This window comes from Erinaceus europaeus, chromosome 9 (genome assembly GCF_950295315.1).
Source record: "Erinaceus europaeus chromosome 9, mEriEur2.1, whole genome shotgun sequence".
Lineage (NCBI taxonomy): Eukaryota > Metazoa > Chordata > Mammalia > Eulipotyphla > Erinaceidae > Erinaceus > Erinaceus europaeus.
The window spans coordinates 81,819,370-81,963,548 of record NC_080170.1 but is presented as its reverse complement, the minus strand read 5'-3'; the positions used below and the strand labels follow the sequence as shown (position 1 = coordinate 81,963,548).

Below are 144,179 nucleotides of genomic sequence, written 5' to 3'. Positions count from 1 at the left end.
TCCAATAGCACAGCTATATACAAGATACTGGGTACTGTACAGCAAACCATAACAAAAAGGACTTTTCAAAGTTAACCCAATTAACAAATAATGTGATGATAACATTAACGATCGATTGTCTTTTTGAACCCTAAGACAGCAGGAACCTCACATCTCCACTATAGAGCCCCTACTTCCCCCAGTCCTGGAACCCTTGGATAGGGCCTACTTTCCCGTATGCATCTCCCAATCCAAACCAAATAATATTGCATCCGCCGATCACAACCTAACCAACGCAACGATTGCCACCTCAACATGCTTCACCTCAGACTGTGTCCAGAGACTTCACATGTGGAATGACAACCCTTCAGCTTCATTACTCGGGTGAGACCTTTCCTTTTATAGTACACTCTAATCTCACCTCAGGTGGTTCACTTTCTAACAAAGTCCCAAAACCTAGATATACAACAGTTTCTGTGAGAGAGAGCTTATGTTCACACGTACCCATAAACTACTGCAAAATATATACCTGAAAGCAGAAGTACACTAGAGTTTGCAGTGAGTACCTCCCTAACACTTCCTCTCCACTATTCCAAGCTTTGGGTCTATGATTGCTCAACAATTTGTTTGGCTTTGTATGTTAACTCTCTTTTCAATCACCAGGTTCCAGATGCCATCAGGATGCTAGCCAGGCTTCCCTGGATTGAAGACCCCACCAATGTGTCCTGGAGCTCAGCTTCCCCAGAGACACACCCTACTAGGGAAAGAGAGAGGCAGACTGGGAGTATGGCCCGACCAGTCAACGCCCATGTTCAGCGGGGAAGCAATTACAGAAGCCAGACCTTCTACCTTCTGCAACCCTCAATGACCCTGGGTCCATGCTCCCAGAGAGATAGAGAGTGGGAAAGCTATCGGGGCAGGGGGTGGGATATGGAGATAGGGTGGTGGGAATTGTGTGGAGTTGTACCCCTCCTACCCTATGGTTTTGTTAATTAATCCTTTCTTAAATAAAAAAAAAAATTAAAAAAAATTTCTACTCTGATACAGAGTATGAGAATGAGTTTGTCATAGATTTTTTACTCTATAACTATGTAATCATATTTCCCTGGTTGCTTTTTAACAGAAAAAAAAGGGTGGGGACACAAAAGTAGCACTTGGACAGAGTTTGGTGTATTACACCAAAGTAAACGTCTGGGGTGGGGGGCACTTTCAGGTCCTGATGTGTATAATGTTAGGATGTTAGCGGAAGACCTAGTCTGGTGGTGAGAAAGTTTTTTCAGAAAACAGAAATAAATTTTATACTGTATTTAGTGCAAACCATTAATCCCAATTAAAAAAAAAAAAACACAAAAACCTGAGGGGGCCAGGCAGTAGCACGCCTCCCATAGTATGAAGTGCTCATAGTACAAAGTCCAAGGACCAGCTCAAGGATTCCAATTCCAGCTGGCTTGAGCCCCTGGCTCACCCCTTCAAGGAGGTGGCTTCACCAGTGGTGAAGCAGGTCTGTAGGTATCTCTCTGTCTCTCCCCTTCTTTATCTTCCCCTTCTCTCTCAATTTCTCTGTTCTATCCAATAACGATAGAGAAAATATGGCCTCCAGGAGCAGAGGATTCATAGTTCAAGCACTGAGCACCAAGCCACAGTAATAACCCTGGAGACAAAAAAAAAAAAAAAAAAAAAAAAAACCCTCAAAACAGTGATAAAATAGATTTGCTTTTAACATGCTGGAATTCTTATACTTTACAGAGTCTTACCATTATTCTAATCCCTGGCTAGGGGACATCTTACTCTTGAGTTTTCAAAACACAGCCACATACCTACACAGACACACACACACACACACACACACACACACACATGACATATATATGAATACCCACAACATACCCCCAGGGTGTAGGGTTCTCTTCTCTGAATTTCTGACCCCATATTTCACTCTTTTGGAATATGTCTCTAGTTCCAAGGGTGACAAATTTATACATTATTATAATATATATATTTAGCTCAGCCACCTCATTTTCCTACAATATTGTTGAAGTTACTCCAGCTACTAGGAGGTGGTTGGCTTCTTTCGTCTATTATTTTAACATTCTCAAACTTCAGCATACTTCAGAATAACCTGAAGTACTCAAAATCTTTTTTTTAAAGAGAAACTCAAGCAAACAATTCCTTGTAAATCTTTAAAACTTTGCTGATCATTAAAAAAAATTCCTTTGCACAGAAGTATTTGTGTATGCTAGAATTCATGTTAGAACATGAATATAACATGTTAGAAGAAAATCTGGCCCTTAAAAGGTATCTCTAATTGCATGGAGTCATTAGAAAGAATGATGCAGAGTACTGAAGGTACTAGACTCTGGGTGTGTTTGTTTATTTGCTTTAGTGGGTATCTCTCTGACTCCATTAGGTTAGTGGAGAGAGAACAAAGACTTTTATCTCCTCTTCCTAATTACATCTCCAGGAAGCCCCAGGTAGCTTAAAGGAGAATGCCTCAAGATTAAGGAAAAGATCTCACCCGAGTAATGAAGCTGACGGGTTGTCATTCCACATGTGAAGTCTCTGGACACAGTCTGAGCTGAAGCATGTTGAGGTGGCAATCGTTGCGTTGGTTAGGTTGTGATCGGCGGATGCAGTATTATTTGGTTTGGATTGGGAGACGCATACGGGAAAGTGAGCCCTATCCAAGGGTTCCAGGACTGGGGGAAGTAGGGGCTCTATAGTGGAGATGTGAGGTTCCTGCTGTCTTAGGGTTCAAAAAGACAATCGATAGTTAATGTTATCATCACATTATTTGGTAATTGGGTTAACTTTGAAAAGTCCTTTTTGTTATGGTTTGCTATACAGTATCCAGTATCTTGTATATAGCTGTGCTATTGGATGCTTCTAATCTACTTGGTCTAGGCTTTTGAGAGAGTCCGCATATCAAATACACAGCCTATATATTAAAAAGATTCAGTTTGTGTTTTGAGAAACGTTGAGACATACAGTTGATTTTCCCCCTCTCATATTAATTAACTATTGATTTATATGTCTACATGTTGCTAGGAGTGTACATAAACACCATCTCAGGTAGTTCACTTTCTAACAAAGTCCCATAACCTAGATAAACACCAGTTTCTGTGAGAGAGAGCTTATGTGCACACGTACCCATAAACTACTGCAAAATATATACCTGAAAGCAGAAGTACACTAGAGTTTGCAGTGAGTACCTCCCTAACACTTCCTCTCCACTATTCCAAGCTTGGGATCCATGATTGCTCAACAAATTGTTTGGCTTCGTATGTTAACTCTCTTTTCAATCACCAGGTTCCAGATGCCACCAGGATGCTGGCCAGGCTTCCCTGGATTGAAGACCCCACCAATGTGTCCTGGAGCTCAGCTTCCCCAGAGATACACCTTACTAGGGAGAGATAGAGGCAGACTGGGAGTATGGACCAACCAGTCAACGCCCATGTTCAGCGGGGAAGCAATTACAGAAGCCAGACCTTCTACCTTCTGCAACCCTCAACGACCCTGGGTCCATGCTCCCAGAGGGCTAGAGAATGGGAAAGCTATCATGGGAGGGGGTGGGTTATGGAGATTGGGTGGTGGGAATTGTGTGGAGTTGTACCCCTCCTACCTTATGTTTTTGTTCATTAATCCTTTCTTAAAAAAAAAAAAAGATTAAGGAAAAGATATATTTCCCAGGGAGAAAAAATAGCATTCACAGCTAATTAAGAAGTAAATCTCACATTTTTCTCTTAACAATTTATCTCTGACATCTATTCTGACATAGACTTTTGTCTCATTATTTTTAATAAAGTATAATTTTCCATTGTGTGTTAAGATTATTTATTTTGATGCAAGCAAGGATTGACTTTGAGAAAAGCAAGGGTTAACATCTTGGTTAAAAAATTGTAGTTGGGGACAATCTTCCCCCTCCTCCAAGCATAAACAATGTTTTCTTTCTTTTTTTTAAAGAAGTTGTAAAGATTTTATTTACTTATTAATGAGAAAGATAGGAGGGAGTGAGAGAAAGAACTAGACATCACTCTGGTACATGCACTGCCAGAGATTGAACTCAGGATCTTATGCTTGAAAGTCCACTGCTTCATCCACTGCACCACCTCCTGGACCACTAAACAATGTTTTCTATTCCTGTAATCAAAGTGACCTTGGTTGGTGGTCTTAGAATCTGCTTCTTCTGTCAAAGACTCTGCTGATAACCTAAACAAGTTGTATTCTCTGTATACATATGTTCATAGCTTATTGCTACAAGTTAATGTGGGAAGGTTGATAACTGTATAAAAGTACAAGCATCATTCTGTTTGGGGCCCAGACCTTTGTCGACAGGAATCTGGCTGGGTCTGCCAATATAATAAACACTGCTTCCTGCATTAAAGCCTCAGTGTGTCCCATCTCTTTGTCTGAGAATATGATAACAATTTGACCAGTACTGAAGTCATGAAATTTTGGTTTGAGCAATTGTATCTATAAGTGTACCACTTATAACAAGGAAAACTGGGCACAACTCAAATGCCCTAATTCAAAGACTGGTTTTGCAAAATATAAGGTAAATAATAGTTTAAGCTTATTACTAGTAAAACAATAACTTCACAATCTATACTGAGTACTAGAAGTTAAGTGGTAAAAGAACTGAACTAGCATTCACATAGGTATTAGAACTATTCATTATATATCTTAAATAAGGGTCAAAAGATGTTATTTGTGTTAATACAATAAACTAATTTTTTTCATAAAAATTTTAAAATAGATAATCACAGAGACATTGAGGCATGTTATCTCTTAGGCTGATGGTGGAGAGAGGGATCTATTAGAGGTCTAGGCCTATCTTATGTTTAGGGGAAATACAAGGATTCTCTGACCAGGGCTCCAGGTGATGGGGTAGTCTGGTAGTGAGCAAAAAGATAGACCAATTATTTGATCTTTAGAGAACTTACAGAAATTGGTTGGTTGAGGTTTTATTTATTATTTTTTAAAACTTTTAAATTATTTATTTATTTATTCCCTTTTGTCACCCTTGTTTCATTGTAGTTATTAGTTGTTGTTACTGATGTTGTTGTTGCTGGATAGGATAGAGAGAAATAAAGAGAGGAGGGGAAGACAGAGAGGGGGAGAGAAAGATAGACAGACACCTGCAGACCTGCTTCACCGCCTGTGAAGCAACTCCACTGCAGGTGGGGAGCCGGGGGCTCGAACCAGGATCCTTACATTGGTCCTTGCGCTTTGCGCCACGTGCTCTTAACCTGTTGCGCTACCTCCTGTCTCCCAGTTTTATTTCTTTTAAAAAATATTTTATATTATCTTTATTTATTTATTGGATAATGAGAGCCAGAAATTGAGAAGGAAGAGACAGAAAGGGAGAGAGACAGAAAGACAGCTGCATCACTGCTGCACCACCTTTGAAGCTTCCCCCTGAAGTGGGGACTGGAGGGCTTGAACCAGGTCCTTGTGCATTGTAACATGCACATCCCTGAAGTTTTATTTCTTCCCAAGTGAATTATTTTGCCATAGCTATTGGCCACTTGCCCACAGAGTCTAAGTACTTATGACTTAGATTAACGTATGTATAATCTCTATTCTTCATACTATAAAAGCAAAGTTTCATGGGGTAAACAGTTAATTATATTTATACATTTTCTTCAAGTTTGAGTGTTACTTTCTGCTGAAGCAAACTTTCTTATTTATTTATTGTTGGATAAGACAGAGAAATTGAGAGGGGAGGCAAGATAGACAGAGAGATGGAGAGACATGTGTAGCACTGCTTCACCACTCATGAAGATTTACCCTTCCAGGTAGGATCAGGGGCTTAAAAGTGTGCCTCTGCACACTGAAATGTGTGCACTTAACCAGGTGTGCCACCACCTGGCCCCCTAATCCAGCTATCTAGTCCTATTTTCAATTCTGACACCATCTTCCCAGACAGTATTTTTATTCCACTTGCATGTTAGCTATCAAGCTTAAGGAAAAAAATTACTAAAGTCATAGGCCCCTAATAGCATACCTAAAACAGACTTCCTAGCTTCTTCCCACCCTAATATCCCTATTCTCATCTACTTTATTCCTACTTTTTGGTTCCTGTTCATTAAATTTTGTCCTGCTTCATATCTTACTGCATTTCAGCCACCAAGTTAAAGATGTTACTGATTTTATCCTTAACTCCCTGGGCAGACAACCTCACCAAAGTGCCCCAGAACTTCACCTCTCCAGAGCCCTACCCTACTAGGGAAAGATAGAAACAGTCTGGGGATATGGATGGACCTGCCAATGCCCATGTGCAGCAGAGAAACAGTTAGAGAAGTCGGAATTCCTACCTTCTGTACCCCATAAAGAATTTTAGTTCATAGTTCCAGAAGGAAAGAAATGTTAGAAGATGACCAAAGGGTTCTGAACTTCAATTAAATCAGGATAGGGTGAGAAAAGAGGTAAAAGGGGTGTGTGGAGGGCGGGTGGTAGCATACCCAGTGAAGCGCACATAGTATTAAGTGCTAGGACTTGCACAAGAATCCAGGTTCAAACTCCCAGCTCCCCACCCCTTGCAGAGGGGGAAAGCTTCACAAGTAGTGCAGCTGATATGCAGGTATCTGTCTTTCTCACTTCCTCTCTATCTCCCCTTCTTCTCTCAATTTCTCTCTGACTCAATAAGTGAAAAAAAAAAAAAAAAGACTACCAGTAGCAGTGGATTCATAATGCCGGCATCCAGCCCCAGCGATAACCCTGAAGGGGGGGGAGGAAGAGGTAAAAAGGAGGACATTCAGAAGTAGTAATAGGTGTAGGTATGACTTGGAAACTAAGGCTGGACCATAGAAAAATGGACAAATATGTAAAAATAAAGATAGATAGTTATAGGAATAACAGTCAACCTTTATGTGACCTTGCTGGAGAACTATTGTAGTTTCCAGTGGAGGGAATGGTAACACAGAACTCTGGTAGTGGGAACAGTGGGGAATTATATTCCTGTTATCTTATAATTTTGTAAATCAGTATTAAATCAGTAATAATAATAATAAAAGAAAAGTTGCTTCTGTTCCAGCTGCATGGACTTCTGCTGTCCTGTGAACAACCCAAACTGATTTGCTGTTTCCTCTGCCTGGAAAGTTCTTCCAGCACCTACATGACTTGTTTCCCTCCTCTTTCAGGTGTGCACAAATGCCACCTTTCTGCAAGAGATCGTCCCTATCACATTACCTACATTTGGGGACTTTATCTCCCAGGAATTTCTGTTCTGCTTCCCTGATCTAAAAAAAATTATATTAGATATTTATTTATTAATTTTATGAGAGAGACGCAGAGAGACCAGAGCACTGCTCAGCTCTGACCTAACTATGGTGGTGCCGAGAACTGGATCTAAGCCGTCAGGCATGTAGATCCTATGAACTCTTTAGTCTTTTTTTTTTTTCTTGTTATTTTGTTTTTTGTTTGCTTGTTTTTATGTGGTGCTGGGAGTTGAACTCTGGCTCTCAGGAACCATGGCCACCAAATTTATTTTATTTTGAGATAGAGAGTTCCACCATCAGTGGTGTTTCCTGCTGCTCCCGTGTGATGCTGGAAAATGAACTCAGAACCTCACTCATCCAAGATTGACATTCTACTGCTGAGCCAACCCCCTTGCCCACTGGTTTATTTTTGTTTCATTATTTATTTCACTTTCATCCTAGAAAACTTAAATGTTTTGTGTCTCTACAGTAGAACATACATTTTTTCTTTTTGAAAAGTTTTATGTCTTATTGTTTGTGAGGTCCTCAAAACTTAAAATAATTCAATACTTAGGTGCTCAATAGACATTTGTTGAATATATTGTCATTTATACAGAATTGGTAAAGCATACATACCATTCTGGAACTTTATTACTGATATGCTTTCAAGTTGATACACGTATAACATGTATCTCACTGGATGTGTAATTGTCCAAAGTGTGTATATATATATTTTTTGTTTGTTTGTTTGTCTTACCAGGGTTATCACTTGGACTCAGTGTCTGCATGACAAATTCACTGTACCTGGTGGCAGCCATTTTTCTTTTCTTTGATAGGATAGAGAAAAATTGAGAGGGGAGGGAGATAGAGGAGAATGACAAAGAGATACCTGCAGTACTTGCTTCACGGCTCCTGAAACTTGCCCCGTTATAGGTTGGGGGAAGGGTTTGAACTTCAGTCCTTGTATATGGTAATGCATGTGCTTAACCAGGTGCATCAAGGCCCACTCTGAAGTATAGTTATAGTTTATTTGGTTTTCCATTAATAGGCATATTTTTCATATTATAAAATATATGTGTATGAAGTATAATATTTTATATTACAAAATCATTTATACTTTATTGCTATCGCAAAAAAACACTAATAAGCAATAAATATCTTTGTGGCTTTCTTTTAGGATTTACTTCTTTGGAGTATTGAACTTCTCTTCATTGTTTATTGCAAATATTTTTAAAAAAAATTTTTTATTTAAGAAAGGATTAATGAACAAAAACATAAGGTAGGAGGGGTACAACTCCACACAATTCCCACCACCCAATCTCCATAACCCACCCCCTCCCATGATAGCTTTCCCATTCTCTAGCCCTCTGGGAGCATGGACCCAGGGTCGTTGAGGGTTGCAGAAGGTAGAAGGTCTGGCTTCTGTAATTGCTTCCCCGCTGAACATGGGCGTTGACTGGTTGGTCCATACTCCCAGTCTGCCTCTCTCTTTCCCTAGTAAGGTGTGTCTCTGGGGAAGCTGAGCTCCAGGACACATTGGTGGGGTCTTCAATCCAGGGAAGCCTGGCCAGCATCCTGGTGGCATCTGGAACCTGGTGATTGAAAAGAGAGTTAACATATGAAGCCAAACAAATTGTTGAGCAATCATGGATCCCAAGCTTGGAATAGTGGAGAGGAAGTGTTAGGGAGGTACTCACTGCAAACTCTAGTGTACTTCTGCTTTCAGGTATATATTTTGCAGTAGTTTATGGGTACGTGTGCACATAAGCTCTCTCTCACAGAAACTGGTGTATATCTAGGTTATGGGACTTTGTTAGAAAGTGAACTACCTGAGATGAAATTAGAGTGTACTATAAAAGGAAAGGTCTCACCCGAGTAATGAAGCTGAAGGGTTGTCATTCCACATGTGAAGTCTCTGGACACAGTCTGAGGTGAAGCATGTTGAGGTGGCAATCGTTGCGTTGGTTAGGTTGTGATCGGCGGATGCAATGTTATTTGACTTGGATTGGGAGATGCATACGGGAAAGTGGGCCCTATCCAAGGGTTCCAGGACTGGGGGAAGTAGGGGCTCTATAGTGGAGATGTGAGGTTCCTGCTGTCTTAGGGTTCAAAAAGACAATCGATCGTTAATGTTATCATCACATTATTTGTTAATTGGGTTAACTTTGAAAAGTCCTTTTGTTATGGTTTGCTGTAGTATCCAGTATCTTGTATATAGCTGTGCAATTGGATGCTTCTAATCTACTTGGTCTAGGCTTTTGAGAGAGTCCGCATATCAAATACACAGCCTATATATTAAAAGGATTCAGTTTGTGTTTTGAGAAACTTTGAGACATACAATTGATTTTCCCCCTCTCATATTAATTAACTATTGATTTATATGTCTACATTTTGCTAGGAGTGTACATAAACACCATTCCCACCACCAAAGGACTGTGACCCATCCCTCCCGCCCACTCCCACCCCCCACTGGCCCAGGAAGCTGCATGTCTACCCCTCACCACTGGGTTTTTACTTTGGTGCCCTACTTACAATTTGATCAGGTCCTGCTTTTAGTTTCCCTTTCAGATCTTCTTCATCAACTTCTGTTGATGAGTGGGATCATCCCATACTCATCTTTATCTTTCTGACTTAGTTCACTTAACATAATTCCTTCTAGCTCTGTCCAAGATGGGTCAGCGAAGGTGGGTTCATTGTTCTTGATAGCTGCATAGTATTCCATTATGTATATATACCACAGCTTTCTCAGCCACTCATCTGTTGTTGGGTACCTGGGTTGCTTCCAGGTTTTAGCTATTATGAATTGTGCTGCTATGAACATAGGAGTACACACCTCTTTTTGGTTGGGTGTTATGGAGTCCTTGGGGTATAACCCCAGGAGAGGAATTACTGGATCATATGGAAGGTCCATGTCTAGCCTGGTGAGAGTTTTCCAGACTGCTCTCCACAGAGGCTGTACCAATTTACATTCCCACCAGCAATGTAAAAGGGTTCCTCTGTCCCCACATCCTCTCCAGCATTTGTTGCTGCTGTCCTTTTTGATGTATGCCATACTTACAGGAGTGAGGTGACAAAAATCAACTCCAAATGGGTCAAAGACCTAGATGTCAGACCAGAAACAATCAAATACTTAGAGGAAAACATTGGTAAAACACTTTCCCACATACACCTCAAGGACATCTTTGATGAATCAAATCCAATTGCAAGGAAGACTAAAGCAGAAACAAACCAATGGGACTACATCAAATTGAAAAGCTTCTGCACATCCAAAGAAACTATTAAACAAACAGAGAGACCCCTCACAGAATGGGAGAAGATCTTCACATGCCATACATCAGACAAGAAACTAATCACCAAAATATATAAAGAGCTCAGCAAACTTAGCACCAAAAAAGCAAATGACCCCATCCAAAAATGGGCAGAGGATATGAACAAAACATTCACCTCAGAGGAGATCCAAAAGGCTAACAAACATATGAAAAACTGCTCTAGGTCACTGATTGTCAGAGAAATGCAAATTAAGACAACACTAAGATACCACCTCACTCCTATTGCAAATATTTTTATGTTGCTTACATTTTAATCTTCTGTATGTAGTAAAAACATCTAACCAAAAATAAAATAAATCTTCTGAAAAGATCTATGCACACCTATAGTGCTATCTGTAATAGCCAAAATTGGGAACCAACTCAAGTGTCCATCAACAGATGAGTGGTTAAGAAACTTGTGGTATATATAAGCACAGTGAAATACTATGATGAAATCCCTCTTGTTACAACATGGGTGGAACTGGAAGGTATCATGCATGCCAAATAAAATAAACCAGAAGAAGGATGAACACTAGATAATTTCATTAATAGGTGGAGCCTAAAGTAATCATTGGATAATGGGGATGAAACCTTAATGCACTGTGTTCTATTGCAGCAGACCTGAGGACTCAGCAAGGAAGGTATGCTTAGAGATCTGGGGCTCCAGGACTTTGTGGTGGAGAATTATTGTATCTGAAAAATAAAAACTTCTCAACAAGGGCAACAAGAGGGAATAAATAAATAAATATTTAAAAAATTAAAAAAATAAAAACTTCTGGGGCATTGCTGCATGGTGCAGGTTTAAAACAATGAAGGCGGGGGGGTCGGGTGGTAGTGCAGTGGGATAAATACACATGACATGACATAAAGCACAAGGACTGGGGCAAAGATATGGGTTTGAGCCCCAATTCCCCACCTGCAAGGGGGTCAATTTGCAAGATAAACAACAAGGGCAACTAATGGCCACTAGGAGCAGTGGATTCCTAGTGCAGGCACCGAGCCACATGGATAACCCTGGAGGCAAAAAAACCCAAAACAAACAATGAAGGTTTATTACATGGTGGTACAACAGTATGGAACTGTATATTTTAGGCACAGCAAAAGAGGCCATGATCAGCAGGGCTAAGACTAGGCCAGGCCCATGAGTCCATGTTAATTACCAACGCTCTGCTCCACTTGTTCAGTCTCTCCAGTGAGAGGCAGCATGGTAGATCCTGGGGAGACAAGCCATCATGGAGGGTAGGGGAAGAGAAGGAGCTGGCGGGGGAGGAAGGGAAAACCCAGACTTTCAACCACCTGGCAGTTAAATAGTGATTTACTTGGTTTACATAAGTCCGTCAGCCTTATACTAATTATGTCCCCAAATCCCAAAATCGATGCTGTGTCATCGATGACATTTTGGTGCAGGGTAAAGTATAGTGACACCTACCCTAGGGAAATGTGGAAATGTACCCTCATGATAACAACAATCCTATAATCAACACTTTCTTCAATAAAGTGATATTGAAGCTGAAAAAAGAAGGTACTGAATCTTTTTCTCATAGAGGTAAATAAAGAAGTGAGACAAGGCAACAAGCAGTAAGCATTCAGACTATAGAAGTGAGGTTACCAAAGTGCGTAAGGTGGGATGGGGAGGGGTTACAGGGCATTGAAGTGGGTGTGGTAGCACGTTTTGAAGAGGTGTTACGTTGTGTTTCTAAAACATTCATAATCTTGTAAACCAGGGTTACATGGGAAACAAGTGCACACACATACATGTGTATGTATGTACATGTGGATAATCCCTCCCTCAAAAATGAAATAAATTTCTCTCCAGTCTCTAGTTTCCCTTATTTCTCACATATTTTAGGGATAGTGAATATGGAAGCTTATGCAACTGAAGCAAACATTTTTGAAATAGTCTTTGATGGTTTCTTGAATTCTATTACTTTTTTTTTTTTGCCTCCAGGGTTATTGCTAGGACTCAATGCCTGCACCATGAATCCACAGCTCCTAGAGGCCTTTTTTACCCCCCCCCCCTTTGTTGCCCTTGTTGTTGTAGCCTTGTTGTGGTTATTATTGTTGTTGTTGATGTTGTTCGTTGTTGGATAGGACAGAGAGAAATGGAGAGAGGAGGGGAAGACAGAGGGGGAGAGAAAGATAGACACCTGCAGACCTGCTTCACCGCTTGTGCAGCGACTCCCCTGCAGGTGGGGAGCTGGGGGCTCCAACCGGGATCCTTACAAGGGTCCTTGCACTTTGCACCACGTGTGCTACCGCCTGACCCCTGCATTCTATTACTTTTAAAATATGTTTTAAATATTATTTATTTTATTTTAATGGGAGAGATACAAAGAGAAAGAAGGAAATATAGAGATACAGATAGAGACCAGAGTACTGTCCATCTCTGGCTTATGGTGGACTGACCCTGGGATCTCAGAGCCTCAGGCATACACAGTGTTTTGCATAATTATTATGCTGTCTCCCCAGCCCTTGTACTCTATTCATGAGCTCACTAAATCAGTCTTTGGCTTTTGTCTTTCGGCTGATGGACCCCTATATATTTTTTCCCAGTTCAGCTACTGTATTCTTTAGTTCTATAATTTCTATTATGACTTTCCTCATATTTTTTCTGGCTTTGTTGAAATAATTCCATTTCAGTGAGCAACCTTAGAATCACTTCTCTGAAATCTTCTTTAGGAAGTTTACATAATCCTGTTAGGTTTCTTTTTTTCTCCCAGGTTTTTGTTTTGATTCATCAGTGCAAGTGATTGCTTCATGTTTAGTGCTTCATGAAGAACTGGGATAAGGGTCCATGCTTGAGCAGACCTGGCTAGTGACAGTGTGGTTGTGAGTGTTCAGAAGCCTATAGGTTGCCACAGGCCTGATTTTGGGTCCAAAAGGAGCTTAAAGGTCAAGATACCAGGAATAGTAGCTGAGTTAAAGTCAACTGGCATTGATTTTCTGTTATTTGCATCTTTTTAAAAACATCCAAATGACTTGTGTTTGAAAGACTAAATAGACAAAATATTAAATCTTATCACAATAAAGGAGATTGTGATAATTTTGCTTTTCCTTTGTTACCTATCTTCCCTCCTTTCTTCCTCCCTTCCTCCCTCCCTTCCCACCTCCCTTCTGTGATGCCAGGAATGAAAACCAGAGCTTCATGATTTTAAAGCATGTGCTCCGCTTCCCCAGCTCAATTTTTATATTTTTATGAGGGTGGGGTGTGAGGTGGAGAGACACAGAAACACACTGCTCCATATGCCTGGAGTTTCATTTGCTTTGCCTTTGTTGTTTTCATGTGTTGCTGCATCTAACCCAGGACCTCATACATGCAAGGTAAGCTTTACCATTGAGCCACTTCTCTGACTTCAGTTTTCTAGTTCCTTTGTTCGAGGTTTTCTTTTTCTTTCTTTCCTTCTTTTTTAAAAATATTTATTTATTCTTTTTTGGTGCCCTTGTAGTTATTATTGTTGTTATTGATGTCATCGTTGTTGGGTAGGACAGAGAGAAATGGAGAGAGGAGGGGAAGACAGAGAGGGGGAGAGAAAGACATCTGCAGACCTACTTCACCGCTTGTGAAGCGACTCCCCTGCAGGTGGGGAGCCAGGGGCTCCAACTGGGATCCTTCCACCTGTCCTTGTGCTTTGCACCACGTGCGCTTAAGCTGCTGTGCTACCGCCTGACTCCCTCAAGGCTTTCTTTTTCAATATTTTATTTTATGTTTTATTTATTTTGGATAGAGACAGTGAGAATTTGAGAGGGAAGGGGAGACAGAGAGGGAGAGAGAAAGAGAGATACTTGTGGCACTGCTTCATTGCTCATGAAGCTTTCCTGTAGGTAGGAACTGGGGAGCGTCAACTCCTTTGCTATAGGGCTCTCAGAAATGGCTGGATGGAATTTGAGAGTGGTCAGACTTCCTGAATCAATTTCCTAGAATCTGGAGATGACAGCAGACCCATAGAAACTCCTTTTATGCCAGATATGTGTGGCCTGAGATGACACCGGTTATTTCCAGATATATTTGTTTCTTTGAGGCATACAGGAATGAGAGAGAGATAAAAATAGTTGAGCTTAGATGAAGAGATTATTGTTTTCAGTAATAACAAGCACGTTATTATTAAATTGCTACCACAGAATTCAGAAATATTATCAATATAAAAATGCTATTAAACTACTGTCATGACATCATATATATATATATATATATTACATATTTATTTATTTATTTATTTTTTTATTTAAGAAAGGATTAATTAACAAAACCATAGGGTAGGAGGGGTACAACTCCACACAATTCCCACCGCCCAATCTCCATATCCCACCCCCTACCCCGATAGCTTTCCCATTCTCTATCCCTCTGGGAGCATGGACCCAGGGTCATTGAGGGTTGCAGAAGGTAGAAGGTCTGGCTTCTGTAATTGCTTCCTCGCTGAACATGGGCGTTGACTGGTCAGTCCACACTCCCAGTCTGCCTCTCTCTTTCCCTAGTAGGATGGGTCTCTGGGGAAGCTGAGCTCCAGGACACATTGGTGGTGTCTTCAATCCAGGGAAGTCTGGCTGGCATCCTGATGACACCTGGAACCTGGTGACTGAAAAGAGAGTTAACATACAAAGCCAAACAAATTGTTGAGCAATCATGGACCCAAAGCTTGGAAAAGTGGAGAGGAAGTATTAGGGAGGTACTCACTGCAAACTCTAGTATACTTCTGCTTTCTTACTTTGGTGCCATACTCCAAACTCAGTCAATTTCTGCTTTGCGTTTCTACTTCTTCTTCCTTTTTTTTTTTTTTTTTTTTTACATGCATAACATTCCCCAGATTCCCATTTAGCAATACAATCCCCACTATTTCATTCATCATTTTTCATGGACCTGTATTCTCCCCACCCACCCACCCACCCCAGAGTCTTTTACTTTGGTGTAATACTCCAATTCCATTTTAGGTTCGACTTGTGTTTTCTTTTCTAATCTTGTTTTTCAACTTCGGCCTGAGAGTGAGATCATCCCATATTCATCCTTCTGTTTCTGACTTATTTCACTCAACATGATTTTTTCAAGGTCCATCCAAGATCAGCTGAAAACGGTGAAGTCACTATTTTTTACAGCTGAGTAGTATTCCATTGTGTATATATACCACAACTTGCTCAGCCACTCATCTGTTGTTGGACACCTGGGTTGCTTCCAGGTTTTGGCTATTACAAATTGTGCTGCCAAGAACATATGTGTACACAGATCTTTTTGGATGGATGTGTTGGGTTCCTTAGGATATATCCCCAGGAGGGGAATTGCAGGGTCATAGGGTAGGTCCATTTCTAGCCTTCTGAGAGTTCTCCAGACTGTTCTCCACAGAGGTTGGACCAATTGACATTCCCACCAGCAGTGCAGGAGGGTTCTTTTGACCCCACATCCTCTCCAGCATTTGCTGCTGTTCCCTTTTCTGATGTGTGACATTCTCACAGGAGTGAAGTGATATCTCATTGTTGTCTTGATTTGCATTTCTCTGACAATCAGAGACTTGGAGCATTTTTTCATGTGTTTCTCGGCCTTTTGGATCTCTTCTGTGGTGAATATTCTGTCCAATTCCTCCCCCCATTTTTGGATGGGGTTATTTGTTGTCTTGTTGTTGAGTCTGGTAAGCTCTTTATATATGTTGGTTATTAAACTCTTATCTGATGTATGGCATGTAAAGATCTTCTCCCATTCTGTGAGGGGTCTCTTGATTTGGGTAGTGGTTTCTTTTGCTGTGAAGAAGCTTTTTAATTTGATGTAGTCCCATAGGTTTGTGCTTGCCTTAGTCTTCCTTGTAATTGGATTCGTTTCATTGAAAATGTCTTTAAAATTTATGCGGAAAAAAGTTCTTCCAATATTTTCCTCTAAGTATCTGATAGTTTCTGGTCTAACATCCAAGTCCTTGATCCACTTGGAATTTACTTTTGTATTTGGTGAAATACAGTGATTCAGCTTCATTCTTCTGCATGTTTCAACCCATTGTTTCCAACACCATTTGTTGAAGAGAATCTGCTTTCCCCATGTAATAGTCTGGGCCACTTTGTCAAAGATTAGATGTCCATAGGTGTGGGGCCTCATTTCTGGGCTCTCAATTCTATTCCACTGGTCAGTGTGTCTGTTCATGTTCCAGTACCAAGCAGTTTTGATGACAATGGCCCTATAATATAGTTTGAGATCTGGCAGTGTGATGCCTCCGGTTCTGTTCTTTTTTCTCAAGATTGTTTTGGCAATTCTAGGTCTTTTCTGGTTCCAGATAAACATCTGATCATTCTCAAGGATAGACCATATGTTAGGCCACAAAGACAGCATCAGCCTATTCAGCATCAGCCTATTCAGCATCAGCCTATTCAAGAGCACTGAAATCATCCCAAGCATCTTCTCAGACCACAGTGGAATTAAACTAACACTTAACAATCAACAAAAGATTAGAAACAGTGCCAAAATGTGGAAGCTCAACAGTACACTTCTTAACAACTTCTGGGTCAAAGAGGAAATCAAGGAAGAAATCAAAATGTTTCGAGAGTTCAATGAAAATGAAGACACAAGCTATCAAAATATTTGGGACACAGCTAAAGCAGTCTTAAGAGGGAAGTTCATAGCTATACAAGCACACATTAGGAAACAAGAAAAGGCACAAATAAACAGCCTGATTGCACATCTTAAAGACCTAGAAGAAGAACAACAAAGGAATCCTAAAGCAACCAGAAGGACAGAAATTACTAAAGTTAAGGCAGAAATAAATAACATTGAGAACAGGAAAACCATACAAAAGATCAATGAAAGTAAATTTGGTTCTTCGAAAGAGTAAACAAAATCGACAAACCTTTAGCCAGACTCACAAAACAAAAAAAGGAGAAGACCCAAATAAATCGGATAGTAAATGAAAGAGGAGAAATCACAACAGACACTGCAGAAATTCAACATATCATGCGAGGCTTCTATGAACAACTATATGCCACCAAGCTAGAGAACCTGCAAGAAATGAATGATTTCCTAGATACCTACCAACTTCCAAAACTAAGTAAAGAGGAAGTGGATAACATGAACAGGCCCATCACAGCTAATGAAATTGAAACAGTTATCAAAAATCTTCCCAAAAATAAAAGTCCTGGACCAGATGGTTTTACAAATGAATTCTACAAAACTTTCAAAGAAGAACTAATACCTCTACTTTTAAAAGTCTTCCAGAAGATTGAAGACACTGGAATACTCCCTGCCAGCTTCTATGAAGCCAACATCACCCTGATACCAAAAGCAGACAGGGACACAACCAAAAAAGAAAACTACAGACCAATATCTCTAATGAACATAGATACGAAAATATTGAACAAAATTCTAGCCAACCGGATACAGCAGTATATCAAAAAGATTGTTCATCATGACCAAGTGGGGTTTATCCCAGACATGCAAGGTTGGTTTAATATACGTAAATCAATCAATGTGATCCACCACATCAACAAAAGCAAGACCAAAAACCACATGGTCATATCAATAGATGCAGAGAAAGCCTTTGACAAAATACAACATCCCTTTATGATCAAAACACTACAAAAAATGGGAATAGATGGAAAATTCCTGAAGATAGTGGAGTCTATATATAGCAAACCTACAGCCAACATCATACTCAATGGTGAAAAACTGGAAGCATTTCCACTCAGATCAGGTACTAGACAGGGCTGCCCACTATCACCATTACTATTCAACATAGTGTTGGAAGTTCTTGCCATAGCAATCAGGCAGGAGCAAGGAATTAAAGGAATACAAATTGGAAGAGAAGAAGTCAAACTCTCCTTATTTGCAGATGACATGATAGTATACATGGAAAAACCTAAGGAATCTAGCAAGAAGCTTTTGGAAATCATCAGGCAATACAGTAATGTGTCAGGCTATAAAATTAACATTCAAAAGTCAGTGGCATTCCTCTATGCAAACACTAAGTTAGAAGAAATTGAAATCCAGAAATCAGTTGCTTTTTCTATAGCAACAAAAACAATAAAATATCTAGGAATAAACCTAACCAAAGAAGTGAAAGACTTGTATACTGAAAATTATGAGTCACTACTCAAAGAAATTGAAAAAGACACAAAGAAGTGGAAAGATATTCCATGCTCATGGGTTGGAAGAATTAACATCATCAAAATGAATATATTACCCAGAGCCATCTACAAATTTAATGCTATCCCCATCAAGATCCCAAGCACATTTTTTAGGAGAATAGAACAAATGCTACATATTTCTTTATAAGTAAAGAGAAGTGCATATTATTCTTACTGGTTTGGAAACAATACCCTAAGTCAGTTATGGCTTCCACACTGGGGCCACACTTGGTCTCCTATGAATTCTGTTAGGAAAAGGCATTATGATTAGAGTTATAGAATAAATGACTTGAGCAGGGAGAAGAGTGAAGAGTCATTTCTTGTACAGAAAGACAGAAAATGAAGGAGAGAACCCGTGATCCACATTCTCTAGATATGAAGATCAGTTCAGGTTAACATTGGATCATAGCCCTGGAGCCTCAGGCTTGAAAGTCTTTCGCATAAGGATTAAGGTCTCACATCTTCTGGCTCTGCATTAAGAAAATTATTGGTGGAGGCGGAATGAGGTAAAGTCAAGTTTTATCCTTCATTTGTGTGTGTGTGTGTTCAAGGACTCTTATTACTCTAGTTTACACACACACACACACACACACACACACACACACACACACACACACACACACACACTTGTAAAAAAAAATAGTAGTTTTGGTCTGGGAGTAGTAAAGCTTTGGTCTCTAAAGCATGAGGTCCCTAGTTTGATCCCCGGCAGCACATGTGCCAGAATGATGTCTGGTTCTTTCTCTCTCCTCCTATCTTTCTCATAAATAAATAAAATATTTTAAAAAATAGTAGCAAAAATATCTCTAAGACTTGTGAAAACCATGGTGATTACCCTTGGTGGGGGCACAGGACTGTGGTGGTGGGAGTGTTATGATCTTGTAAAATATTACTAAATTACTAATTAAAAAACGAGTTTAAAAAAGGAGATGGATTTGGGCAGGCAAAATAGCTCACCTAAATAATGCACCTGCTTTGTCATAAACATGACCTAGATTTGAATCTCACCCCTAACTACACACAAGGGTCAATGCTGTGGTGTCTTTCCTTCTCTTTCTTTGTTGCTCTTTATTTGACAAAAATCAGCCCAGAATGGTAAAGCCTCAACATAAACAATAATGATGATGACAATGAAGATGACAACAACATACACAGACAGACTGGGTTTTAGAACTAGTAAGCCTTCAGCCCCAGTTTCTAACACGTTTATCTACTTGGACCTTTTCCCCTTCTATTTCTATTTAGTATCTTTATTAAAGCTTATGCAAGTCTATATGTCTTTGCCTTAATTTGCTTCTTGGAACTTTCTTAGCAAAGAATTCCTTCTCTGCCCATGTTCTGAGTGCCGACTCTGGCTGAGTTCTGACCACAGGATCCTGGACCCTCTCACAAATTGTCCTGCAGGCCCACATTGAGCTAGCCATGCGCAGCACACTGGCTGTATAACCTTTTACATTGCCACCTTCTGTCTTGCCTACTAGGAGTGAGCTCAAGTACAATTCCTAGTGATCTATAATTTTATGAAGTGCACAGCTCCCTTCCCCAGGTGGACTCAATTCCTACCCTCCTTGAGAACACACTCTCCTCCAACCCATGGCTCCTCTGACCTTGGGAAGATCTGGGCACAATATCCTGCCTCCCCCTGCAGGGTGTTATTGAGGCCAGCCCCTGGCCATCCTTGCTTGCTGCTCCCTGTAGAGAATTTCTGGGGTTAACCATAGTTCTGTCTGGGGCTTCTTCAAATGTCATGAATACAGGTCAATTAAGTCCAGGCTATAATCCTGCACTATTTCCTGCTTCACAGACTTGCCTGATGCAGTTATTTTTTTAAAAAGAAAAACTGAAATGCAGAGCCTATGGGAAATCCTTCTTTTAATTTAATTGATCCTGTAAGGATCAAGAGTTAAAGGTAGGCAAAGAGTGGGTTGCTATGAGAGAAAGTATTTATGAGCTTCTCAAAGATTTTTTTTTTTTGCTCTAGAAGGAAATCAAAGTCAACCCACAGTGCTCCAGGGACAGGTCTGTTGTCGAAGCAGCTGCAAAACTGGAGAAGGGGGGTTGAGTGATGGCACACCCAGTTGAGTGCACACATTACAATACTCAAGGACCAACCAGGATCTGAGTGATTCTCCCCAGCTTCAGGATGCTTCATGAACGGTAAGTAGATCTGCAGGTGTCTTTCTGTCTCCCTCTCTATCTTCTCCTCCCATCTCAATTTATCTCTGTTCTATTAAATTAAAAAAAAAAAAGGAAAAAAGGAGTCAGGCACAGCAGGTTAAGTGCACGTGGTGCAAAGCACAAGGACCGGCCTAAGGATCCCGGTTCAAGCCCCAGGCTCCCCACCTGCAGGGGAGTCGCTTCACAGGCAGGTCTGCAGGTGTCTGTCTTTCTCTCCTCCCCTTTGTCTTCCCCTCCTCTCTCCATTTCTCTCTGTTCTATCCAACAACGATGACTACAACAACAATAAAAACAACAAGGGCAATAAAAAAGAAAACAAATATTTTTTTTTAAAAAAAAAAGGAAAAAATGGCCACTGGGGAGCAGTGGATTCATACTATTCGCACCACACCAATCCCCTGATGATAATAATAATAACCCTGGTAATAATAATAATAATTTAATGGAGAAGGAGGTGTAATCACTGCCAGGTGACCCAGACCCACAGAAGTGAGCTCCATGTGAGGTATTTTGGTTTTCAGGTATAGGATCATCACGGCCTAGACAAATCATTTGATACATAACCACTGTCCCTTCCCAGGTCCTACCCGCTTGGTTTTGCTACTGGATAATATTGATCCAACTGTAAAAATGTCAAATGGGCACTATTGCACAAGAAACTTTCAATAATTTATACTAAAGTGTTTGTTGGTGGGAATGCAATCCAAATCAGCTCTTATGGAAAACAGTATGGAGAGTCCTCAAACAAGTAAGAATGGAAATACTTTGTGATTCAGCAATATCACTCCTAGGCATCTAGCCAAAGAACATGAAAACATTAATTTGAAAGAATATATGCACCCCTGGGAGTCGGGCTGTAGCGCAGCGGGTTAAGCACAGGTGGCGCAAAGCACAAGGACTGGCATAAGGATACCGGTTCGAACCCCGGCTCCCCACCTGCAGGGGAGTCGCTTCACAGGCGGTGAAGCAGGTCTGCAGGTGTCTATCTTTCTCTCCTCCTCTCTGTCTTCCCCTCCTCTCTCCATTTCTCTCTATCCTATCCAACAACGACAACAACAATAATAACTACAACAATAAAACAACAAGGACAACAAAAGGGAATAAATAAAATAAATATTAAAAAAGAATATATACACCCCTATGTTCACAGCTGCACTATTTACAGTAGCCAAAAATATGGAAGCAATCTAAATGTTTAAGGACAGGTGAATAGGTTAAGAAATTATAGGATAGCATGTGGGGGAGATAGCACAGTAGTTACATAAAAGACTTTTATGCCTGAAGCTCTGAAGTCCCAGGTTCAGTCTCCCAATCAAAGCTGTGCTGTTCTGTGGTTAAAAGAAGGGGGGATAAAAAGGAGGAGGCGAAGGGAGAGAGGTAGAGAGGGGAAGAGGAAGGAATGGGGAGGAGGAGAAAGAGGAATAGTTATGGTCTATATAGTCAGTGAAATACTAGTCTTCAATAAAAAATGAGATTTCATCTTTTGGAACAAAGTGAATGGAACTGGAGGTGATTAAACTAAAAGAAATAAGGAAAAAAGATGACAATTACTGGATGGTTTCATTCATAGGTGAAATATAGGTGACTAAAGTAAAAGATATTGCAAGTAAAAGGTGGTCAAACTGTCTCCTGGACTTTGTGAGAACTATGGTGGTCAGGGCAGGTTTGTGAGAGTGTGTGGGGAGGGCGGCAGAGAACTTCGGTGGAATGATTTACTCCAGGTGTGGATTTTAAATGATGCTCCTGAAATGTTATCATGTGTAAAACAGTGTTAAATCACTAAGGAAAAAAATAAAAACAAAAAAGAATTAAAAATATGTCCCTAACTGGACTTGTTTCTATGTCTCATTTGATCAAGAAGATGACTTGGTGGAGGAACTCAGGAGAGCCGGAAAAGCAGGGCTTGTGGTGGGAGGGCTGGTGCCAGAGAAGAAACAAATACAGGAAGAGGCTGTGAAGCAGCAGCTGCCTTTGATTTCGCTTGTTTACCTTCTCCTGGGAAGGGGCAAATAGAAGCAGTGCAGGATATTTTTAGAATTATTTTCAAACTGTGTGGCTAGAAAGGGCTGTGCTGCTGTTGGCTATGAAGGATGTTCTTAGTTTGGTTGTTTTTGTAGAGCAGGGCTTTGTTTTTAGATGCACAAGCATGTTCAAGTAAACATTCTGAAGAAAAAGATCCCATAGTACTATCTCCTTAGTGATGAGGACCTCCACAACCTTCCATTCTATGACCAGATGAACATATTGGTCAGGGTTTTTTTTTTTTTTTTTTTCCTGCCAGACACCACTTTGCCAGTGTCCCTTAGTACTTACCAAACTCTATGTAGGTATGTAGGACTCACTCTATGTAGGTATTTTAATCTATGTACCTGGTAGTGATTTGTATTTCCTCTGTGATATAGGGACATATATACTAAGTCTGTATTTCCTCTGTGCCTATGGGCCTCACAGCAATCAGTGACTGCAGCTACCTTACCTCCTCCCCCACATTCCTAAGCAGGACAGTGAGGGAGGAACCCAGCCTAGCCAGAAGAGATAAGACCCCTGTATCCAACTAGCACCAGGGCCCAAGATCATGTGCCTGCAGTGTGCCAATGTCTGCATTCTCTTTGTAACCAAGATGTAAAACTCTATATATAAACAGTGCTGTTCCTTTGTTCAGGGCAGAGAACTTCCTGAAGAGATCCAGATCTCTCGCCCACTGGTGTACTGAACTTCTCTCTATTCACCACGCCCTTTCTGGTCTCCTGTTTGGGGATGATTTTTGCAACCATCTCTCTGATTTAGTTCCCTCTTCCATAAAATGGAGACAAAAGAAAGAAAGAAAAGAAAGAAGGAAAGAAAGAAAGAAGGAAATAAAGGAAGAAGGAAAGAAAGAAAAGTGTCATTATGATGATTTCAAGGAGATTAAAAATTTCAAGAAAATAAAAAAAATAGATTAATTTTTTTAAAGTTTAGCTTACTTATTTCATGAGCTACATGCAGAGAGAGCAGAAGACAGAGGAGAGAGAAGCCATTTGCAGTGCTGAGGATCCAACTCATGACCTCATACATGCAGGTCCAAAGTTCTACTTCTCCTGGACCACCATGTAAAGAATTTAAAAGCAACAGAGAATTTTAGGCACAGAATCTATCAGAGAAATCTTCAAAGCTTCTCTTCAGTTGTTTCCTTGTGGTGCTTACCCCCAGCCTGTTTGAAAGGTACTGCAGACTCTAGTTTTGTTCAAACCTCCCACCCCATTGTGAAAGAGGTTCTCATTTGTGTAAAATAAAACCACATGAATGAGATGACATTAAGGATGAGGCTAGTGATACGTTCAGAGAGGCTAAATGTTTATGCTCTCAAGTGTGTGTGTGTGTGTGTGTGTGTGTGTGTGTGTGTGTGTGTGTGTGTGTGTGTGTGTGTGTGTTGTTCTTTCAGAATTCCTGGCTCATTTCTGAATTCCTGGCTCATTTCTGGAAATCACTTCTTGCTTCCTTTGCTCATGACTGTAAAGGGGACCCATACCAAATGTCAGAGGTGGGGACTGGGAGAAGGCTCACCCCAGAGGGCACACACCGTGCTATGCATAAGCCCTGAGTTCGAGCTCTGGTACCACCTGGGACCACCATGGTTGTAGGAAAAGTGCTGTGGTCTCTCTCTCTACTCCATCTGTCTCACTCTGCTCTCTCTCCTGATTCTCTCCCCTCAAAAAAAAAAATAGAGAATGAACAATTGGGTCAAGGATTCACTTTGCAATACTGTTCATGTATGAAGTCTTGTGTTCTTTCCCCTATACCATATATGTGTGTGTGTGTTTGTAATTTAGGGGTCAGTGACTCAGACTAGTGCTGCTCTGACACTGAGTGAGAGCTGCTCTTGCCCTGGTCACTCATTCCTTTGCACCCCTCTCCAAATGGTTCTTTTCTCCTTAGGAGTAGTAAAACCTCAAAGGCTTATAGAAAGCATCTAATTCTTACAAGAAGGGCCATAGAAAGACCTTCAGCTATTTTTAGCTTTGCTAGTGATTTTTTCCCCTTTTTATTGTGCATTCATTGACATATGCATACAATTTCATCATATGCCAGGCCCCCAGAGTTTTCTCCTTCTCCTATCTCCCTCTCCCCAAAGTCCTTTGCTTCAGTTCAATGTACTATGTCCAGTCCATGTTTCACTTTATGCTCTCTCTCCCCATCCCTACTTTATTAAGTCATGCTAATAAAGTGAGAACATTTGGTATTCATCCTTCTCTCTTTTTTAATCTTTTATATTTATTTTCCCCTTTTTTTTGCCCTTGTTTTTTTATTGTTGTTGTTGATGATGTCATCATTGTTAGATAGGACAGAAAGAAATGGAGAGAGGAGGGGGAGACATAGGAGGAGAGAAAGAGAGATACCTGCAGACCTGCTTCACCGCCTGTGAAGTGACTCCCCTGCAGGTGGGGAGCTGGGGGTTTCAACTAGGATCCTTGCGCCGGTCCTTTCGCTTTGCACCATGTACGCTTAATCTCTTTTTGACTTATCTCACTCAACTTGATGTCCTTAAGTTTCATCCAAGAGGATGCAAGGGAGACAACACTATTATTTTAAACAGCTGAATAGTATCCCATCATGTATTTTTTTTTTAGCCACTCATCTGATGTTGGACATTTGGGTTGCTTCCAGTTTCTGGTGATTATAATTGCTTTATTTTTAAATTATCTTTATTTATTGGATAGAGACAGCCAGAAATTGAGTGGGGGGAGAAGGAGACAGAGAGGGTGAGAGACAGAGAGACACCGGCAACCCTACTTCACCACTTGCAAAGCATTCTCCCTGCAGGTGTGGACCAGGGGCTCCTTGTGCACTATGTGTGAGCTCAACCAGGTGTGCTACCACCCAGCCCCTGTGATTACAAATTGTACTGCTATGAACATAGGTAAACACACTTCTTCTGATAGGTGTTGCTATTTCCTTTGGGTAAATCCCCAGGAGAGGAATTGCTGGGCCATAAGGTAGGTCCATTTCTAGTGTCCTGATAAGTTTGCTTGTAATTCCTTATATTTGGATAATGTGTAGATGTCTCTCTTGTTCTTATTCTCTTTTAATTCTCCAACCACCCATCCAGCACAAGTAAGAACTTGGAAGTTACCCCATTACCATCCATCCCAACAATTTTACTACTGGAAATTTATTCTAGAGAAATAAACATGGGTCCTTGCACGTGGTAAAGGGTACACTTTAACAGGTGAGCTACCTCCTAGCTCCCTGATTTTTTTTTTTGCCTCCAGGCTTATTACTGGGTCTTAGTACCTGTATTATGAATCCACTGCCTCTGCAGACATTTTTTCATTTTTTTTTTTGATAGGACAGAGAGAGAGAGGAGGAGAAAATAGAAAGATAGGACAGGTGATTAGAGGAGGAGACTTCTGGAGGTGGGGCTACAGAGCAGCAGAAGCTGTGTTTCTCTCTTCTCCCCAGTCAAATAGGAATTCCAAAGGAGACCACCTGGGACCAAAACAAGACAGAACTAGAATGACTTCAGGAACCCACCAAATCACCTGTGAGTGCAAACACATGTAGCTCATGGACAGAGGAGCCTAGGGAGAGATTAAGTGGCTGGTAACAGTCCGGCAGTTTACCAGTTGAGACACAACCTCCAGTCTATTTCACCAACAGAAAGACTGCTGAAGGGAGGAGAGGACTCCCCTGAGACTCACCAAATGCAACTGTGAATTTCCATTGCTACTGCCCTCAAAAGCTGGAGCAGTGGTGGGGAGGCCCTGTGCTGACACCAGGAGACAGAGAACTAATGAGGAAACTCAGGAGAAGATCTATACCTCGGTTGCCTAGCTGTGGGGCTGTGAAAGTCTCTTTGCATAACCACTGGATTATCTCTGCCCCACCCTCCTTTATCTCTTGGTAAGGAGTCAGTGATTAAGCTAAGAAACCTACTTAAAGTTTAAAAGCCCTCAGGCTCCCATAGAATACAGGGAAGAAAAAGAACAAAAGAGGCTTTTAAGACGCTGAGCTCCAACTCAGGGATTAAAATACTATTGAAACAACTGTCAATTTCCACAACTGTGAACTCTTTAATTACCTTACTTAGACACAAGTCAATTGAGGTAAGAGTGATCAGTAATTTGAAAAGTATTGAGAGAGGGACCTCATAACATACTATATAAAATGGTTAAACCAACAAGAAGAAATATTGGAGAAATGAACCAGGACGAGAAGCCAGCTTCTTCTTCTAGCGTTTGCCCTTCTTCCGTAGCCAGTCAACAGCATCAGGTTGAGCCTGATGTAAAGTTTCGAGACCTCCTTTGAATCTGGAGAGGTGGCAGTTGTTGACTATGTGGGTCATAGTCTGTCTGTAGCCGCAGGGGCAGTTTGGGTCGTCTCTGGCTCCCCAGCGATGGAACATAGCGGCGCACTGGCCATGGCCTGTTCGATAGCGATTGAGGAGGACCCAGTCATAACGTGCTAGGTCAAAGCCAGATTGACGCTTGCAGGGGTCTGTGATGAGGTGTTTGTTCTTTACCTCAGCTGACTGCCAACTCTGTTTCCAAGAGTCTGAACAGAGAAGTTCAGTGTAGGCGTAGGGGACCAGACTGGGTGACGAGACGTCAAGCGTTGGACAGGGTGGGCGAAGAGGCCAGCTAAAAGCCCCCCAAAGGGTGAAGCACAAAATAATGAGGTCAACATCCAAACACTAGTTAAGGAAATAATCACAGGAGTGAGTAAAGAGTTTGAAAGAAATGCAGAAGCAACAAATGAGACTCTGGAAGAAAACACTAATTACCTCAAGGTTATTAGAGAGCTGAAAGCTGAAATAGCTAAGCTAAGAACACAACTAGCTGAACAAGCTAAAACAGTATCAGAACAGGGTAACAAAACAGATGAACACCAGAAAACAGTAGAGGGGAGAAAGAATAGAATATATGAGGCTGAAGACAGAATTAGAAAAATGGAGGATGAATTAGAGACAACTAAAAAAGAAGAGATCTCAAAAAGAGATTAAGAGATACTGAAGATGACAGAGACTTATAGGATGACTTCAAAAGAAATAATATATGAATTATTGGCTTACCAGAGGAAGAAAGGGAGGGGAAGAAAGCATTCTTCAGGACATAATAGCTGAGAACTGCTCTAGTCTAGACAACATCAAAGGCATAAAGGTTCAAGAAACCCAGAGGGGCCCAAAAAGAATTAACCCAGACTTAAAGACACCAAGACACATCACATTTAGAATGGAAAGGAATAAGGATAAAGAAAGGAACTTGGGAGTTGGGTGGTAGCGCAGCGGGTTAAGCGCAGGTAGCGCAAAGCACAAGGACTGGTGTAAGGATCCTGGTTCGAGCCCCCGGCTCCCCACCTGCAGGGGAGTCGCTTCACAGGCAGTGAAGCAGGTCTGCAGGTGTCTTTCTTTCCTGCCTCTCTTTCCTCCCCTCCTCTCTCCATTTCTCTCTGTCCTATCCAACAAAATGACATCAATAATAACTACAATAAAACAACAAGGACAACAAAAGGGAATAAACAAACAAATAAATAAATAAAAATTTTAAAAAAGAAAGTATCCTGAAGGCTGCAAGAAAAAAACAGTCACCTACAGAGAAAAACCCATAAGGTTAGCAGCAGACTTCTCCACATAAACACTATAGGCCAGAAGAGGATGGCATATCTATTGAGTACTGAATGAGAAAGGCTTTCAACCAAGACTACTGTATCCTGCTAGACTGTCATTCAGACTAGATGGAGGAATAAAAACCTTCTTAGACAAGCAACAGATGAAAGAATCCACTATCACCAAGCCTGCCCTGAAAGAAGTTCTGAAACATCTCCTCTAAACAGTCAGACTACCATAAATATGTCATATATCAGAACACTCTAAAAATCTACAAGAATGGTGCTAAAATATCTTCAATCTTTGATATCAATAAATGTCAGTGGCCTGAATTCACCTATTAAAAGGCATAGAGTGGGAAGATGGATCAGAAAACACAACCCAACAATATGCTGTCTACAGGAAACCCACCTAACTCAACAGACAAACACAGACTCTGAGTGAAAGGATGGAAAACCATCACACAAGCCAATGGCCCACACAAAAGGGCAGGGACAGCTATTCTCATATCTTACACAATAGACTTTAAAATAAATAAAATTTAAAAAGATAGGGATGGACACTACTTAATGCTCAGTGGATCAGTCAATCAAGAGGACTTAACAATTATTAACATCTGTGCACCCAATGGGAAGCCATCTAAATACATCAAACATCTTGACAGCAACACACTAATAGTAAATGACTTCAACACCCCACTCTCTCAACTTGACAGATCACCCAGGCATAAAATTAATAAAGACATGAGGGAGCTAAACAAGGAGATAGATAAACTAGAACTATTGGACATTTTCAGTCATTCATCCCAAGAAACTGGACTACACATTTTACTCAAATCCACATGGGTCATTCTCAAGGATAGACCATATGTTAGGCCACAAAGACCAAATACAGCATCAACAAATTCAAGAGATTAAAATTATCCCAAGCATCTTCTCAGACCACAGTGTAATTAAACTAACACTTAACAACCAACAAATGATTAGTAAAAGTCCCAAAATGTGGAAGCTCAACAGTACAATTCTTAACAAGTACTGAGTCAAAGAGAAAATAAAGAAAGAAATAAAAATGTTTTAAGAGTTCAATGAAAATGAAGACACAGCTATAAAAATATTTGGGATACAGCTAAAGCAGTCCTAAGAGGGAAGTTCATAGCACACATTAGGAAACAAGAAAAAGCAGAATTAAACAGCCTGATTGCACATATTAAAGACCTAGAAGAAGAAGAACAAAGGAATCCTAAAGCAACCAGAAGGACAGAAATCACTAAAGTTAAGGCAGAAATAAATAACATTGAAAATAAGAAAACCATACAAAAGATCAATGAAAGTAAATGTTGGTTCTTCGAAAGAGTGAACAAAATCGACAAACCTTTAGCCAGACTCACAAAACAAAAAATGGAGAAGACCAGACTAGATCGGATCATATATGAAAGAGGAGATATCACAGCAAACACTAAAGAAATTCAGCATATCATGTGAGACTTCGATGAACAACTATATGCCACCAAGCTAGAGAACCTTAAGAAATGGATGATTTCCTAGATACCTATGAACTTCCAAAATTAAGTAAAGAGGAACTAGATAACATGAACAGGCCCATCACAACTAGTGAAATTGAAACAGTTATCAAAAACCTTCCCAAGAATAAAAGTCCTGGACCAGATGGTTTGACAAATGAATTCTACAAAACCCTCAAGGAAGAGTTAATATCTCTACTTTAAAAGTTTTCCAGAAAATTGAAGACACTGGAATACTCCCTTCCAACTTCTATGAAGCCAACATCACTTTGATATGAAAAGTAGACAGGGACACAACCAAAAAAGAAAACTACAGACCAATATCTCTGATGAACATAGATGCTAAAATATTGAACAAAATTCTAGCCAACCGGATACAGCAGTATATTAAAAAGACTGTTCATCATGACCAAGTGGGTTTTATCCCAGGATGCAAGGTTGGTTTAATATATGTAAATCAATCAATGTGATCCATCACATCAACAAAAGCAAGACCAAAAACCAAATGGTCATATCAGTAGATGCATGGCAAGCCTTTGACAAAAATCCAACATCCCGTTATGATCAAAACGCTAAAAAAAATGGGAATAGATGGAAAATTCCTGAAGATAGTGGAGTCTATATATAGCAAACCTACAGCCAATATCATACTTAATGGTGAAAAACTAGAAGCATTTCCCCTCAGATCAGGTACTAGACAGGGCTACACACTATCACCATTACTATTCAACATAGTGTTGGAAGTTCTTGCCATAGCAATCAGGCAGGAGCAAGGAATTAAAGGGATACAGATTGGAAGAGAAGAAGTCAAACTCTCCCTACTTGCAGATTACATGATAGTATACACAGAAAAACCTAAGGAATCCAGCAAGAAGCTTTAGAAAATCATCAGGCAATACAGTAAGGTGTCAGGCTACAAAATTAACATTCAAAAGTCAGTGGAATTCCTCTATGCAAACACTAAGTTAGAAGAAGATGAAATCCAAAAATCAATTCCTTTTACTATAGCAACTGAAACAATAAAATATGTAGGAATAAGCCTAACCAAAGAAGTGAAAGACTTGTATACTGAAAATTATGAGTCACTACTCAAAGAAATTGAAAAAGACACAAAGAAGTGGAAAGATATTCCATGTTCATGGGTTGGAAGAATTAATATCATCAAAATGAATATACTACCCTGAGCCATCTACAAATTTAATGCTATCCCCATCAATATCTCAACCACATTTTTTAGGAGCATAGGACAAATGCTACAAATGTTTATCTGGAACCAGAAAAGACCTAGAATTGCCAAAACAATCTTAAGAAGAAAGAACAGAACTGGAGGCATCACACTCCCAGATCTCAGTTGTATTATAGGGCCATTGTCATCAAAACTGCTTCGTACTGGAACATGAATAGACACAATGACCAGTGGAATATAATTGTAAGCCCCCACACCTATGAATATCTAATCTTTGACAAAGGTGCCTAGACTATTAAATGGGGAAAGCAGAGTCTCTTCAGCAAATGGTGTTGGAAAAAATGGGTTGAAACAAGCAGAAGAATGAAACTGAACCATTATACCATTTCACTGAACCATTTCACCAAACACTAAAGTAAATTCCAAGTGGGTAAAGGACTTGGATATTAGATTAGAAACAATCAGATACTTAGAGGAAAATATTGGCAGAACTCTTTTTCGCATAAATTTTAAAGACATCTTCAATGAAACGAATCTAATTACAAAGAAGACTAAGGCAAGCATAAACCTTTGGGACTACATCAAATTAAAAAGCTCCCGCACATCAAAAGAAACCACTACCCAAACCAAGAGACCCCTCACTGAATGGGAGAAGATCTTTAAATGCCATATATCAGACAAGAGTTTAATAACCAACATATATAAAGTGCTTGCCAAACTCAACAACAAGACAACAAATAACCCCATCCAAAAGTGGGGGGAGGACATGGACAGAATATTCACTACAGAAGAGATCCAAAAGGCCTGGAAACACATGAAAAAATGCTCCAAGTCTTTGATCGTCAGAGCAATGCAAATAAAGACAACAATGAGATATCACTTCACTCCTGCGAGAATGCCATACATCAGAAAAGGTAATAGCAGCAAATGCTGGAGAGGTTGTTGGGTCAAAGGAACCCTCCTGCACTGCTGGTGGGAATGTCAACTGGACCAACCTCTGTGGAGAGCAGTCTGGAGAACTCTCAGAAGGCTAGAAATGGACCTACCCTATGATCCTGCAATTCCTTCTCCTGGGGATATATCCTAAGAAACCCAACACACCCATCCAAAAAGATCTGTATATACATATGTTGTTAGCAGTACAATTTGTAATAGCCAAAACCCGGAAGCAACCAGGTGTCCAATAACAAATGAGTGGCTGAGAAAATTGTGGTATATATACACAATAGAATACTACTCAGCTATAAAAAATGGCAATTTAACTATCGATTGTCTTTTTGAACCCTAAGACAGCAGGAACCTCACATCTTTACTATAGAGCCCCTACTTCCCCCAGTCCTGGAACCCTTGGATAGGGCCCACTTTCCCGTATGCATCTCCCAATCCAAACCAAATAATATTGCATCCGCTGATCACAACCTAACCAAAGCAACGATTGCCACCTCAATATGCTTCATCTCAGACTGTATCCAGAGACTTCACGTGTGGAATGACAACCCTTCAACTTCATTACTCGGGTGAGACCTTTCCTTTTATAGTACACTCTAATTTCATCTCAGGTAGTTCACTTTCTAACAAAGTCCCATAACCTAGATATACACCAGTTTCTGTGAGAGAGAGCTTATGTGCACACGTATCCATAAACTACTGCAAAATATATACCTGAAAGCAGAAGTACACTAGAGTTTGCAGTGAGTACCTCCCTAACACTTCCTCTCCACTATTCCAAGCTTGGGATCCATGATTGCTCAACAAATTGTTTGGCCTCATATGTTAACTCTCTTTTCAATCACCAGGTTCCAGATGCCACCAGGATGCTGGCCAGGCTTCCCTGGATTGAAGACCCCACCAATGTGTCCTGGAGCTCAGCTTCCCCAGAGACACACCTTACTAGGGAAAGAGAGAGGCAGACTGGGAGTATGGACCGACTAGTCAACGCCCATGTTCAGCGGGGAAGCAATTACAGAAGCCAGACCTTCTACCTTCTGCAACCCTCAACGACCCTGGGTCCATGCTCCCAGAGGGCTAGAGAATGGGAAAGCTACCATGGGAGGGGGGGGATTATGGGGATTGGGTGGTGGGAATTGTGTGGAGTTGTACCCCTTCTACCTTATGTTTTTGTTCACTAATCCTTTCTTAAATAAAAAATTTAAAAAAAAAAAGGCAACTTCACTGTTTTCAGCCGATCTTGGATGGACCTTGAAAAAATTATGTTAAGTGAAATAAGTCAGAAACAGAAGGATGAATATGGGATGATCTCACTCAGGCAGAAGTTGAAAAACAAGATCAGAAGAGAAAACACAAGTAGAACCTGAACTGTAGTTGGTATATTCCACCAAAGTAAAAGACTCTGGGATGGGTGTGGGGGAGAATACAGGCCCAAGAAGAATGACAGAGGACCTAGTGGGGGTTGTATTGTTATATGGAAAGCTGACAAATGTTATGCATGTACAAACTATTGTATTTACTGTCGAATGTAAAACATTAATTCCCCAATAAAGACATTTTTTAAAAAGTCAGATAGACAGGACACCTGCAGTCATGCTTCACCACTTGTGATTGACACCCCCCATAGGTGGAGATCTAGGGGCTCAAACCGTGATACTTGCATGGGTCCTTGCACTTCATATTATATGCGCTTATCCTCTTATGCCACCACCTGGCCTCCCTAATTTTGTTATCTATGAAGCTGGGGACCTGTGAATGCACAAGCTCATTGCTCTTGGATTAATTTTTCTATTCTTGGTGAGGAGGAGAGACACCACAGCACTAGGGTTTACTCTGTTGCTATGAGATTCCCATATTGCACCAGAGCTTAGACCTACACATGAGAAGCTAAGGCCACTTTTTGTTTTTTTTTTAAACTACTTATTTATTTCATAATTACATAGGTACATTGGAGGCCAGGAATGAGATGATATATTCAGGGTGTTCTCTTTGGCCATACTCCCAGAGGGATAAAGAATAGGGAAGCTTCCAATGGAAAGGATGGTATATGGAACTCTGGTTGTGGGAACTGTATGGAATTGTACCCCTTTTATACCACATTCTTGTCAATCATTATTAAATCATTAATAAAAAAGTAACAAATGCAGGCCAAACACACTTTTGCCCTGCAAGGCTATCACTTAGCAATAAAAATAGTATCCCATATACAAAAACTAACAGAGTTTGCCATTACCAGACCTGAGTTGCAAGAGTTAGTGAAAGGAGTGTCACAGAGAAAGAAACAAGGACTATTTAACCCTCAACAATGTGCTACATAATGAAACAGACCAAGAGCCTCAAGCATAAAAATATGGAACAACTTTAAAGTATGAAAGGGAAGGAAGGAATAGACAGATGCTATTCAAGCAAAGGACTGTGAGAAGAGAACAGTTTTTTTATTTGATTGTTTCTTTGCCTGCACTACGAATCCACTGCTCCTGGGGCCATTATTATTATTTTTTTTACATTTTTATTGGATAGGACAGAGATAAATTGAGAGGGGAGGGGAAGATAAAGCAGGGGAGAGAAGGACAGGCACCTGCAGACCTGCTTCACCACTTGTGAAGTGACCCCCCCCTGTAGGTGGGGAGCCAAGGGTTCACAAACCAGGATCCTTGCACTTTGTACTATGTGTACTTAACCCGGTGAGCTACTGCCCAGCCCCCAAGAACAGCTTTAAAATGCAACTCTTGAAGATCAATTTTAATGTTACTAATAATACAAGTCATGTGAAATTATCTTTTGTTGGAGCTAAGACTAGCACTGTGATGTTATTCAAGCCTGAATGAGTTTGTTTTAATTTTATTATTATTACTTTGTTATTATTTTTTATGAGTGAGAGAGAGACCAGAGCATTGCTTAGCTCTGACTTATGGTGGTGTTAGAGACTGAATTTGAAATTCTGGTGCCTTAGGCATGAACATCTTCTTGCATAACCTTTATGCTGTGTCTCCTGCTCTTGAAGTCTGAATTAAAGAGAAGAGAATCAAATCAAGTTTTTGCTATAAGTAGGAGTAGAAATTCTTCATTTTAATTTTTTTTTTTTTTAGTATTTTATTTTATTTTTATTTTTGAGAGAGATGCAAAGAGGGAAAGACACAGAGAGAAACACCAGAGCACTGCACAGCACTGCCTTATTGTGGTATGGGGGGATTGAACCTGGGACTTCAGAGACTCAGGCATGAGAGTCTTTTTGTATAACCATTATGCCATCTACCCCCACCCCATTTTAATTTTTCTACTGTATTCATCATTAATGGACTTTTGGAAGTCGATATATACACATTCCTAGCCAAAGACTTTGAATATGAAGTCACTCACTCTGGCCAGGTCCTCTCCAGCCTAAAATGCTTACAAACTACCTGTTGCCATGAAATGAGTCACTCTTGAACAGTCACTTAGCACTCTTACTTTGGGCAGCATTTTGTATGGACAGTTTGTCTCTGGTCAAATGGAGGTGGCTTGAAGAATAGGTGCAGGGATCATCGAAAGCAGAGATTGATAACTATTTTTTTAGAGCTCGAACCATACACATGTATGATTTCATCACCATGAACTGCTTTTTCATTCAGATAGAGAGGTAGAGAGAAAGAGAAAAGGAAATACCTCAGCAACAGAGTTACCTCAATGGCAGAGCACCTCCTATGTGGTGTCAGGGTTCAAACCAGGGCCACATGTATGGCAAGCCACACAGTCCACCTGGTAAGCTCTCTCTGGCCCAACTTTTGGTTTGTTTGTTTGCGAAGGACCAACTAGTGAATTATTTTTAGCTTTCTGAACTATATGGTTTCCATCCTAACTACTGAACTTCTTCATTGTGTAGTAATGTAAAAGTCAACAAAGGCAAAACATATGGGCATGGTTATATTCCAACAGAACTTCATAAAGAAAGCTAACAGTCCTGCTTTGGCCCACAGGTCAAAAATCTGCCAACTCCTGATCTAAAAGCTTGCTCATGCAATGTTTTATAGTTGACACAGGCAACTGGTTGGGACCTTACCTGGGTGTTGTAACTAGAATACCTACATGTGGCTTCCGCATGAGACCTGAATTCCCTCATAATCAATAACAGCTTCCCAACGGCAAGTGTTCAGAGAGAAAGAGCCTTTTGTGACATGTAGCCTGAGTTGTTATACAGCTTCACTTTTGTCACATTCTGTTTGTTGAGGTAGTTGCCAAGGTCCACTGAGGTAGAAATAAAGGGCTTGTAGACTGCTTCTTGATAGGATACTGATAAGATTCTGGAAGACCATGCAAGACTAAGAATATTGCTAACTGAATAATTCAATCATGCATATTCACCATCTGCCATGGGATGATTCAGTTCTCCCATTACTTTTAAACATGCAAAACCATTTCAAAATCCTCATGTATACAGCAGGACTTGACATCATTTGGGCTTCAGTTGTCATGAAAGTATTCACAAGCACAAGATTAGGTAAGAAATTTCATGGAACATTTTAATGGAGTCATCCAGATGATTCAGATTTATGTCATCACTAAAATTAAAAGTCAAACTGCAAAAAATTCTTAAGAAATTCTGTAGTTCTCTGAAAAATATGCCTTTTCACTTGAGAAATAATACTCTAGGGCAGGGAGATAGCATAAAGGTTATGCAAAGAAATTCTTGTGCCTGAGGTTCCAATGTTTGGGGTTCAGTCCCCTGCACCACCATAAACTAGAGCTGAACGGCAAAAAGAAAATGAATAAATAAATGTCTAAGCCCTAAGCCAGGGGCCAAATTCTTTATATGGCCCAAACCAACTTCCTGAAGTAAAAACTTGACATTCCTGTGCACATAAGCTATGTGGATTTATTCTCCAAAATTCCCTTGGGAAGCTGACATTCAGGGATTTGGTCTTCTTATCTCTGTGTCCCTCCTAGATATGAATAGCCCCTAATTGCTTTTAACCATTTTCAGTTGCCTTGTGGTTCTCTGAGAGCCTTTTCAAAGCAGCGTGAGGGAAAAATTCCTTTTAAAAATTTCTGCTGGAATTTCTGGCTGCATGAGTTAGCTTTGAGGAATATTCTCCACAATTCTTTTCTTTCTTTCTTTCTTTCTTTCTTTCTTTCTTTCTTTCTTTCTTTCTTTCTTCCAGGGTTATTGCTGGGGCTCAGTGCCTGCACCATGAATCCACTGCTCCTGGAGGTCATTTTTCCCCCTTTTGTTGCCCTTGTTGTTGTAGCCTTGTTGTGGCTATTATTGTTACTGTTGATGTCGTTCATTGTTGGATAGGATAGAGAGAAATGGAGAGAGGAGGGGAAGACAGAGACGGGGAAAGAAAGACAGACAATTATTTCTAAGGACTCTGATGCCCAAATTGGAGGGCTTGAACACCTGGCATAGACTGCAGGGTAGAGAGGGAGAGGGAAAGGGAAAGGGAGAGGGAGAGGAAGAGGGAGAGGGAGAGGGAGAGGGAAAGAGAGACAGACCTTTCCTGCTTAGCCATCTGAACAAGCAAATCTCAGAATGCTGTCCACTCTTAACATAACCTTCCTAGAGCTCTTCATTTTATGATTTTACTAGCAGAAGGAAACATAGGAATCATATTTGCAGGTACAAAATAACTCTATCCAGAGAATCCATGGCAGCTACACCAAGATGTCTTATCTCAAAGTCTCTAGGAGCTAACAGGAGCTCTTGCTAGGCCTCCATGAGTCTACAAATGTTAGGCTGGTTGGTGGTTATACCTACTCCTCACACCCATCATGTTTTCTTTCTAGGATGCTAGATATTGAGATTCTCACAGTTGGTCAGGAACTGAGGGCAGGGGACTCAGATGATTTTAGGCTTTAGAGACTTGTAATGAGTAGCAAGAAGGAAAGTAGCAGCATATTCTGAAAGTGGAAACATATTTAGTTAAAAGTTATTTTGTAACCCCATCCAAAAATGGTGCGAGGATATGAACAGAATATTCACTACAGAAGAGATACAAAAGGCCAACAGCCATATGAAAAAAAAATGCTCCAAGTCACTGATTGTCAGAGAAATACAAATAAAGCAACAATGAGATACCACTTCACCCCTGTGAGGATGTCATACATCAGAAACTATAGTAACAATAAATGATGCTGGAGAGGTTGTGGGGACAAAGGAACCCTCCTCCAGGACTGGTGGGTATGTAAACTACTCCAACCCTTGTGGAAAGCAGTCTGGAGAACTCTCTGAAAGCTAGAAGTGGGTCTACCTTATTACCCTGCAATTCCTCTCCTGGGGATATATCCTAAGGAAGCAAACATACCTATCCAAAAAGATTCGTACTCATACGTTCATAGCAGCATAATTTGTAATAGCCAGAACCGAGAAGCAACCCAGGTGTCCAACAACAGATGAGAGGCTGAGAAAGCTGTCATATATATAATGGAATACTATTCAGCTATTAAAAATGGTCATTTCACCATTTTCAGCCCATCTTGGATAGAGCTTGAAAGAATCATGTTGAGATAAGTCAGAAAGAGAAGGATGAATATGGGATGATCTCACTCACAGACATAAGTTGAAAAAAAAGATCAGAAGAGAAAACACTAAGCAGAACTTGTACTGGAGTTGGTGTATTGCACCATAGTAAAAGACTCTGGGGAGGGGGGGTTGGGGGTTTCAGGTCCTGGAACATGATGGCAGAGAGGACCTAGTTGGGGTTGAATGGAAATGTGGAAAACTGAGAAAGTTTACACATGTACAAACTACTGTATTTTACTATCAACTGTAAACCATTAATCCCCCAATAAAGTATAGTAGAAATTTTCCGATTATTAATGGATTCATAATGCTTTTCTTTATAAATATTTGTAGAATCATGATTTGTAAATTTTTCTGCTTTGGTAATCTCTAGAAAATAAAACATACCTTTCAATAGCAAAAAAAAAAAAGTTATTTTGTTGGGCAGGGAGGATAGCTTAGTGTTTATACAAAAAGGCTTTGAAGTCTAAGGCTCCAAAGTCCCACCAGGCAGCACCTTAAGCTAGAGCTTAAGTGCTCTAGTCTCTTTTCCTGCCCCCCAACCCACTCTCTCTTTCTATCTCTCATTGAAATAAACCAAATACATTTTTTAAAAGAAATTTCGTAACTGCAAGGCTAAGCTGTGGGTCTCCCTCTTCCCTTCCCCTCCCCCTACACATGGGGTAATGGTCTTTTATTTTAAGATGCTTTTCCTCCTTCCTGGTGTTCATTCCCCTACTGAGAGCTAAGCCTTTTCTCTCTGACTCATGCAGTTGCTGTAGAGATAATTCTGATGTCAGGAGCAGAGACCACTGATTTGTGAGGAGGAGAGCAATGACTATTCAGAAACAAGTCTCCTCTCATCATGCAAATAACACTAATTAAGAAACCCAGAGACAGATTCTGTGTCATGGAAACATAATTTCCTTTGACTGAGAGTTCCAGGAATTGCTCAAGGCTGTCAACCTTTCTTGATTTCCTGGGTTAACTTTCAGCCTTTGCACTGAGCTTTCATGGACACAAATGAATCTAAACTAACATCTGTGGACTGGCTTCCAGGTCCCTGGTGTGCTCCTTGGAACTTCAGACATAAATGTGAATGGTAAAACAGGGTTCCTGCCTTCAAGCACCTATGAGTTGAATAACAGTGTTTAGGTAGGAACTTCTGATAAAAGGGTAAAAAGTTTAGAAACTACTATGTGCTGAGTTGAACTGCTCCAAAATTCATGTGAAGCCCTAGCTCTCTGTACCTCAAAATTTGATTTTATTTGGAGGCAGTGCTTTTAATGGAAGGAATTATTATTGTTGTTGCTATCAGAACTTCATCATTCCTGGCTGACTATATAGAGAGAGACAGTGAGAGAAAGACACAACACTGAAGCTTCCCCACATTGAGATAGGGACTGGATTCAAACTTGGGTTGCATGCATGGCAAAGTGGTAACACTATCTAAAGAAGCCATTTTTGTGGGCTCTTAATGAGGAAATTAAAGTAAGATAATTAGGGAACCCATCAGGGAGAGACACCTGGTAAGAATTCTTCCTTCATAGTCCTCAGAAGGGATCAATCCTGTTGGTACTTCAATTTTAGATTTCTGGTCTCCTGAACGAAGACAATGAACTCATGCTGTTCAATGTACTTCATTAGGACAGTGCTAGACACCCAGAGATACTCTTTTCCCATGTGCAGTACAGTGGGAAAACACCGGGTTGGATGTAAATTAATCATTTGCATAGTTTGCATTTATTGAATATTTGATAAGCCTGCTTTCTAGTCATTCATTTCTATATTTTTAACCTGGCTTATCATACTTTTTTTTCTTATAACAAAGCTATTTGGGGAACTATCTTACCTTTGTTGACTCATTCACTGTTTTCCTACTAGTTTCATGTCAGATGTGCTATAAGTATTTACTAAGAATGTGCCCTTCTTTGTCCCCTCCCTCCTTCTCTCCATTCAGTACTCAAGCACTCTCAGATCTACTGTGTACACAACATTCTGTGTTTAAGGAATAACTGTCCCTAAGGAGTCGCGGTTTGAGGGGCAGGCATGCCCATGTGACGCGGTTTGAGGGGCAGGCATGCCCATGTGAGGGCTGCATCACACTGGCAGGTGGGCATAGGTGAGTATGTGCTGGATAGGCTGGGTGACAGTACTGCAGTGCCATGATGCTGTAGGTCAAGGATTTACAGAAAATGGCTCATGAAGGAGGAAGGACTTGCACTTGAAAAGAAAGAAGAGACAAGGATAATATATATATTCATAACGCACTTGTCTACTTTAATACCTGGAGACAATAGTTAGGGAGCAGAGAGATGGCCCCACATCAGCATTTGTGCAAGGACTTGAAATGAAAGACATATCTCAGAAGCTTCAGCCTGACATCCGAAGAGTTTAGAATCAGAAACTAGAGACCCTCAAATCTGGCTATATATGAAAATCAACTTGGAAACTAAACAAACACAAGAAAAATTGCTAATGTCAGGACCAGAAAGATAGTTCACCTGGAGGAATGCCTGTCTTGTCATGAGTCTGACCCAAGTTCAAGCCTTGTATCACCACAATGGGAGAAGTTTTTGTGCTGTGGAGTTTTTACCTCTCTCCCTCTGTCTCTCTTTTTAACAAGATATATTTCTTTTTTCTGTTATTTATTTATTTTGGATAAAGACAGAAATTGAGGAGGGAGAGGGACAGAGAGAAAGGCCTGCCGCACTATTTCACCACTAGTGAAAAGCTTCCCCCTGCAGGTGGGGACCAGGGGCTTGATCCCACGTCCTTGTGCACTTAATATATGCACTATACCAGGTGTGCCACTGCCTGGCCCCACTATCCCTGTCTCTTTCATTCAGAAAAAAATAATAACTTGAAATGGTGAAGCCCTAGTTTTTGAGGGGAATATTAATGCCAAGACCCTATTTTGAGCCATAATTGAAACTGTAGGCTTGGCTTCACTGGGAAGAAATGATTTTAAGACACAGACTGACAGAAGTGGCCTCTGGCTGCAAGAACCAGGCCACCCAGGCCTAGTCATGAGACTCCGGTAGTTCCAGAATGACAGGGATAAATGCTGGAAATAAGACATCTGGCTGAATTCCACTGGTATGGCCTCCTTTCCCTGAGTGTAAAAAAATGTCTGCTTGTGATATCAGAAGAACATGTTGACAGATCTGTATCCTGCTTCTATTTCTTGACTATATTTCATGCAGCAATGACAGAGCAAAGTCTCCTGGTTTTTGAACCCCTTCAGTTTCTGGTAGATGTTTGCAGATAAAGCCATCTAGAGAAGTAGTTCTTCTTTTCATTTTTCTTGTTTTGGGGGCTTCACAGTTCTGAGCTATTTTTTTTCCCATATAGACAGAAACAGAGACAGAAGGAAAGATACCATAGCACAGGAACTTCTTCCAGTGCAGTGGGGGATGAGCTCAAACCTGGGCTATGCAAGTGATAAAGTTGGTAATTACCCACGCGACTATTTTGCCAACTTGTATTTGTTTGTTTTGAAGCTGTTGGGAGGGGGCAATAGATTCATATTTTGGGGATTTTATTACTTGGGTCCTATTAGCTTAAAATTTCCAGAATTATCTATATAGCTTTACCATAACATACATAAGCATACAATGGACTCTGGAGTAGTGAGACTATAGAGCTCCTCTGAAATACTAAACTTCAAGTATGGTGTGAGAGAAAAACACTGCCAAATTATTTTGATTTGCTCAAGATACTCTTAGTACAAACAGAAAGGCAACAGCAAAGAGAGAATTGGCCAATCTTCAAAATAAATCTAGAAATAGATTGAGATCTATAAGGCACTAGGCACCGTGCAAGGTGCTGGGGAAGTGCAGCGATAGGTCAAACAAGGCTCTTGCCCTCCAGTCTTTGATAATCTAGTTGAAGAGGCAAGATCTGTACATATGGAAAGTTAACAGTAAATTATTTCTGTAGCAGCCCTTAGACAACAGTAGTCTTGCTGTCAGGAAGCATTTCAGGGGTATGATTTATTACCAAATAAATTCTAAGACTAGTATGAACTGGTCAGAAGAAAGCTCACTTTAGGCTGAGTTAGTTAGAATGAGAGAGAAGGGGCTGGTGTGAGCAGAAGTTGGACTCAAAAATGCTCTGGTGACAGATTGTAAACCAGTCTGATTGGAGCCAGGAGAGATCTAGGTAAGCTGAGAATAGAAGAGGGTCGCATTCCATAATGGAGGGCTTCAACTTTGACTCCAAAAGGAAAGATGAGACTTCATCCAGTAGGAAGTGGAAAGCATTTAAGGTTTTTTTTTTTTTTCTTTCCCTTCCAGGGTTATCACTGGGGCTTGGTGCCTGCACTATGAATCCACTTCTCCTGGAGGCTAGTTTTCCCATTTTTGTTGCCCTTGTTGTTACTGTTATTGTTGTTATAGCTGCTATTGTTACTGTTGTTGAACAGGACAGAGAGAGATCAAGAGAGGAGGGGAAGACAGAGAAGGGGAGAGAAAGATAGATACCTGCAGACCTGTTTCACCACTTGTGAAACCACCTCCCTGCAGGTGGGGAGCCGGGGGTTTGAACCAGGATACTTGGATGGATCCTTGCACTTGGTGTAATGTGCGCTTAACCCTCAGCACTACTGCTCAGCCCCCACATTAAAGGGTTGTTAGTTTTTTTTTTTGTTTTTTTTTTAATCAAAGCAGAAACTTGGAGAAAGTTTGCCCTTGGCCCAATCTCAATGGAAGATCTGTACTGGGCAGAGTTTATAATTATCATGTGGTCTCTTGGGACCTTTACCCAGAATCATCTTTCTGTGCTACTTAATAAAGCAGAATACTTGAGACTTGGGAGGACTGACAATGCTCTCTTTAAAAATTTTCTTGTGTTAGGTACCTCTTACATTTGGCATTGGACTTCCTGAAAGGGGTGGGGATAACCAGGTAGCTTTAGAATACTCAATTCCAGCCTCCAGTATATTGTCCAATGACTCAGCAATGGAGTATTTTGCAATAGGCTTACAGAACCAGACCAACTTGCTTTTCCTAATGAAACATTGGTGTCCTCAGAAAACCTCAGCCTGGGTCCCTGACCTGCATGGTATCTTTTTAGGTCTTTCTACTTGCTTGCTGCTCTTACTGAGTCACTACAAACTAGTGTGCTCTTTTACTTTAAGGGATATATTTTCCACTAACTTATGGATACATGTGCATATGTACTCTATCTTATGGACCCTGGTTTATATCTAGGTTCTGTGGCTTTGTTAGGAAATGCACCACCCGAAATGGAATTACGGAGTCCCATGATCTAGGAAAGGTCTCACCAGAGTAATGGAACTGAAGGGTTGACATCCCAGGCCTGGGACACAATCCTAAGTGAAGCATGTCGAGGTGGTACTGGTTGCATTGATTTGGTTGAGATTAGCAGATGCAGTATCAGTTGGTATGAATCTAGAGAAGTGTGAAGGAAAACGAGCCCCACCCTAGGGGTTCCAAGACTGGGAGAAATATGGGTTTTATAGAGAATGGGAAAGTCTCCTGTTGTCTTAGAGTTTAAGAAGGCAATAGATCATTATTGTTATAACCAAGTTATTTGGGAATTTAGTTTACTTTGAAAATCCCATGGTTAGGATTTGCTGTATCATGTAAGATCTCACCATGATTTAGGTCTTTAGTGCTATTTACAAATAGCTGTATCTTATATATTGACGAGACCAATTGCTTCTGATATCTCCGGTCTAAGACTATAGGTTATTTAGTATTTCAAAGAAAAAGTCATTATTAGAAATGTATTAACAATTTAAGCTTGCTGTTAAAATTCAATCAGGTTACAAATTTGAAACCTTAAATGCTTAGATTGAAGGAATATATACTTAGAACTGGGGTCTGTACATCAAAAAATTTGAGACATTCAATCTATTTTCCCACTTTCATAGTGACTAAATAATGATTTATAAGACTATATATTAATAGGAGCGTATATTAATACCATTCCCATCACCAAAGGTCTGCATCCCTACCACCATACCCCTATAGTGAAGCTGAAAATCTACTCTCACCCTCCACTCAGAGTTTTTACTTTGGTGCAGTACTCCAAACTCAGTCAGATTCTGCTTTGTATTTCCCTTTATGTTCTTCTTTCTCTACTTCCATTTATGAGTGAGATCATCCTATACATACATACATATACATATACATATACATATACATATACATATACATATACATATACATATACATATACATATACATATATATATATATATCCTTTTTACTTTTTTTGCCTCCAGAGTTATTGCTGGGGCTCAATGCTTGCACTACAAATCCACTGCTCCTGGTGACCATTTTTCCCTTTTTAAAAAATTTTTTCATATTGGATAGGACAGAGAGAAACTGAGAGGGGAGGGGGAGATAGAAAGAGGAGGGGGAGATAGGGAGGGGTAAAAAAAGATACACATGTGAAGATCTGCTTTACCACTTGTATAGTGACCCCCCTGCAGGTGGGGAGTTGGGGGCTTGAACAGAGATCCTTGCATGGGTCCTTGTGGTTTGTACTATGTGTACTTAACCCGGTGTTCCACTGACCAGCCCCCCATACTTATCTTTCTTTTTCTGACTTACTTCATTTAACATAATTTCTTCTAGCTCCATCCAAGATGGACTGAAAACAGTGAAATTGCCATTTTTAATAGATATGATGGGCCTAGACCTCTAACAGATTTCTCTCTACACCATCACTGGTCATCTGCATCAGGAACAACATCATAAACCCTCTTGTGGGCGTCTATAGGATTTTGCCCTCAATTTAGAACAATGGTAGGCTCTGCCTCACTCTCCAAAGGGAGACTGAGTCAACATACTCTGCCACTTGAGGAAGATGGGTCCTGCAATGAGTACAGACTAGGATGTTTCTAGCTATGACCACAGAATGTGAGTTCAGACCTACAGGTAGATGCAGAGGTTACACAGGCTCCTGTGAATATGGCCCCCAGATCAGATTGATGGGGTTTATAGTTAATGGCACGTATATACTTTTCCCATGTTTGGGAGCTACTCTCTTCCCTGATTCAGTCTTCTGGTCCTATTTTCAACTCTGACACCATCTCCCCAGAAAATATCTTTAGCCTACTCGCATGTTAGCTGATGGGCTCAGGCAAAAATTAGTAAAGTCATGGGCCCCTTAGAATATACTTAAAATAGGGGGTTGGGTGGTAGCGCAGCAGGTTAAGTGCATGTGGTGCAAAGCACAAGGACCAGCCTAAGGATCCTGGTTTGAGCCCCCGGCTCCCCACCTGTAGGGGAGTCGCTTCACAGGTGGTGAAGCAGGTGTCTATCTTTCTCTCCCCCTCTCTGTCTTCCCCTCCTCTCTCCATTTCTCTCTGTCCTATCCAACAACAATGACATCAACAACAACAATAATAACCAAGAATAATTTTGTTAATTAATCCTTTCTTAAATAAAAAAAATTAAAAAAAGAAAAAAAAAAAAAGAAACGAAAACACAAGTGGAACCTGAAATGTAATTGGCTTGTCGCACCAAAGTAAAAGGGGTGGGTGGGTGGTGAGAATACAGGTCCATGAAGGATGATAAATGACATAGTGGGGGTTGTATTGTTAAATGGGAAACTGGGGAATGTTATGCATGAACAAACAATTGTATTTACTGTTGAATGTAAAACATTAATTCCCCAATAAAGAAATAAATTTAAAGAAAAAAAAACAATAATAACCACAACAAGGCTACAACAACAAGGGCAACAAAAGGGGGAAAATGGCCTCCAGGAGCAGTGGATTCAGGCACTGAGCCCCAGCAATAACCCTGGAGGCAAAATATATATATATATATACCTAAAATAGACTTCCTAGCTTTTTCCACAATGGAGACCCAAATATCATCTGCTCTATTCTTACCTATAGGTTCCTGATTATTAAACAATTTGTTTTACTTCATTCATATATTTGTTTAACTCATTAAAAATTTTTTATTATCTTTATTTATTTATTGGATAGAGACAGCCAGAAGTCTAGAGGAAGGGGAAGACAGAGAGGGAGAGAGACAGAGAGACATCTGCAGCCCTGCTTCACCACTTGTAAAGCTTTCCCCCTGCAGGTGGGGACCAGGGGTTTGAACCTGGGTCCTTGTGCATTGTAACATGTGCGCTCAACCAGGTGCACCACCAGCTGGGCCCTTTACTTCATATCTTAATGCTTTTCAGACACCAAGTTGCAGATGCTACCATGTGCCAACCTGACTTCCCTGGGCAGACAACCTTACCAGTGTGTCCTGGAATCCCATCTTTCCAGAGTCCTGCCCCACTAGGGAAAGACAGAAACAGGCTAGGGCTATGGATCTACCTTCTAATGCCCATATCCAATAGAGAAGCAAGTGCAGAAGCCAGACCTTCCACCTTCTTTACTCCATAATGATCTTGAGTCCATACTCCCAGAGGAATAAAGAATAGGTAAGCTACAGGCAAGCTTAATGGTTAAGCATAATGGTTAGGCAAAGAGACTCAAGCCTAAGGCTCCAGTGTCCCAGGTTCAATCCTCTGCACCACCATAAGCAGTGATCTGGTAAAAAAAAAAAAAAGAAAGAAAATAAAGAATAACAAGAAAGTTTTCAATGGAGGGGATGGGATATGGAACTCTGGTGGTGGGAATTGTGTGGAATTGTACCCCCCTTATTCTACGGTCTTATCAATCATTATTGAATTAATTAAAAAAAAGAAGTGGATTAATATGAAGACTCATTCATCAAATCTATCTGGTAAACCACACACACACACACACACACACACACACACACACACACACACACCCATGTGCACACCCTAAGAAGGGGGATTTTTGCATAAGGTAAGAAAACATGAAGAGGATATCTAAATGTACATCTGTTTTCTCAGACAATTTCCTAAGCACATGATGCTTACTATGTGCTAGGTACAGTTCAAATTTATAAATGTCCACCCCTGTAGCCCTGGTAACAACAATGCTGGGTAGGCATTGCCATCCCAGTTTACAATTGGGGAAACTGGGCTACTGAGAGGTTCTTTAACTTTCTGAAAAGTCACCAGACACCTGTGTGACTTTAAACACAGCTTTGCAGTGGGGCTTAGAAGATTACTGTATGGAGGCAGCAGTAGTGCAGAGGGTTAACCACACATGGCGCAAAGCGCAGGGACCGGCATAACGATCCCAGTTTGAGCCCCTGGCTTCCCACCTGCAGGGGGTTTACTTCACAAGCGGTGAAGCAAGTCTGCAGGTGTCTATCTTTCTCTCCTCCTCTTTGTCTTCCCCTCCTCTCTCTATCCTTTCCAACAACAATGACAGCAACAATAACAATAACCACAACAATGATAAAACAACAAAGGCAACAAAAGGGGAAAAATAGCCTCCAGGAGCAGTGGATTTGTGGCGTAGGCACCGAGCTCCAGCAATAACCCTGGAAGCAAAAAAAAAAAAAAAAAAGACTCCTGTATGGGGGTCAGGTGGTAGCGCAGCAGGTTAAGTGTATGTGGCGAGAAGTATAGACTGGTGTAAGGATCTCCAGTTCAAGACCCCGGTTCCCCATCTGCAAGGGGTTCACTTCACAAGCAGTGAAGCAGGTCTGCAGGTGTCTATCTTTCTCTTCCCCTTCTCTCTCCATTTCTCTCTGTCCTATCCAACAACAACATCAATAAGAACAATAATAATAACCACAACAGTGATAAACAACAAGGGCAACAAAAGGGCAGAAAGTAGCCTCCAGGAATTGTGGATTCGTGGTTTAGGCTCCGAGCCCCAGCAATAACCCTGGGGGGAAAAAGAAAAAAAAAGATTACTGTACATGCTGTATTGCATCAAAGTAAAAGACTCTGGGAAAGGAGGGCAGGGAAGGGACTGGATGTGGCGGGCAGGGGTGGGGGTTTTGGGGTCATAGTGCATGATGGTAGAAAAGGACTTAAGTTGGGGGGTGAAAATGCTTTTGATATACTTATCATGGTGAGATGAGAATTTACACCCATGTGTCAACAACTATATTAGAAACCATTAACACTCCTCCAATAAAATGATAACAGAAAGTAAATCAGGGGCTGACTAAATTTTAAAAAAGAAGACACCATTGTACAAAAATCCATGCAGAAGAGAGACTAATATGCCTTCTTTTGTCAACATGATCCCATATCATCACAAGGGATTTAAACTTGGTGAATCAACAGCACTGCCTTTTGTGATGAGATAACTTCGTCCTGCTTCCTAGGAGATACCCTCACTGGCTCAGCCAGTCTGTTTGTCTTGATTTCTTTCTTTTGACAGACACCTGCTGAGCATCAGCCCTCTACCAGGCAAAATGATAGGTGCTGCAGGATGCCAAGATAATTATAGTAAGTTACAGATTTAGGAAACTCCCAGTCCTGGAGGCATGTCAAAACCAACAGTCACATCCACACTGGAAATGAGGGGTCTGCAAGGGCATCTCTGCTTTCCTGCACTTTCATCTCAGAACCAGAGCCAGCACATTCTGTAGCAGATGCTAGACTGTGTACTGACAGCCAAGCAGGATGCTTCTTCCCCTTTTATCTTCTCCCCCTCTCATCTCAAATTCCTTTTTGTAGCTCTCTGTCTTTAGGACTTAACTGTCTTCCATGTCCACCCCCCCCCCCCACCCCGGTAGTGTATGTGGACATCCAAAGTAATGAAAAGCTTTGGGAAACACCAATATGGATCTCATCATGCTGAGAAGAAATTATTTTACATTATGGTATCAGCATTTTTGTGACCTCAGTAGTAGACTGAGCATCTCAAGATGTTCTTTATTATAGTGCACTTTGACTAGAGTTGTTAAGACCAGGACATTTCAGGGAGGAAAAGATCAGTGTGGGCACCATAAGTAACAAAGGATGGAGTCTGAGCACAAGGAATTAGAGCTCTCTTGCTTTTAGCTTACCTCTTTCCTACTTTAAAAATTCTACATTAAATCTCCCTTAACAAAACTCTGATGGCGTTATTGGGGGAAGGGCATAAACCAGAGGGAATAGAGAACTGCTCTGTTTGGGGTTCTAAGAGAGGGCTTTCAGGAAGGTGATAAAAAGATCAACAGTTTTCCTGCTCAATAACTGCTTGCAACTCAAGCTATAAGTCTTTGAAGAAAGTTTCAAGAGAAGACCTTTATCACAGTGATATCCTTGCATTAAGTCTATCACTCTACTCCATCTTTCCCCAAAATACTTAAAGCACTGTCACTGGGAGGATTGTTACTACTTCTAATACTATTACTTATTACTGACATTAGATGGCTTTCCATTTCTGCTGCTTTGTTAGGCCCATAACAGATTATTTGCTTTCTTTGTTTCATCCACTGATCTACTCAGAAGTACATCCATCAAACATTATTTGAGGGATCTGGTTTCTATCTTATGTGACACTCTCAGCTATTTTAGAGGATACAAAGATGCAGAAGACACATTTAGTGTCTTTCAGGAACTGAGATTTTAACTATATTTAGATGTGTCTGTGGAGACACATCTAAATATAGTTAAAGTAAATATAGATACAGAAGTGATTTTGAAGAACTTGTATTGACTTTCTATCATAGTAGAAGTTATATGATTTTTTAAAAACATGCCTCCTACATCTAATTCCTTTTTTCTCCTCCCTGAGTTCCAGGAAAGGCCAGGTTGATAAAGGGAGGGAGAGCTTGGTACAGGCCAGGAGACAGGGACAGATGTTGGATCAGGAAGGATGCCTCCACCCACCAAGCAAGATTCCAGCTACAGGGAAACATATGCTGGGTCAGAAGCAGGCTTGGTTCCATGCCAAACTGCAGGACCAGCAGAAATGTGAGTAGCCCAGCTGACAGCAGCAGAAGCAATATTTACTTCTCCAACATGTCTTTGCATAACTCACTGCCATTTTTTAAGAGCATAGCAATCGAGAGAAGGCATGCTCAGCCCTTAGAGAATTTTGTCCCTGGAGTATCTGATTCTAGATAAAAGATCTAGGGAAGGAACTTGTGAGGAGTGTTTGAATGACACAGATTCTAGATCTCAGGGCAGGTACTTGTGGTTCTCTCTCTTATAACTGGGGCTTTATAACTCCAGGTTGTCTTTACCAGACAGAAAGTCAGAGACAGAGACAGACAGATAGCACAGCACTGAAGTTCCTTTCATTGTGGTAGGGAAGAGACAGATCATGTACATGACAAAGCAAGCACACTATCCAAGTGAGCTAGGTACTTGTTTGTGAACCAACAACGACAACAACAATAAAACAACAAGGGCAAGAAAAGGGAATAAATAAATATTAAAAAATTTTCCATTTTGTTGTCCTTGTTTATTGTTGTTGTTCTTCTTATTGTTGTTGTTACTGTTGTTGTCGTTGGATAGGACAGAGAGAAATCCAGAGAGGAGGGGAAGAGAGAGAGGGGAAAGAAAGTCAGGCACCTGCAGACCTGCAGGTGGGGAACCGGGAGTTCAAACTGAGATCCTGATGCTGGTCAGTGCGCTTTCCGCCATGTGCTCTTAACCCACTGTGCCACTGCCCAGCTCCCAGATCAGTTAGTTTTATGTGTTAGTGTTTAGGAAAGACTGAAGAGAGAATGCATGTTCCACCTGAGTCTTAAAGGATGATCGATCTGTAAGGTGCACAAAGGGGCAGTGGTGGGAGAGGAGATTCTAGCAAGAAAAGGAGTGGAGATGAGAAAGGGCTGGGATGGCAGAACCTAGGGCACAGTAACAGTAAGCGAAAGAAGGCTAGAAGAACTGCTATTTTGAGACCCTGCATAGTTCATATGAATGGGAAGTAGGTTGCTCATGGGGGCATACAGGAAATGGGGGAGAAAGAAGGTGAAGTCCAACTGCCTGATCCCTGTGGGCAGGAAAAGTCCAGGGTTCCCTTTCTCCCTTTTTTCTTTCTTTCTTTCTTTCTTTTTTTTTTTTTTTTGCCACCAGGGTCCTGCTCCTGGTAAATCTTTTTTTTTTCCCTCCAGATAGAGGGAGGGAAGGAGGGAAGGATAGAAAAGGAGGGGAAGGGAGAAAGGAAAAGAGTTACTACAGTACTGCTCTACCGTTCTTTGTGCAGGTGCTCCCATGCGATGACCAGGAGCTTAAACCCAGGTCCTCTCTCCTTTCTTTTCTCATCTCCTGACTCTTCCAGTGTTTCTTCTAGCCACAGACATGTGTTCCAGGAATAGGAAGCTACAGTGAGTTCACAAAGAAACATATTACAATGGAAGTCTGGTGGGAAACACTGGGAACCCAGGGGAAGCTAAAAGCAACTCTGGTTGCAGTATTTCCACTCCTTTGGGTGGTTTGGCCTTCTCCATGCCAGTCTTACCTAGCACTAGAGTACAATTTCCCAACAGATTTGCCTGACGAGCCATTTCTTTTTTATTAAGGTTTCACTGGGACAGCGTACACACAGAACTAGCAGAAAATACCAACCCCCACACATAATAAATTATGACATTGGTGTTTAAAGTGAGAAGTGAGGAGAAGCTGTGCAATAAGGAGGGTGTCCCCTTCCAGGATGGAGATTTGGGAGGCGGTCAGAGTTCATATGAGATTGGTGAGACATCTGGAGCCAAATGCCCACCTCAGGCATATCTGCAAAGGGCCCAATTCCTGCAAACAGACATGAGTACACTTACAAAGGCACGTGTAGGAGGTGGGGGGGGGGGCACCCTGTAAACAACAACCAGCCCAGGAACCAGGGCAGTTGGTCCAGCTGCACTTCCCTGTGGCTCTGACAGCAGACTAGCTCCTGGCACTCAGCCTTTCTCAGCTCTGAGGCTGCTCTGGGAGGTGCATGCATAGCCCTGGGCAGCGAGGCAGTGGAGGGTTGCCTTCCCAGTGAGGAACCACGTTTTGTTGTGTTTCGCTGCAGGACGAGCATGTCTCAGTCTCCCCCACTTTCCTGCCTTGCTTTATTGTCTGGCCTGCCCAGGCCAGCCTGCCACACCCCAAAAGAGTCAAGTGATGTATCCTCAGGGAAAGTCTACTGACTTGGAGCCCCAGGGGCCAGGGGCAAGTCCTATGATGGCCATTCTTTGGTGGTGGGATGCTGGGCTAAAGTTCTCTCTCCCTCTTGCTTCCCACCTGCAAAAGTGGGAATGAGAGAGTGGACACCACAGGTTTATCAGCATCAGCAAGTACTTAAATTTATCTGCCACAGGCGATGCAAGGCTTTTTGTCCTGGCTTCTTCTCCTCCATGTCTTCCTTTCTATGCCCTCCCCTTTTATATCCAGATTTATGTAACTCCATTAGCACCAAAAGTACCTTTTGACCAAGGGAGCCTCCCCTAACTCAATAGAGATTGTCCATATACATCCTTCATGGTGCCAACAGCAGGAGACAGTGGCCAAATGGATGGGCCACTGGACCAAGAGACAGCCTGGGCCTCAGGTGTCATTTGAATCTAACAGAGTTCTGAGCACTGTGGCACATGGAAACCTGACTACTCCAGGATGATGAGAAGGTGTCATAAAAATGGAAAGAAAGGGCCAGATGGTGGTTCACTTAGTAGAGCAGTCATGTTATCATGTTCAAGGAACCTGGGCTCAAGCCCTCTGTCCCCAACTGTGGGGGTGAGCATGGGAGATGATCATGAGGAGTGGAGCACTGCTGCAGGTATCTCCCCTTCTCTTTGTCTACCTTCTATCACAGAAGAAGAAGGAATGGTGGAGTCATGCAGGTACCAAGCCTCATTAATAATATTAGTGGAAAGAAAAAAAAAAGTGAAAAGACACCAAAAAATGGTGTAGAAGTGTCTGAGCTCAGTTGGACCAAAGGCTGGGACTCAGGGGCAGTGCTAGTCACAGTCTTCAGCAGGAAAACAGACAGCCCCTGCCATGAGTAGGGCACCCAAGGGTACAGGAGACTGATCTTCCCAAGAGGCCCATCCACCAAATGCTCATTAGATGGGTCACAATCCACTGCACTGTTTCTTCCAAAGTTTCCATCCATCTTTCCATGTGTGTGTCCACCCAGGCAGACATCAAATATACACCAAGAGTTCTGCAGACCAGAGACTGAGCAGGATCGTGCTCGCTTAGCACCTTTTATCTAAAGACTATTTTGTGGGGGTCTTCTTGAGGAATGCTGTGAGGTAGAAACAAGAGGAAATCCTTCTCTTCTTTTTTATAGATCAAGTAGTGCTGGAGATAACACAGTGCTTGAGTGAGCATCCTGAAACTCTGTAAGGGCTGGTCAAATGTAGGGCCTGTTCCCCGAAGGCCAGAACTGTTCTTCCCTGTAGACCTGGGTATAACTTGTCCCAAGTCCTGCATTGCTCTGCTACAGTTCACACAAGAGTGGGTTTCAAATCATCTTTGAAGTTCACAATAGGCTTTGAGCGGGCCCACAGCTTCTCCCAGGAAGCCAGTCCCCTAGTTGGCTCAAGGTCGGTATCTGATGAGCCACTGTCACTGGAATCAGAGGAGCTCTGGAAGCAGATTTCACAGTAGGGTCGGTGGCAGTGGCAGAAGAACTCATCTGAGCTGCTGGAGTCAGTGTCAAGGTAGTTGCTTGGAGAAGGAAGCGGAGGACAGTCTGGGAGCACAAGAGGCTGCAGCTGCCGCTTTTCTAGCAGGTCCTCTGAGGCTCTGGGCAGGCATGGGGTGGTGGTGCATGGTGCCAGGCTAGAGCCAGAAGGCTGGTGGGGGAAGGTTGTCCGGCTCTCTCTGCCCCCCTGTGGCTCTGCTTGGCCTTGTATACTACCCTCTGTGCTAGTTGGTTTGCCTTGAGGGTCTGAAAAGAGTGAAAACTTTCTTGAAAAGTCTCTTGGTACTCTGGAATCAGTAGTTTGGGGGCCCAGGTTGGCACTGTCCCTGCTGTGCACACTTAGCCCACGTGCTCTAGAAATACTGTTTGCCCAATGCCCCACAGATGAGGAGGTGGAACCGGGAAAGTGTGAGCGAGCCCTCTGTGTTGCTCGCCTCCTTCTCACCATGTATGGACTGAAGCCCAGTTCCTTGGAGAGAGGTATCTTCTGGGGATTGTGGGCAGCACTGCTTTTCCAGGGTTTCTGGGGACAAGGCAGAGAGGGAAGGGAAGCCTCAGGGCCCAGGCCCAGATCTTGCAGGACTTCCTGAAGCTTCTCCCTGATCACTGAGTTGATGTGTGACAACTGCTCCTGTGTTTTCTCTAAATTCTCTAGCTGCCCCTTACTCTGGGGGACAGGACCTTCTCCATCTGGCAGGAGACTTTGGTGGGGGGTCATAGGCTCCTGACTTCTTTTATCTACACCCTGGCTTTGCTCAGCCCGTGGCTTCTGGCTGAAACCAATAAGCGAATGACGAGAGGAGTCTTTCAAGTCAGATACCTTCTCCTTTTGCCCTCGGTAGGGGCTGGTGTCCATCCCTGGCCCCTCGAGGTTTTGCACACTTAAAGAGGGCACAGAGGTATTTTGGAAGACCTGGGAAGCCATGCTGGTTTCATTCTTAGAGGCTGAGAGGCCTTCTGAAGGCCCTTGAGCTGCCAGGCTGAGGGTAGAGGCTGCAGCCTGGGAAGAGGCCGGCAGCACAGCCCACTCAGGCAGGTCATAGGTGCACTCAGCTGTCATCAGCCTCACTAGCTTCTCTTTGGCGTTGTTTACTTGTTCCTGCAGACTTTCAATCACAGCATTTTTCTGTAAATACAAGCAAAACCATCACACAAAGGGTTGTACTAAGTGGGAGATCTCACACTGTCTCCACACTGGACAGTGTGCCTTATCAGAAGACCTTGGTTTACATCTCTGTTTCCCCATGTGTTGGCTGATCATCTTAGGAAGAGAAGATACCCGGAATGGAGTACATACAGGGCTTCATAGAGGTTGGGGAAATAGCACCCTGATGCCCTGGGTAAAGCATCAGAGTTTCATGTCTGTGGGAGCAGAAGTCCCAGATTCAATCCCCAACACCACCATAAGCCAGAGCTGGTAAAATAATAAATAATGCTAGAATAAGTATCAGCACAAAAACTGACACACAGTGCTCAGTCAAGGTCAGCCATGACTTAATGCAGTCTTAGTCGTCCTGCCTTAAATCCTTACACTGTGGCACTGTGAGAAGGTAGGTGGCAGGTGGAATGGCCAGGCCTCACCACAGAATGAAAAGGTCAGGTTAGGGGCCCGGGAGGTAGTGCACTGGGGTTAAGCGCACATAGTGAGAAGCACAAGGTCCGGTGAAAGGATCCCAGTTCAAGACCCAGGCTCCCCACCTGCAGGGAGGTTGCTTCACAAATAATGTAGCAGGTGTGCAGGTGTCTATCTTTCTCTTCCCTTCTCTGTCTTCCCCTCCTCTCTCAACCTCTTTCTATCCTATCCAACAACAATAACAATGTGACAACAATGGAAAGAGCTGGCTTCCAGGAGCAGTGAATTCATAATGCAGGCACCAAGCCCCAGCGATAACCCTGGAGGCAAAAATAAATAAATAAATTAAATAAATTAGGTTAGTCTGTAGGGTATCAAGTTGGATAATGTATAACATGGCCCATTTTTAAGGTTGTGACACTTCTGCAAAATACTAATGAATTTGAGGCACATCCCAAGGGAAAAACGGGATGAAAAAACAAATATTTTGTCTCTTTCTAAGCAGATCAAAAAATGGGGAAGGACAGGGGTCTGTGAGATAACTCACCTGGGAGGGCACCTGCTTTTCCATATACACGACTCAGGTTTGAGCTTCCAGGACACCACATGGGAATACTGCAGCACTGTGGGGGAAGCTTTGGTGCTATGATGTCTCTCTCTCTCTCTCTCTCTCTCTCTCTCTCTCTCTCTCTCTCCCTCTCGGAAAAAGTCAATCTGTAATAGTGAAGACCTGACAGCAACAACTAATTCAACCTTTAAAATGGGAAGAACAAGGAGAACAAGTACCAAAACAAGCCAGAAGAGGTCAGTGAAAACCTCAGGTTGGATGGCCACCCCCCTGGGTGGTAGGCCAGAACCACCACTTGGCACTGTTATCTATTGACAACTGTAAAAGATATGCAGGCATCAGAATTACTAGAGAAGATAAAGAAAAGAAAAGGGACTGTTGGACCGAGGTAGCTGGTAGCTACAGACTGCAGTACAGACAATAAATGAATGAGGCTGGGATGGTTCTTCTACTGAGCTGCCTGCCTACTGCCTATCTGGTAGGTGATAAACAGGCTGTCAGGTGAGTGCTGCAGAGGTGTGTGTGCTCTAACTGTGAGAACATGAGACACAGAACACGAGGCACAGGACAGGTGGTGGATGTGCCCCAAGCATCGTCCAGGGGCACAGCAACAGATCTCATGTCATCTCTTAGATCTCATGTCCACCTTCTGAAATTTCAGATGCTCAAAGGCAGTCAGTCAGGGAAGAGGTCATCACGAGGAAATTAATATTCCAAGACAGACACATGGAACCAAGAGGAAGAGGATAACAGAAGCACTGTGTCTAGGAAATGCTTGTCCAAATACTAAATACTTATGCATCTTTGTTGCCTTCTTCTTTAGAAGCTAAGGGTGAGTGAGCATTTGGATGTGCATTTATTATACCCTAGACTTAAAAAAGATGTTTCCTTTTTTTTTTTTTAGATATATTTATTTATGAAAGAGAAAAGGGTGGGGAGAGAGTGAACCAGAGCCAACACTCTGGCACATGCAATGCTGAGAATTGAATTCAGGACCTAAGACTTTATCCATTTTATTCACAGTACCACCTCTCAGGCCACTGTTTCCCTTCTGCTTTCTTTTCATGTTGGTAGTGGAGAGTTGTCCAGAATTGAACCTTAAAGGGAGCAGTGAATTAGTCTAGCAACAGTCTTGACAACTTCACAGCATATCTAGAATCTCCCTATTCATGAGCTGAAGGTGTTTTTTTTTCTGACTACTGGTAATTCCCATTTCATCCTGGTTTAATCTTTTTTTTTTTTCTTTTCTGTCTCAGGAGTAATTACCTATGAGTAAGTGGTGAGTAAGCGGAAGTGATTTGTAGTTGAGTACCTGCCTGCCCATTCTCTTTCCTTGCCTGAAGAGCAGTAAGGTCTAGCTAGGCATTGCTGGGGAAGTGCAGCTGAGTCAGGGCTCAGTGGGAGCAGAGTGGGGGAATAACAGTGGCCTAATCATCCAAGCTCTTCATGTTATCTGGGTGGTGCAGATAGCTCTTTGAGCATATCATGGAGATAACTTCAGGTAGAATAAGAGGTACCCCAGCCCTCTTCCTGTGTTGCACACCCACACATTCTCATGCTGGCGTCAGGAGTACTCTGCACCTCAGAGTTCAGTGGAAGCTACATGCTGGTGACAACTACCCCAGCAAGCTGGATTCTGCTTTACTTTGTGTCTTGTCCACAGACTCCTATGAGTAGAGGAAAACAGGATAAACACTGAGTTGAGAAGAATACCTTTCTCCCAGCAAGCCAAACATCTGAAGCTGCCTGCTGACAGATTTAGAAACATCAGCCTAAACAGTAAATTTCCCTTCTTTCAGTAAAGGAAGTGGGACTCTGTTTTCACCAGGGGTGCATATTAATTAGAGGTGTGGAGTGAGACCAGAATCTGACCTATCATGGCAGTTGCATTTAAATAAGCTTATTAATTATTAGTTTGGGCATATCCAAGGGAGCAAAGCATCCATAGGCATATTTCTTAGAAGGTGCAGGCAGGCTGCTAGGAGAAAAAGAGTCATGCTCTTATCTCCAGGGTTTACCTCCAGGGTTTACAAAAGATAAGTGATAGGGGAAATTTCTCTGCAGCAGAATGTAAGTGAGGTTCCTCAGCCCAAGGCTCTCTTTGCTCGCTTTTTACAGCCTGGGAAGTCAGTGACTTGCTGCCTGGAACAGACTCTGGGTAACCCCAGAGTTATAGAAACAAGAAGGTCAGAACAGAAAGAAGATGAGCTACCCCAGTCCTGGGAAAGGCAGAAAGAAGGCTCCAGGTTGGCAGAGAGGGCTGTGCAGGAACAGCAACCCAGAATCTGCAGTCTGAGGTTGTATTCATGTTGATGCAGGAGTAGTGCAGAGATGGAAACACAGATACTAGAACATCTCTTGGTTTATTATGAGTTCTGGAATTGGCTTCTGGCTCTCAGGCCGATTCTGGGCAAGGCATCCAGGTGTAAATTATTAGGGGATGGCAACTTTTTATTGCTCATGTGTCTGCACCCAGTCAGGGTCCTTCCTCTGCATACTCAGCACTTCCTTTTGGAAAGGATAGATGCAATCAGTGCATGGGAAACAGGGTAGCATGGCAGAAGTACAGAAAGCACGTCACAAATTACCATAAAGCTAAAGAGTCAGTCCACTTCAACATTAGCTGATTGTGAATGAAAACCATTCTGGCTGTTCTCGTCAAGTTTCTGCCTTCTACTTGAACTCAAGAAGAAAAAGAAGAGGAAGAGGAAGAGGAAGAGGAAGAAGAAGAAGAAGAAGAAGAAGAAGAAGAAGAAGAAGAAGAAGAAGAAGAAGCTGCCATCTTTGATGGCTTAACAAAGTATCAAAGGCAATGCTACTCCCTTGTCAGGTGGGAAGAAATTTAACTTTTGAAATAATGCCCCACATTTCATAAAAAGACTTAGGACCAAGGGAATGGTGTGGGAAGCCAGAGGAAAAGGGTATGTGTGTGGGGGGGGGGAAGGGGGCAGCACGGGGCAGGGGGGCCATGACAGTCTCATCACCAGTCATGTTTCTTGGGTCTTCTCACTCCATGCCCCCATTCTATCCCTCAGGGACTACTGACATCAGGGTATCAGTCCCATTACAAAATTAACTTCCCCAATAGCACCTACTCAGGTTATGTTCTGTACTAAGGAAAGGTAATGTACTTAAAAAAAAAGAAAAGACTATAATTTACTCAATGAAAATACTAATTCCTCTGGGCCCATGCCTCCTTTCTGAAGCAATGCAGCCACAAGCTTTTCCATGTGTTTCCTTCAACCCCACATCACACCGCCCAAGTCCGGGAGAGGTGCCAACTCTGGCTCAAGTTCAGAAGGAAGCAGGGCTGGCGGCTATGATATTCAGAGGCCCTCTTCATCCCCCTGCTCATATGGAGACAATTGCTAACTCTCTAGTTGGAACTGGGAAAACATATTAAGGGACCCCATCAGATCTTAGAAGCCAGGGTACAACTCTCATCCTTTCTTTAAAGGATGTGTCATGCAGAAAAAGCTAGCAGCCACTACTACTTAGACCCTTTACAGTACTATCCCTGGGCTTTCATGCTTTTTTTCCCAGCATTCTTTGCCTGGTCAGTTTTACTCAATCTCAGCTTCAACCCAGGAGGTTTTTCTGACTGCTTTTGTCTTTTCTGACTTGTTCTTAGCACCCACTGCTCTGTCTAACCACCTTGATTTTCGTTTTCCTTCACTTATTTTCTTCTTTGGTATCCAGGGATTTACTATTTTAGGGGAGCTTTTCATCATACTACTTTGCTTCTTTTGTCGTTATTCTATTTTATTTGATAGAGCAGAGAGAAACTGAGAGGGGAGAGGGAGAGACAGAGGGAGAAAGAGACATACCTGCAGATCTGCTTCACTGCTTGTGAAGTTTTCCCCCTGCAAGTGGGGAATGAGGGCTGAACCTCAGTCCTTCAGTGCGGTAACCTGTGTGCTCAACCAGGTGCACCACCATCCAATAACTTAGTCAGACTTTTTCAGATATAAGGAGAGAGACAAACTAGAGGGAGAAGTTAAAAGAAGAGAGGAAAAGATACCATAGCAACTAAGCTACCTTCTGGAGAGTAGGGGTGGGGCTCAAATCTGGATCTTATACATAACAAAGCCAAGTGAGCTACCTGCTGACCCTCCTTCATAATTATTAACATAATTTATAATTATATGTTTACTTGACCCATTTTAATTTCCTCCACCAGATTGTGAGTTTTGTGAGGGCAGAGTAGATATCTATCTTGTTTCTCAACACTTAGCTGACTGACTGACACACATCTGTCCAGTGTGAGAATGAAGTAGGTGAAGGTCAACACTGGCAGGGTCTCGGGGGAATACTGAGATTTTTTTTACTTGCTATGAAGGGAAGTGGGAGTGGCCAGAAGGTGAGAGAATGGGAGGAGGAAGAGGAATGTCAGCAATAAGCACATCTGGGAGCATGGCTAGAGTTCTTTTTAGAGAATGCTCTAGGCAAGGCTGTGGCTTACCTCAGTGAGAAGCCTTTCCATGGAGTTTCCCTCTCCTCCAGCATGGCAGTTCTGTTCCTCACTGTACTGGGCATGAAAGCTTTTGCTAGGAGTGCTGAAATATTTGGCCATGTGTCTGATTGTTTGGTTTTCTTCTTCAAATACCTTCCATTGCTTCAACTATTAGATAAAAGAACACGTTATTTATTTAATTACATACCCAGAAATGCATTTTGTTACTCTTTTTCAAAAACACTAAGGAATGACATTGTCACAGACATGCATATGTGCAAACTTGCAAACTAGCCTCGCCTTAAAATGTGGTTTACTCTGGAAACTCCCTAGACAGTAACAAAAGAAGGTTTTATAGACTTAGAAGTCCTAAAGGAAGAAAATGACAGGTAGGGGAAACAGAACAATTTTTATTTGACCCATCTACCGGTGAATAGGTCAGAGAAACCAGAGCTGGAATCTAATTAATAATCTAATAATTTTGTTAGTTTGTCATTCTCTGTTTCATGTGACTCTCTTTTTCTCTCTTCTCCTCATATACAATAAATAAATAAACATATATGCTCACACAGAGAGAGAAATGAAACTAGAGCTGAAGTATGCTTTTTAAGGCTAGATTCAAATGCCAGGCAGGGTTTAGGGCCTACACCAGGGTTAAGTAATGAAAACCCTGTATATTTCAAATGTTTCCAGTTGTATGAAGCTGTTCTTAATTATTCTTTTTTTGAACATTAAACTGAAGAAAAGAACCTTTTATTTAGATATGAAGTCTAATACATTAATTCAGAGCCAAGCTCATAGGTGATACACAAAGGAAAAATATATCTCTTGATTAAAGAGTAAATGAAAGTTTTAATGAGAAAAATAAATAAGTGTGTGAGTTAGTGAAAGCAAGAATATTTGATAATATAGGCTGGTGCCTGAGTACCCCAGCTCTAGAAATGGGACTGAAGTGCCTTTGAGGAGCTTCATGGGGAGCCTGGGATTTCATCCAATATTTACTAAGTTCTAACTATGGAGTGTAACACAATTTGGCCAATCTCAGATATAATTCTAAATCCCACCATTGATATCTTCTGCTGGCTCTGAAGATGGAGGATAAAAACAAAACAAAACATGAATCAAGGAAGTGTAGGTGGATTCTAGAAACTGGACAGACAAGGAAGCCAATTCTCTCCTGGAGCTTCCTGAAAGAATGCAGAATTACTGACACCATGTGTTTAATTCCATGTTTCCAGCATGTTCTAGAATGGGCCTAGACCTCTCTAGTGGATTTACTCTCTTTACCATCACTGGCCACCACCACCAGAAATGTTGTCATAAGCTCTCTCCAGGCAGGACCTTACTTTCATTATAAACTAGCAATGGCAAGGACTGCTCCACTTTCCAAAGAGAGGCTGGGTCATCCTACTCTGCCACTCGAGGAAGACTGGTCCTGCAACGAGAGCAGTGAGCCCAGTCTGACAGGGATTCAGAAGTTACACAGGCACCTGTGCTAAATATGAATAGATATGGACTCTGGGTCAGTCTGTTGTTAATTGCATTTATAATTTTTTTTCAAGTTTGGGGACTATTCTCTGCCTTAATCCTGCTTTCAAGTTCTATTCTCCGCTCTGACACCATCTTCCCAGACAATATTTCTAGTCCACCTCCATGTTAGCTATCAAACTCAGGCAAAGATTTCTTAAGTCCTGGGCTCCTAGAAACATGCTTAAAAGAGACATCCTAGCTACTTTCTACCTTAGGGTCCCAAATATCACTGGTTCTATTTCTACTCTTTGGTGACGGTTTATTAAATACTTTGTACTGCTTTCTATTTTACTGCCTTTCAGTCACCAAACTGTAGATGCTACTACAATCTCATCTTGATGTCCCTGGGCAGATACCTTGCCAATGTGTCTCAGAACCTCACCTCTCCAGAGCCTTGCTCTACTAGGGAAAGACAGAGAAGGCTGGGGGTGTGAATCAACTGGCCAGCATCTATGTCCAACAGAGAAGCAATTAGAGAAGCCAGAGCTCTTTCTTTCTGCACTCCAAAAAGAATTTTGGTCTATACTCCCAGAGGGGTAAATATTAGGGGAAGATGACCAGAGGGCTCCGAACTCCAATTCCACCAGGACCCAAAACATTTGCCACAAAGACTCTTTGTTTTTATTCTATCACTGAAAGAGAAGAGAATCTGGTAAACAGCAGAAGGAAGTCAGTCACTGTTTCACTTATCTGAGAGGGAAAAAGGAAAAGGAAGGACACTCAGAATAGGTGTAGGTATAACTTAGAAAGGAAGTGAAGGCAGGGTAATAGAAGTGAATAAAAATGGGATATATATATATATATATATATATATGTATATATATATATATATATATATATATCTCATATCTGTGTCCTTGTGAGAACTATTACAATTTCCACTGGTGGGTGATGGAGACACAACTCTGGTGGTGAAAAATGCTGTGGAATTATACCCCTATTATCTTATAATTTTATAAATCACTATTAAATCTCTAATAAAAAAGATACAGCTGACATATAGATATTACAATGCTGAATAGAAAGTCCTGTGTTCCTTCATGAAGGGGCAGATGACACATTTTAGGGGTTTAGAGGAGAAAACAATGTCCCTCAGTCCCCATCTGTCTCTCAGAAGAGATGATGGGGGAAGGAGGGAGGGTGGACACACATTCAAGCTATAAAAGTGGAGGCTTACTCATTGTTAACATTCTTGTTAATGACCTCAGTGCTTGGCATGTGCACTTAGGGATTTCTTGAGGGCTTGTGTAGAATGCTACTTGGTCCATTTACCTCTTGAGTGAAGTCTTCCATTTCACTCAGCTCTTTAGTGCCGCCTAGCTGCCCCTGAGGTATTTGTGGCTTTGATTTCATAATCTCTTCCATCATAATATAATCTAGCCAGAAAGGTAAAAGACAAGAAGAAGGCCCACCTCCTTGCTCCTTCTCTTAGCCATATAGTTCACTTCACACATTGCCCAAGTTTTCTCAGCTATCTTATTCCCATGAGAATACACACTTTAGGTTTCTTTCTGCCTCAGGTCACTGACCTAGAGGGGAAAATTAATTTAGGTACATAAAAACAAACAAACAAACAAAAAACCCTGACAAACCTCAGTTACTTTTATATTTTAAAAAGGAATTTTCACCCTAAGCCTAAAATATAATAGGCAATAAATAGGACATATATTTGAATTTCAGATAGTGGTCAGTTCAAGAGGAGAAAAGCCATGAGACAAAAAATAGAAGAGCTAAGATAAGAGTAAGAGAAAGAAAGCTCAGATAAGGAGAAAAAAGGAAGAGAAAAAGGAGAGGGGCAAATTCTATCCATACACTTCTACTTCAACAAATCAAATGCTTGTACTTGGTTCAAAGGTAGATGTCAGATTTATTTCTTCCTTTTTCTTTCTGTGGAGTCAGGGCACTGCTTGTTCAGACTGAGAGATAGCAACAAGAAACAGGAAGAGACACCAGGGTTAAGCAATCAAAACCCTGTATGTTTCAAATGTCTCTAGTTCTATGTAGCTGTATTTAATTATTCTTCTGTATTTTTGAAATTTTTGCTCTATTTTTAAAATATAAATTTTTAAAATATATATTTATTTTACCTTTTGTTGCTCTTGTTTTTTTATTGTTGTTGTAGTTATTATTGTTGTTGTTATTGATGTCGTCATTGTTACATAGGACAGAGTGAAATGGAGAGAGGAGGGGAGAGAAAGCCACCGGCAGACCTGCTTTGCCACCTGTGAAGTGATTCGGTGGGGAGCTGGGGGCTCGAACTGGGATCCTTACTCCGGTCCTTAACCTGCTGTGCTACTGCCCAACTCCCTGATCTATTTTATTATTTGATAGGACAGAGAGAAATTGAGAGGGGTGGAAAAAGAGAGAGAGAGAGAGAGAGAGAGAGAGAGAGAGTGAGCTGCAGACCTGCTTTACCACTTGTGAAGAGTCCCTCCTGCAGGTGGGAAGTATGGGGGAGTTTAACCCAGATCCTTATGGTTGGTAACTTGTGCCTTCAACTGGGTGGACTACTGCCCAGCCCTGAGGCATTAGACTTTGAATCTTACTGATAAGGCAAATGTGTTATACTTCACTTCAGAGGAAGGCATTGTCTCCTAGTCTTCAGAAATGTGTGTACCTCTTCTTATGAACTATCGAATCTGAACAATAGAACTATGGTTTCCTATAGCATAGTTTATATGGTATAGAAAATATATTCTTCTGTTCACAGATGGCTAGAATAGTGCAAATATATAGACATTTAAGGAAGGAGAAAGGAAGATGAGGTGATGACTATCACACTGGTAGCTCTGTCAGGAAAGCAAAGACTTTCTTAGGAGCCACCTGGAAAATCTTTAGTGCTCAAAGCTGTGTCACACAAGCACCCTAATTATAAGGCAGATTTATAAAGTAAGTGTTTAACTCTTTTGCCCTATAGTGGGTATCAGCAAGTGACCAATGGGGTGTATGAGTTACAATCAATAATATTGGTATAGGACCCAAGTGGTGGGCTTCCCAGTTACTTCCACTCCGACACCCTTTCTTGATCTCCCAGGGAGGAACAGCTTTTTTGCTTCTTTTCCTTAGCTCTCAATAGATTCCTTCAACCCAGTTTTTAGAATATTAAGATCCAGCAAAAAAAAAAAAAATCCTCTATTTTCTAGCAGAGATGTGAGACTCATCCTTGATTTTCAGTGCTATTGCCATATATCTTTCCATTTCTGTTTATCCTGTTGAAGGTTCTTGTGAGAACTGATGAAAAGGAAGAAGAGTAAAGCGTCTATGCCTGTGTTACACCATCATATTCCACAGCGTGCATTTTATAATGAACTGTAGCCCTCCATCAACCAGCACTTTGGTTTGTTCCTATACAGAGAAGTCACTAATAGTCAACTAGAAGCAGCAATGAGAATCTGGGTGGGGTCTTGAGGGTGTAATGGGATAAGGGAAGCCTCGGGGGGGGGGGTGGTGGTGGAGAAAAGAGGGACCAGGAAGAAAATAGGAAAAGTGCCTAATGCCAAGTTCATTAATTCAGACATATGTGGCTCAGTGGTACCCTGAGGCATAACATCAATAATTTAACATCACTTTCTTTTCAGAGCCATTGGATTCCTTGACCTTTCCTCTGACTTCTTTTTGTTGTCTAGACATTTCTGCTTCTACCTTCCTTCTTTGCTTGCTTTTTCTTAATCCTGAATGTTAAACACATTTTATATTTAGATTTCATTTCTCCTTATTATGAAATATTATTGTGAAATATAATAAGGAGAAATGTTCTTTTTCCCTCTAACAAAAAGGAAAAGTGGTTTAAATTATGTAAAGCTCCAAATGAGTTGTTCCTTGTGAATCTATTCCCAATGAGGATAGAAAAGAAGATCTCTCATTCCCAGGCTAGTGAAATAAATGACATTGTCAGGATGGAATGGTGGTGGTGGGGGGGTGGAGTTTGAGAACTGGGAAGAAGTGAAGCCAATCTAGAGTGGCAGAAGGGCAGGTGACTATGGTCTGCTGCTGCTGCTGCTTGGCCAGTCCTTGCTAACCGGGATCGGAGCTCCTTCAAACAAGGAGAAGAGAAAAGAGGAAATCAGCTCACTGGAACCTCACCTTTCTTCTGACTCTCCAATAAATGATACCCCAAATTCTCAGCAGGAGACAGTGAGTAACTTATCGAGCATACCTGGGGAATGAAGATGAAGCAGTTGACTGTGGTTGTGCAAACAAAGATTCCTCCGGATGTGAGTCCAAAAACCAGGTTGGGCCAGGAGTGCAAGTATCTGGCAATCACAAAAAGAAGCCCAGCAACCAGTACTACGAGGTTGACTCCAACCATAATAGTCAAAGACTGATTGACAGGGGGAGAGCTGACATGGTCAGTCAGGCCTGCCAGGTAGGCTCCATACAGCAGCAGCAGGCTCTGCAGGAGAAAAGAAAGACAGACTCAGGACAGTGAAAGAGAAGGACTGGGGCCAGGTTCCTCTTCTGAAAACAGGGGATAATAATACTGACCTTCATGGGTTGCTACAAAGATTTACTAGAGCTCATGCAAAAATTCTCATGATGGTTTCTGATACCTAGTGGGTACTTAATGTAAGCTTTTATCCCCCTTTAGCACTGGAGCTCATCAGTTAGGACTCTGCTGGAATGAGAAACAGGATAAGATGGTGTGGATGGGTGGGAACTCTACAGAAAAGGTTTGTGGGCACTGGGAGGGCAGTGGGAACATCTTAGGGCTAATGGTAAGTAAGGATTACTGTACGCATTATATGGCCATGCACTTCAGGAAGCAGAAGGACATGTGGAAACTGAAGTAGCCCTGTGGTCTGTTTGTCTGTTTGTCAAGCCATGTGCAGTAGCAGGGGCAGTGCCCTGAAGAAGGGGCTTTTTTTTTTTTTTTGTCTAATTCTCCCAAAGGCACCATCTGCTTGCCAACTGCACCTGCAAGATCACATCTGCCTAAAAGGATGCTTTTTTCTAACTCACACAAAGGCTCTCTAGAGGCTAGCAACGGCTCTGTGCCAGTGGGTGTTCATGGGAGATGGAAAAAGAGAACAAAGGCAAGCTGGGGCTAGGGAAGACTGTGGGGCAGACACAGGCAGTGGAGGCTCCATTTACCACCCCCCTACTCTCTCTGTGGCACTCCCTGCCCCACCACCAGGAGTCCAGGCCCTGATTCCTTCCTCTTTCCTATGAGGATAAACATGCTCTTAAAGAATACTGTCTTAAAGTGCTGCCTCTTCTAGAAGAAGCTGCATTTGTACAGAAACTGAATTTTAAATAATAATTTTTGTTATTACTGGTTTATAAAATTAACCACTTTAAAATTAACAATTTAAAAGTGAGTGTATATACTACACACTACACCCAACAGCAAAGTTCTTTTTTTTTTCTCTTTTAATTTTTTCATTGGGGAATCAACGTTCCACATTTGGCAGCAAATACAATAGTTTGTACATGCACAATACCTCCCAGTTTTCCACACAATAATACAACCCCCGCTAGGTCCTCTGTCATCCTTTTTGGACCTGCACTGTCCCCTCCACCCACCCCAAAGTCTTTTACTTTGGTGCAATATGCCAATTCCAGTTCTGGTTCTACTTATGTTTTTTCTTCTGATCCTGTTTTTCAACTTTTGCCTGAGAGTGAGATCATCCCATATTCATCCTTCTGTTTCTGACTTATTTCACTTAACATGAATTTTTTAAGGTTCATCCAAGATCGGCTGAAAATGGTGAAGTCACCATTTTTAATAGCTCAGTGGTATTCCATTGTGTATATAGACCACAACTTGCTCAGCCACTCATCTGTTGTTGGACACTTGGGTTGCTTCCAGGTTTTGGCTATTACAAATTGTGCTGCTAAGAACATATGTGTACACAGATCTTTTTAGATGGGTGTGTTGGGTTCCTTAGGATAGATCCCCAGGAGAGGAATTGAAGGATCATAACAGCAAAGTTCTTATCACCCCTCCCAGCCTCTTTTCTGATAATCACTATACTTCTCAGAAATTCTAAAAAGCAGTTTGGAGAAACTCAAGTCTCAGTCAATAATATGTAATATCCTGGCTCAACATATGTCTGCCTGACTATGTGAAAAGTGTGTTGGGCAGGGGATAGTGCTACAAAGAGGAGTAAGTGGTGGTACTGGCTTTCAAGGAGCTGTGTTTTATAGAGAGACTGAAGGCAAATAGGCAAATGAGCATGCTTTATAAGAGTGTGGAGATGCCATGGGAGATGGGACAGGGACTACGGGGATACTGAAGGAGAACTCTCAGTGAACTTAAGGTTAAGTATCAGCAGGGCACCTACCAGTGACCCTGACATCACATGACCCAACCCACAACATCTGCAGGGATAACCTGATACATACATGCATGCATGTGTGCACACGTGTATGTATTTGCTTAGATATATATTGACTCAAATATGTTTTAATAAAAACACACTTATACACATGCACAGATATCTGCTGGGAAGTGTGAGTTAGCAAGCAATTAACAGGCGTGGTGGGGTGGATAGGTGGGTACAATGGAACTTAATGTGAAGGTCTGGGTGCTCCTCAGAGTCTGTTCATTTTGGACAAGGAACCCATAAACATATGGCTTGGACAATTTCCTGATGCTCAGTACTCTTTTATCCTTTTTACTTTCTTTGTTCTTTAGAAAATAAAATTGAAATAGGATTTTTCTAGAAGGCAAAGGAGACAATAAATCAGGTTGACTTGCAGAATGAGTTGCTGTGGGGGATGAGCCGTGCTGTGGAGAATATGCTCTTCTACAGGAACCAAACGAGATAGTTTCTCAGAACTGCCCAGGGAGGGAGTGAAAGTTACTAATATCTAGTATTTATCAAGCTCTTACTACAGGTCAGGAGTTATAGAAAATTATTTTTTACTTATTTTTGTTAGAGAAGAAAACATTTATTTACTTATTAATTTTTATTAGAGCACGATTCAGCTCTGGTGTACGGTGGCACTAGACATTGAACTTAGGGCCGTTGGTGCCCCAGGCATGAAAAATTTTTTTCATAACTACTATGCTATCTCCTCAGCTCCCTGGTTGAAAACATACAATAACTCAAAACTCAGAGTAGTTCTGAGAGAATGTTGCCATTACTGCCATTAATTTTTATCTTTAATAGACTTTTTTCTTTTTAAAGATGTATTCACTTATGAGAGACAGAGACAGACAGAGAGAAAACAAAGACCAGAGCATCCCTCTGATATATACAAGTGCAGGAATGAAACTGAGGACCTCATGTTGAAAGTCCAATGCTTTACTCACTGCGTCACCTCCCAGGTCATAATCATTATCTTCCTTTTGTAGAAGAGGAACTGAAGCTCAGAGAAGTTCAGTGAAGTTTAGGGTAAACTAAATAGGGGCTGAGTCAGAATTCACATTCAAACCCTATTGGAATTATACACTATAATCTTGTAACATACTACTAATCACAAATAGAAAAAAATTCAGGGGGTCGGGCGGTAGCGTAGTAGGTTAGGCTCAGGTGACACAAAGCTCAAGGACCGGCAGAAGAATCCCGGTTCGAGCCCCTGGCTCCCCACCTGCAGGGGAGTCGCTTCACAGGTCTGCAGGTGTCTTTCTCTCCCCCTCTCTGTCTTCCCCTCCTGTCTCCATTTCTCTCTGCCCTATCCAACAACGAATGACATCAACAACAACAATAATAACCACAACAAGGCTACAACAACAAGGGCAACAAAAAAGGGGGAAAAAAAAGAAAAAATTTCAAATCCTGTTCTATCATATTCTGTTATCCCTTATAAAGAATCTAGAAATCAAAATGATTATGTTCAATGGTGTAAGAAGTGAAAAAAAAATCAAGTGGTTTTGCTCATATGTAGATTATAGATAATTAAATAACACACACTTCCAGAAAAGGTAACCAAACTATATCTCAGACAGTGAGAAGTATGGTAGCAATGGGGGAGGGGGGAGAAGTACAGAACTTTGATGATGGGTCTGGTGGTATAATTGTATCATCTTGTAAACCACTGATAAATCACTACTAAAATGCTTTAAAAAGAAACCAGAGATCAATAACTGTTCACTTCCTAGTTCTTTCTCTGAAAAATATTCCAATCAAAGTGACCTGTACATGTGGCTAAAAAGCAGTATGTCCTTGTCTTTATTCTGTGCATGTCCATATTTCTTCGAAGCAACCACTGAATACTTTGCTGGTGAAGTGAGAAGCCTATTTTTCCCTTTCTTTCTTCCTTTCTTTCTTTCTTTCTTCCTTCCTTTCTTTCTTTCTTTCTTTCTTTGCCACCAGGGTTATTGCTGGGGTTCAGTGCCTACAGTATGAAACCACTGCTCCTGGAGGCTATATTTTTCCCCTTTTGTTGCCCTTGTTTTTTTAAATTTTTATCATTGTTGTGGTTATTATTGTTGTTGTTACTATTATTGTTGATGTTACTATTGTTGTTGGATAGGACAGAGAGAAATGGAGAGAGGAGGGTAAGACAGAGAGGGGGAGAGAAATATAGACACCTGCAGACCTGCGTCACCACTTGTGAAGCTACCCCCCTGCATGTGGGGAGCCAGGGGCTTGAACCGAGGTCCTTATGCCAATCCTTGTGCTTCGTACCATGTGTGCTTAACCTGCTGTGCTACCAGCTGACCCCTGAGAAGCCTACTTTTAAAAGCCATCTAGGAGCCAAGTGGTGGCTTGAGTGGTAGAAAGCACAAGTTACCATACACAGCGATCCAAGTTCTCCCAGGTCACCTTCTTCTCCTAGTCAAGAAGCAGGGGGAATGCTTCATGAGCAGTGGAACAGTACTGCATATCTGTCTGTATGTCTCTCTATCTCTTTTGATTTCTCTATGTGTCTCACAAGGAACAAAGAAAAGAAAAGTGAAAAGAAGAGAAAAGAAAAAAAAGGGTGGAAGGAGGAAGAGAGAAAGACTGCCAGAAATGAAGCAGTAACAAGCACCAACCTCTAAGATAAACTTGGTGGCAAAAATAAAATAGATCAGCAATTTCTACAAAACTCGATTTCCTTTGAAAGCAATCAGTCAATCAGATCTCTCTGTCTTGACAGTCAGTTGGCAGTCATTTATCATGGGAACTGTCCTGTTCAGTGAAACAGGCTTGTCCTATGCCCTTGAATGTCAGATTCCCTGTCCTTCCTAGTTGAAAATCAGTTAATAGGATCATTGGTTAACCTCCCTTAGTTGCCTGTATGTACCCCCTGAAAATAATGTTCTATGTTTGCCATCTAACAGAGACAATGAGTTTAATGATGGGAGAGTCAGGGCAGTATAGGAGGTATTCAGAGGTATCTACTGAACTCTATAAACGTTTTCATCTTTCCAGGTGTTGGCCCTGCTTTCAATCAGAGTAGAAAACTTGGGCGGGTAGAGGGCAGCAGATCTTGCCTCAAATATTGAAGAAAATCACAAGAGAGATGATAAGGGCACCTTGGAGAATAAATTAAGTTGTTGCTTCTTAACTCCACCAAGGGTGTTTTTCTTAAGGTCTCCTTTTTTGGGGTGGGGTGAAAACTAGAGCTATGGATAGTTTTACAGAGTCAATGAAAACACTAGACCAAGAAATGGCAGAAATAGTAGGTAAATTCTACATGACTTCAGGGAGGGCTGAACAAAGGAGTACAAAGAGTTGGAAAAGTGATTCTTGGAACAAATAAAAGAGGAATACTAAAGCTTTAAGATATATCCACAAGGGGAGTCGGGCTGTAGCTCAGTGGGCTAAGCGCAGGTGGCGCAAAGCACAAGGACTGGCATAAGGAGCCCAGTTCGAACCCTAGCTCCCCACCTGCAGGGGAGTCGCTTCACAGGCGGTGAAGCAGGTCTGCAGGTGTCTATCTTTCTCTCCCCCTCTCTGTCTTCCCCTCCTCTCTCCGTTTCTCTCTGTCCTATCCAACAACGACGACAACAACAATAATAACTACAACAATAAAACAACAAGGGCAACAAAAGGGAATAAATAAAGAAAAAAGAAAAAAAAGATATATCCACAAACAGCAATTTCCTGATTTTTAATATTCTCTGCAGGAATCACAGTTAATTCCTATAGTTCCTTCCTCATATTAAAACTGTATCCCAAGGAAATACCAACCTTGCATCCAAAGACAAGAGCAATCCAGACATCAGAGTACCGGGATGCACAGAAGTATGTGCTGGTCAGAGAGCAGGCCACATCTCTCCTTGTTACCTAGAAGGGGCAGAAAGTCAGGACTGAGAGTACCCACCATTACCAGAAACATATAGCAGATCTCTGTGAACTTCCTGGACTTTGAATGTCTCCACAAAGGATATAATTTAAATGAGAATGATGGAGTTTAACTGATACCTGAGTGAATACTTGGTGGTGACAGGGCTGACCCCTCCATTGAGTGTTTTGCTACCACAATGATTCAAATTAGTACATGACCAAAACTGTGAATTATTTTACTTGATGTCCCTATTTGTCAGCAGTAGAACCCTTAAATAGTAAACCTATAACTTCAAGATTTCACTTCATTCCTCTGCACCTTGTGGAGACAAATAACAACTATCTCACGAAATATGAGGTACGGGACTTAGCTGTGTCCTTTACCTGTACTGTTTCACTTAATTTCACCAGATCCCTATGAAATAAGTATTATTATTAGCTCCATTTTACCTGTGAGGAAAGAGAAACTTATAAATGATTTTCCATAGGTTCTATGTCTTGCAAGTGGTAGATCTGAGACTTGAACCAAAGACCACCTCATAATTTTACCAGGGTCAGTCAGAGGAAGACAGCTTCCTGCAGTGGAAAGTTTTTAGAGATAACTGCCAGAAAGGTTCCAGAGTGTTGATACTGCAAGGGGTGAACAGCACATCCACTCTGACAATAAGGGGCATGGTATTCATGACAGTTACTGTTCCTGACTCCCCCTCTTCCAGGGGCAATATATTTTCTTGTTTGGAAGATGATCATGTGGTACAAGCTATTGAGACAATGACTATAGGTACCCACAAAAATCAGTCCTTCAGTTTAGGAATTAAATTCGTTAGGGGTTGGGCCTCTCACCGTCATACTGACACCAAGAATCTGGAGACACTGGATGGGATCAGTCAGCACCCATGTCATGAGCAGGATCATGTCAGCTACCACCAGAGCTGCCACCAACCCCAGCAGCTGTAGGTCTTTGATTATCTGCAAGAGAGGCAAGAGTGTAGCTTTTCTTAGCTTGCTGGCAACATGAGATAGGGATGAGAGTAATTTATGTGATCTGAGCTATATGTTCAGGATTTGTCCTAAGGAACTTCAAATCTAGCAGTCAAAAGATGAAAAAGACACTGAACATTCTGAACATTGAACATGCACAATAATTTCTTCCTTCCTTTCTTTCTTTTTTCCTTTCTTTCTTTCTTTCTTTCTTTCTTTCTCTCTCTCTCTCTCTCTCTTTTCTTTTTTGTCTCTAGGGTTATTTCTGGGGCTCTGTGCCTGCACTATGAATCCACTGCTCATGGAGGCCATTTTTCCCATTTTGTTGCCCTTGTTGTTACTGTTATTGCTGCTGCTGCTATTGTTGTTGTTGTACAGGACAGAGAGAAACTGAGAGAGGAGGGGAAGACAGAGAGGGGAGAGAAAGACAGACACTTGGAGAACTGCTTCACCGCTTGTGAAGTCACCCCCCTGCAGGTGGGGAATCAGGGGCTTGAACTGGGATCTTTACTCCGTGGTGGTCCTTGCACTTTATGCCATGTGCACTTAACCTGCTTTGCTACTGCCTGGCCCCCACACAATGATTTCTATGTCCACATCATCACAATCACGAGTAAACACTCCCATTTGTTTCTTTTTTTCTTTTTTTCTTTTTCCTCCAGGGTTATTGCTGGGCTCGGTGCCTGCACCATGAATCCACCGCTCCTGGAGGCCATTTCTCCCCCTTTTTGTTGCCCTAGTTGTTGCAGCCTCGTTGCGGTTATTATTGCCATTGTTGATGTTGCTTTGTTGTTGGATAGGACAAAGAGAAATGGAGAGAGGAGGGGAAGACAGAGAGAGAGGGGAGAGAAAGATAGACACCTGCAGACCTGCTTCACCGCCCGTGAAGCGACTCCCCTGCAGGTGGGGAGCCGGGGGCTCGAACCGGGATCCTTACGCCAGTCCCTGCGCTTTGCGCCACGTGCGCTTAACCCACTGCGCCACCGCCCGACTCCCTATTTTTTTCTTTTATATGTCTTTTCTCATGAAACCTTTCTCTTTGTGGGGTGCTCCCATATGGTAGCCAGGAGCCTAAACTGGGTCCGTACACACAGTAAAATGTATACTCACTTGGGAGAGCACCCCACAGCCCCCAAGTCATGTGTGCAATTCACTGCATGTTACTTATAACTCCATAATATTGTTTTAAAAAATGAATCAATTTTTCTAGAGGGATAAGTGAATTTCGTGTCTTTTAGGCAATCCATTTCATATTACTCAATTACTCATAGCTGAGTTACTGAAAAATATTCATAATTCAATAACATTTCATTTAACAATTTTTCATCATTCCAGAGAAGTAAATTCCAGTTGAGTGATATATAGGTCTTGGATTGGGTTTATAACCAAAGATTTTGGTAATTAGGTTTTGAAGTTTGAGCAGCTTTATCAGGGAACCTTAAAATAGGGGAGAGTGTTTAGAATGGCAACTAATATCAGAGACATATAGGAGATATGGCTGCCATGTAGCTTTTTTTTTTTCCAACCAGGATTATTGCTGGGGCTCAGTGCTAGCACTATGAATCCACCACTCCCAGTGGCCTCTTTTTCTTTCTATTTTTTCATTTGATAGGATGGGAGAAATTGAGAGGGGAAGGGGAGATAAAAAGGGAGAGAAAAAGACAGACATCTGCAGACTTGGTTTACTGTTCATGAAGCTTCTCCCTACAGGTGGGGGGTGGGGGCTTGAACCCAGGTCTTTGTGCAAGGTAACATGTATGCTCAACTGGGTGCATCACCACCCAGCTCTTGCCACATAACTTATATGGCTGATATTAGCTGCTATACTGGTGTCCTCTACCTTGCTAACTTTGCCAGGCCCATTTTTCTTAGTGCAGATAATGTTTTTTTAATGAAAAATAAACCATGCTACTTATTTGCTATAGCTCCTCTGTAATCATTCTCCCTCCCTCCACTACCAGTTCATGCCTTGTGCTAAGCAGCAGTCTTTCTGGACATTTTGTTTTCCCTTAAACTGGTTCCAGATATTGACCAGCTCACACATCCCCGTAGCAGTGAGGTAAGGGTATGTGCGTATGAAGCAGGAACTATTTTCTTTTTTTTCTTTCTTTCTTTCTTGGGTAATTAATATTTTACATTCAACAGTAAATACAATAGTTTGGGGACTATTTTCAAGACCCATTTTCTCATGACACTGAATCCAGCCTTGTAGACTTGAGGATATGTGAGGTCACATGACTCCAGGGTTTAAAGTGAGGTACAGGAAATTCAGGTGGTTGTGAAAGGGCCAGACCTAGTAATCTAGTACATGCTTCCCTAGCTTTTAATCAAAAGTGAAGTTGCAGTCTGCAATCAGTATGTACTTGCTGCCTACTCACCACTCTTCTGTCAGGGACCCTTTGGGTAAACACCTTGTAGAGTCGCCAGCTCTTCCCCAGAATAGGGCCAAACACCAGGGAGGTCCCAATGCACAGCATGGATAGTCTAATCTACAGGTAGGAAGGGACAGAAATAAGAGACATGAGAGGAATCTTTGTCAGTTCTCCACATGTTCTGATCTGCTAAACAGAGGGTATGGGGATTTACTGACTAAATGTTCCAGGGATTACCTTTGAAAGTGCCCACAGCAAGGATAAAGGTAACAACCACCCCACGGGGGAGCGGGGGGAGTGATTTTTAAAAACTATCAAAACTGTGGCATTATAGTCAAAACAAAAACTCAAGACTTCAACTACCTGGATGAGAGTTTCCATTGAACTTCCTACTAAAGCACCTTGATCTTGAACCCCAAAGAGGTAAGCACTGCTGTAAGTTAGACAACTTCCCAGTAAGGTCACAATGTTCAGATTGGGACTGGACATCTTCACAATCCTAAAGGAAACAAGGAAGAGAGATACAATCATGGCCCTTTTGTTTTTTAAATTATCTTTATTTATTATAGGATAGAGATAGTCAGAATTTGAGAGGGAAGGGGGTGATACGGAGAGACACAGAGACACTTGCAACTCTGCTTCTTCACCACTTGTGAGACTTTGCCCCTGCCGGTGGGGACCAAGAGCTCGAACCTGTGTTATTGCACACTGTAACATGTGAACTCAACCAGATGCACCACCATCCGGCCCCCAATCATGACCCTTTGCCCTGGAAGTGAACAGAACCTTCCCACTAGCATATCTCTAATGGATCCTCAGATTAAAGGGCCAATGGGGAAAAAAAAACATTTTACAGCTCTCTAAAAATGTTTATGATTTAAATTTATTTTTCAAAAAACATCTAAGTTCTGCCACTTTTTACTCATTAAATTCCAAGCCTTTTAAAAACAAGATTTACTTTTAAAAACAGGTGGTAACAAAAAAAAAGTTACAAAATTTCCATAAAGTTTCTGGTTGCCAAGAGACTGCTATTTGTAGCTTGGTGAACAAAGAGCTAGCAGGTAGATATCTAAAGAGATATAGTTTATTTTTATTTTCATTTTATTGTTGAAGAAATGTTGGTTTACCAGACTGTAGTTGTCTTAGGGGTATAATTTCACATCTCTCTAAAACATGTGTTAGCACACTTCACCCACCACCAAAGTACCATAAAGAGACAATTTAAAGTCTTTTGATAGGAGCTACAAGGTAAACTACTATTTGAAAAAAATGGTTTGGGAACTTTTGCACACACTGTTTATTTGATATATAAAATTGTTTTACTCTTACTACTTGACCTAGAGGGAAAGAAGAAACAGGAAGTGAAAGCAGGAAATTTGAGAAGGGTATCTATCTATCTATCTATCTATCGCTCTCATGAATCCAGGGTCTTATGCATGTGTAACCAATCACTGAGGGTCAATCTTTTCATTATTTGAGAGAAAGAGGGGGGGGGAGAAAAGAGATAAAGGGAGAAAACATAGCACCACTCCATCATCTATGGAACTTTCCCAAGGCAGTCTGTTATGCTCATAGGTGGTGCTAAGGCTTAAATCTAGTACCTCACACACACACTCAGTCATGTGTTCTGTTGGGTGAACTATCTCCCAACCCTCCTCCAGGGGTTTTAAATGAGTTCACAGAGAACTCTGAAGATTAGAGAGAGATGCAGGGCAATCAGGATCTCAGGCAAATCTTGGGCACCAACAGAGGATCAGGACAGAGTAGAAATGTGTAACTGGCTCATCTAAGAGGAACACCAGGCTAATACTAGGTAGTGACAGTCAATACCTAAGAAGCGAAAGTGCTAAAAACAGGTTATTTAGTCTAAATAATGTCTTCTACATAATGAAATGTATACTAACAGTTATTTGATAACATAGTGAGTTACACTTTTATTTTGAAATAATATCTAAGGGTGAGAGCATTCTTTTATTTTGTCATAGCCAGAGTTTCAGTATTCTTGACTGACTTTATCAGACGGGGTGGGGACAGAGAGAGAAGAGATAGAGAGAGAGAGATACAATAGCATCAAAGCTCCCTCCAATGGTGGCCAGGATCATATGTGTTTTGTATATGGTAAAGTAGACACAATATCCAGGTGAGCTATTTTGAAAGCTTGCTAAGCATTCTTATCTATGCACCTGGATTATCTGGCTGACCATGTTAGAGGTCAAAGTCAAAGCAAGTTGCTTAGTACAGCCTCTAGTAATGATAGGGGAACCAATGAGGAGATATTAAGCAAACTCTTTAATAGTGCTGAATTTTTCAACGTCATGATCACTACTGGCTTAGCTTGGTTACTTGTGTTTGGAAGCATAATTAGTTATACCATACACACAAGAGTACCAAACCACCTCTCTGGAACTTTAAGTCCCTGGTGTGGTCACTATAAAACAATGAGTCCAGTTAAACTTAACTAGGTCTTTGAGTAAAAATCTTGATCTTTTCCCCTCCCTCTATAAATGAGAACAGTTTTCATGTATCCTCCTTGTAGAAAGAGTTATAAACATTCAATAAAGCAATATGACAAAGTCAGTAGCACAGGGCCTTGTTCATATAAACAAATGTTACCAATGTTACCTTGTGACAGTATTAATTTTACCATCTTCTAGGCTTTAGAAAGCTAGGAATCATCTTTCATCACCGATACTGAATCAATTACCAGGTTCTTTCCCTTATTATTTCTTTTTTTTTTTAAGAGTATCTTTTATTATTTTTTATTTATTTACTTATTTTCCTTTTTGTTGCCCTTGTTTAACATTGTTGTGGTTATTAATGTCATTGTTGTTGGATAGGACAGAGAGAAATGGAGAGAGGAGGGGAAGACATAGAGGAGGAGAGAAAGACAGACACCTGCAGACCTGCTTCACAGCTTGTGAAGCGACTCCCCTGCAGGTGGGGAGCCGGGGGCTCGAACTGAGATCCTTACGCAGGTCCTGGCGATTTGCGCCACGTGCGCTTAACCCGCTGCACCACCGCCCGACTCCCTCCCTTATTATTTCAAAACCTTTCCCTCACTGTCCCTCCATTCCTGCTACCACATATATCTAGTATACAATCATTTTAGGAGGAATGCAACTGGAGTCAGGTGTGACAGATGGGAATCCCGGTTCTGCTACTCACAGCTGTGTGACTTTTGAGTACGTCATTTAACTCAACTCCCTTGGGTACCTGTCTCCTCATCTGCGAGCAATGAAGAGATCATCTTTTCCATTCACCTACTCACTGGTTATTGTGAGGATCAAATAAATTATTAGCTGAACTCTTCAAAAACTCAAAGACAATGCAAAAAAAAAAAAAAAGGTAAATGAGATTTTTTTTGGTGTGACCTTCAACTCTATGTAATGCCATTTCCCCCCATCCTAATACATCTTGTCAATTACTTTCAGACTAATTTTCTTAAAATATAATGTACATCATTTAGCAAATGAGTTATGTGTACAAAGAACAATTTTCTTTGTTTGCCTTAAATATTCTGTACCCACATTTAAGATGTAGCATTAACCTACCTCCACTCATTCATTCAAATCTGCCTCCTGTTACCACACCTTCACAATGTGGATGTATGGAGAGAAATCTTTCCCCTGGCTCTGTTGCCTGTTCCCATAAGAGACAATGCATGGTGATTATTGACTACTGAATTAGGAACAATGCTAACAACTCCACAAAGCATCCATTAAGTAATACTTTAGAAAGACCATTATTAATACTGTTTTACCCAAGAGGGCACAGTCAGAAACTAGGTCAGTAGTACACTGGGCAGGGTCCTGCAGATTCAGTGAAAAGGCTGTTCTCCCTCATGACTACTCAGAAGATTCTAGCCATGATCTATGATCCCCTCACCAAGCAGCTGCCTAGGTTTCACACTCACATATTTGTGTTGTCTCAATCACTGATGTTCCTTTCTTAATTCTTCTCTAGACCCATTTTATCTGAGCAATCAGGTCTCCTTTCATGTAATTCAGTACTGCACAAAATCCTGATTAAGAAATTCTCGGCTTTAAGAGTGGTAACTCGGGTTAAGCGCAAAGGGCAAGGGCTGGTGTAAGGATCCCGGTTCGAGCCCCTGGCTTCCCACCTGCAGGGGAGTCGCTTCACAGGCAGTGAAGCAAGTCTGCAGGTGTCTATCTTTCTCTCCCCCTCTCTGTCTTCCCCTCCTCTCTCCATTTCTCTCTGTCCTATCTAACAATGATGACATCATCAACAACAATGATAACTATACAACAACAATAATAACTACAACAACAATGAAAAACAAGGGCAACAAAAAGGGAAAATAAATAATAAAAAAGAGTGGTGTTACTTCCTGAGTTAGAATAAACTCAGTTTAGTTATATTTGACAAGATATATATTACACAAGATATTTTATTTCAGAAGTTTAATTTATTTAATAAATTATTTTTTATTAATTTATTTAATAAATTTATTTTTCAAACGAATATTATAGACTTACATATCCATTTTTGGTGTTTTTCATAGGTGCATATTTCGAGTTTTTCCTGAAAACTTGCTTCAGTGAAAAAGTGAATAGAAAATGATTGATCTATTCTGTTTTGCCAAGTTAACACCTGCAAAAGTACTAAAAGGTGAATCATCTCCAATTCAGTAGGTGAATAATGTCTGGAGAATGCCTTTGCTACTTGATGGGAATTCAATCACCAATGCCATTTATATTTTTCTGTTGAACTAAAAGGTGAAGTCTTCATGTGCTGAATATTTTAATCAACCACAAACACATAATTTCTACAAAGCTGGAAGATTCAAATATTATGCACTCGTAAACAGCCAATGACATTGAGATTATCTATGCTCTATTTATGAAGTGATAAAAAAAAAAAAACGAACACCTAGACAAGGTTACCAGCAATCAGAAACAAAGTGGAATTTAAGAAAATAGGGCTATATAGCTCTGGTATCTCCTGCCCTCAACCCCCATTCATTTGTTGAATGCAATGTAAAATAAGAGTTTTCTTGATTTTTCTATTTGAAAGCAAGGACTTGTTATATATAATTAAATGCCTTTATCTGCAAAGCCTATGTAATACTATATTATCATTTAAATAATCTTTAATGAATTAAGATGAATGACATTCACCAGATCCCAGTTATGATATTTAAAAAATCTTGATCAAATATTGTTTTCTGGACTTGGTTTATTCTATTTGGAGTTCTGAAGGAGTTATTGATTACTTTGTTCTTTTCTTCTTGATGATGATTAAGGACTGAGTTTGGAAACATGCTTGTGAATGAGACTGAGGGGACTTCTCGACTTGTAACTTGTAGAAGACTCTCCTAAATTGTCACAAAGTGATGCTACATGAGTTGATATAAATAGCACAATTGAACTCTAAACATATCTAAACTAAAAATGAGTATCTCTCTTTTTTTGCCATTTTTTATATGTGGTTAATGGTGGTTTACAAGATTGTAAGATTACAATTACACTATCCCCATTCTCCCAACCATAAAAACCATAGTTCTCACTAAGTCTTAGTTTGTTTAATTCTGTTTTTGTTCCTGTGAGTTCATGTGTTTCATTTCTCTAGATGAATCTTTTTTCAGATAGCTTTTTAATTACACAATATTAAATCATGGGAGTTCAGGAAGCTGGTTCAGCAGTAGTACACGTGTGTGGAATTCTGATTAATCTACTGTGACACCTTGGACAGCACCAAGAACAAAAATGGACCATGCTCCAGTGGAGCAACGCTTTTGTGTCTCTCCCTCTTTCTTTCTTTCTTTCTTTCTTTCTTTCTTTCTTTCTTTCTTTCTTTCTTTCTTTCTTTCTTTCTTTAATTTTCTTTTTATTTATTCCTCTCTTAGGGATATACCCCAAGGACTCCTTATAACACCCAACCAAAAAGAGGTGTGTACACCTATGTTCATAGCAGCACAATTCCTAATAGCTAAAACCTGGAAGCAACCCAGGTGCCCAACAACAGATAAGTGGCTGAGAGAGCTGTGGTATATATACACAATGGAATACTATGCAGCTATCAAGAACAATGAACCCACCTTCTCTGACCCATCTTGGACGGAGCTAGAAGGTATTATGTTAAGTGAGCTAAGTCAGAAAGATAAAGATGAGTATGGGATGATCCCACTCATCAACAGAAGTTGAGAAAGAAGATCTGAAAGGGAAACTAAAAGCAGGATTTGACTAAATCTGGAGTAGGGCACCAAAATAAAAACCCTGGGGTGAGGGTGAGGGAAGAGTCTCATCCTTCTGAAAGTGTACAAAGTGGCTTACAATGACAGAGATCCCTGACAGTAGCAGAATCAAAAGTTGGTTCAGTGCCTGTATGTTAAGGTAACAGGGGTACAGTCTGGGCAATGGTAAGAGTTTCAGGTGGCTGCCTTCGGTTCTTCCTATCATGGCTGAGAGCCTCATGGCACTACTGAATATAAAAGGCTGAAGATATTTTGGTGGCTCACAGCACTGTGGACTTCCACTAACATGGGTTTTGACCACTTGGCAAATCTCTACACTCCAAACCTTCACTGTCTCTTCATGTTCCTTCATGTCCCTTGCTTCCCCTCTAAGCATAGTGCTAAAATGAGGCTAAAGAAAAAATACAGAGAAGGGATAGTAACTGGACACTTGTGAAGCTTTTTGCTGTCCCACTCTCTTTGTTTCAGACACACACACACACACACACACACACACACACACACACACACACACACACACACACACACACACTTGTTTACTTGTCTCCAATGAAATCAGGTCACTTGAAAGATTCCTTTCCATTGGCTGAGTTCTTCCTGGAAAATTCCCCCAGGAAATGCTTTTGTCTAATATGTCTCTTACATTATGTATTGAGGGCCATGTAGGCCCAGTGATATGATGACAGCCCTCATCGAGCAGTTGATGGATGAGACTTCATCTTCACGACCACACAGATTACAGACTCTCAGCTGACATCTGCTCAGAGGTTAACAATATGCATCTCATTCCTTGGCTTCAGAAAAATCTGCTGATCTTGAACTGATTTGCTGCTTGCAGCTAGGGTAGGAAGCATGCTTCACAGCTAGTAAATTGTGTTTTGTCATAAGCTAAAACAGTCAGCCTTTCCTCTTACCCTTGGTGGGCCTGTCCTCTCTCAAACTGCCTGCTTCCCTGCAGTCAGAATGCTTGCATAGCTTTATTTTACTGGAGAAAGTAAGCTCCCTACCTGTTATATGTTAGCTCAGGCCCACAGCTGCTGAAGCTGAAGAGAAATTGGGAGAAGAAAGGCATTCTGCCTGTAGAATAACTAAATGGTTTGCAGTGGCTGGACCTGGTAAAATCTATGGCCCTAGAGGTCTTCCCTTTTCAGCTATTTCAGAGGCAAGTCTCATTTCCCTGCTGCTTATTAAGTCAGTTGTGCTTTGCATTTCTGCTTTTCTCCTTAAGCAAGAACAAAAGGCTGACCTGGTTACCCAAGCTGCATTAGAATTTACACATCAGTCAAAATATTTAGCCGTTAAGCGCAAAAGGGAACTTGCTAAATATTCTGCTCCCAAATTCTCCTTTAGATGACCTCATGTCTCGATGTATTATTAGCTTCTGTCATTTAAATTATCTTTCTATGTCAAACATTAATTCAATAATCCCTATATATAGCTACTTGTTTAAAGTATTAAGAAGAATTGGAGATAGGAAAGCAAATGAAATAATATTTGTCCTCTGCTCATCAGGACACCACTTCCCTGGCTTCTAGCTTTTCCACTGCAAAGACAATTTTCTTATTGTGTCTTTTCTTTGAAAATAGAACATGATTTAAATATAGCAGTCATTTCCTCAGTACTCGCTGGGCCTTTTAACAAAAATCTATGCATATCAGTGCATGTTTATTATAGGTATTTAAGTGACTGCATATAAAATTTTAGTGTACAAATTTTAGAATGCATAGTTATCCTGGAATATGCACAGGTATAAGGATCAATTTCATTTTATTTTTAAAGATTTATGTATTTATTATAAGAGAAGAAGGAGGGAGACAGAGAGACAGGGATAGACCAGAGCACTGCATAGCTCTGGTATAAGGTGATGCCAGGGGTTGAATCTACAACCTCTGGAGCTTCAGGAAAGCAAATTGGCTTTCTAGTAGACTGAGCTATCTCCCTAAGGGCTAATGTAAAAATACATCCATAAAAACATTTTGAAAGCCGAAATGTGAAAATTTAGACATAAAACAAATAGCTATTGTTTTACTATAATGGTTCAAATTTAGAACAGCAGTTTAAAAAAAAGCAGAACATAAGTTAATGAAAATGGAGGAAAAGCCTAAAGGGTACACTTAATAGAAAGCTTGTGTATTGTTAGATTTAAATTATGACCATACTTCACACTGATCTGAATATAAGTGTGGGGGGTGGGGCACAGAGAGAGTGAAGTAGACCACAGCCGCAATGCTTTTTTCTATGCAGTGGGAGCCATGCTTGAACCTGGGCCTCACACACACAGCAAAGCAGTGCATTAACCAAGTGAGTAATTTCACAAGTCCACCTCATGTTGATTTAAAAAAAAAAATAAAAGATTCAGAGCTTTGTGGTGCCTCATTTTGTAGAAGACATATATTACCAAATACTAGGACCTGGCTCAAGTCCCCAGTCTCCATTTGCAGGAAGAAATCATCACAAGAGGTGGAATAGTGCTGCAAATATCTTTCCTCTCTGTCTTGTGTTTCCTTTCTGACTCTTAACCCTCTACCAAGTAGAAAGAAAAATAAGGAAAAAAAATCACCACCGGGAACAGTGGAGCTGTGCGGACACACTGAGCCCCAGAGATAGCCTGGGTAGTAAACACACAAACAAACAAATAAATATTATTTTCCAGGGACTGGGAGATAACTTGCTTGGTAGAGCACACACTTTACTATGCACAAGGACCTAGGTTCAAGGCCGTGGCCACTACATGAAAGCATTTGTAAAGGGGAAGCTTTACAAGCAAGGAAACAGTTGCTATGATGTTTTTCCCGCTCTGTCTCTCACCCTGCCCCCCTTTTTTTTGCCTCCAGGGTTATTGCTGAAGCCCACTGCCTACACTACAAATCCACTGCTCATGGAGGCCATTTTTTCCCCCATTTTTTATTGTTGCCCTTGTTTCTGTCTCTCACCCTTTATACATTAAAAAAAAAAAAAAGTCTCTTAGAAGTCGGGCGGTAGCGCAGTGAGTTAAGCGCAGGTGGTGCAAAGCTCAAGGACCGGCATAAGGATTCCAGTTCAAGCCCCTGGCTCCCCACCTGCAGGGAGTCGCTTCACAAGTGGTGAAGCAGGTCTGCAAGTGTCTATCTTTCTTCCCCCCCCCCCCAGCCCCGTCTTCCCCTCCTGTCTCCATTTCTCTCTGTCCTACCCAACAACAACAACAATTCTAACCACAACAATAAAACAACAAGGGCAACAAAAGGGAATAAATAAGTAAATTTTTTTTTAAAGTCTCTTGAGAGTGGTGAAATCATGTAGGAATGGAGTCTCAGTAATAACACTGGCAACAACAAAGGTTTTCAAATGTATTTTTACCATATACCATATAATTGTAATGTACTTTAAATGTGCTTTTAAACGCCAGAAGATATTCCTAGGAACTTCTTTCATATAATCCATGAACCTCAGACACTGGAGGGTAACGTGTTATAATTTATGGAACAATGATTTCAACTTCCTTTCTCCTCTCAGTGACAGGCAAAGACAGGTAATCCCTAGCAGGAGACTTGTAGCACTCCCTATACGGCAGAGCAGGTGCTGTGATTATGAGAAATGAATAAATAAATTGGCTACAAGAAACACCCAAGCACAGGCAGTCTACTGTAATCCAGAACACTGACATATGAACTGACATATCAGCTGACATATGAACTGACTTCCTAGAGGTATGAAAGATCTGCCTGTCAATGCCCACGTCCAGGGGAAAAGCAATACAGAGGCCAGACCTCCCACTTTCTGCACCCCATAGAGACCTTTGATACATATTCCCAGAGGGATAACAGGAGACTTTCCAATGGAGGGGAGGGGATATGACACTCTGGTGGTGGGAATTGTATCCCTCTTATCCCATAGTCTTGATGGTCTTTATTAAATCACTAGGGAAAAAAAAAGAAGTTGAAAAATAAAAAAACACAAGGCAGTACTTGGACTGGGTTTGGTGTACTGCACCAAAGTAAAAGACTCTGGGGTGGGTGGGAGGCTTTATGTTCTGGAACATGATGGCAGAGGAAGACCTAGTAGAGAGTCCACAGCTTTATCCACTGTGCTACCTCTGGGGTTAGTCCCATTTCTTAAAAAGGAAATGAGATTTAGCAAAGTTCAATAAAGTGATCAAGTCACATATTAAGGTTAAGGGGATGCATTGGATCGACCTTCCCGTGGTGCATCCTGTGAGTACCCATTCATTGGGGAAACTGACGATCCTTCCTAGCCGACTGAATCCACATGGATCCCAGTCACTTTCAAAGCCAGCAACAAGCTCCTGACAGTTTTCAAGCTGTTGGTCCTGCTCTTCGAGTCCACCCTGTCCAACGTTTGACATCTCGTCATCCAATCTGGTCTCCTACGCCTACACTGAACTTCTCTGTTCCAGACTCTTGGAAACAGAGTTGGCAGTCAGCTGAGGTAAAGAACAAACACCTCATCACAGACCCCTGCAAGCGTCAACCCGGCTTTGACCTAGCACGTTAGGATTGGACCCTCCTCAATCGCTATCGAACAGGCCATGGCCGGTGCGCCGCTATGTTCCATCGCTGGGGAGCCAGAGACGACCCGAACTGCCCCTGCGGCTACAGACAGACTATGACCCACATAGTCAATGACTGCCACCTCTCCAGATTCAAAGGAGGTCTCGAAACTTTACATCAGGCTCAACCTGACGCTGTTGACTGGCTACGGAAGAAGGGCAAACGCTAGAAGAAGAATTAAGGTTAAGGAGCTGAGATTGAGGTGTAGGTAGATTTTTTAAATTTTATTTAAGTCATGCTCTTTTTTTTTTTTTTTTTTACTGAGAGAGACCAAAGTACCACTCCACTATTTCTGACATCCTATTTGCCTGTGTTATTTGTCTTTCTAATAGGCAGGAATGGAATCCAGGGCATGTGCTCTACTGATGAGCCACCTCCCTGGGCCCTCTTATACTTTTAACCTGTCATTGTCTGCATATGTAACACTTTGTAAATGTTGTTAAAGAAGAACTACAGATGCTTTTATGTTTTCCCTCCTAAGTCTACTAAGGACAGGTTTCCTCCTTCTCTCCCCCTGTGGAAAACTGCTCATGAGGTTTCTACCTTCCTTTCCACCCCAGCACTCACTCCTCTGCAAGCACCAAGGAACATGCTGGGAGAGGCCAATATGTTTGAGTTCTGAGTGGTTCCCAAGGTAGGAATCTATTCTTCTTTCCTCTTCCCCCATCTCCTCTGAATAATGAGCTCTCCTCCACTTTCTAAGCCTCAATTTATCATTCATGTCAAGTATTTCTTTCCAGGTTAGCTTGTGCAAAAAGTCCCTGTACTTCCTACATCTCAAAAACAAACAAAAGAACTTTTTATTTTGAAATTATTTCATAGTTGCAAAGACTGAACAATGAACTCCTGGGTACTCATCACCCAGCTTTCTCCAAAGATAATATCTTTTAAAAGAGTCATATGTATGTATGTATGTATGTGTGTATGTATGTATGTATGTATTTGCACCAGGACATCACTCTGGCATATTGCCACACCAAATACTGAACTTGGGACCTCACACTTGCAATTCCTATACTCTACCACTTCTTAGTCTGCCAAAGAAAACATCTTACATCACCAAAATACATTATCAAAATTGGAATGACATTGGAACAAAACTGTTAATTGAATGACAGACCATCTTAGAATTTTATTGCTTTCAGGATGGGAGGTTGTGCTCCTGGTAGAGTATACATATTACCATGAACAAGGTCCTGGGACTCAAAGCCCTTGCCCCCACCTCCTGGGAAGGAGGGAGTTTCAGCAGTGGTAAAGCAGTGCTATAGGTATCTTTTTCTTTCTCCCTCTCTAACTCTCTCTTACATCTCAGTTTCTCTCAGTCTCTATCCAATAAGTGAATAAATAAAATATTTTAAAATAATATTCTTTCTCTCCCTCCCTTTCTTTCTTTCTTTCTTTCTTTCTTTCTTTCTTTCTTTCTTTCTTTCTTTCTTTCTTTCTTTCTACCTTTCTTTCCCTCCAGTGTTATCAGTGCCTGCTCATAGGACTGCTCCTGGTCACCATCTTTTTTCTATTGTTATTGTTGCTGCTACTGTAGTTGTTAAATGGGACAGAGAGAAATTGAGAGGAGGGGAAGACAGAGAGGGGGAGAGAAAAATAGATACCTGCAGGCCTGTTTTAGCTCTTGTGAAGTGATCCCCCTGCAAGTGGGGAGTCAGCTCGAACTGGGATCCTTGCAAAGGTCCTTATGCTTCGTACTATGTGCGCCTAACCTGGTACATTACTGCCCAGGCCTCATATTACTGCTTCCTATATGCATTCTTTGTGTGTATAGTTCTATGCAATTTACTGCATGTGTGGATTAATATAACCACCACCATAAGCAAGGTACTGAGCTACTGCTTTATGCAAATAAAAAAAAATCTCCCTCAAACTATCCTTTTATAGCTACATCTTTTCCCAGCCATAAATAATCCTTGGCAACTTCTGATGTGTTCTCCATTACTAAATATTATTTCTTGGAATGCAATAAATGGAAACATACAGTATATAACTTTTCAATATTGGTATTTTTACTCACCATGATGTCTTTGAAAATTCATCGAGGTTGTTAATAGCTTGAATTATTTCCAGTTTCTGATTACTACAAGTAAAACTGTTGTAAACACTTGTGTATAAATATTTTTCTGGGGGGGTAGATAGCATAGTGGGTATGCAAAGAGACTCTCATGCCTGAGGCTCCTAAGTTCCAGCTTCAATCCCCCATGCCACCATAAGCCAGAGCTGAGCAGTGCTCTGGTTAAAAAAAAATAAAGTAAAATATCTTTGTGGAGTTTGACAGGTTTTATGTGCCCATATAATTCAAGTATCTCCTATGTGCCAGGTACCAGAATACCTGGTAAAAATATTGTATTGTGAAATCTAGCTAAGAATATGTCTACATGAACTGGTACAACTGAAACAATGTATTAGTATAGGTATACACTGAAGGTTCCTCTCTCTCTCTGTAACCAGTTTCCTTTATCTTGATTTTTATAAAGTCTAAGTTACTGTGAAAAAGGTCATGTGGTATTATTTTTTAATTTTTTATATTTTTAGTAGTGATTTACGAAAAACAAAATTTACACACAGTTCCCATCACCAGAGTTCTGTGTCCCCATTTCCTCCATTGGAAACTGCAGTGATTCTCCCAAGGTCACAGATATGGGTTGACTATTATTTCTGTAAGTAACTGTCTATCCAGCTATCTATCTATCTATCTATCTATCTCCCATTTTTTCTATGGTCCTGCCTTATCTTCCATTTTAAGACACAGATACATTTATTACTATTTCCGAATGCCTTTCCTTTTTTTCCTCTTCTTTCTTGGTGTCCTGATGGAATCAAGTTTCAGAGCCCTCTAGTCATCTTCCCCTAACATTTCTCCCCCTCTGGGAGTCTGAACCAAAATTCTGTGATTCTTATACTTAGAATTCCTTAGAATCACCTGGGGAATTCTTTAATATATAGGTCTAGTATTTATTTTCCCTGCCTCAGACTTTCAAATCAAGTAGGGTGTTGAGTTGTGCTCCAAGAATTTTTATTCCTAGCAAGTTTCCAGGTAGCTCTGATTTTAGTCCAGGATCACATTTGAACAGCAAAGGGCTGGTTTTTAAGGGTATATCAGAGTATGTCAGGTGAAATGTGAGAAGGGTTATGAAATGAAGAAGACTATGAACAAATACATGGCTATGAAAGTACCTGGCACACTTGAAAAAATGACCATGGCCTCGAATGATGAGAGCAGACTTAATGGGAATAATATTATTTAGTCAGACAACAAGAACATAACTGCATGCCTAAGGAATGCAGAATATAGAATTCTATATTTGAACAGCTGGTTTTGTGTCTGAAAAAAATGTTTGCAAGAGGTCAGTAGCTAAAATGGAAACAGGCCAGATCAGTGAGGAAGTTACCATAATAGCTCATATGAAAGTAGGTTGGGACTAGACTCGAGCAATGGAAATGGACAACAGGATCGACTGGAGACACATTTCCTAAGTGAACTATCTAAGATTTGGTGACTAGCTGGAAATGCAGAGTGATGAAGAAATATAGAGTTAGGAATGGAATGGTGGTGCTATTAATGGAAATAAATATTAATAGTAAGGTATAACTGGTCACCAAATCTGAATTGACTGAGAAATATCCATTTGCAATATTAAGTATGAAATTAGAAAATGGGATTTCAAAGAGGTAGGGTTAGGTATATATTGCAAAAGGGATTAAGTCAAGGTGAGAGTGTAGTATAAGAAGTATATCAAGATTAGAAACCAAGGTGGCAAATGGGAGGTGACACAACTGGTAGAGAGCACACATTACCATACTAAAGGACCCAGATTCAAGTCTCTGGTCTATACCTACAGGTAGGACACTTCACAAATGGTGAAGAACAAGCAGGGGTCTCTCTTTCTCTCTATCTCCTCCTTCTGTCTCTATTCAAAATAAGTAAGAATATATATATGTGTGTGTGTGTGTGTGTGTGTGTGTGTGTTGTGTGTGTGTGTTTAAACCCTTTAAAGGGGGGGGGAGAATAGCCTTCCAGAGTGCTGAATTTGTCATACAGGCACTGAGTTTCAGTAATAACCCTGGTACTGATAAAATATTAATAATAAAATTATAAAAGAAAAAAACAATATGATAAGAAAAGTAGACAGAGGCAAGGTGGTGGTGTACCTAATTAAGTGTACACATTACAGTGTGCAAGGATCTGGGTTCAAGCCTCCATCTCCCCCGTAGGAAGAAAGATTCATAAACAGTGAAGCAGTACTATGAATATCTCTCTTTCTCTCTCCCTATGCTCCCCTTCCCTCTTGATTTATCTTTGTGTCTATCCATATAAAAATAAGATAAATTATTTTTTAATGTTAAAAAAGAAAAGTACTTTATAGAACTTTCGCAGGATTCTTTGGATTTCTGTGGTGTCAGTTGTGATATCTCCTGCATCGTTTACAATTCTATTAATTTGAGTCTTCTCTCTTTTTTGTTTGGTGAGTCTGGCTAGGGGTTTGTTCATTTGAGCTTCTTCTTGGTGTTTAATATGTGATTGTATGGCTATAAGTTTCCCTCTCAGTACTGCTTTAGCTGTGTCCCAAATATTTTGATAGGTTGTGTCTTCATTTTCATTGAGAAGGAGTAAGGATAAAGAAAGGATCCTAAAGGCTGCAAGAGAGAAACAAAAAGTCACATACAAGGGAAAACCCATAAGATTATCTGCAGACTTCTCCACTCAAACTCTAAAAGCCAGAAGGGAGTGGCAAGATATCTATCGAGCCCTGAATGAAAAAGGGTTTCAACCAAGGATAATATATCCTGCTAGACTTTCATTCAAACTAGATGGAGGGATCAAAACCTTCTTAGATAAACAACAGTTAAAGGAGGCAACCATCACCAAGCCGGCCCTGAAAGAGGTACTAAAAGACCAAGTAGATTAGAAGCATCCAATAGCACAGCTATATACAAGATACTGGATACTGTACAGCAAACCATAACAAAAGGACTTTTCAAAGTTAACCCAATTACCAAATAATGTGATGATAACATTAACTATCGATTGTCTTTTTGAACCCTAAGATAGCAGGAACCTCACATCTCCACTATAGAGCCCCTACTTCCCCCAGTCCTGGAACCCTTGGATAGGGCCCACTTTCCCGTATGCATCTCCCAATCCAAACCAAATAATATTGCATCCACCGATCACAACCTAACCAACGCAACGATTGCCACCTCAACATGCTTCACCTCAGACTGTGTCCAGAGACTTCACGTGTGGAATGGCAACCCTTCAGCTTCATTACTCAGGTGAGACCTTTCCTTTTATAGTACACTCTAATTTCATCTCAGGTAGTTCACTTTCTTTTTTTTTTTTAATGCTTTACATTCAACAGTAAATACAATAGTTTGTACATGCATAACATTCCCCAGTTTCCCATTTAACAATACAACCCCCACTATGTCATCTATCATCCTTCATGGACCTGTATTCTCCCCACCCACCCACCCCAGAGTCTTTTACTTTGGTGTAATACTCCAATTCCATTTCAGGTTCGACTTGTGTTTTCTTTTCTAATCTTGTTTTTCAACTTCGGCCTGAGAGTGAGATCACTTTCTAACAAAGTCCCATAACCTAGATATATTCTGTGAGAGAGAGCTTATGTTCACACGTACCCATAAACTACTGCAAAATATATACCTGAAAGCAGAAGTACACTAGAGTTTGCAGTGAGTACCTCCCTAACACTTCCTCTCCACTATTCCAAGCTTGGGATCCATGATTGCTCAACAAATTGTTTGGCTTCATATGTTAACTCTCTTTTCAATCACCAGGTTCCAGATGCCACCAGGATGCTGGCCAGGCTTCCCTGGATTGAAGACCCCACCAATATGTCCTGGAGCTCAGCTTCCCCAGAGACACACCTTACTAGGGAAAGAGAGAGGCAGACTGGGAGTATGGACCGACTAGTCAACGCCCATGTTCAGCGGGGAAGCAATTACAGAAGCCAGACCTTCTACCTTCTGCAACCCTCAACGACCCTGGGTCCATGCTCCCAGAGGGCTAGAGAATGGGAAAGCTATCATGGGAGAGGGTGGTTTATGGAGATTGGGTGGTGGGAACTGTGTGGAGTTGTACCCCTCCTACCTTATGTTTTTGTTCATTAATCCTTTCTTAAATAAAAAATTTAAAAAAAAAGAAAAGAAAAGTAAAGTAGATGGGTTGGAGTCCAATAAAAACACTTATTAAGGGGAAGAGAGGTAAAAACAGGGTATTAACACATGGTAAAGTTAAGAAAAAGAGGTCTTAGAAAGAACAAATAGAGAAAATACTTATATATGATGAGGTTTGAGTAGTTAAAAAATCAGTTGATTTAATGATCTTAGCAAAGTTATTTCAGTGGGGTCAGGGCAGGGTTTGAAGAATGATTTGGAAATGAGGAAATGGAGATGGTTAATGAAGACTAGAGTCTTAAAAGTACAATATGGCATGACAAAGAGAAAATTTTCTTTAGGAATATTTCAAAATTTTCAAGAAAATACCAACAGTGGTTAATCACTATTTATTGGACTGGAGAGATAGTTCACTGGATAGGGTGCAATCCTTACCATGCATGTGGTCTATGGAGGTGCTAAAGTGGCACGTGGTGTTTTCCCTCTTTGTCTATATCTGAATGAAACAGAGATCAGACAGGTGGAACTGCACATGTGTGAGGCCCCAATAAGCAAAAATACATATACAGATACATACATACAGTTAAAAAATCAGTATTTATTTATGTGTCTGATTTGAAATATGCAAACCTATAATATAAATGCAAAAACTAACAGAAAAGTATTTGGGGGGTTGGGTGGTAGTGCAGTGGGTTAAGTGCACATGGTGCAAAGTGCAAGGACTGGCACACGGATCCCGGTTTGATACCCTGGCTCCCCACCTGTGGGGGGGGGGTCACTTCATGAGCAGTGAAGCAGGTCTGTAGGTGTCTATCTTTCTCTCCATTTCTCTCTGTCCTATCCAACAACAATGACATCAATAACAACAATAACAATAACCACCACAACAATAAAACAAGGGCAACAAAAAGGAGGGAAAAGTATCTGAACAACTGTGACTGATTCATAGGAGGTGAGTTTATCAATTCTGGTACCTTTCTTAGTTAAGAGGCATATAATTAGATTAGTTTATTGTGTTTTGATCTCTGAGCATTCCCTGTGTCCCATTATTAACAGCAAGAGATACCACTGTTATTCTACCTCCTTCCTTTTAATAGATTTAAATAGACCCTTTATGTGTTGTGGTCTCTCTTCAAAGATGCTTCCTAATGTCTTTTTTTCCTATTTTGTTCCTAAGCTGAAATGCTCTGTGGGTTCCCTGCTCTCCTCTGGGGAGCTATTTACATGCTTTGAGAGATGCATTTTTTCTTCCATAAGAACTTCTGGGACTATAGCATTATAAAGTGCTTGGACTTTTTAAATTCTCTTTTTATTTTATTCTCTTTTTATTACTTTTCTCCTATGCTTTTTCAAACCTCTTAAAATAGTTTCTGATATTCATGTGACTTTCAAAAACCTACCTTTCAATTTTTTCCAAGGTAATAGTTTTTCAGCTTCATGAGATATATTTTCTGGGTTTGTAGACTTAATTGTGTCATGATAATTCACATTTATTGGCTCTCCCAGAATACCTCCTAGAACCAGTTCCTAGTCTTTTTTATTTTTTCCAACAGAGTGACTTTGGGATTTGGTACCTGCATAATTCCACTATTTCTGGGGGGGCATTTTTTTTTGGTAGAGGGTGAGAGAGAATGATGAAGAGGGAAAGAATGAGAAAAGGAGAGAGAGAGAGACCTACAGCATAGCTCCATTGATCATGAAGCTTCCCTCCTGTAGGTGGGAACCAGTGTCTTGCGCCACTGTCTCTTAACACATTACAACGAGTGTGTTATTGAGTAAGACAACCACTACCACCACCACCAGTCACTTTTATACACACTAGAAGGGACACAATAGAAAAGGCATATAATGGGGCCAGGTGGTGGCACACCTGGTGGAGTGTATACATTATCAGGTATAAAGACCTGGGTTAAGACCCCTGGTCCCTACCAGTATCTGGGATGCTTTATGAGTGGTGAAGCAGTGTTGCAGATGTGTGTCTCTCTCCCTCTCTATCTACCCCTTCCCTCTTGATTTTGTTTTTATAAAAAAAGAAAAAGAAAGAAAAAAGATGGAAAAAATGGCAGGGCTATAGGGAGCAATAGATTTGTGGTATACAGTTCCAGCAATAACACTGAAGAAAGGAAGGAAGGAAGGAAGATAGAAAGGAAGCAAGGAAGGAAGGGAGGGAAGAAGGAAGGAAGGAAGAAGGAAAGGGAGGCAATTATGTAGGGTAATTGAAATCATCATACATTGGTAGTGAGATTGTAAAATGATACACTCACTTTGGAAAACAATTTGACATTACATAAACACAACTACCAAACACCTCAGCAGTTATATTCCTAATATGCTCCAAGTCTTTGATTTTCAGAGAAATGCAAATAAAAACAATAAGATATTGAGATATCACTTCACTCCTGTGAGACTGTCATACATCAGCAAAGGTAGCAGCAACAAATGCTGGAGAGATTGTGGGGACAAAGGAACCTCCTGCACTGCTGGTGGGAATGTAAATTGGTCCAACCTCTGTGGAGAGCAGTCTGGAGAACTCTCAGAAGGCCAGAAGTGGACCTACCCTATGACCCTGCAATTCTTCTCCTGGGGATATCCTAAGGAACCAATCACACCCTTCCAAAAAGATTTTATATATCTATGTTCACAGCAGCACAATTTGTACTCGCCAAAACCTGGAAGGAACCCAGTTGTCCAACAATAGATGAGTAGCTGAGCAAGTTGTGGTATATATACACAACGGAATACTACTCAGCCATTAAAAAATAGTGATTTCACTTTCTTCTCCCTGAATCTTGGATGGAACTTGAAGGAATCATGTTAAGTGAAATAAGTCAGTAAATGAAGGATGAATATGGGATGATCTCACTCATAGAAAGAAGAAAAATACTACCATGATGCTGGCCTGCCTTTCCTGGGCAGATGACCTCACCAGTGTGTCCTGGAACCTCACCTCCCCAGAGCCTTACTCTACTACAGAAAGGCAGAGATAGGCTGGTGTTATGGCTTAACCTGCCAATGCCCAGGTCCATGGGAGAAGCAATTACAGAAGCCAGACCTCCAGACCTTCTGTGCCTCTTAGAGATCTTTGGCCCATACTTCCAGAGGGATAAAGAATAGGAAACCTTCTGGGTGGGTGGAGCCAAGATGACAACTTAGAAGCAGAGGATGATGTGAGCTACAACAAAGCAGCAGCTTGTGACCTGGGATTTTCTGGATAGTGTAGGATACTGGGCCGTCAGGAGGAGGGTGACTAAGGGGTCCTAAGTGTGATACCACTCTTGTGTTAGAAAAAAGAGGCCAGGGGAAATAGAAAGGAAATCTTTTGATTATTTCTGAAGCTCAACCCTCCCCCCCACCTAAGAACCAGCTCACAGAGGCTGGACAGCCGCTCCTAGCAGGCTTCCTGCAGATCTATTTTCCTTACCAAGATTCCTGGCTCACCAAGGGTGTCATCCCAAGCCTTTTTCTTTTTGTTTTCCTTCTCTCTCTCTCTTTTTTTAAGTGGCTGGAGGTCTATTTGAGTGACAAAATACCTGACCAATCAGAGCCTCACCCCTGCCCAGGAAAGACTACCTGAAGGGTTTTATATATATATATCTTACAATTGGCTGTCTTTGTTCAGGCTGCCTGTAGCTAATCCAGACCAAGTTGCAGACTGACTGTTAGGGTTTTTTACTCTATTATATTTTATTATACTATTATTATATACATATGTCCCTTTTCCCCCCTCCTTCTTCTGGATGACCAAAATTAACTGTTGTTTTTTTTTTTTTGTTCCATTGCTAGGTGACTGGGTGTCCTATCCAGTGTGAGAGGAACTTGTTTCTCTGCCTCTTCCCTCCACTCTCCTTTTTCCCTCCTCCTAGCTAACTCAAAACAAAAAACAAAAAACCTCTTTCCTTTCACTGCTCTTTTTTTCTTGTTCTTGTCCTCTTTTCTTCCTTCCTCCTTCTTTTGCTTTCTGAATTCACTGATACATATTTGTGAATTATTTGGGGGAAGAAATCAGACTCAGAGTGGACTGTGTGTGTGTCTCTCTTCTCTACTTCCCTTTCTCCTCTTGCTATCCTTAGAATTTACAGTGAACAGTAGATTTGCATAATTGTCTATTATTGCTTTCCTTTTTTCCCTTTCTCTTTCTTTTTTCCTTTGGATTTTTTTGCTATTTTTTCTTGGACTGGAGGTGTTGTTTGGCTAACTGGTATTGGTTGAACTGCATCAATCCTTGCTTCAGTTACTATTGTTGTAATTTCTGAGGTTGGTAATTTCTACATTTGTCATAAAGGTATTTAATACAGCATGGCTTGTACTCAAAACACAACAACTGAAGAACTACAGAACAGAAAAATAAAAAACACATCAATAAAAAAATGGTTAAATCAAGAGCAAATAAAACTGTTACCACAATGAATCAAGACAGGAGCCCAAAAGAAACTCCAAATCAGTCAGAAGTAACCATAGATAAGAAAAATTTGCAAGCAATAGTAAACCTAATAATCACAGAAATGACAACTATGGAGGAAAGGGCTATCAGAATTAGGGAAACAACAGATGAGACCCTCAAGGAAAACACAGGCTACCTTGAGGTAATTAGAGAACTGAAAGCTGAAATAGCTGAACTAAAAGGTCAATTAGCAGAAAAAGCTAATACTATAACTGAACTGAAGAAAGAAGCTGAGGGAAGGGAAAGCAGACTAACAGAAGCAGAAAACAGAATTAGCCAGACAGGATGAACTAGAGAAAACTAAGAAAGAGGTAAAAGAGCTCAAAAAGAGATTGAGAAACACTGAAAACAGCAACAGAGACATATGGGATGACCTCAAAAGAAGTAACATTCATATAATTGGCCTGCCAGAGGAAGAGAGGAAGGGGAAGTAAACATTCTAGAGGAAATAATAGAAGAAAACTTCGCAGACCTAAATAACAGAAAGGACATTAAGATTCAAGAGGCCCAGAGAGTCCCAAATAGAATCAACCCAGACCTGAAGACAAACAAGACACATCATAGTTACAATGAAAAGAAGTAAGGATAAAGAAAGGATCCTAAAGGCTGCAAGAGAAAAACAAAAATTCACATACAGGGGAAAACCCATAAGATTATCAGCAGACTTCTCCACTCAGACTCTAAAAACCAGGAGAGAATGGCAAGATATCTATCTAGTCCTGAATGAAAAAGGGCTTCAACCAAGGACAATATATCCTGCTAGACTTTCATTCATACTAGATGGAGGGATCAAAACCTTCTCAGACAGACAACAGTTAAAGGAGGCAGCCATCACCAAGCATGCCCTGAAAAAGGTTCTAAAAGACCTCTTATAAACAAGAACATCACCATAATACTTGCTATATATCAGAGCAAATAAGAAATTGTTGAATAATGGCACTACAGTACATTAAATCCATAATATTAATAAATGTCACTGGATTAAATTCACCCATTAAAAGGCACAGAGTGGGAGGATGGATCAGAAAACACAACCCAACCATATGCTGCTTGCAAGAATCCCATCTGACCCAACAAGCCAAACACAGAATTAAAGTGAAAGGATGGAAAACTATCCTACAGGCTAATGGACCACAAAAAAGGGCAGCAATAGCCATTCTCATCTCTGACACAATAGACTGTAAATTAAATAAATAAAAGATAGGCAAGGCCATTACATAATGACTAGAAGATCAATCAACCAAGAAGATTTAACAATTATTAACATCTACGCACACAATGAGGGTCCATCTAAATACATCAAACACCTACTGAAAGAACTACAAAACTACATCAGTAGTAATACAATAATAGTGAGAGAGTTTAACACTTCACTCTCACACTTAGACAGATCAATGAAGCAGAGAATCAACAAAGAAACAAGAGAATTAAATGAAGAGATAAACAAATGAGACCTCGTGGACATTCTTAAGAGTTCTTCACCCAAAAAAACTGGAATACACATTCTTTTTCAAATCCACACAGCACATACTCAAGGATAGATGACATGCTAGGCCACAAAGACAGTATCAACAAATTCAAGAGAAATGAAATCATCCCAAGTATCTTCTCATACCACAGTGGAGTAAAGTTAACATTTAACAACAAACAGAAAATTACTGAAAGTCACAGAATTTGGAAACTCAACAACATATTGCTTAAGAACCGCTGGGTCAGAAAGACACTCAGGCAAGAAATTCAAATGTTCCTGAAAACAAATGAAAATGAGGACACAAGCTATCCAAATATTTGGGACATAGCTAAAGCAGTACTGAGAGGGAAAGAATAGAAAGCCTTCCAATGAAGGGGATGGGATATGGCACACTGATGTTGGGAATTGTACCCTTCTTATCCCACAATCTTGTCAATTATTATTAAATCACCAATAATAAATTTTAAAAATGAAGTTGAAAAATAAGAAAACTTAAAGCAAAACTTGGACTTAGTTTGATGTATTGCACTAAAGTAAAGGACTCTGAGGTTGGGAGGGTGGTTCAGGTCCTGGAACATGATGTCAGAGGACCTAGAGGGGGTTGAATTTTTATGTGGAAAACTGAGAAATGTTATACATGTACAAACTACTGTATTTTATTGTTGACTGTAAACCACTAACCCCTAATAAAATAAATAAATAAAGAAATTATGCCTCTATTACCTTATAATTTTATAAATCATTATTAATTCACTAATTAAAATATAAATTAAAAATAAAGACTTTTATGCCTGAGGCTCTAAGGTTCTAAGTTCAATCCCCAGTACCAATATAAGGCAGAGTTGAACAGTGCTCTGGTGTCTCTCTCTGTATCTCTCTCATTAAAATAAACAGATTTTTCTTAATAAAAGAAAGAAAAGGAACAAAATGTGTTTTATACTACAAGATGAATGTTTTAAGCATTGTGCTAGGATTATGCTAAGTGCTAAGTGAAAGAAGTCAGGCACAATGAACCCTGTGATTTGGATTATATGTACTGACCAGACTAGGTGAATTCACAGAGATGGGGTGGGGGGAAGGAAGAAGGAAGGAAGGAAGGAAGGAAGGAAGGAAGGAAGGAAGGAAGGAAGGAAGGAAAGAAGGAAGGAGAGAAGGATGGAGTTGTTGCACAGGGTTAAGTGCTCATGGCACCAAGTTCAAGGACCAGCATAAGGATCCCAGTTTGAGCCCCTGGCTCCCCACCTGCAGAGAGGTCACTTCATAAATACTGAAGCAGGTCTGCAGATAGCTATCTTTCTCTCCCCGTCTCTGTCTTCCCCTCCTCTCTTGATCTCTTTGTCGTATCCAACAACAAAAAGGAAAAAATGGCCACTAGGAGCAGGGGATTCTTAGTGCAGGCACCAAGCCCTAGGGATAACCATGGAGGCAAAACAAACAAACAAACAAAAAAGGAAGTAGTTATTAAAAAGCTGGGGGAAAGGAGAAATGAGAGAGGCTGCTAGCATATATGGCATTTCTTTGGGGAGTAATGAAAATATCACCCCCAAATTAGATAGTAGTAAGGACTTCCTGACTTATGAATATTCTAAAGTTTACTAAATTGTAGAATTTTAAAGAGATGAATTTCTTGAGATGTAAATTATGTCTCAGGAAAAAAAAAAGAAGTGACTATTTCTTCTGTCTAATGTGTCTGAGGAACTCTGATCCTTAAAGACTAGAGAAAGACACTCCTTACCAGTAACATTTCTATTTTACCATTGTCAGACATCTCACACAAAACTAGGCCACCTCTGATAGTTTTGCAGAGACTTTCATGCCTGAGGCTCCCAGGTTCAATCCTCAGCACCACAACAAACCAGAACTCAGCAGTGCTCTGTTAATAATTATTATTATTATAATGATATAACAAAAATTATTTTAAAAAAAAAGAAGAAAGAAAAGTAAGAGGAAGTAGCAGGTGGGGGATGGTAGCAGAAAGGCCAGGCTAGTGTGGAAAACTGGGATATCAACAGTCAGTGGATACCAAAAAGGAATGAAAAGACTGAGTCAGCTCTGGATTACATATTACAAAAGCACTGGCTCCCTTTCAGTCTCTGCCCAAGGGCATGCTGACCTGCCAGAGAATGTAGGTGAGGGGATATGAAAGTAGAGCAATGGGGCACAGGCACAGTGGGCTAAGCATATGACGCTAAGCATAAGGACTGGTGTAAGGATCCAGGTTCGAGCCCCCGGCTCCCCACCTGTAGGGGGGTCGCTTCACAAGTGGTAAAGCACGTTTGTAGGTGTCTGTCTTTCTCTCCCCCTCTCTGTCTTCCCCTCCTCTCTCCATTTCTCTCTGTCCTATCCAACAAAAATGACAGCAATAACAACTACAGCAACAGCAATGATAAACAACAAGGGTAACAAAAGGGGAAAAAATAGCCTCCGGGAGCAGTGGATTTGTAGTGGAGGCACTGAGCCCCAGTAATAACCCTGGAGGCAAATAAATAAATAAATAAAAATCCTGGTTGTATTAAAAAAAAGAAAAGAAAAGAAAAGAAGAGAAGAGAAAAGAAAAGAAAGAAAGGAAAGAAAGAAAGAAAGAAAGAAAGAAAGAAAGAAAGAAAGAAAGAAAGAAAGAAAGAAAGAAAGAGGCGACAAAGCCCATGAAGTTTGTACTGGAGTTTGGAGCTGACACTCTCAACATCTAAAGGAGTGTGTCTATTTTGACTTCCCTCCAATTAGTATATAGATGGGTTGGGTTTGGTGGGGCTGTAGGAATACTTATGAAGTAGGGATGCTGAAATTGTGAGATCTGGTCAAAAATTGTAGTAAGGTCTGCTATAAGTTGAACTTAGCACTAATTTATTTTTCACAGCCTAGATTAAAATAATTCCTGGATTCTGAGGGTAGGACTAAAATGATAGTTGGAAGTTAAAGGGGTTGGTTGCAAAAGTAACTGTAAAGAGACTAAAAAACAGTGAGTTATTTGATAACCTTTTAATCCTTGGTTGTATAGCCATGACCCAGTCTTATGTGAAATTTCTCATGCTGTATCTGGGACTTTGTGTGAAGGATAGAGCACCAGACTCCATGTGTGGAGTTCCAAGTTTAATCGTTAGCATCACCTGTGCCAGAATGATGCTCTGGTTCTCTCCTCTGTTAGTAAATAAATTAATTAAAATAAAAATAATTGTCCCATGTTGAGAATTTTTTCAGATGTTAATAAAAATTACAAGTTTATCTTTGTCAATTTATAGAGTTCAGAGTATATAAGTATAGTTGTGTAGAAAAAAAATAACATATTTCTTTTCACCCCATCTTGGATGGAACTTGAAGGAATAATATTAAGTGAGATAAGTCAGAAACAGAAGGATGAATATGGGATGATCTCACTCATAGGCAGAAGTTGAAAAAAGATCAGAAAGGAAAACCCTAAGCAGAACTTGGACTGGAGTTGGGCTATTGCACCAAAGTAAAAGACTCTTGGGGTGGAGGGTGGAAGGGAGAGGTTCAGGTCCTGGAACATAATGTCAGAGGGGGACCTAGTGGGGCTGTACTGTTATGTGGAAAACTGGGAAATGTTATTCATGTATAAACTACTGTATTTTATCATCTACTATAAACTATTAATCCCCCAATAAAGAAATTCTTTAAAAAGTGTTTCTAGAAAGTTGTATTCACAGATAAGCTTCTCTAATTTGTCATTTCTTCTGTGCTGAGGCATGCTTTCTAGCCAACAAAATGCATTAATAAATCTATCAGGAGCCAAAAGGCAGTGGGGGACAGCTGCAGCCATAGCATCCGGGAGTGACAATGATTAATTCCTACATCTGCTCAGTCAGATAGAAACAAAGGTCACCATGCATAGATTAGCATTTTGATCACCACCTCCTTCTGACACACACACACACACACACACACACACACACACACACACCCCTATCTGAGAATAACATTTAGTAATGGCAAAATTCAAAATGCTTAGAAAAATATTTATTATCTCATAGATCCCTTCCTGAAAATAAGCAAGGGATGGAGTGCAGGGATGGAGAAGTGAAAAGGTACAGAATAGGATCAGATACTGATTATTGTCAGACTGCTGTCTATAATCTCGCAAGTATCTGAATCAAGTAGAATTTTGATGCTCAGCTACATCTAGGTAAGCAAAAAGAATAGAGGATTTGAGGACAAATCCTCTGCTGTCGTAATTTGATCAAAGTTAGGCTACCATGGTGCATCATTTGGACACTGCATGTGATATGAAGAAGGTATGTGGAAGTTCATTTAAAGAATTCAGAGTATGTAATGATTTGATTGTCTTCATGTTCAATAGTCCTCTAAAGACATCATCACTTTCTACCTTTGATTCCTATAATGACAGGTTTTTTTTTTCTTCTTCTTCTTCCCTTCAGGGTTATTACTGGGGCTCGGTGCCTGCACTATGAATCCACTGCTCCTGGAGGCCATTTTTTCCATTTTATTGGATAGGACAGAGAGAAACTGAGAGGGGAGGGGAAGACAGAGAAGGAGAGAGAAAGACAGCTTGTTAAGCTACAGGTGGGGAGCCAGGGGCTCAAACTGGGGTCCTTGAGTGGATTTTCTTTTCTTTTCTTCTCTTTTCTTTTCTTTTCTCTTTTCTTTCTTCCTCCCTCCCTCCCTCCCTCCCTTTCTCTCTCTTTCTTCCTTTCTTTCTTTCTTTCTTTCTTTCTTTCTTTCTTTCTTTCTTTCTTTCTTTCTTTCTTTCTTTCTTTCTTTCTTTCTTTTTTCTATTGGCAGAGCTCAGTGCCTGCACCACGAATCCACTGCTCCTGGAGGCCATTTTTTCCCTTTTGTTACCCTGGTTATTTCATCATTGTTGTGACTATTATAGTTGTTATTGATGTCATTGTTGTTGGACAGGACAGAGAGAAATGGAGAGAGATGGGGAAGACAGAGAGGGGGAGAGAAAGATAAGACACCTGCAGACCTGCTTCACCACCTGTGAAGCGACTCCCCTGCAGGTGAGGAGCTGGGGGCTCGAACCGGGATCCTTCCTCCAGTCCTTGGGCTTTGTGCCACTGAGCTTAACCCACTATGCTACCGCCCGACCCCCTTTGTTTTGTTTTCTAATAATCCTGGGCCAAAAGGGTATTTTTTTGAGTGCATGAATTATGAAAATTCTATTCAGTGAATTATCAAATAGCTAAAACATAACTATCTCCCAACTCAAGAAAAAGAACATAAGATACCTCAGACTTACAGATTCATGTTGCTTAACATTTATTTCAGTCACAATGGGTCCCATATATGACAGTGGGTCCTATAGGCTATACATGCAATAGTCAGCTATATCACCTATGTCTATGTAGAATTATTTTCTTATTTATATAAATAAATACTCTGTGATGTTTGCATAATGATGACATTATCTAAGGAATGACACACTTCTCTGGTAGCCCTGTCACTAAGCATTGTGTAACTATATTAGCCCTTCTATCTTCCCTTCCTAAAAGTAAATCACTATTATGATTTTTTTTCCCATCAGTGTTATTGCTGGAGCTAGGTGTCTGCATGATCCCACACTTTACAGTGACCATTTTTTCCCCTTTTTCTTTGGTAGAGGGTAAGAGAAAGAGACAGACAGAGGTAGAGGCAGAGACACACCTGCAGCACTGCTCCACCATTCATGAAGCTTTCCTTCCACCCCCACAGATTTACTATCTTGATTTTTTTTCTTTTAAATATTTTATTTATTAGAAAGATAAGAGGAGAGAAAGAACCAGACATCACTCTGGTACATGTGCTGCCGGGGATGAACTCAGGACCTCATGCTTGAGAGTCCAATGCCTCATCCACTGCACCACCTCCTGGACCACCTATCTTGATTTTTCACAGTATAGTTTAGTTATGCCTGTTTTTGAACCTCATGTAGCAGGAACCATATATGCTTTTACAGTGACTGCATTTTAAAATATGATGGTTGTGAAATTTTCCAGTGTTGCTGGGTACAACTAGTTTGTTTTTGTTGCTGTATGGTATTCCATTGCAAGACTACCATGGCCTTTTCTACTATTATTATTACTACTATTTTGCCTCCAGGGTTATTGCTGGGGCTTGGTGCCTACACTACACTGCTTCTGGAGGCCGTTTACCCCATTTTTGTTGCCCTTGCTCTTACTATTATTGTTATTGTTGCTATTGCTATTGTTGGATAGGACAGAGAGAAATCAAGAGAGGAGGAAAAGACAGAGGAGGGGAGAGAAAGATAGACACCTGCAGACCTGTTTCACTGCCTGTAAAGCAACTTCCCTGCAGGTGGGGAGCCGGGATACTTACACTGGTCCTTGTGCTTTGCGCTATGTGCGCTTAACCCGCTGTGCCACCGCCTGGCTCCCACCATTTCTATTATTAAAGGACACGAGGTGGGGCAAGTGGTGGTATACCCAGATGAGTATACCCAGGTTCAAGCCCCTGGTCCCTACCAAGGGGGGGGGGAGGGAAGCTTTACAAGTGGTGAAACAATGCTACAGGTATTTCTCTCTCCCTCTCTATCTCTCTCTAATTTATCTCTGTCTCTATCAAAAGATAAAAAGGAAAAGAGAAAGGAAAAAAAAGAGAAAGAAATAGAGGAAGACTGCTAGAAGCAGTGAATTTGTCATGCAGGCACTGAGCACCAGTAATAACTCTGGTGCTCAGTATAATAAACTCTGGTGCTCAGTAATAAAAAACGGACATTTGGGATGATTACAAATAATACTATTATTTATACTGCTCTTGGTATTAATGTGCATACATTTCTCCTAATAAGTAGTGAATTTGCTGGTTCATAAGGTATGTTATTTTTAGAAGATATGTCAAATTGCTTTCCAAGGCGCATGTATCTATTTGCATTCTCACTGTGAGATGAGAGTTTTGTACTTTCACAATTTTATCTTAACACTATCCTTAATTTTTTGTTTTGCCTCCAAGGTTATTGATGGGACTCAGTCCTTGCACCATGAATCCATTTCTCCTGGAGGCCATTTCCTCCCCTTTTGTTTCCCTTCTTATTTTATTGTGGTTGTGGTTATTATTATTCTTGTCATTGTTGTTGGATAGGACAGAGGGAAATCAAAAGAGATGAGGAAGACAGAGAGGGACAGAGAAAGATAGACATCTACATACCTGCTTCACTGCCTGTGAAGCAACCCCTCTGCAGGTGAGGAGCCAGGGGCTTGAACTGGGATCCTTACACCAGTCCTTGTGCTTCACATTCTGTGTGCTTAACCCACTCCTGCTGCACTACCGCCCAACCCCCATCCTTAATTATTTAAATTAAGACAGTTGGGGTATACTTTATAGTTTCAATTTGCTTTTTCCTAATGATAATTTTTTATGATTCTCTATCTCTCTCCATATGGATATTTGACATAAATGGAGTCATATGACATATGGTCTTTATGACTGGTTTCTTTCACTTGATTTCTGAAGGTTCATCCATGGTTTAAAATGAATCAGGAAATTGTTGTTGTTGCTATTATTAGCAGCAGCAGCAATGAGGAATAAATTGGGACCTCATTCACTGCTCCTCAGGCCAATTTCATTTCATTTTCTATTATTTTAGAGGAAAGAAAAAAGAGGTAGGTAAAGGAGAGACAGAGAGAAGAGAGGAGAGATACCACAACACCACCAGTGCTATCCATGGTACTTGTGTGTGGTACCAGGGCTTAAACCCAGGGCCCCATGTTTAGCAAGGTGCATGCTCTACTGGGTGAGTTATCTCCTGGTCTTGGGACTTATTTATTTATTTTCTTGAGCACTGTTCAGCTCTGGCATATAGTGGCGAGGGGGACTAAACCTGGGACCTCAGAGCCTCGGTAGTGAGAGTCTATTTGCAGAACCATAACGGTATTGTCCTTGCCCTTTTCTTCCCCATTACTGTCAAATAAAGTTTCACTATATGGCAGCCAGGTGGTGGTGCACCCAGTAGAGTTCAAGGAAGTTGTCCATTTTTTCCAGGTTCTCTAGCATAGAGGCATACAGTTGTTTGTAGAAGCCTCATACTTTGGGTTTATGTAGTATCTGTTTTGATATCTCCTCTTCCATTTAAAATTCTATTTACTTGAGTCTTCTCCCTTTTTTAGTGAGTCTGGCCAAGGATTTGTCAATTTTGTTTACCATTTCAAAGAACCAACATTGAGCTTCACTGTTTTTTTGTATGGATCTCTTATTTTCAATGTTTGTTTCTGCCATAATCTTAATTATTTCAGTCTTACTTTCTTCTCCTTCTCCTTCTCCTTCTCCTTCTCCTTCTCCTTCTCCTTCTCCTTCTTCTTCTTCTTCGTCTGTGAGGTGTGTAGTCAAATTGTTTATTTGAACTTTTTCTTGTTTTCTAATGTGTGCCTGTATGGCTATGAGTTTCCCTATCAGTACTGTCTTAGCTGTCTTCCAAATATTTCGATAGTTTATGCCTTCATTTTCACTTGATTCTAGGAACATTTTAAAAAATTTATTTATAAAAAGGAGACATTAACAAAACCATACGATAAGAGGGGTACAACTCCACACAATTCCCACCAACAGATCTCCGTATCCCATCACCTCCCCTGATAGCTTTCCTATTCTTTATCCCTCTGGGAGAATGGACCCAATGGTATTGTGGGGTGCAGAAGGTAGAAGGTCTGGCTTCTGTAATTGATTCCCCAATGAACATGGGCATTGACAGGTCGATTCATACTCCCAGCCTGCCTCTCTCTTTCCCTAGTAGGGTGGGGCTCTGGGGAAGTGGAGCTTCAGGACACATAGGTAGGATTGTCTGTCCAGGGAAGTCTGGTGAGCATCATGCTAGCATCTGGAACCTGGTGGCTGAAAAGAGAGTTAACATACAAAGCCAAACAAATTGTTGAATAATCATGGACCTAAAGGCTGGAATAGTGCAGATGAAGTGTTGGGGGGGGTTCCTCCATTTTGTAGATAGCTAGTAGGCATATTTTAGTTATATTCCAAAGGGCCTGTGGCCATACTAGTTTTTTTTTTTTTTTCTCTGAGCCTGAAATCTGATATGCAGGTGGATCCTAATTATTGTCTGGGGAGATAATGTCATGGCTGGGAAAAGGACCAGAAAGCTGGATCAGGGAAGAGAGTAGCTCCCTAATATGGAAAAGGGATATAAATACTGGTAACTGTAAACCCCATCAATTTTATTTGGTCTGGGGCCCATATTCAGCTTTAGGAGCCTATGTGACTTCTGCATCCCTCTAGATCTGAGCTCACATTCTTTGGTCATGAGTAGGAACATTCCAAGCTGCCCTAATATCGACCCATCTTCCTCGGGTGTAGCATAAAGTATTTTGTCCATCCTCCCTTCAGAGGATGGAACATTCTCTACTGTTGTTGATCCAAGTTGAGGGCAAGGTCCTATGGGGGGCCCACAAAGGGGTCTATTTTGTTGTTCCTATAGGAACATTTTAATTTCTTCCTTAATTTCCTTTTTGGCCCAGTAGTTTTAAGTAGTGTACTATTGCATTTTCATATTTTGGGACTTCTAATAATTTTCTATTTTTTGTTGTGTTAATTTTATTCCACTGTGATCTGAGAAGATACTTGGGATGATTTCAATGCTCTTGAATTAGACTGTCTTTGTGGCCTAACATATGATCTATCTCTGATTATGACCCATGTGGACTTGAAAAGAAGGTGTATTCCAGTTTCTTAAGGAGAAAGATTCTGAAAATGTCCAATAGGTCTAGTCTATCTATCAATCTGTTCATTTAATTCTTTTCTCTATTAACTCTGTGTCTAGATGATCTGTCAGTTTGAGAGAGTGGGGTGTTGAAGTCTCCTACTATTATTTTGTTGCTATTGACATATTGCTACAGCTCTTTCAGTAGATGTTTGATATATTTAGATAGCCTCTCATTGGTTGCATAAATGTTAATAATTGTTAAGTCCTTGTCTGTAATTCTAAAAAACCAGAAGTCCTCTTTTAGTGTTCATAGGGTTTCTGGGTGAGGGCTGGGCTCCTTGGTGCCATGTGCAGAGTGCTGTAGAAAATTATTTACATTTAAGGTTTTCTGAAGTAGAGGTCCAAACCCTATTTTTAGAACTCTGGCATGCAAGATGACATCCTTAGCTCAAGAGCTCAAATGACTTGCACTCCCTCAAAGTGATCCCAGTCTCTTATCTATAGATGAAGTTTCTTCCTTGTTCTTTGACCCCCCAAAGAAGCAACTACCATCAGTAGGGAAACTGTCTTTGCCATTGGATGCACTGGTTTGAAAGAACTACTTGGAATAGATCCTTCCGTTGAACAGTTTAAAGTATCATTGTTCAGCTAACTAGCAAAAACCTTGGAGTGCAGTGTTCAGACCAAAGCAGTGAACAAACAGCTGGATGAAAATATCTCATTGTTCCTTACCTCCTGCTGAAACCAGTGCAGAAGCGTCTAGAGTGGTTGATACACATGTAGAAAAATAGAATTACATAAGCTATTGTATGTATAAGGACTTTGCTTTCTTTTTTAAAGTAATGAGGACACATCAGTGTAAAGTTTGAAAAGCAGACATTTATGAGCTTTAACATGTTATTTATTAAAAGCAAGACAAGTGTGACCTTCTATTAACCTCACTTTCATTGATAGGGAATAGCAGAGCTTCTGGAGTAATTTAACAATGTAGTATAATAATATAAGTTTGATCTTGTTAGTGTAGAACTTCATGTCACTCTGCCATTACAAGTCATTATTGCAAAAGATAAACCTATTTAAAAATAAGAAAAACAATATTGGGAGTCGGGCTGTAGCGCAGCGGGTTAAGCGCAGGTGGCGCAAAGCACAAGGACCGGCATAAGGATCCCGGTTCGAACCCCGGCTCCCCACCTGCAGGGGAGTGGCTTCACAGGCGGTGAAGCAGGTCTGCAGGTGTCTATCTTTCTCTCCTCCTCTCTGTCTTCCCCTCCTCTCTCCATTTCTTTCTGTCCTATCCAACAACAATGACAACAACAATAATAACTACAACAATAAAACAACAAGGGCAACAAAAGGGAATAAATAAATAAAAATAAATAAAAAAAAAGAAAAACAATATTTAGGGAATAGACTATTATTCTCTAATTTTCTATAACTCTAAGATAAACTTATGTGTATTGAACATTAATAAGGCAGGCCTTGAGGTGAAAAAAAATTGTTTAGTCTTCTTTGTTGACTGATCCTCTGAGCAATATGTAATTTCCGTCCCTATCTTTTGTTACTTTATTTCAAAGTCTACTATGACAGATATGAGAATAGCTGTTCCTGGTGTTTTTTGTTTGTTTGTTTATTTGTTTTTTGTGGTCCATTAGCTTGTATGAGAGTTTCCATTCTTTCATTTTGAGTCTCTGTTTGTCCTGTTGAGTTAGGTAGTATTCCTGCAGACAACATATGATTGGGTTGTGGTTTTCTGATATATTTTCCTACTCTGTGCCTTTTAGTGGGTGAATTCAGGCCACTGACATTTACTAATATTATGGATTTAAGATATTTCAATGCCATTATTTTGAACTTTCCTGAGCATTAATATGTGTGGCTGGTTTTTTTTTTTTTTATTTTATTGTTTATAGGAGACATTTTAAGAATTCTTGCGGAACAGGTTTGCTTGTAGTTGATTATTTTAAGTGTTATTTGTCTGAGAAGGTTTTTATCCCTCCATATAGTCTGAATGACAGTCTAACAGGAAACAATATTATTGGCTGAACCATTTCTCTTTTTAAAAAACTTTTTTTTATTAATAGAATGTTACAAGATTGTAAGACTACAATATATAGTTCCACACCTGTCACCAGTGTTCTGTATCCCCCCCCCCCACCCTTCTACCACCCAAAGATAACCACCATAGTTATCAAAAGTCTTACAGTTAGCTTGCTTCTGGTTTTGTTCTGTTTGTTTGCTTTTTAGCAAGCTCATGTGAATCAGATCTCTAGATTACATATATGAATAAAATCATCTGGCAGTTGTCTTTCATCCCTTTACTTATTATGCTAAGCATAATCACCTACAGTACCTCCATTTTGTCCCAAAGGACACAATATAATTTTTGACTGCAGAGTAATATTCCATGGAATATATATCCAATACTTTATTTAATCATTCATCTGTTGATGGGTATTTGGGCTGCTTCCACTTTTTCTATTGTGAATATAGCTATGAACACAGGGGGTACATTTGTCCCTTCTAATTAATGTTTGAATGTCCATGGATAAATGCCTAAGATTATTATTGCTGGATCATAAAGTAATTCTATTTTCATTTGTTTAAGGACTATCTGTACAGTCTTCCAAAGGGGATGTACCGGTTTGCATTTGCACCAGCAGGGTAGCAGAATTCCTTTTTCTCCACAACCTCTCCAAAATCTGTCATTTCCTGGTCTGAAACATTTTTTCATTGAGAGTTTATATATATCTTGCCGTTCTCTTCTGGTTCTTAAAAGAGTTTGCATGGAGAAATCTTCTGATAATCTTCTGATTTTCCCTCTGTATGTGATTCTTTGTTTTTCCCTTGCAGTATTCAGAATCCTTTATCTTTACTCCTTTCCATTTTAACTATGATGTATCTTAGTGTATGTAGGTCTGAGTTGATTGTTTGGGATTCTCTGGGCTTCTTAAATCTTTATGTCCTTTCTGTTATTCAGAGTGGGATAGTTTTCTTCTACTATCTCCTGTAGTATGCTTTCTTCTCCTTCTTCTCTCTTCCTCTGGCAAGCCAACAATGTGTATATTGTTTCTTTTGAGGTCATTCCCACATGCCTCTGTTGCTGTTTTCAGTGTCTCTATTTTTCAGTTCTCTAACTTCTTTCTTAGTTTTCTCTAATTCATCCTTGATCTTGCTAATTTTGTTTTCTGCCTCAGTTATTCTGCTTTCATTTCCCTCAGCTCCATTCCTAAGTTCAGCTATTTTGTTACCATGTTCAGTTACTGTCATTAAGGTTCGGTGTTCCAGCTGGCCGGGCTAGCTTCACGGCGGTAGACAAAGACTCGTGGACACACGGCTGGGCTGAGAAGCTGCAGTTTAATCTTTATTCATGAGTGGGCAAATCACCACACCATGTGCTTCCCCATCATTCTCCTCCAGCGGCTGCTGCTGGAACTCTGGACATCCGTAGGGGTTCTTTTTGGGGCAGGGACAAGCAGGCCCCGCGAAACTAGCAGGGCAAAACCACAATCTTCCAGAGGTGGGGGAAGGGGACCAAACCAATATGAAACATACCAACAGTTACAATGTTAGCTTGTTCAGCTTTTGGGGGTCTTAACTCAGCTATTTCAGTGTTTAGCTCTCTAATTACCGTCAAGAAAGTTAGTGTTTTTCTTTCAGAGTCTCATTTGTTGTTTCCTCATTTCTGATATTTCCCTCAAAAGCAGTTGTCACCTCAATTAATGTTTTTTTTTTTCTCATTTTTATTTGATTTTAGTTTGTTGAGACTTTTTTTTTCCTGAGCTTCTGTCATGATTCATTGTTGCAGTGGTTCTTTTTGGCTTGACCATTATTTCTGGTGTCTTTTGAAATTTATGTCCTAAGTGTTTCTGTTCAGATATGGTGTGAGGTGGCCTCTGGTTTTTTGGGACCTGGACCCCTGAGCCAGTCACTTTGTGGTATGTCTTAGGAGTGGGTGGGGCTGTTGTTAAAGTGGTGATACCACTCCATTTAGAAGATGAGAAGTAGTATCTCTTGTGTTCAAACTGAAGAGAGAGAGACAATGAATGGAACAAGAGAGGAGAGATGCAAAACAACAAAAACAACAAATGGAAGGAGTATACACAGCGAGCCAGAGAAGGAATTAATAAGCTATCAGAACATGTATATGCTCACAACTGGGGAGGATGTTAGTCTGATGAAACTTCCTTGAGTTCCCAAAGTACCATTTTTGCTCTGCTGCAGTGATGTGTGATAGGTCTAGGTTGAAGAGGTTGCTGCCTAATTGTGTAAGTGGGCAGATGAGTTAGCCTGACAAGCAGCTTTGGGGATGTCTGCAGTTTACTTCCAGTCAAGGAGTTTCCCAAGCATATACACTGTAATCTGTCATAACCTAATAGAGTAGTTTTCAGGTAGGCTGACCTGTGAGAGTTCCTGCTCTGGATATGTTAGGCAAGATTAATATAAGTGACAAAAGATGCACTTTCTGGGAAATTCTGTCCTGGAATTTTCCCAGGACCTTTGTCTCATTGGTTCCTCTTGCTTTCCTAAACAGCATTTTCTGGGCTTGGGGATGGGGTAGGAGTGGGATGCAGTGGGAAAATTCACCACTCAGCTTGCCTTTATCCTTTTCATTACTTTTTTTCAATTCATACATAGGTTATAATTTTTCCACTGCGGTGTCTCTTTGTTCCATCCTCTGTAGTTTCTCTCCTACTGGCCTGAAAAATCCATCTTCTATTCAGAAGTGCTAGGATCTGAAGAGGTTTCTTAAGAAGAGTCAGTCTAGATGTTGTCTTCATGCAGCCATCTTGGTTCTACCTCAATTTTTTAACTTTTTAAATATTTATTTACTTTACTTCATAGAACTGAGAGAAATTGAGAGGGGAAGGAGAACTAGGGAGGGAGACAGAAAGAGAGACACCTTTAGCACTGCTTCACCACTCATGAACTTCCTCCCTGTAGGTGGGGACTAAGGGCTTGAACCTGGGTTTTTACAGATAGTAATGTGTGCACTCAATGTGTGCTACCACACAACTCTAAAAAATTTTTTATCTTAATTTTTATTTCAAGTGGTGCCAGGGAATAACTCAGGTTATATAAAGTCCTGTTTAGTGTTCTACCTGTCCTTTTATTTTCTTTGTTTTTGAGAGAAAAAGGAAAAGTATAAATGGAAGAAGAGGAGGAGGGGTGGGAGGGAGGGAAAACTGACAAAGAGGAGAGAGACAATATAACATTGCTTCACCATCCATGGAACTTCTCCTTGGTGCTTCCATGCTATCTCATGGTATAATCTTTGTGCCTGCCTTCTTTTGGTCAGCATTAAGCCCTGTACCATTTGCTTGGGTTTTGGGTCATGGAAACCAGCAGAAATTCAACAAGAATCTCTGACTATTCCTTTTCCCATAATAATGAGGTACTTTACCTAGAGATCCTAGAGTCTCTGTGTTTTGTTTGTCTGTGTTGTTAGCATCCATTAATAGCAACAGGTTAACTAGCTACTCAATTGTCTCCTCAATTCTTACCACTCAGATTTCTGGTTTTTCCAGATAGTAAAATCCCAGATATTGAGGATCATCATAGAAATACCCCCTTAAATTCTGAGAAATAACATTAGGTAAATAACAACTATCACCTACATTCAGTATCTTAAAAATAATGAAATAAATTATCAGGATAAAATATAGTCCTTTAATTAAAGAAAGTTAACTCTATACAGATCATATGAGATTATCTTTATGAATTTCAGTGGAGGCATCAAGAGAGTTTGCATTTGGATCTGAAATATCTGCTTCTCTCTCAAAGTTAAGGTGCTATATTACTTATTAAATTACACAGATATATAAAAATGAATAAGATATCCTCTATTAGTCATTAATATCTAAGACAGAGATCAGATGGGTTTTAGGTCACCTTTGGAAAAGAATACCAGGTAAGTATACTGTTATCCCTAAGAATGCAGACTGTATTTTGAGATAGCTTTGTTGAGTATAAATGACATGCAATAAATGGCATAAAATGCAATATATATCCTACCCTTGTGTTCACCTCCAAGCCACCCCCTCCCCTGCAACCTCCAGGAAACCATTCATCTGATTGCTGTCATGGATTAATTAACAGCAGAATACTTTTCTAGACTTTTTGTTGTTGTTGGAATTATATGTCACATAATCTTTTATTCTGGTGTATTTCACTCAACATAACTACTCAAACACTTATTAATGTTTTATGTATCAATAATCCATTATATTTAATGATAATTGGCAGTCTGTTGCATGACTATGCTACAATTTGATTATCTATTCACCCATTGATGACTATTTCTTTTTTTCTTAATTTTTAAAAATATTTATTTATTTATTTATTCCCTTTCTTGTTGCCCTTGTTTTATTGTTGTAGTTACTGATGTCATTGTTGTTGGATAGGACAGAGAGAAATGGAGAGAGATGGGGAAGACAGGGAGGAGGAGAGAAAAACAGACACCTGCAGACCTGCTTCACCACCTGTGAAGTGACTCTCCTGCAGGTGGGGAGCCGGAGGCTTGAACTGGGATCCTTAAGCCAGTCCTTGCATTTTGCGCCACCTGCGCTTAACCTGCTGCACTACTGCCTGACTCCCTTCTTTTTTTTTTTCTTTCAGGCATCACATACTGTATTTAGGAAAATGAAAATATGCATACATACACCTTTAGGTCATTCAGGCAAAATGGTTACTAGTTGAAAAAGTTGGATTCTTTTATCCTGAGTTGTCTACTTGGAGTGAACTTCTTGTTGGCCTAGCTAATTTTTTTAAGATTATTTTTAATTATCTTTATTTATCAGATAGAGACAGCCAGAAATTGAGTAGGTAGGGGTAGAGAGAGAGGGAAAGAGACAGAGAGACACCTGCAGCATTGTTTCATCATTCATGAAGCTTTCCCTGCAGGTGGGGACCGGGAGTTTGAACTGGTGTCCTTGAGCATTGTAACAAAAAGAAAAAGGAAGAAAGAAGGGAAGAAAGGAAGGAAAGAAAAGAAAGAGAAGAATGAACGAAGGGGAAAAGAAAATACTAGGGCTGAGTAAATGTCCACTATGAAACAGTTTTTTTTTTTTTTTGCAACCTTAAATCTATAAAGCACAAGTAGGTCCTTGAGGACATTCACTTCTAACAAGTAAAACTGTCATTAAAATTAAGCATCTGTTCTAGATATGTGTATTCTTCAAAAATCTGTTGCTTTTAAATACAAGGGAGATGTCTACTCTGCTTCTTCATCTACTCCTACACCTTCACCAGAAAGCTTCACAATAGAGGAAGGACACTAGATCTTGCCATTACTAAATCAGTCATTCTTAGCAAAAATACAATGCATTGGCATAGCATTCTTACCTTAAGCCTTCTTTTTTGAAACTATAATAAAACTTGACAACAGACTATTTTTTAATTGCTACCAGGGTTACCACAGGACTCAGGGCCTGCACTCCTGGTGGCCATCCCCCCCCCCCCCAACACTTTCTTTTGATAATACAGAGAGAAATTGAAAGGTAAGAGGAAGATAGGGAGCAAGAAAGAGACACTGGAAGACCTGCTTCACTGCTCATGAAGCTTCCTCCCACAGATGGGCAGCAGGGGCCTCAAACCTGGGTCCTTGAGTATGATATGTATGTTCAACCGGGTACATCACCATCCAGCCCCTCCAATAAATGTTTTTAAAATACTGATTGGGGAGGGAGGGCTGAAAGATGAACCAAAAATGTCAATTTCTAATTTTCTAATCAGGTATTAATTTACATTGGGAGTTGGGCAGTAGCACAGCAGGTTAACAGCAGGTGGTGCAAAGAGCAAGGACCGGCATAAGGATCCCAATTCAAGCCCCCCAGCTCCTCTCTTACAGGGGAGTCACTTCATAAGTTGTAAAGCAGGTCTGCACGTGTCTTTCTCTCCCCCTCTGTCTTCCCCTCCTCTCTCCATTTCTCTCTTCCTATCCAACAACGACGACATCAGTAACAACAATAATAACTACAACAATAAAAAACAAGGGCAACAAAAGGGAATAAATAAATAAATATTTAAAAAATAATTACAGAAATGTGATACAAGAATGATACAGAAAAGAATGCATTCTGCAGTTCTCTAACCTTGAAATATGTGATTTTCCTAAACATTTTATTGGCAGCAACCATCAATAGAATTTAAATCTCTTTCTTCCTAGCATCACTGAGAACACATTATTGATTACTCATTATGTTTCAGAGTCTGTTCTAAATTCTAGAGGCAGTAGTATAGATGGCAGACAATTTCTCTGCTGTTCATAGACTTTACATTCTTGTGGGGAAAAACAGGTAGTAAATACAGCAACATAAAGTTATATTCCCTATGAAGAAGACAACAAGTGATTAGATATGGAACGATGTGGAGGCTGGGTAATCACTGGGTAGAGAGACCAACTTAGATGAAAGACCAGACGAAGCTTGTCTGAAGAGCTGGAATTTGAGCCAAAACATATTTGATGGAAAGAAATCAGTCTTCAGGAAAAGACTATCAGACAAGGGAGACAGCAAGCAATGGCAACTCAGAGGTCTTAAGATGGGAATAGGCATACTACATTCAAGAAAATAGAATAAGTGGTAGAGGCAGATTCAAGACTACACTCAGGATGGTTTTCCTTAGATTATTATCCATTCACTGCTGCTTAAAAGTCTCAGGTCAGGTACAGGGGTCAAGTGGTAGCGCACCCAGTTAAGTGCACTTAGTACTAAGTGTAAAGATCTGCTCAAGTATCCGGGTTCAATACTCCTTCCCATGTTCCCCAAATGCAGGTGGTCCACTTCACTAGCAGTGAAGCAGGTCTACAGGTGTCTTTCTCTTTTCCTATTTCCCTCTACTCTCTCAATTTCTCTGTCCTATTCAATAATATAGAAAAAAAAATCACCACCAGGATTCATAGTGCTGGCACAGAACCCCAGCAATAACCCTGGAGACAATAAATAAATAATAATAATCTCAGGTCCAGTGTTGGATGGTGGCACATCTGGCTGAATGCATATTGCCATGCACAAAGGATCTAGGTTCAAGCCCCTAGTTCCCACTTGCAGTGGAAAAGCTACACAAGTGGTAATGTATGTCTCTCTCTCTCTCTCTCTCTCTCTCTCTCTCTCTCTCTCCCTGTTTCCCCCTTTCCCTCTCAATTTCTGTCACTATCCAATAAAATAAAATATTTTTTAAAAATTTCAGGTCCTCCATTCTTCAGACTGTTAAAAGGCTTGAAAGGCTAATCCAAACCCAGGCAATGATGGAGAAGACATTTGATCATCACAAGGTGTAAAACTAAAGTGGAACTAGACAGACTTGGTCTCTCAGAGAGGCAGCTATTGAGATTTGGTCTGAGCTCCATTCAGGACTCAGCTGTGAGCCAAAGAATGAACTGGAAAGTCATTCAGGAGGTGGCCTGGGCCAGTTATGGCAAGCTGAGGGTACAGTATATTGGAGTGTGGGAGAAAAAGTGGATCCTGCAGGAAGAATGGAATAATAGTAAAGGCAAAATTCTGAAAGTCATTGCTTATTTCTCTTTTCAGTCCCATGAGCCATACTTTCCCTGATCAGCCCATGACTCCCCACCCAGCCAGAATTGTCTAATATAATATCTACATGGTCGAAATTCAATTATTTTTATGGTAACATTCACTTATGCAAACTGGTTCCAACTGTATTATCCATAATTTTGTTTGTAATCCATAAATTTAAATGTTGCCTTGGAATGTTTCTCAATTGCCTTGGATTTGTTTTTAATTATAAATGTCCCATCTTCTCAAAAGGCTTATATATAGAATCTTCATTCTCTCTTTGTTTAACCTCGTAGCTGTTAGCACAATACTGGACTAGGTCTTTAAAAAAATTTTTTTATTATTTATATTCCCTTTTGTTGCCCTTGTTGTTTTATTGTTGTTGTAGTTGTTGTTGTTGATATTGTCGTTGTTGGATAGGACAGAGAGAAATGGAGACAGGAGTGGAAGACAGAGGGAAAGAAAGAGAGACACCTGCAGACCTGCTTCACCTCCTGTGAAGCCACTCCCCTGCAGGTGGGGAGCCGGGGGTTTGAACCGGGATCCTTAGGCTGGTCCTTGCGCTTCGTGCCATGTGCGCTTAACCCGCTGTGCTACCGCCTGACCCCTACTAGGCCTTTTTTTATTTTCAAGAGGGAACTGTGCTCAAGACTAAAATGATTTCAGGGGAAATATTCATGTGGTTTAATGCCATAGAGGAGACAAGCTTTGCTGGTACCAGCTAGCAGCTCATAGTGCCCAAATAGTGCTGAAACTCTGGGTTTCACAATTCAGGCTTCAAGAAATGAGAAGCTAGGTGTGAGAGGCTGCTTACCTGTTCTTCCTACAGCGAATTGTGAAGCCAAGAAAGAAGACTATCAGCAGAAGTCCACAGCTGAGAAAAGTCCAAACAATACCCAAGAGAACAGGTGATAATGAAGTTGTCTTACTACTGTGATGGGGAGAGGTCTGAGAACAGAATGGAGAAAAAAAAAAGCTATTAAAAGTGAAGGTTCATCTATAGATCAATTATGGGAAACACAGGTTCTACTGGAGCATCTCTTCTTTACCATCCTCCTCTCCCTCTTTCCCTATCTTCTCACTACCACCACTAACAGTAATGTGACTTCTGTTACTTCATGGCTCCTCACTTACAATTGTTGTCCTGCAGAGATTATGAAGTGGTCTACGATCCAGTTCCTGGACAGGAAAACTGTCACATAGTTCAGAGCAGTTAATTTCAGGCTCCATGTCATCACATGCTCCTTTTGATGTGTGCTTATTCACAGACTTGGTTGCCTTCTGACAGATAACTAGCAGATCCTTGACAAAAACACAAGAGCAACTCCAATCTTCTCTTCAGAGGTGCCATTTTGAAGCTGTCTCAGAAGTGGGTGAACAACCCATCCAGGTGGAAGCAAAGGTTATGACCCTAGGCTCCTTTATCAGTTACCCTCCAGGCTCTTTTGCTGCTAGGACACACCACATTAATCAGGACAGGACATCTTAGTATCCATTAGGTAACACACAGGTGATGATTCTGGCTTGCCACCAGATGGCAGTCACTACACCAAGTACTTTCACATGGGTCTCAAAGAAGCGGAAAGGAATTAGACCTGTTAAGAAACAAACAAAAACATAAATGTGGCCATATATGAGCAAATGGCTTATGAAGATGTTTTCAATACTTTATACCATTGCTATAGCTATATTTTATATATTTATATATCTAGTTATTTATAACTGCTTTAAAATTTATATATATATATATATATCTTCTTTTTAGTAGACACAGGCAGAAACAGTGAAAGCAAGGCTTCCTTCAGTGTGATGGAGGTTAGGATTGAAGCTGGGTCAAGCACATGATAAAGCAGAAGACTATCCAAGTGAACTACTTTGCTGGCCCACAAATACATCTTAAACATCTACAGTAAATAATATCTTAAAAATAAAGATAGGGGTCCGGGAGGTGGCGCAGTAGATAAAGTGCTTGACTCTCAAGCATGAAGTCCTGAGTTCAAGCTCTGGCAGCACATGTACCAAAGTGATGTCTGGTTCTCTCTCTTCTCCTATCTTTCTCTTCAGTAAGTAAATAAAATCTTTTTAAAAAATAATAAAGATAGGGAGGTGGTGCACACAATTGAGTGTGCATGTTACAATATGCAAGGGTTCAGGTTCAAGCTGGCAGTCCCATCCCTGCCAGGGATGTTTCAGAAGTAGTGAAGGAATGCTGACACAATCTCTCTCTCCCTCTCCCTCTCCCTCTCCCTCTCCCTCTCCCTCTCCCTCTCCCTCTCCCTCTCCCTCTCCCAATTCTTTAAAGGAATTCATTCCTTACTAGAGAAAATAGATCTGCAATGTTATCAGTTGGAATTTAAAAGAGGATTCCATTCTGTGTTGTTCTTGAAAAACAGGGTAGTACAGTTTTCTTTCATTGTGGAAGAGAATTGAGAGGAAAAAAATCAATCATTATGTCAATAGTCACTGAACATTAAGACTTGCGTTTAAACCCAAACAACAGTGACAGATGTAGATGGCATCTTTGGGTTCTGTGTGCTTGAACATGAACAATATAGCACACTGTGCTACTCATTCATTGGCTGCTCATGTTTTCCTGAATTATTCACCAGGTTCATTACAATGAAATCCCAAGAGAATTAACAGTCACTATTTCCTGTCAAGATGTTTAAATTCTAGTGCTGGCTTGCGGCATTACTGAATGCAAAATTGAGAAGTAAATATAAAAATGTAACTATGTACATCCTACTTTTACTGAAATTCTAACTGCTGAAGAAGCATTCTTTTGTCTTTACCCTTAAAAGAAAAATTAGACAGACTCTACTGTACCTTCTAGCATACAGCAGCACTGTCAGTCACAGTAAAGACCATGCTACATTATGAATTAGAAGGTGTTTTTCGTATGTTACCTTTTTAATCCTGTTGGCAAATATATACCCTTATATTTGATGCATTAAGTTCACATTTATGTTCCTTACATCATATGAAAGGAATACACATAAGAGTGTTTGAGATAAAAACTCATGTCATTCTCACTACAATAGTGTCACATGAGGTAAACACCATGCCTCATTTTCAAATAAGGAAGGAGCAGAGAAGTGGAGAAAATAGCTTAAAGTTTGCAGAGAAAGGATCTGGATCCAGGACTTTATATTCCAAGGTCTATATCTTCCCTATATATAGTTTATGTGGGTGGACATTTTGGAGTCAGGTTTCCCAAAAAGACACCTAATGACTTGATGGGTTGTTTCATGTTTATTCCCCAGAGCTGCACTTCTGTGAATTTCTTGGAATATGACACACCATTGCACATTTATACCAGTAGTTCTCAAGTGAGGCAATTTTTCACTTTCAGATAATTTTTTTAATATGGAAGGCTTCATGAAATTGCATGTCATCCTTGCACAGGGGCCATGCTAATTGTCTCTGTATTATTCCAATTTTAGTATATGTGCTATTGAAGTGAGCACAAGAGAAAATTTTTCTTAAAAAAACAAAACAAAATGAAACGTATGTATATGAGAGAAAAGGAAAAGGATAGAGAACCAGAACGTCATTCTGACATAGGAGATGATGGGGATTGAACTTGGAACCTCATGCTTAAGGACCTAACACTTAATCCAGGGTGCCACCAAAGAATATTTTTCAATGCCTAAAAAGACATTTGTTGTCAAAATTGAGAGAAGAGTGTTATGGACACGAGCCTGGGGATGCTACAGAACATCTTGTAATTCACACAGGACAGCCCGTCCAAATAACAAAGAATTATTTGGCTTCAGATGTCAACATCTATAATGCTGAGAGACCTTGGTTGACACTGGTCCTAAAAAGATTAGCTAACAATCTTAAACTCAAATCACCTTTGGGGGAATTATATGAACATGTTGGAGTTGGCCAACAGAACAAGAATTTGTGCAGGATATATCTCTGGATTGGTTTTTGTTGCTATAGTGAATGGGACTGATTTCTGGATTTCTTCTTCTTTTGACTTAGTGTTTGCATAAAGGAATGTCACTATCTATTGTATATTAAATTTATAGCCTGGCACCGTACAGTATTGCTTGATAATTTCCAGGAGCGTCCTGCTGGATTCTTTTAGGTTTTTCTTTTTTTTTTAAATTTTATATTTATTTATTTACTTATTCCCTTTCGTTGCCCTTATTGTTTTATTGTTTTAGTTATTATTGTTGTTATTGATGTCGTCATTGTTGGATAGGATAGAGAGAAATGGAGAGAGGAGGGGAAAACAGAGAGGGGGAGAGAAAGATAGACACCTGCAGACCTGCTTCACCGCTTGTGAAGCAACTCCCCTGCAGGTGGAGAGCTGGAGGCTTGAACCGGGATCTTTATGCCGGTCCTTGCGCTTTGCACCATGTGCGCTTAACCCACTGCACTACGGCCCAACTCCCTCTTTTAGGTTTTTCTATGTATACTATTATACTATCTGCAAATAGCAAAAGCTTAACTTCTTCTCTTCCAATATGTATCTCTTTAATTAATTATTATATTATCAATTATTATATGAATAATTTAATAATCTCCTAATTCCATAGCAAGAACTTCTAGTACTATGAGATCTTTGTATAACTATGTTCATAGCAGCACAATTTGTAATAGTCAAACCTTGGAAGCAACCTAGATGTCCAGCAACAGATGAGTGTCTAAGAAAGCTGTGGTATATATAAACAATATGTAATGTAGCAATACATTACTACAAATTATGAACTCACCTACTTCACTTCATCTTAGATGGAACTTGAAGGAATCATGCTAAGTGAAATAAGCCAGAAAGAGAAGGATGAATATGGGATGATCTCACTCATGAACAGAAGTTGAGAAATAAGAAAGGGGAAACAGAAAATAGAACTTGGACTGGGTTTGTGTATTGTATCAAAGTAAACGACTCTGGGAGGATGTAGGGAGAGCTTTCAGGTCTTGGTGCATGATAACAGAGGAGGACCTAAGCTGGGGTTGAGAGTGTTTTGGAGAAAATAGAGAAATTTTACACATATATCAAAAATTGTAGTTACTGTAAAGCATTAACCCCCTCCCAATAAAAAATAAGGCTATTTATAATCATCTGACAATAATCAGCTAGGAAAACTAAACTTGTGGAGAATTTGCTTCCTCTACACCATCAATTTCTCACATTTCAAGTAACTCCTATCAAGTATTTAGAGCTCCCTATTTAGACTCAGCTCCACCAACTACACAACCTTCCCATGCATATCCTCACCTGAACTTTTCCTCTTTGATATAATTCCATCAGGCTTTCAAGTTTTAGTGATTCCTGTGAGTTTTCCCATTTCTCTGCTATATAATCATCCCAGGGACCTGGGGCAAGGCTTATGCAAAGAATCCTGATTTATCGAGGGAAGTGAAGGTGTTAGGGAGAGATGACAGCTACAAATACATCACTAAATGGGGGTGGGGGTTGAGTGTAGTGGGAGAAGGAAGAGTGGGCTCAGCCAATTCTAGATCTCAGAAAAACAAAGCTGTATCGAACAGTCAATGCCCATGTCCAGCGGAGAAGCAATGCAGTGGGAAACCTCCCACTTTCTGCACTCCATAAAAATCTTTAGTCCATATTCCCAGAGGGATAAAGAATAGCAAACCTTCCAATGGAGGGAAGGGTATATGGAACTCTGATGGTGGGAATTGTATGGAATTGTACCCCTCTTCTCTTACAATCTTGTTGATCATTACTAAATGACTAATAAAATTTTTAAAAAAGATAAAGCAAAATTTAAGTCTCAGATCCATCATTTTGTATCTCTGGTGCTTTAGGTTTGCTACTAAACTCTAATTCTTAGTTCTATCTTCAATGAAGTGAGAGTAACAGTAACTGTACCTCAAAGTTTATGCAGGATATACGTTAGTGTAGCAGATACATAATAATTGTCAATATATGTCAGTTTCTTTCTTTTTTGTAATATAGAAAGGTCAGCTATTAGTAATTTGGGATTCATTATTGAAGATATTTATTCTGTTTCTCTAAAGATCTGAACAGAATCCCAAATTCTGAATCACTGTTTCTTTTAACATGAAGAGTAGTGATTTTTTTTTATTATTTTATTTTGATAGAGTGAGATAGAGAGGGGAAAGAAGACAGAGAGACACACCTGCAACCTGCAACACTGTTCCACCACTTGTGAAGTTTTTTTCCCCCTATGTAAATGGGGACTGGAGAAGAGTCTTTACACTGTATTTTTTTTTCATTGCCACCAGGGTTATATATATGGAGAGGGGGTGGGGGCGGGGGGGGGGGGAAGAAGGATATATGGAGAGAAGATACCTACAGCACTGTTTCACCACTATTGAAACTTCCTCCCTGTAAGTAGGGACCAGGGGCTTAGACTTGGGTCTTTGAGCACAGTAATATGTGCTGTACTAGGTGGATAATATGTGCACTGCCCAACCTCTACAGTTTTTAAAATCAAATTCTGTAAGAATAATGAATTTCATGGGTTTGGGAGATAGCACATCCAGTACAGTGTTCACTTTACTATACACAGGGGCTTGAATTCAAGTGCCAGCACCACATGGGAATGGTATGACACTGGGAGAAACTCCAGAGGGATGGTAGAACTGTGCTGGAGTGTCTCTTCCCACCTCCACAGTTATATATCTGAAATATAAAGCATTTAAAATTCAGCCTGGGGCAGTACAATAGTTCATGTGCAAGGTCCATCCACCACCATAAAAATAAAGAAAGAAATGTTGGGGACTGGACCCATTGCCCAGGAAAGTCTAGGCCATAGTTTCCATGAGGTTTGAGTGGGTCTGACCCCAAACTCTCCACCCGTCTCTGGACATGGGCTACCTTTCTACATATACTACCTCCCCCCCTTCCTTCTTTAATTAAAAGCCATGGATTACTGTGTGCAGTTAACCTTAAAACCACCAACAAACATCCTGATTACTCAGCTGCCTCCCCCCACCCCCCGCTACCCTAAAATGCCTGCAATCTACCTCTGGAAAAATGAACATTGTAAAGCTTGTGACCAAACCTTGTACAGTAACCTTTTACTTGTGATCAAACTGTCTGTTGGTCAAAATGTGACTGTGCATTGTGTTGTTCTGTGTTTGGGTTAATGATTACCTTAACCTTCCCCCCAAGTTATGGATATATTTACCTGCTTTTTCTTTCAGTAAACAAAATGCCCCGCTGAGGCTCTCCCAGGGCTGACTGCTTGTCTCCCTGCACACTTTGCCCTCGGCATGCAGAGCTACCCCAGGACCCCCGGGGGGCCGCTCTGACCTCCATCTCCCCAATGGCCAGGGGAGGCGGGCAGGACCCGGAGTGGCCAGCCCCACAAAGAAATAATGAATTTTAGATCTCTGACAGTAAAAACCATATTTATTAATGCAGTGAATATCGACTAATCAGGTAGCATGTGCCAGTCGTTGTGCTAGGAGCTAGGGATACAGCAGGGTGCAAGTCACCTAACATAGTGCCTGGTATTTAATAATCAGCACATAACTACTGAAGTGAACCCAGAGATGTTATATAATGTTAGACTCAAATTCCTGGGCATAACCCTTAAAGCATCTAAATATTCCTGACTCAGAAGCTGGAAGTTTGACTTATGAATAGGGGCTGAAGCATCTCCCCTTGACTACCATGAGAACAGCTCCTGCTTTCAGAGAACATCCCCGAAATGCTTTGCTGAATCTCTCTGCACATTCAGATATAAGCTGGCACAACCATACAAACTGGGCTGCCAGTAACTACTGCTTTATAGACAGAATGTAGAAACTTGTTAATATTCTACACTAACAACTAAAGACTGGAGTTAAGAATTAAGAACAGTAGAAAGGAAGGAAGGAAAGAAGAAAGGGGAATACAGTAAAACCTTCACCAGCTTCCCAGAGTTATAGCTACTTAAAAGCACTTAGGTACTATTATGCAAATTTTATGTGCATGATTTCCATAAAAACCAGTCACAAATGTCAATTAGTGCTCATTAATATGCAATAAAACTCGCATTTGAAAACTACTAAGAGCCAAAAATGAATTCCACTTGGCTGCCCTCCTTTAATGAGAACTGCTAAAGTGCTGTGTGTTATCTTTTTTTTTTACCAGTGAAATAGTAAGGTGTTGAGGGAAATCAAGCTTTGGGCAACAGAAGGACCAGAGAGAATAATTCTTTAAAGGCATAAAAGCTAGTTCTGGACATCTCAGGTTTTAAGATGTTACAGGAAGGCCTCTGTGCTGTCAGGTACTCGTTGCATACACAGAATAAATTCATTTACCCATTTTGCAAATAGTGATACCGAACACTCCTTTAGGGATGTCTGTTAGGGGGTTATACAGCTGGAAAGAAGGAAGTAAAACTTCAGTCCTGAGGTTCAATCCATTCAGGTAAAATGAGGTGATGACTCCTGGCCCTTGGAATTACTGGCACTCATTCCAGGAAAATCTCCAGGGCCAGAATTTTTACAAGTGAATGTACATGATGTATCTCTAAATTCCATTTTTAGCTGGACATGGGATTTCTCTAAACTGTTATCCAATGTGGCTATGTTGCCACCCTCCCCCAATTATTTGTGTGATAGTGATTTGTGCTTTGAGCAACAGAGAGACAGGAAAAGTATTAAAGGTTATCCATAGTAGACATTCATACTGCAAACATCTTCTTTAAAAATGAGCCTATCCTTAGGTTAGAAGCTGCAGTAAGGATAGACTTTCTCAGTTTAATGTCATTGCACATCTGAATCACCAGAAAGTTCCTTAAAAAGTATTGACTGATGGCCTCCATTGCTGGAGTTTCTAACTCAGTAGGTTGCAGACTGAGAATTGGTATTTTTAGTTAAATTCCTAGCTGCTGCTGCTGCTGCTGATAATCTGAAAATCATGTCATAAGAACTCAACCCAGCTAGAGAACATATAGGGCTTTCATCAGAGTTTAAGCCACACAACCCCCTGGAGCAACCTTTAGCTTGTTACTTCAAGCTACTGTAGTGAGTCTCAAGTATGGATCAAGTCACTGATTCAGCTTTCATTGTAAGTTAATTTCAGAGAAGCACTACTGAGAAATTGGACATCAAACAACATTAATTAAAATATATAGTTTATCATTTATTTTTATTAGAGAGAGATTTAAAGGGGAGGGGAAGAGAGAGATGGAGAGAGCAACTGACAGTCTTGTCTTTATGAATTAACTTTATTTATCCATGGTAATATTCTCTGCTGTGAATTATCCTACTCTCTGTGATTTCATGTACATTCAAACTCTTTAATAGGAAATTTGAAAAAATTATCATATCCATGAAATATAATATTTATCAATCCTAGAGGGGGGCAGACATGTTACAACATGATTGGCTGAAGACATTATAAAACTAGCCAGTTGCCAGTTAAAAAAAGATAAATATTCTATGACTGTATTTATATTAGGTATCTAAATTATGCAAATTTAAAGGAAGGAGAAATGGCTGTTTCTGGGAACCTAGGGTTAAAGGGAATAGAGAGTTAGTGTTTAACTGTTACAGACATTCAGTTTGGGAAAATGAAAACAATTCTGGACATAGATGGTGGTGATGGCTAAAGTTACTCTAAGTGTACTCGGTACTACTGTATACCTTATAAGTAAGGACTGCAAAAGATGAATAAGGGCAAGAGACTGGCATACTTTCAACTATGACTCTTTAGTCACTATCAGGCCACCCCATAAACTGGAGCCCTAGTCGGGGAGTCCTGAGATTCCCAAACAGACATGACAGGCCTAGACCTCAAGTAGATCCCTCTCTCCATTGTTACCAGTCGTCTCTATCAGGAACAACACAATAGACCCCTTTGTGGGCATCCATTGAACCTTGCCCTCAATGTATATCAACAATGGTAGAGAATGTTCCATCCTCGGAGAGGAGGATGGACAACATACTCTATGTTCTACCTGGGGCAGCTTGGAATGTTCCTACTCATGACCACAAAATATGAGCTCAGATCTACAGGGATGCAGAGGTCACATAGGCTCCTAAGCTGAATACGGGTCCCAGATCAGATCAAATCGATGGGGTTTATAGTCAACAATATTTATACAGCTTTCCGGTATTTGGGAGCTACTCTCTTCCCGGATCCAGCTTTCTAGCCCTTTTTCCAGTCATGACATCATCTCCCCCAGACAATAACTTGGATCCACTTGCATATCAGATGTCAGGCTCAGAAAAAAAAAAAAAACTAGTATAGTCATGGGCTTTTTGGAATATAGCTAAAATAGGACTACATCTTCATCTGCAATATTCTAGCATTTAGGTTCTTCATCTTCATCTGGATCTTCATCATATTCTAAATCTTCATCTGCAATATTCTAGCATTTAGGTTCATGATTAGTCAACAGTGTTTGGCTCTAAACGCTAACTTTTTTCAGCCACCAGCCTCCAGATGCTACCATTATGCTGACCAGACTTCCCTGGACAGACAATCCCACCAGTGTGTCCTGGAGCCCCGCTTCCCCAGAGCCCCGCCCCACTAGGGAAAGAGAGACAGGCTGGGAGTATGGATCCACCTGCCAACGCCCATATTCAGTGGGCAAGCAATTACAGAAGCCAGACCTTCCACCTTCTGCAGCCCATAATGATCTTGGGTCCATACTCCCAGAGGGATAAAGAATAGGAAAGCTATCAGGGGAGGGGATGGGCTGCAGAATTCTGGTGGTGGGAATTGTGTGGACTTGTATCCCTCTTATCCTCTGGATTTTGTCAGTGTTTCCTTTTTATAAATAATAATTTAAAAAAAAAACAAAAAGAAAAAAAAGAGTAAATGGTATGCCACAGATGTTTTATCACAACAAAAATATCCACTTAATTTTATAAATAAAATTCTTTACTGTATACTCTAGCCTTATATGCCACTCAGCTATTCTGACTAGTGTTAGCCCAGTCAACACTAAAATTCTTCTACCCTTTTCTTTTAATCTATTTGTTTAATCAATTTTCTTTTCCTCTGTTCATCATTCAATTTTTTTTCCTCCAGGGTTATCGCTGGGGCTCAGTGCCAGCACTATGAATCCACTGCTCCTGGAGGCTATTTCACATTTTGTTGTCCTTGTTGTTGCCCTTGTTGTGGTCATCATTCAATCTTAATATGTAAGATAAATTTCTTGTACATGGCATATTGTATACTTTGATTTTTTTAATCCAATCTGGTAGTTTTGTCATTTAAATGGAGTGTTCAGCTCATTCACATGTTAAGTAGTTATAGTTATTAGTGTATTTAGGTTTAAAAGTATTATGCTATTAATTTATAAATTTATCTCATCTCTTCATTATTGCTTATCCTTTTGTCTTCTGTTAGCTGAATAGTATTAATGATTGTATTTTATCTCTTTGTTGACTTATTAGCTATACTTTTTTTTTCCTCCAGTGTTATCGCTTGGACTCGGTGCCTGCACTACAAATCCACTGCTCCTGGAGACTATTATTTTCCTTTTGTTGCCCTTGTTGTTTATCATTATTGTTGTTATTATTGTTGTTATTGCTGTCGTTGATGTTGGATAGGATAGAGAGAAATCAAGAGAGGAGGGGAAGACAGAAAGGAGGAGAGGGGGAGAGAAGATAGACAGCTGCAGACCTACTACACCACCTGTGAAGCAACCTCTCTGCAGGTGGGGAGCTGGGGACTTGAACCGGGATCCTTACGCCGGTCCTTCTTACTCCGGTCCTTGCTCTTTGTGCCATGTGTGCTTAACCCACTGCACCACTGCCCAGCCCCCTTTTAGCTATATATTCCTTTTGATTGTTTTTATTTTTATAGATACAGTTTTAACTGATCACAGTTGACCTTCAGAAAATATTATAACACTTTACCGATAGAACCTTACAACAGTATATACTTTCAGTTTCTACTCTCAGTGTCATGGTTTCTTTTTACATACATATATATATATATATATATATATATATATGTAATTTATAAATCCACAGTATATATTAATTAAACTGTAAAAATATTTTTCTCCATGTGTTATATTTTTTAATAGTAGGTTACAAGATTGTCAGGTTACAGTTATATTTCCACACCACCCCCACCACCAAAGTTCTGTCCCCACTCTCCCACCTCCAGAGATAACCACCATAGTTCTCATAAGTCTTAGAAACAAACTGGAAAAATATTTAAATAATAAGAAAACTTGTTTTTTGCCTTCAGGGTTATCTCTGGGACTCAGTGCCTGCACTATGAATCCACTGCTCCTGGCAGCTATTTTTCCCATTTTGTTGCCCTTGTTGTTGAATAAGACAGAGAGAAATTGAGAGTGGAGGGGAAGACAAAGAGGGGAGAGCAGGATAGACACCTGCAGACCTGCTTCACTGCATGTGAGCCAGGGGCTTGAACCAGGATCCTTGCGCTGGTCTTTGAACTTCACACTATGTGCGCTTATCCTGCTGTGTTACCACCCGGCCCCCAAGAAAGCTCTTATTGTCCCCATACAGCTACCATGTCTGATGGGTGATACTTTTCTTTTTCTCTTTCGTCTTCTTTGGTCTTTTCTTACTATTGGCCCTAATTTTTCAGATATCATTTTCTTTCTGCTTAAAAGACTTCTTCAATATCTGCTGTGATGAATTCTTTTAGTTTTTTTTATATATACCAGAGAAGTTTGTATTCTACCTTTGTTTTAAAATATATCTTTGTCAGATGTAGAACCATCTTTGTTGTTCTGTACATATTGTGCCCCCCCCCACCCCAGCTATTTTGAAGATTTTCTGTTTACCACTCACACTTTTTCTGTCTCCAGGACTTCACCATATGGGTTGAAATTTTTAGACACAGAAAGAAAGAGAGCAACAGATACCACAATATCTAAACTTCCCTAAATGTGTTGTGGCCCAGACTGAAACCTGGGTCATATACATGGCAAGGCAGGCAAATTACCTTAGTGAGTTATCTTGTCAGCCTGAATCACTAATTTTAACCAATCATATTGTGATATATTTGGTAGGGGATGGGCTGCTTATTATTTAATTTGGCTTGGGTACATTGGACTTGTTGGGCTTGTGAGATTATAGTTTTCATCAAACTGAGGAATGTGGGGGATGGGGAGATAGCATAATGGATATGCAAAAAGACATATGCCTAAGGTACCAAAGGCCCCAAGTTCAATCTTCAAAGCTGAGCAGTAGTCTGGTTATAAAAATATAATAGCAAATCAAACCAAAAAATGTTTCACCTGTTTTCTCTTCAAATATTTTTTTCTGTGTCTTCCCTTGAATTATTCCAATTACATATATAGTAGTTCCTTTCCCTCCAAATTAGCTTCGTCTCATTGAGCTTTGTCTGGGATGCAGTTAAATTAACTAGAAACAGTTTGATCCTTTGGGATTTTCTTCAAAGATGTTAGACAAGATGAGGCTAATAATTTCCTACTAAGATATCATCTTTCAGAGGATGCTACCAAATATTTCATGAAGTCTGAGATTCTCTGGTCCCACTAGTGGGAAGAGGTGCAAGTACTAGTCTCTCTAACTCTGTTTGTTTTTTTTCTTTTTTAAATTTTTGTTATTAACAGTATGTTACAAGATTATAAGATTACAGTGTTTAGCTTCCGGAGGTGGAGCTACGAGCAGCAGATCGCTTTCTCTCCTCTCTTCTCCTCTCCTCTCCCGGATCAACTAGGAATACCAACGGAGACCACCCGGACCGTAACAAGACAGGACTAGAATGACCACAGGAACCCAGTAAATCACCCGTGAGTACAAACACGCGTGGCTGGTGACAGAGAGGAGAGAGGGGCCTAAGGAGAGATTAAGTGACTGCTAACATTCAGCAGTTTATCAGTGGAGACACCACCTCCAGTCTGCTCCACAACAAGGGGACAGCTGAAGGGAGGAAAGGACTCCCCAGAGACTCACCAAGTGCAACTCTGAGTCTCCATTGCTACTACCCTCAGAATCTGGAGCAGCAACAGGGAGGAACACCAGGGGACAGAGATCTAACCGGGAAACTCAGGAGAAGACCTATACCTCCTTGGCATAGCTGAGGGGCTGTGAAAGTCTCTTTGCATAACCACTGGATTATCTCTGCCACACCCTGCTTTATCTCTTGGTTAGGAGTCAGTGATTAAGCGAATAAGCCTATCAATAGTTTAAAAGCCCTCAGGCATCCATAGCCTACAGGGAAGAAAAAAAAGAGGCTTTTACACCACTGAGCTTCAACTCAGGGATTGAAAAAAAACTGTTAACTTCCACCACAGTAAACCCTTTAATTAAATTACTTAGACACAAGTCAATCCAGGCAATAGTGATCAATAATTTGAAAAGTACTGATAAAGGGAACTCATAACATAATATATAAAATGGTTAAAACAACAAGAAAAAATATTGGAGACTCGAACCAGGACAAGAGTCCAGCTAAAAGTCCTCCAAAGGGTGAAGCACAAAACAACGAGTTCAACATCCAAACATTAGCTAAGGAAATAATAACAGGAGTGAGTAAAGAATTTGAAAAAATTGTAATCAGAAATGCAGGAACAAGAAATGAGAATATGGAAGAAAATTCTAATAATCTCATGGTTATTAGAGAGCTGAAAGCTGAAATCTCTGAGCTAAGAAGGCAACTAGCTGAACAAGCTAAAACAGTATCAGAGCAGGGCAACAAAATAGATGAACTCCAGAAAGCAGTAGAGGGCAGAGAGAATAGAATCTATGAGGCTGAAGACAGAATTAGCAAGATTGAGGATGAATTAGAGACAACTAAAAAAGAAGTAAGAGATCACAAAAAGAGATTAAGAGATGCTGAAAACAACAACAGAGTCCTATGGGATGACTTCAAAAGAAACAATATACGCATTATTGGCTTACCAGAGGAAGAAAGAGGAGAGGAAGAAAGCATTCTCCAGGCCATAATAGCTGAAAATTTCTCTAGTCTAGACAACACAAAAGACATAAAGATTCAAGAAGCCCAGAGGGTCCCAAACAGAATTAACCCAGACCTAAAGACACCAAGACATGTCATACTTAGAATGGAAAGGAATAAGGATAAAGAAAGGATCCTCAAGGCTGCAAGAGAAAAACAAAGAGTCACCTACAAAGGAAAACCCATAAGATTAGCAGCAGACTTCTCCATACAAACACTACAGGCCAGAAGAGAATGGCAAGATATCTATCGAGTGCTCAATGAGAAAGGCTTTCAGCCAAGAATACTATATCCTGCTAGACTGTCATTCAGACTAGATGGAGGCATCAAAACCTTCTCAGACAAGCAACAGTTGAAGGAAGCAACCATCACCAAGCCTGCCCTGAAAGAAGTTCTGAAAGGTCTCCTATAAACAACCAGACCACCACAAATAGGACACATATCAAAACACTCTAAAACTCTACAAGAATGGCGTTAAAATATCTTCAATCTTTGATATCAATAAATGTCAATGGCCTGAATTCACCTATTAAAAGACACAGAGTAGGAAGATGGATCAGAAAACACAACCCAACAATATGTTGTCTACAGGAAACTCACCTAACTCAACAAGACACAGACTTAAAGTGAATGGATGGAAAACTACCATTCAAGCCAATGGCCCACAAAAAAGGGCAGGAACAGCTATTCTCATATCTGACATGATAGACTTTAAAATAGATAAGATTAACAAAGAGAGGAATGGACACTACTTAATGCTCAGAGGATCAGTCAATCAAGAGGACTTAACAATTATTAATATCTATGCACCCAATGAGAAGCCATCTAAATACATCAAACTTCTACTGAAAGAGCTACAGCAATATATTAACAGTAACACAATCATAGTAGGGGACTTCAACACCCCACTCTCTCAACTTGACAGATCATCCAGGAAGAAAATCAGTAAAGACATAAAGGAGCTAAATGAAGAGATAGATAAACTAGAACTATTGGACATTTTCAGAGTCATTCATCCCAAGAAACTGGAATACACATTTTACTCAAATCCACATGGATCATTCTCAAGGATAGACCATATGTTAGGCCACAAAGACAGCATCAGCCTATTCAAGAGCACTGAAATCATCCCAAGCATCTTCTCAGACCACAGTGGAATTAAACTAACACTTAACAATCAACAAAAGATTAGTAACAGTGCCAAAATGTGGAAGCTCAACAGTACACTTCTTAACAACTTCTGGGTCAAAGAGGAAATCAAGGAAGAAATCAAAATGTTTCGAGAGTTCAATGAAAATGAAGACACAAGCTATCAAAATATTTGGGACACAGCTAAAGCAGTCCTAAGAGGGAAGTTCATAGCTATTCAAGCACACATTAGGAAACAAGAAAAGGCACAAATAAACAGCCTGATTGCACATCTCAAGGACCTAGAAGAAGAACAACAAAGGAATCCTAAAGCAACCAGAAGGACAGAAATTACTAAAGTTAGGGCAGAAATAAATAACATTGAGAATAGGAAAACCATACAAAAGATCAACGAAAGTAAATGTTGGTTCTTCGAAAGAGTAAACAAAATCGACAAACCTTTAGCCAGACTCACAAAACAAAAAAGGGAGAAAACCCAAATAAATTGGATAGTAAATGAAAGAGGAGAAATCACAACAGACACTGCAGAAATTCAACATATCATGCGAGGCTTCTATGAACAACTATATGCCACCAAGCTAGAGAACCTGGAAGAAATGAATGATTTCCTAGATACCTACCAACTTCCAAAACTAAGTAAAGAGGAAGTGGATAACATGAACAGGCCCATCACAGCTAATGAAATTGAAACAGTTATCAAAAATCTTCCCAAAAATAAAAGTCCTGGACCAGATGGTTTTACAAATGAATTCTACAAAACTTACAAAGAAGAACTAATACCTCTACTTTTAAAAGTCTTCCAGAAGATTGAAGACACTGTAATACTCCCTGCCAGCTTCTATGAAGCCAACATCACTCTGATACCAAAAGCAGACAGGGACACAACCAAAAAAGAAAACTACAGACCAATATCTCTGATGAACATAGATGCGAAAATGTTGAACAAAATTCTAGCCAACCGGATACAGCAGTATATCAAAAAGATTGTCATCATGACCAAGTGGGGTTTATCCCAGGCATGCAAGGTTAGTTTAATATACGTAAATCAATCAATGTGATCCAACACATCAACAAAAGCAAGACCAAAAACCACATGGTCATATCAGTAGATGCAGAGAAAGCCTTTGACAAAATACAACATCCCTTTATGATCAAAACACTACAAAAAATGGGAATAGATGGAAAATTCCTGAAGATAGTGGAGTCTATCTATAGCAAACCTACAGCCAACATCATACTCAATGGTGAAAAACTGGAAGCATTTCCACTCAGATCAGGTACGAGACAGGGCTGCCCACTATCAACATTACTATTCAACATAGTGTTGGAAGTTCTTGCCATAGCAATCAGGCAGGAGCAAGGAATTAAAGGCATACAGATTGGAAGAGAAGTCAAACTCTCCTTATTTGCAGATGACATGATAGTATACATGTAAAAACCTAAGGAATCCAGCAAGAAGCTTTTGGAAATCATCAGGCAATACAGTAATGTGTCAGGCTATAAAATTAACATTCAAAAGTCAGTGGCATTCCTCTATGCAAACACTAAGTTAGAAGAAATTGAAATCCAGAAATCAGTTCCTTTTTCTATAGCAACAAAAACAATAAAATATCTAGGAGTAAACCTAACCAAAGAAGTGAAAGACTTGTATACTGAAAATTATGAGTCACTACTCAAAGAAATTGAAAAAGACACAAAGAAGTGGAAAGATATTCCATGTTCATGGGTCGGAAGAATTAACATCATCAAAATGAATATATTACCCAGAGCCATCTACAAATTTAATGCTATCCCCATCAAGATCCCAAGCACATTTTTTAGGAGAATAGAACAAATGCTACAAATGTTTATCTGGAACCAGAAAAGACCTAGAATTGCCAAAACAATCTTGAGAAAAAAGAACAGAACCAGAGGCATCACACTGCTAGATCTCAAACTGTATTATAGAGCCATTGTCATCAAAACTGCTTGGTACTGGAACATGAACAGACACACTGACCAGTGGAATAGAATTGAGAGCCCAGAAATGAGGCCCCACACGTATGGACATCTAATCTTTGACAAAGGGGCCCAGACTATTATATGGGGAAAGCAGAGTCTCTTCAACAAATGGTGTTGGAAACAATGGGTTGAAACATGCAGAAGAATGAAACTGAATCACTGTATTCCACCGAATACAAAAGTAAATTCCAAGTGGATCAAGGACTTGGATGTTAGACCAGAAACTATCAGATACTTAGAGGAAAATATTGGAAGAACTTTTTTCCGCATAAATTTTAAAGACATTTTCAATGAAACGAATCCAATCACAAGGAAGACTAAGGCAAGTATAAACCTATGGGACTACATCAAATTAAAAAGCTTCTTCACAGCAAAAGAAACCACTACCCAAATCAAGAGACCCCTCACAGAATGGGAGAAGATCTTTACATGCCATACATCAGATAAGAGTTTAATAACCAACATACATAAAGAGCTTGCCAGACTCAACAACAAGACAACAAATAACCCCATCCAAAAATGGGGGGAGGACTTGGACAGAATATTCACCACAGAAGAGATCCAAAAGGCCGAGAAACACATGAAAAAATGCTCCAAGTCTCTGATTGTCAGAGAAATGCAAATCAAGACAACAATGAGATATCACTTCACTCCTGTGAGAATGTCACACATCAGAAAAGGGAACAGCAGCAAATGCTGGAGAGGGTGTGGGATCAAAGGAACCCTCCTGCACTGCTGGTGGGAATGTCAGTTGGTCCAACCTCTGTGGAGAACAGTCTGGAGAACTCTCAGAAGGCTAGAAATGGACCTACCCTATGACCCTGCAATTCCCCTCCTGGGGATATATCCTAAGGAACCCAACACATCCATCCAAAAAGATCTGTGTACACATATGTTCTTGGCAGCACAATTTGTAATAGCCAAAACCTGGAAGCAACCCAGGTGTCCAACAACAGATGAGTGGCTGAGCAAGTTGTGGTATATATACACAATGGAATACTACTCAGCTGTAAAAAATGGTGACTTCACCGTTTTCAGCCGATCTTGGATGGACCTTGAAAAAATCATGTTGAGTGAAATAAGTCAGAAACAGAAGGATGAATACGGGATGATCTCACTCTCAGGCCGAAGTTGAAAAACAAGATTAGAAAAGAAAACATAGGGAGTCGGGAGGTAGCGCAGCGGGTTAAGCGCACGTGGCGCAAAGCGCAAGGAGTGGCCTAAGAATCCCGGTTGGAGCCCCCGGCTCCCCACCTGCAGGGGAGTCGCTTCACAAGCGGTGAAGCAGGTCTGCAGGTGTCTGTCTTTCTCTCCCCCTCTCTGTCTTCCCCTCCTCTCTCCATTTCTCTCTGTCCTATCCAACAACAACGACATCAGTAACAACAAAAATAATAACTACAACAACGAAACAATAAGGGCAACAAAAGGGACAATAATAAATAAATAAATACAAAAAAAAAAAAGAAAACACAAGTCGAACCTGAAATGGAATTGGAGTATTACACCAAAGTAAAAGACTCTGGGGTGGGTAGGTGGGTGGGGAGAATACAGGTCCATGAAAAATGATGAATGAAATAGTGGGGGTTGTATTGTTAAATGGGAATCTGGGGAACGTTATGCATGTAAAAAAAAAAAGAAGTAGAAACGCAAAGCAGAAATTGACTGAGTTTGGAGTATGGCACCAAAGTAAGAAAGCAGAAGTACACTAGAGTTTGCAGTGAGTACCCTCCCTAACACTTACTCTCCACTATTCCAAGCTTTGGGTCCATGATTGCTCAACAATTTGTTTGGCTTTGTATGTTAACTGTCTTTTCAGTCACCAGGTTCCAGATGCCATCAGGATACTAGCCAGGCTTCCCTGGATTGAAGACCCCACCAATGTGTCCTGGAGCTCAGCTTCCCCAGAGACCCACCCTACTAGGGAAAGAGAGAGGCAGACTGGGAGTATGGACCGACCAGTCAATGCCCATGTTCAGTGAGGAAGCAATTACAGAAGCCAGACCTTCTACCTTCTGCAACCCTCAATGACCCTGGGTCCATGCTCCCAGAGGGATAGAGAATGGGAAAGCTACTGGGGAGGGGGTGGGATATGGAGATTGGGTGGTGGGAATTGTGTGGAATTGTACCCCTCCTACCCTATGGTTTTGTTAATTAATCCTTTCTTAAATAAAAAAAAATAAATTAAAAAAAAAGAACCTGAAATGGATTTGACATATCGCACCAAAAAAAAAAAAAAAGATTACAGTGTTTAGCTCCACACCACACTCCTCACCAAAGTTCTGTATCCCCACCCTCTCTCTCCCCCAACGATAACCACCAGAGTTCTCGCAAGTCTTACGATTTGCATACTTCTGTTTTTGTTTGTTTGGCTTGTTTTTGTTTTTTATGAATCAGATCTCTAGGTTCTGCACATGAGTGAAACTATCTGGTAGTTGTTTTTCATCTCTTTACTTGTTTCACAAATCATCTCCAGTTCTATCCATTTTGTCCCAAAGAACAAATACCATCTTTTATGATTGCAGAGTAGTATTCCATTGAATATATATATTCATTCAAATAATGGATATATATTCAAATAATGCATATATATATACATATCCATATATCATAACTTCTTTAGCCAGTCATCTGCTGATGGGCATTTAGGCTGCTTCCACTCTTTGGCTATTGTGAATAAGCAGCTAATAATATAGGGGTGCATATGCCCCTTCTGACCAAGAGTGGTATTGCTGGATCATAAGTAAATCTATTTTTATAAGTACTGTCCAGTCTTCCAAAGGTGTTGTTAACAGTTTGCATTCTCACCAGCAGTATAGCAGAGTTCCTTTTTCTCTACAACTTCTCCAACACCTGTCATTTCCTGGTTTGTTAAGCCATTCTCTCAGGTGTGAGATGGTATCAGCATAGTTTTAATTTCCATTTCTCTGATGATAAATGAGGTAGATCATTTTTTTTATGTGTCTGTGGGCCATGTATATGCCTTCTTTAGAAAACTGCTAGGGAGTTGGGTGGTATAGTACAGCGGGTTAAGCACACATGGTGCAAAGCGCAAGGACTGGCATAAGGATCCCGGTTTAAGCCCCCGCCCACCCCCACCTGCAGGGGAGTCGCTTCACAGGCAGTGAAGCAGGTCTGCAGGTGTCTATATTTCTCTCCCCCTCTCTTTCCTCCCCATCTCTTTCCATTTCTCTCTGTCCTATCCAACAATAATGATATCAATAATAACTACAACAATAAAAAAACAAGGGCAACAAAAGGGAATAAATAAATATTTAAAAAAAAAAGAAAACTGCTTAGTTTTTTGGCCCACTTTTTAGTTGGATTCTTTTTGCTTCTTTTGTAGATCTGTACCAATTTTATATAGATGTATCAGTTGCTTGTCAGATGTGTGATGTGCAAATATCTTCTCCCATTTACTGGGTTACCTAGTTATCCTAGTTTGTTGCTTTTGATGTGTAGAAGCTTTATTATTACTATAATTAGTAGTAGTATTAATGATTTAATAATTATCAACAATATTGTGGGGTAAGAGGGGTATAATGCCATACAATTCCTACCACCAGAATTCGTATCCCATCCCCTCTATTGGAAGGTTCCCTGTTCTTTATCCTTCTGGGAGTATGGACCAAAGATCTTAATGGGGTGCAGAAAGTGGAATGTATGGCTACTGTAACTGCTTCTCTGCTGGACATGGGCATTGACAGGCTGATCCATACTCCCATCCTGTTTCTATCTTTCCTTAATGGGGCAGGGTTCTGGGGAGGTGGGGTTCCAGGACACACTGGTGAGGTTGTCTGCCCAGGGAAGTCAGGTTGGCACCATAGTAGCATCTGCAATTTGGTGGCTGAAAAGCATTAAGATATAAAGCAGAACAAATGTTTAATAATCAGGAACCTAAAGGTGAGAATATAGTAGCTGAGATTTGGGAATATGTAGACGCTTTTTAGTTTCATTATAATCCCATTTATTTAATCTTGTTTTCATTTCCTATACCCAGGGGGTGGAGTCTCCAAATACATCTTGGATGTGAAGGTCCTGCAAAGTTACATTGACATTTTCTTCTGGAACTTTCAGAGTTTCTGTTCTAATATCTAGATCTTTAATCCATTTTGATTTGACTTTAGTTTATGGTGTTAGGTGGTAGTCTCATTTCACTTTTCTACATGTGCCTGTCCAATTTTCCCAGCACCATATGTTGGAAAGACCTCCTTTTCCCCACTGAATGGTTTTTACCCCTTTGTCATATGTGTGAACTCATTTCTGGGCTTTCAGTTCTGCTCCACAAATCCAAGTGTCCATTTTTATTTCAATGCCATGCTGTTTTAATTACTGTTGCTTTACAGTATAAACTGAAGTTGGGGAGTGTGATATCTCCATATTTTTCCTTTTGTCTCAGAAGTACTTTGGCAATTTGTGGCCTTTTGTGGTTCCACACAAATTTTTTGAACAATTTGTTCAATTTGCTTGAAAAATGCCATTGGGAAAAAAAAAGTGCCACTGAAATTTTTATATGAATTGCATTGCGACTGTAGATTGTTTTTGGTAGACGTGAGTCTGCTGTAACTCCATAGCCACACCTCCAGAAGTCTCCCTGTATTTTTCATCCATAGGTAATTTCCTCATAGTCACATACTAATCAGTATTCAGCTTTACACTTGAGTGTAAAGATGGAGATTTCTATAGCACTCTGCTCTCCAATGCTCTGTTCTGCAATTTATTGCTATATTGGTCAAGGGACACTTGAAACTGTCTTCTCAACTCACAGAGTTAGCAGTTTCCTTTCTCCCAGTATGTTCAGGAAACTGTCTCAGTATGCCCGTTTTTGCTTTATTTTGTTTCACTGACAGAAACTGTATAATAAAAATGTAGAGGCTGGGGGCTGGGCAGTAGTGCACAGAGTTAAGTGCACATAGTGTGAAGTTCAATGCCTGGTGTAAGGTTCCAAGCTTGAGCCTCCAGCTCCCCACGGGCAGGGGGGTTGCTTCACAATCAGTGAAGCAGGACTGCAGGTGTCTTTCTCCGCCCCCCTTTCTCTGTCTGCCCCTCCTCTCTCAATTTTTCTCTGTCCTATCCAGCAACAACAATAGGGAGGGAAGATGGCCGCCAGGAGCACTATTTGTAGTGTAGGCACTGAGCCCCAGTGATAAACCTGGAGTCAAAAAAAAAATGTAGAGGCTCTGGACCATTTTCTGTTTTCCAATGAATATGTTCTCTTGCTTCTGCTAGGGTGTTCAAATTAGTAAAACAGAGTACTGTAACCCAGTTAATGACTGATTTGATTGGGAACTGAAGCTCTTTTTTTTAAAGATCAGATTTAGTCCTGAACTGATAACTCAGGTGCAGTCCTTCAGGAGGCCAAACTGAAAGCTTGGTGTATTAGTCAGGTCCTCTAGAAAAAAAGAAATAGATATATACTTTGACTTATGATGGTAATAGGGATTGAATCTGGGACCTCTGGTGACTCAGGCATGAAAGCCTGATGTGCCCCTGCTAATATTATTCCTCCGACCCCCAGAACAAGTATTTTATATATAAATGGAAGAGATTCATTACATGGTTTTACTTCATGCAATTATAGAAGGTGGGAAAATCATATGACTTGTCAAGGTGGGGTCCCACAAAAAGCAGTTGTATAAGTCAAAGACCCCAGAGTCAGAGAGTTGATGGCACAGATGAGTGTTTATACCTGAGAACCAAGAGTGCCAAAGACAGATAAATTAAAGTTGCAGCTCAGCTTGTTAGAGAGATTTCAATTGTCTTCCAACTTTTTGTTCTGTTCAGATCCTCAATAATAAGGCCCACCTACAATGTAGAGCCAAATGCTAGGAATGTCTTCACAGATACTCCAAAATAATGTTTTTTGTTTGTCTTTTTTTTTTTTTTAGATAGGACAGAGAGAAATGGAGAGAAGGAGGAGGAGGTGAAGACAGAGATGAGATGGGGAGAGAAAGATGGACACCTGCAGACCTACATCACCGTCTGTGAAGTGACTCCCCTGCAGGTGAGGAGCCGGGGGCTCGAACCCAGATCCTTTGCCAGTTCTTGAGCTTGGCACCACGTGGGCTTAACCTGCTGTGCTACCTCCCGACTCCCCCAAAATAATGTTTAGTCAATTTTCTGTGCATTCTGTATTCCACTAAAGTTGATGCAGAAAATATAATCATTGTAATGTCTTTCATGATCTTCCATCTTGATGGACTCTACAACTTTTCTCCCTAGCATAGTAAAAGTCTAAGTGATTCTGGTGAGTTTCTCAGCTTTTTAGCACTTGCTTTCTGTTTGTCTTTTTTTTTTTTCACTTTTTGCTGGAATGAAAATTTCTTTTATTTATAATGCTGATTTTTTTTCCTCTCTCATTTTCCTTCCATGATCATGGCCTATGATGTCTTGACTAATGTCCTTGAATTCCTTGTTTTTCCCCCTCTTAACCCAAATCAGACTGCAGAATGTTCTGCTTAACTTCTATGAGCAGCTAATTTTTGGCTTGTGCTCTTAGCTTCTCCTCATGTGCTGTTTAATAGATGGGAAATAATACTGCAGGAGGCAGTGCCATGTATGGGTACTGAACTCTCAGGCATGAAGTCCCAGACATCAAATGTGCCAGGGTGGTCACGTTCTGGTTCCCTCTCCTCCCCTCTCCTCTCCTCTCCTCTCCTCTCCTCTCCTCTCCTCTCCTCTCCTCTCCTCTCCTCTCCTCTCCTCTCCTCTCCTCTCCTCTCCTCTCCTCTCCTCTCCCCTCCCCTCCCCTCCCCTCCCCTCCCCTCCCCTCCCCTCCCCTCCCCTCCCCTCCCCTCTCCTCTCCTCTCCTCACTTCTCCTCGCCTCTCATCTCTTCTCTCACATAAGCAAATATTTAAAATAAATTAAACAATAAATAGAGAATGTCTCAAGGGGAAAAAAAAGTAGCCAAGATATTGGGCATTCAATGAGGTATCTCTTTCTGATGTCTTAGCTCTAAAGTCCTGGTTGTCTCAGTAGGTCTTTTATGTTTTCAAATATGTTCAATAGCTTTGTGGGGTCAGTGGTCTAAACTAGGTATAAGAGCCATAACAGATACTTAATATATTATAGTATGCTTAACCTTGATTTTTTTTAACTGACAAGACCAAGCTATTTAAAGATAATTTTTAGTCTACAAGCCGCAGATGGCAGTGCAAAAAGTGTAAGTTATAACTATCCTTCGATTAACTGCAATACCAATTAAGACACATTATAGAGGTCAGGCCGTAGTGCAGTGAGAGATGCAAGGACTGGTGTAAGGATCCAGGCTCCAGCCCCCTCCCTCCAACTATAGGAGGGTCGCTTCACAAGTGGTGTAGGTCTGTAGGTGTCTATCTTCCCCCTGCCCCCATCTTCCCCTCCTCTCTCAATTTCTCTCTGTCCTATCCAACAACAACAACAGCAATAACAACTACAACAGCAACAAAATGGAAAAAAATGGGCTCCAGGAGGAGTGGATTCATAGTGCAGGCATCAAGCCCCAGCGATAACCCTGGAGGCAAAAAAAATCATAGAATTCCCAAGTTATAAAAGACAAACTAATAATAGGTGCTGGTTTGACTGTCAGTGTGGATTTGGGAATTAAAAGTTTACCCCAAAAAAGTATATATTAACAAGGTTAATATGTCTTCTGCAAGTGTGTACATGCTGAAACTAAAGTTAAAATTTCTCCTTAGAAGTTGATAGCAAAATTTCTATTCTGGTTTTCTTTTCATCTTCTAGCTTTTAATCTAGGATACAGAAAACAATTTCAAAGTTACTGAGTAAAACTGCAACATATATTATAGATATCTATAGCTAAATGCCTGCCAGAGGATACCACAATAGCTTCCTTTCTGCTTGGATTGTGTTGAAATTCTGAGGACTTTCTCAGAATTGGGCTACTAATTTGAACCAGAAGTCACACTTTTCCATCAAGAATTCATAAACTTTTAGGTCCTCTGGCCACACAGCAACCTTTGGCTGGGTATTCTAAAATCTCATTTACTTCTTGTGATTTTGTCAGTTGCTACTTTATATTTCCCTTGCTTGTACTCATTATCTTTCCACAATGCTTCCCTGAAAAATTTCCCAGCTCTGGTATAGTGAAGAGTCCTACTGTCTCTAGTCTGGCGAATTAGACTGGAGATTTACATGCAAATAATTGCAAAACTAAAAATGAAAGCCAAGTAGTCTAGGGAAGCTCACTCCTTATGCCATGTTTGTTAAAAATCATTTGTTTAAAAACTCTCACATCTGCTTTTTGGCACTGTTCCTTAGGCTCCAAGACCCCTACCATCTTAACTAATTATACTCATGTCAAGTAATCAGTTGTAGTCGATTGCGTATATACTCATAAAACTCCCAAATCCTAAATCCCTCAAAATAGAGAAGACTGGGATGGAATCAAAGAACTTTTCTCAATGCAACTATTAAAGAAAGAACATAACAAAAAGCATGGCAGATAGATGGTATGAGAAAGTGTTGTAACTGAGCCTATTTTCTCTGAACACACCCTCACCCAATGCACACATGCAGCCAGTCACACACTGCTCCTGCCACAGATGAACACCATGTATAATTCCACAGCATGGAATAAATGAGCAGGAGCGACTGTAAATAGCCTGGCCAACCAGAAGCAATAGAGACACAATGCAATCAAGATACTGCAGACTCCATTCCCTACTGAGCCG

At 40.5% G+C, this 144,179-nt stretch overlaps 1 protein-coding gene and 1 non-coding gene across 2 annotated transcripts; both read right to left on the bottom strand.

Annotated features, from left to right (window-relative positions):
* Positions 1-51,809: 51,809 nt before the first annotated feature.
* GPR156 (G protein-coupled receptor 156) lies at positions 51,810-119,077 on the bottom strand. The gene is made up of 9 exons (XM_007532098.2): positions 118,639-119,077; positions 118,319-118,452; positions 75,908-76,043; positions 75,551-75,661; positions 73,035-73,160; positions 72,096-72,191; positions 66,185-66,421; positions 60,508-60,666; positions 51,810-55,030 (listed from the first exon to the last, which is right to left on the bottom strand). Exons 1-9 carry the CDS (start codon positions 118,732-118,734, stop codon positions 53,705-53,707), a joined length of 2,421 nt encoding a protein of 806 aa, XP_007532160.1. The 5' UTR covers positions 118,735-119,077; the 3' UTR covers positions 51,810-53,704.
* Positions 119,078-120,864: 1,787 nt separating this feature from the next.
* On the bottom strand, positions 120,865-120,971 carry LOC132540551 (U6 spliceosomal RNA). The gene has a single exon (XR_009551750.1). It is a non-coding gene; the product is annotated as a U6 spliceosomal RNA (small nuclear RNA).
* Positions 120,972-144,179: the final 23,208 nt, after the last annotated feature.

Excerpts from the sequence above, each read along its gene's own strand:
- GPR156 (XM_007532098.2), bottom strand. The coding sequence starts at position 118,734 with ATGGAGCCTGAAATTAACTGCTCTGAACTATGTGACAGTTTTCCTGTC. Across the intron at positions 118,453-118,638 it reads ATCTCTGCAGGACAACAATT|ACCTCTCCCCATCACAGTAG; the intron begins GTAAGTGAGGAG and ends TTCTGTTCTCAG. Across the intron at positions 72,192-73,034 it reads TTCTTGGTGTCAGTATGACG|GTAACAAGGAGAGATGTGGC; the intron begins GTGAGAGGCCCA and ends TGCCCCTTCTAG.